The sequence below is a fragment of the Lissotriton helveticus genome, chromosome 2_1, assembly GCF_964261635.1.
Source record: "Lissotriton helveticus chromosome 2_1, aLisHel1.1, whole genome shotgun sequence".
Taxonomy (NCBI): domain Eukaryota; kingdom Metazoa; phylum Chordata; class Amphibia; order Caudata; family Salamandridae; genus Lissotriton; species Lissotriton helveticus.
In genome coordinates this window covers 1,505,896,514-1,506,040,692 of record NC_136059.1, presented here as the reverse complement: position 1 = coordinate 1,506,040,692, position 144,179 = coordinate 1,505,896,514, and the positions used below count along the sequence as shown (strand labels likewise).

The following is a 144,179-nucleotide window of genomic DNA, read 5'->3' as shown; positions in this document are numbered from 1 at the left end:
CTGGGAGGCAGCTCCCAGGAAAACTCCCCAGGATGTGTTTAGTTACTTGCTGGCCTTCAGAAACCAAACTGCCCCCTTCAGGAAACTCAATCAGGCAAACCTAGAAGCTAGCCAGGAAGAAATAAAGAAGTGGTATGACCAGAATGCCACTCTGGTAAAATTTCAACCTGGGCAAAAAGTGTGGGTCATGGCCCCAGTGGTACCTTGTGCCTTGCAGGACAAGTGGACTGGGCTATTTGAGGTGGGGGAGCGCAAACGTTATGTCACTTACCTGGTGGTAAATAAGAAGGAAGCTGTAGGTTTTGGAAGGCACTCATACGAGGCATCCGGGGGCAAAGAGGGTGAAAACACCTCTTGGGTCCATTATAGAACAAATGGCGGTGAGGGGCATGGATGAAAAGAGAATACCTGGAGAGTGCATTCGGGATAGGGACATTCAGAGTGAGCATTTGTGGAGTGAAGGATGTTATAAGTTACCTAAAAGGAGTATTTGTTGGAAGGGGCCATTTGGGACACAGGAAGGCATGGCCTGGGGTGACTCCAAGGGTGCTGTTCTTTCTGGATGGCACATGGGAAAAAGAGGCAAGGGTACCAAAGGAGGGTGGTTTGTGGTGGGGGCTCATCACCTTGGAGGTTGGTTGGGTAGCAAATATTTGAGAGCATAGAGTGCTCCCACATATTTTGACAGGGTATTCAATGGCACTTATAGGGCAATTGTTCGGTGACCTGGGGACAAACCATCAGTGGCTCAGACAGAGCTGGTATTTGGAGGCATGTAGGCTAGCCTTGAAAACAAGGAGAAGGGCTCTTATGTACCAAAGGGACTGAGCACCGTAGACCCAAAGTTAAAGATAATTGTTCCCTTTGGAGATATTCTACATAGAATTCACACACTTATTCTCCACAAACAATCACTTACGCTATGTTTGATTAAAACTTCACTCGGGATGCTAAAGCACTTATTGAAAATATTTAACTCACAATGTCACAATACATTAAAAACATGTGCAAATAAACAATTACTGTTTAAAAAAAATCACAAAACATATTAAAATCCATCTATATCACATCTATAGCACAATTATACAAATTAATTACACTTTAAAGTTTCCTGGAAAGGAATATGGCGAGACAGTTATATTTGTCTTAGCACTGTTAATCCTGGAATAATAGACAGCACTGCCTAGGAGAATGAATTTTTCTGTGTTTGTGTTGCTACTGTCTTTCCACGGATTTAGTGAAGTTATAAGCGTCAACGCGTTTTGGTGGCGTAACATCAATCAAGCCACCTTCTTCAGCACAAAAAGTTTGGTTCACTCCTTTCCACAATTGAGTGCTCCACACATAGTTGGTTCTTTATACACCAACGTTAAAAAGGAAAATGTGGATATATATGGAGAAAAGATCTCCCCTATTTCTAACACAATCAAGATAATCCATTCCTAAAACCAATTAATTAAAAATATTGTACATTTGCATACATGTCAAAAATAACGTGACTAATTTTATGTTGTAAAGACACATAGCAGATTTTGTGGTGTTTACCCCACATTACCCAAAATGTCCATAAGTGTTCCAAACATCCCAACTGGGGTTTACTTACTATTTGACATCATTCATTCACCTACAGTTATAACCCACTCAACCATTAATTTCCTCAATAGCTTTGCGAGTCACCACTGCAAACGCACCCAGTTGAATTTCACTCCGAAAAATAGTTTTCTTTCTTCATGACGATGCACCAATAGTCTATTGTCTATTGTTCCCAAAAGTGAGGACATAAGGATAAACCAATTGTTATTCCGTCTATGTTTTAATGTAGTCAAGATTATAATTATCATTGATTTCTACATCTTTTTACCTATGGATCTCCTTTATGCTCCTATATGAGGTTTAGCGCTATTCAATCGGTGATCCAGTTCTGATCAGACTCACCCTATACGTAAAAAGAGGATCTATTAAGTTTTAGGACCACCCTTCTGTTATCATTACTCTTCCAATGTCCCCCATTCTTTATATTTCAAAGTCTCACCTGGTCTCAATACGCCTGATCTCAATGGTTTGTTCTTTTACCAGAGCGCGTATCCTTGGCTATGATAAAAGTATAAGCATATGGTTTAGGTACATGGTACAGTGTACATAGTCATTCAATTTTTCTCCCACTTATCGCACTTCTACATACAGTGCAATACGTATTAATGCGCTTAATAAAAATATTTTCTTTATCTGTGGGCATATGTGCTCTAATAGTCACTTCCACCGTTCCTACACTGATGGTCATGAGTGTAGTTATTAAAATGCACGCTACAATTGCCGGCTAGAGTCGTTTTCACAATGTCTCTTAATTTCTAACTACTTATCACCATATTTTTTGTGGCTATGATAAAATTTACTTATACCACCGCGTTATATATTTTAAATCAGAGCTTGACGTACCTTAAGTTGGCAGTGCATTGGTATTGATATTTCATTTACCAGGGGTGCATTTACCATGAAATAGATTTTTATAATTGTAAATTCAGGAGCATATTTATGACCCCCCCTTGTGCCGCCGCGCGTCACTTTTTGTGACACTCCAGCGGGGCAAACCTTGAAATCATATGTATGAGGCGACGCAAAGCCACTTTGCATGGCTATGAATAGCCTCATAGATATAGAGTAAGACAGTGCAAATCACTGCAATGCTTTACTCTGCGCTCGGGAGGCGTTCCATCGGCATTGGCGCGGTTGTTCCCACACAACACCCATGGATTTTGAGGTTTCCCAGATTTACAAGAGCATGTAAACCTGAGGAAGCGCCAAAACCTTACACCTCCCGAGTTGAGGCATAAGGAGGAGAAATAACTTTATTCCTTCTAGTCTATTCCATTTTCTGTCTGTGCTGCATTCTGCAGCACACATAGAAGGAGGAAAACACCTCTCAGGATTGTTTTTGTGCAGGAAGATGCCCCTTCCTGCACAAAAACAATGTTGCTAACAACACAGGCACCCTTGCACCATGGTGCTAGGGTGCCTGCACTGGCGCTAGGCCTTGAAATGGAGCTGGCGCAGGAAAAAGGACAGGAATGCACAGTATTAGATAAATATGGTGCAATCCTGCCCTTTCACTTTGACATAGGGCAGCGCAAAAAGGTGACTTATGCGCTTCCCTACGTCAGGCCTTCAGTTCTCAAATTTTTCTCAAATAGTTAATGTGTTAAAGTGTAGAAGAGGTGCAGCGCAGCGGTCAGGGCGACTGACGCTGGACGCTGGGGATCACGGATCGATCCCCGGCTCCGGCGGCAGGGGTCGGCCCAGCACCATGTGACTCTGAGCAATAGCTCGCTTAATCTCCCAACAGCCCCCAGCGCCTTGACACCTTCGGGTAATTGTTCGCGCTTTACAAATACTGGACATTTACAATGCCTAACCACAGAAATGTGTCAACATGCAAAACAATCCTGAGCATGAGCATTGAGAGGCAGAGTTCGCATAGAAAAGGTGGCATTTGCTTTAAAAACTAAGAAGAGTGTAATAAGTATACAAGAGGCCATAGAGGCGCACTTCAACACCATACGTGCACAGACAAAAATAATGATTTTAAAAGGTACGCAGTCGTTTCTTACACCAGAAAGATGATCCATTGTTTGCACACCACAAAAGACCAGCATCAATTTTACCTCGTGAAAGAGTTAAGTGGGACCCTTCAGGGATCTCTGATGGATCTCGAGTCTCCCTTGATTTTTTCTGAAATGGGCTCAGCAGCTGGAACACGGAGTGCACTGTCTGGTGAAGTAAGGCCCACATTTATAATTGAAACATTGCCCCATCCAATTTCAGCTCATTTTTAGGTCTGGCAACGAATCACTGACAAAATATCGATGTTGAAAATATCGACCTACAGGAATATCGATGCAGAAATATCGAAGGCAAGAATATCGACATCCTATCTATAACATGGTAAGTACAAAAATATCGAGAGAAAAAATATAGATGTTAAAAATATCGATGTTAAAAATATTGGGGGGTTTTCTGTAAAAATATAAATGTAAAATAAAGTAAATAACACTCATAAATAAAATAAACACAGTTAAAAATATCTAATAATGTTTAAAATTAATAAATAATACATATATAATAATAATACATTAATTAAACATATACAGAAAATATATATTATATACACACTTAACAATAAGTTGTAATAATTATTTTAATAATTTATAAATTAATAAAAAATATTATAAATTACAAATACATTTACAAATATAAAACATAAACATAAATAAAAAGTAAAGAATTATGTTTAATAAATTAAAAAAATTAAATATACCTTTAATAGTTTTAAAATTAATTATATACTACATTATCTAAATTTATACAAAAAAAATAAATAACTGAATAAATAAAAATACTATTCAAAATCCATAAGTAAAAAAAATACATTAATAAAAATGTTGGATAGCATAGAATTTAATATTACCATTCCCACTCCAGAGAGCACAATAGTAGAGAAACCGTTGTATAAGCGTAGAGGGAAAAAATTACTATTCCAACTCCAGAGAGTGCAACAGTAGGGAAAACATTGGATAGCATAGGGGTAAAAATTACTATTCCAACTCCAGAGAATGCAACAGTAGGGAAAACATTGGATAGCGTAGGGGTAAAAATTACTATTCCAACTCCAGAGAGTGCAACAATAGGGAAAGCGTTGGATAGCGTAGGGGTAAAAATTACTATTCCGACTCCAGAGAGTGCAACAGTATGGAAAACGTTGGTTAGCGTAAGGGTAAAATTTACTATTCCAACTCCAGAGAGTGCAACAGTAGGGAGATCGTTGTATAGCGTAGGGGTAAAAATTACTATTCCCACTCCAAACAGTGCAACAGTAGGGAAAACGTTGGATAGCGTAGGGGTAATAATTACTATTCCAACTCCAGAGAGTGCAACAGTAGGGAAAGTGTTGGATAGCGGGTGAGTAAAAATTACTATTCCCACTCCAGTGAGTGCAACAGGAGGGAAAACATTGGATAGCGTAGGGGTAAAAATTACTATTCCAACTCCAGAGAGTGCAACAGTAGGGAAAGCGTTAATAGCGTAGGGGTAAAAATGATTATTCCCACTCCAGAGAGTGCAACAGTTGAGAAAACGTTGGATAGCGTAGGGGTAAAAATTACTATTCCAACTCCAAAGAGTGCAACAGTAGGGAAAGCATTGGATAGCGTAGGGGTAAAACTTACTAATACCACTCCAGAGAGTGCAACAGAAGGGAAACGTTGGATAGCGTAGAGGTAAAAATTACTATTCCAACTCCAGAGAGTGCAACAGTAGGGAAAGCGTTGGATAGCGTAGGGGGAAAAATTACTATTCCCACTCCAGAGAGAACAACAGTAGGGAAAACGTTGGATAGCATAGGGGTAAAAATTACTATTCCAAGTCCAGAGAGTGCAACAGTAGGGAAAGCGTTGGATAGCGTAGGGGTAAAAATTACTATTCCAACTCCAGAGAGTGCAACAGTAGGGAAAGCGTTGGATAGCGTAGGGGTAAAAATTACTATTCCAACTCCAGAGAGTGCAACAGTAGGGAAAGCATTGGATAGCGTAGAAGTTAAATATAACATACTTATAAATAATTGCTGTAAATAAAATAATAATTTTTTTTATTTTTAAATAACTCTACATCATTTGCAAATACCCATTAATATTTACTAAAAATATAATTACAATTGAATATTTAATTAAAAATAAATTAACAATAAATATCAATAAATATTATTTAAGAAATATAAATTACCAAATATTAAATATTGAACACTAAGATATTTTTCAAAACAAAAAACATATTAATAATTAAAAATTGATTAACAATATAAAAATGGTAAATAACTTTTTTTTTCTAATGACAAATTATTTACCGATTAATAAAATGAATTTCCAATTAATAAAAAGTATTTAACAATTAGAAATATCAATTACCAATTAAAAAAAATAATTACCAATTAAAATATTTAATTACCAATTAAAAAATATAATTAGCAATTACAAACCTTAATTACCAATTAAAAAAATTAATTGCCAATTAAAAATGTAATTACCAATAACAAAACGTAATTACCAATTAAAAAAATTAATTAGCAATTAAAATAATTAATTACCAATTAATATTTAATGATAAATAAAATAATTATCAATATCAATTAAAAATAAATAATTACTTAATTACAATTAAATTACTTCCCACCCAATTCCCCTATAAATGCACAACCCGCTACAGAACTTAAACGCAAAAATGATTTAAAATTAATTTACAATTACTAAAAATTAATAATTAATTTACTATAATTAAATTACTTCCCACCCTATTCCCCTATAAACCCACAACCAGCTCCAGTACTAAAACATTAAATTAAATTAAATATAACATTTTTAATATATAAAAAATAGTACACATATAATTTAAAACAAATAAAAAACGTAACAAAAAACATATAACACATACATATAAAATACATAATAAAATACATAACAACAAACAAATATCGATATTAGTAACATCGAAATTAGTAACATCGATATAATTGATATCGATATTACTAACTTCGATATTACTTACATCGACATACAAAAATTGATATTACTTACCTTAGGGTCGATATTCTGTCCAACGATATTCTTGACCTCGATATTCTTGACCTTCGATATCTTTAACTCGATATTAATGTTGCTCGATAATTTGGAATCGATATTTTGACTGTGCACCCTGGCAACAAATGTTGTTTGTAAGGGCCTCGTCACTAATACATCAAAAAGAAATATAAAGTAGTGCAGAGATAAAGAAGACTTTGAGTCATCCCTCTTTAGCAATTGTCTTGTTTTATATTTCACGGTTCTCCATTACTGGGATGGCCTGTCAATCAAGGTTATCACATGGGGAGGAAGCTCGTGTTGCCCCATTTGTGTTCCCTTTACATTTTGGTGAGTGGATCAATCTGTCTTTTTGCTAAACTGGAGACTCCTGTGTGCTCTTTAGTGTATTTACTTTGCTGACTGAATTACATTTAAATTGTGGATTCATAGCTTTAGGTCTTGCTGCTTGGATGACTAAGGCTCAGTATTGTTCACTAATCAACCCTGGCCATTTATTTTATTTTGCTTTGCTGCCACCATAACATGTTGTTGGATATAGAGATTTTTATTAGCAAAGTAAAGATGTGTAGACAGACTTTTGTAAATATTCCATAAAGTAATAATGTCCTTTGTCAAAATATGCTGCTGTGTATGCCCTTTAGGTTCAGCACTTGCAACTCAAGCTTCATATTATGTCTCATTGTCAACACTGTGAGAGACGAGGTTGACTCTGCTAATGCAATGTGTTCATTGCTGCTATGACACTAATAAAAACAACAGCAGAAGGAATGACAATAACAATAATATTATTATCAATAAGAAGAATTTAAGAAGAAGTAGAAGATTAATGAATAAATCAGTATGTTTGCTTTTCCTACAGGGCAAGTTTTTATATCTCATGGTTGGAATTGTAAACAACAAACAAACAATTTACAACATCAAATGTAATAAATCACTCATCTATAAGGAAAAGAGGGTGCACTCTCAATAATAATGTTTGTTTCTCATTAGAACTGCTATGTTTCTAGCCAAGAAATCCATCACATGGCGTCGCAGAGTGGATGAAGACCAGCCGTCTGAAACTGAACTCTGACAAAACGGAGGTCCTCATCCTCGGCTTCATCCCCTACGCATGGGACAACTCCTGGTGGCCGGCCACGTTGGGAGCTGCCCCGACACACACCAACCACGCACTCAACCTGGGGTTCATCCTGGACTCAATGATCTCTATGACCCACCAAGTTAACGCTGTCTCCTCCTCTTGCTTCAACACCCTCGACATGCTCCGCAAGATCTACAAATGGATCCCCATCGAAACCAGAAGGACGGTCACCCAAGCCCTAGTCAGCAGCAGGCTGGACTACGGCAACGCCCTCTATACGGGAATCACTGTCAAACTCCAGAAACGACTCCAACACATACAAAACACCTCTGCTCATCCCATCCTCGGAATCCCCTGCCACAGCCACATCACCGCCCACCTGAGAGACCTGCACTGGCTCCTGGTCAACAAGAGAATCACCTTCAAGCTCCTCACCCACGCTCACAAAGCTCTCCACAACGCCGGACCAGCATACATCAACGAACGACTCACCTTCTACACCCCGAACCGCCAGCTTCGCTCCACTTACCTCGCCCTGGCCACCGTCCCATGCATCTGCCGAACGACCATCGGCAGCAGATCATTCTCCCACCTCGCCGTTAAGACATAGAACACCCTCCCCAGCCACCTGCAACAGACCCAGGACCTGCTGACCTTCAGGAGACTTCTCAAAACCTGGCTGTTCGATCAGTAGCTGTTTCATCCCCCACCCCCTCTAGTGCCTTGAGACGCTCACGGGTGAGTAGCGTGCTCCTCAAATGTTTGATTGATTGATTGATTAATTTGATTGATTAATAGTGCAAGGTTTTTATAAGAGGTGAAAATGTGATATCCTTCCATACCTAAGGTGCCATACCATACCCACCAAACCATACTAAATCTACCATACTTACTACCATATATAATGTATAATAGCAACCTGCCATATCAATCTATCATACCGTACTTACCATACCTAATGTATCGTACCAAACCTACCTACCTACCATAGCTAACATATCATACCAAACCTACCTACCATACCTAACCTAACCTACCATACCAAACCTACCTACCATACCTAACCTAACCTAACCTATCATACCAAACCTACCCACCATACCTAACCAAACCTATCATACTAAACCTACCTACCATACCTAACTTAACCTATCATACCAAACCTACCTAGCATATCTAACCTAACCTACCATACCAAACCTACCTACCATACCTAACTTAACCTATCATACCAAACCTACCTAGCATACCTAACCTACCAGACCAAACCTACCTACCATACCTAACCTATCATACTTAACCTGCTTCACTTAACCTGCCTTACCTAACCTACCTACCATACCTAACCTAACCTGTCATACAATATCTACCTCACATACTAACCTATCCTACCTAACCCACCATACATTCCATCCCTAATACACCATTACTGACCTGCCTCGATGTCCGCAGTGCACATACATTGCACCAGCACTGACCAGTAGGCGCATTTCACAGCGACTAGTAGAAGGCTGAGAGCGTATACTGCACTTCTGATTTTTGGGAGCTGTGCTCATGAGTGCATTGAGTGAACTACCCCTATCCAGGTAAATGATGTGATGAGCCTGGGTTTCATGCTTGTGAAAGTCGAGTGAGAATAGATCATTAACACTTCAACAGACTCAACTCTGGCACAAGTGTCAACGCTAAAGGCCACTAGAGTGCTTGGTGTGTTTTACTGGCTTCCGAGTGCCTAACACTCTTCACCTCCTCGAGTAGGCCTTGGACTGCCCTGTCTCATCACCAGTGAGAGTCAGGTGCTAATGGTGAGTGTTTGGTAATTTCACTTTAGGACTAATAGGACATTGGGGCCAGCGCCACCCCCCTTTATGGTAAACGTGCCTAGCATCCCTGGCTTGCCCTGTGACCACAAGAAACATGTCTCACATAACTCGTTTTCATTCACCTGCATTTACCAATCTTTTAGTCCTTGGAAACTTCGCTGTTTCTATGTATCTTTTTTTTCTGTAACGTGTTTTGGTATTTTTTTACCTGACTTTTACAGAAGTCATGGTTTAGTCGCGGAATTATTTAACATTGTCAGTGGTATTACCTACTTTATTTGAACAGATTTGTTTCCAGAGTATTTTATTTATCATCTGTAAAACCTGTCAGTTGTAGTTTAAGTTGTTTTGTTAACAGCTATTTGTTGAAATACACCAGTGACGCGCTTTGGAAATGTTTGTACATTTAATTTTGTATTTATTCTTACAAATGTGAGGATATACGTATTAAAAATTTTGTCCTAAAATACTATTGGCAGGAAATAGAAACACGGTAGTGTAATGTGATGCTAGCTTCAAGTACAGCGCGGTTTCCTGCCCACAAACAACTAAAATGCCTGCGTACAGCTTTTGCCACTGATAAACTCACATACAACCAAAACAAATCTTTTTATATGATAGGATCAGCACAAATTCTAATATTGCCAACACAATGCTACTCAGTTAATAGTTTCAGTCACGATTATATATGCCCAATTCTAGCGCTGACAAAAGATACAATATGTGTTCTTGGAGCTTGTGAAAGAACCTGCCGGTAAAATTTGACATTTCTTGACAGACAGGATTGGCTTAGACTGGAGTATAATGAATTATGCAAATATGCTAATGAATATGTTTATCTGGGGAAAAGCTGTCAAAGCACATTTTCTAACAAAAACAAGCATCATCTTTGTTTCGAGCTGAAAGATTATAATAATGACTAAAGACATTAATCATTAAGCAGGAAGTGAGTCTTCCTGTGCATGTTGCCGTGAAATCAGTGTTTTGTACGGTAAGTGGTTCTCCTGAAAAACAGGAACTCAAATAACCATACAAAACCTTTCTTTTCCCGTGCACGATTGGCCATATAACTTCATACTATCTAGAGGCACGTGCAGATATAATTCTGTGTATCCTGCCACACCTCTTGTGACTTTTTTCCCCTTCGTCACTTCTTAGGTCTGGCTTGAAAGTGCAACTGTCTTCGTGACATATTGCTACGAATACTTAAACATTAGTTAGGACTCCTAACTTTACGACTACTAAAGGCCTTCTGTGAATGCCAAAAGTAGTAAGGTTAGGATTTTATCTCAGATTAGTTCTGTGAATCGGCCCCATACAGAGAGAGGGTGTTGGCTCCTCCCAGAGGAGTGATGTCCTCTCATCTCATGCCATGGCTCTCTGGTGCATCGTTCTGCCTCATATGGGGCACTCCAATGCATGGGGGAATATTTTACTTCTGAACAAACACTTCATCCTCACACAGTCAAGTCTTTTTTGCATCTATTTTGCACAAAATGTGATGCTTTTTGATATTTATTTTTTACTAATGGCGACAACGTAGAATGATCTAAACTTCTACAAAGAGGATTAGGCGCTCATTACTACTGAGATATTTGACAAAGAAAAAGATGAGCCCAAGCCAATCTTCCACAGCCCCCCCACATAACTCTTCAAAAATATCAAGAATAGAAAAAGGGAAACATTCCTCATTGTAAAAGTAAACTTGAAAGCAGAACCTTTTTTGTTTGCAATTTGAATGTTTACAGCACCCTCCCTTCCACTGACAGAACTAGGCAAAAGCAAACTTGAGTAGACACCAAAGCTGTGTAATTTTAAGTCTCGCCTACCAGGCAGTTTTTAGCTGTCTGTTTGCAAAAGACCTCTTGTGGATCATATGCAGTACTTAATTTGAGCCGGTGGTTGCAGGTGGGGGTCACCAGCACTCGTTTTTGGGGACCGGCTTTTTTTTAATCTAATCATACATTTACGAGAGCAAGAAAAAGAAAAACAGGCAACTGCGAAAGGAGGAAAAAGAGAACGACTGAGAATCCATCACAAAGGGAGAAAGGAGGAATCTGTAAGGGTTAAATAAAGGGGAAAGGGGTGTCTGGTCGTGGATTATAGAGGCATGAGGTAGATTGAGGGATGCACAACCTTGGTATTTTTCCTGCAGATATTTAATAGCGTTGACTGCTGCTTCTGGGCAGAGCTTTTGACATCTGCACTCTTTCTTTTACAAATCAAGCACTCATCATATCATAACCCTACATTTGTTTGGTTTTATTGTTACTCTCATCTGCTTACTTCTTCAATGGCTTGTCTTCCTCTTTTTGTGTTTGTCCCTCACCAGAAGCATAGCCTCTTTAACATACTTTTGATTAGTTGACTTGAATTCTTCCTCTGCTCATATTCAGGAAATTACTGTTCAGCACTCAATGAGAGTACACATTTTTTAGCTCTCTTGCTCGTATGCTGCTTTTAACCAAACACCTGCACCCTGCGCGTTCAATGTTTCTTCCTCAACCCTGCCCCAAAGCTCATCCATTGATTTACCCACACCATGCCTGGCTTTTTTTTTTTTTGCCTTCCTGGGCCCAGCCTCACCCGTTGCCCAGTCCCCATTGCGTCCCCTACACTTGCTCTGCCCTTTCACTGCTCCCACAAATAATTTCAATCCTGGAGGGCCCAGAAACAACCATTTGCTAGCTGGCTGCTCCCTAGTGAAAGAAAGCACTTTAATGCAGCTAAAGTTAGATTTTTTTGCTATTTACCAATCCAAATGATGTCTGCCATCTTAGATCAATAAACAAAATAAATGGTGCCTTAGTCATTCCATAGGCACACATGTGTGGAGATGCATGTGTGCTCACGTCATCGTGCATGGACACACCTATAGAACGACGCAGGCAGTAGCACCATGCCTTTTTTGGTGATATTTTACAGCAAAAAATATTGGCAGGTGAAATAGGTCAGAAAAGCAAGACCTGTTGGATTTGTCAATGCTTATTTTGTGTGTGTGCCTCCATCTTTCACAGGTCAACATCAAAGTGATCAGACCATCTTCTAGTTTCCTGGCCCCCATTTATTTGCCAGAGGTCACAAGCCAGTGATGCTTCATTGAGCTACCAGCCTCCTGATGCACTCATTAGTAAGCTCAACTGAGGCCATTCACTCGCCTAGGCCTGTCACTGCTATAATCCTGGTTCTTATTTCTCATTAGTTTGTTTTTATGGGGGGCATGCTTATGTGTCTCTATGCGTGGGCGCGCGTCTACGTGCGTGCCTACATTTGCCATTGGATGTGTGTTTGTGGCACTATGTGTTTGTGTGTGTCTGCCTGAGTGTAAACGCGTGCCTGTTCGTCTATATGTATGTCTCTGTCTCTGCCTTACTGTGTATAAGTCTGTCTCAGTGTCGCAGCAAGGATGTCAAGGCCAATAATCAGGGTTCAATGCGCACCTCATAGCTCTGGGCCCCGTTACCACAGCACCTGTTGCATCAATGAGAGCTACGTCCCGGGTTTGTCTGTGAAGCATCTGTGGGCCATTTTCTCAAGAACGTGTGATAACCATCGCAAAAGTAACTAAACGTAACTCCCAACATTGCAGTCTATCATGGGAAAATTACGCCGTATTAACGAAGCATTCTCAACACGGCAGTACCATGCGATAGTAATCGGATAACGCGTCAAATGTCTGTGTTAAAACCAACGCCACGCAGCAAAAATGCGAAACACGAAAGCAAAAAATCCTCCGATGAGGCCAATTGCGGTGCAAAAATCTGCAAAAACCAGCGACAGGCCTGCAAACCCTAAGAGTCTGGCGGTAAAATGCACTATTACAGCTACAAAAGCAACACACCAGAAACAATCCAAAGTGCGTTGCGACACGGATGAACCCTGACCATGCGCAGAGGGTGACGCAAACCCCACAAGCCGACAGACCACCAGCAAGGAACAACGGGGTTTGGGAAGGCCAAGGAGGCAAGGGAGAGAAAGACAGGGTGCAGGCCGCAGTACAACAAGATCTGCGTCACTGAGGTGACAGAACACAACCATCAACTGACCCACAATTAGACCACTGCGAATGCAGTCGGAGTGTCGAGGAGGCCCATGGAAGAGGCCAAGAGGCACAGGCATGATGTGAAAATCTAAACCAGGCACAAAGGCACTCCTCTCCTCTCCTCTCCTCTCCTCTCCTCTCCTCTCCCCTCCCCTCCCCTCCCCTCCCCTCTCCTCTTTCGCCTCACCTCCCCACCCCTCCCCTCCCCACCCCTCCCCTCCCCTACCCTCCCCTACCCTCCCCTCCCCTCCCCTCTCCTCTCCTCTCCTCTCCTCTCTTCGCCTCACCTCCCACCCCTTCCATCCCAACCCCTCCCCTCCCCTCTCCTCAAATTTCTCCAGCTCATCTCTTCCCGCTTCTCCATTCTTTGGCTCTTCTCTTCCTCTCTTTCTCCTTCCCTTCCTTCTCCTTTGGTGCCGCTTATGTTGTTCTGAAAGCATGGAAGGTCTCGATCTTCCATCCAATACACAAAAAGGGAGATTCCACTCGACCTGAAAACTACAGGCTAATTGCCATACTAGATGTGGATGGCAAAACGTTTGCCAAAGTGCTTCTACAAGAATTAGAACAATGGATAATCGACAATAAAATCATTCCGACCTACCAGACAGGGTTCAGAATCACTGCGTCGACTATGGACAACGTTATCGCCCTCACTTACCTGAATTCTAAAGCCCACAAAACAAATACTCCTCCTTTGTATGAATGGTTTGTTGACTATAGTGTAGCATTCAGCGGCATTGATAGCAATATCCTATGGCGAAAACTGGCATGATCGGGCATACAGAGACAACTACTTGCAGCAATAGCAGTGCTATACATACCTGGGTGAGGATCAAGATAAGACAATCACACGCCACAGTGTGGATCCTCACCAATAGAGGACTAAAGCAGTGACCTTATTTTATTTGTATACATGGGATCTTGGGGAAGAACTATTGAAAGGCAAAACTTTCCCACCCACACTATTCTGGATGAAACTTCCGATAATACAATATGCGGACAATTTGGTCCTAATGGATCAGACTCGCATTGGAATGACGAGAGCCCTGGATACCTTATACACATACAATACACGCAATCCTCTCCAGGTGAATTTCGGTAAAACAAAAGTCCTGGTCTTCAGCCAAAAGTACCAAAAAACACCAGCTTAAATGGCATCTCGGCCCACTAAAAATAGCAACAGCCTCAAACACAATTATCTCAAAATTTGGCTGATGGATACAGAAAAATAAACATTGCAGGCAACCGCACTAGCAAGAAAATCTGCAAAAACTGCGTACGCCCTATCAAAGCTATATCACAAACTAAACAGTCACTCGGCTGAGGCAATTTGAAGAGTTATTGGGGCCAAACTTGTACCTACAATAAATTATGGCCACCCTGCTTACCCAGGAAGGTTAACTGAGACTTTAGAGAGCTGCCTTAAAGCCTCATATAAGAATATATTAGGCATGTCAAATAGCACTCGGCGCACCTTAATCTAGCTGGAATTTAATCTAGTAAACATGGATGTAGCGCTTAAAAAAGACATAATCAAATTCTATCTTCAGGTGAGCTGGTCCGATCCTGAGTCTTAGTGGGGTGCCCTCAAAGCTATGTTTTCAGACAAGAAAAGAGCTTGGGCAAAGTACCAGGACACAGCTAGATCAACGTTAAATATGGATCCAGAGCACTTGTTAGCTTTTCCAATCACTAATGCACAACTAAAGAACAAACTGAAGATACATGCCAGGAATGTCCGAGGGAATTGGACATCAGCCAAGTAAGAAGCATCAGAGGCATGGAGGAGCTTGCAGCATCACATGAAGCCTTCTTCTGTCAACCCTACCTGAGAGCAGCTATGGGAAAATACGCATTCAGAAATATTTTAGCAGTTAGGCTCCTAACAATGCCCACAAGGGAACACAGATATATGAAACAAGGGAACCCGAAGGTAGTACACTAGGGACAAGTTTATGTCTATTCTTATCTTGATCCTCCAAACTACTAGGATCCACTGTTTTTTGTCACAAGGGAACACAGGGCACACTGGACGAACTGGGCTCAGGGGCAGGAGCAATGCAGGCGGTGCCAATACCACTCCGAATCAGTTGCCCACATATACTGCTGCGTTCTCTTAATACAACAGAGATGAAGGTATTTAAGGCAAAAATGTGTGCAGCATCAGATAAGAACATGCACGGAGACCCTATTGCTCATTTATACCTCTGTGACTCCAAAGGAACTAGCACAGTTTGGCAAATTTTTCGCAGAACCTGCAGGCTCCTACAAGAGGTTGGACAAACAAGGAGGGCTGCCCGCCAGGGGCCTGCTATAATTCCTTAAATATTTTATGGTGCTTTCATTTGTATTTATTGTAGCATAACTTTACTCATTTAAACATAACCAATTTACATAGGTGCAGTCCGGTCCAGTTAAGATCACATAAGTAGATGAAACAATAGACTCAGCATGATATGAGGTCACTAGCTTTTAAGTAGCACAACATGGACTAAATTTACAATGAAATCCAGACTATTTGTGCAGGGTTTCACACGGTCTGCCTTTTCAACTGCTCATTTGCACAAGCTTTATCTAAGTTTGCACATGCTGTTCTGGCACTATTTTTTATAGCACTAAATGTTATAAAGCACTAGATTGATTTGAATAATGAGATGTGTATTTGTATAGATTTTAAGTTTGATTTAACCATGTCCCCAATAGTTTTGTTCTGTATTAGCTATTTTTATGGATTTAGGGGGCATATGTAGGTAGGCGTTTGCGATTCGCAAATGCCGGAATTCGCAGAATTCCGGCGTTTGCGAATTGCAAACGGCCTTTTGGTATGTAGGTGCCACATATCAAAATAAGGTATCGCAAAAATTGTGATTCCTTATTTTGCTCAAGAATTTAAGGAATCGCAATTTTGCGATTCCTTAAATGCTATGTAGGAGTGCCTTTAACATTGCGAATATGTCTTAAGGAATCGCAAAATACCACCAACTCCAAGTAGATGGTATTTTGCGATTTCCTTTTTAAAAAAAAATATTTTTATTCAAAGTGCCATGTGGCGCACAGACATGCCCTTAGGGCATGTATGTGCGCCACATGTACTTACAGGCACATTCCAGGGGTGCAACAGGTGTCCTTTGGACACCCGGGCACCCTTGGAATTGCGATTCTCACATTGCAATTTTCTCATAGAAAATCGCAAATTGCGAATGTATCCCCATTCATTGCTATTGGCCCATAGGAATGAATGGGACACTCATTCCTTAATTGCGATTCGCAATTTGCTAATCGCAATTAAGGAATTTTAGAGAGTCGCAAAAAAAATTCGATTTTTTACCTACATTCCATTTTGCAATTCTCAAATAGCGATTCCTTAAAAATCGCTATTTGAGAATCACAAAATCATAATCTTATAAAAGGTTTGGAAAAAAACTAATATTTCATTCCAGAATACCCTGATTTTAGTACAGTGTACCATTACATGGGACCAATTGGCCGGAGCATGTTGTAGGCATCTAAAACAGATAGGTGAATGATTTAGATACATTTTAGAAATGGCCGCAGGTGTACGGTACAATAACCATTTACCAAAAAATAACATTGTGCGCCAATTGGCGCCCCGTAGTGTGTTGAAATTAAATTTGTTAATAGTCCGCCAGGTGTTCAAAGATAATACATGATTTTCTTGTTCCTGCCACTTTTTAATTGCTTTTTGGCTTAAGTCCTCCTCCCTACTCTGCGCTAAACAGCGCTTCCAATCCCCGGGTTTCCTTGCACCTTCATTCACAAAAAGGTCAGTAACCAATTGGGCTGGCTGATTAAACAGTGTAGCATCCAATTGCCCCAAAAATGTATAAATCATAGTATAAGACCCGATCAACATAAAGTTCCTGTGAATTAAACGTGCCATCTCTATCGGGGTTATCCATAATCCATTTCTTTAAAAATCGATTACTTTAGTAAATCCTGCCCTGGCCCAATTTTCCGCTATCTCTGATCCTCTTTTAATCCCTATTATAGAAAATGTACTGGATTGCAGGGTTGTTGAATTAAATAAGGGAAGAGAATATCTTTTAATCATAGCGCAACGTTTTTTTAAAAACCATAGCATTGTCTTATAGCGGACTAATTTGGGAGATTTAAGTACCTGTAGAGGGGGAGGTATCTGACTTTCTAGGCAGATTAAATCGAAAAAGAAATGTATAAATAAGTTTTGGCCATGGGTTTGGTTTTTAAATCTCGACAAATACTGTGCGAAATATGCATTATAATAGTCCCTGAGATTTGGCAAAGAGAGACCTCCTTGATCTGATTCCTCCTAGAGAGTGCCCATTGCGATTCGGGGTGTTTTTTTCGCCCAGACAAAAGCAGAGAACAAAGAGTCTACCTTAGAAAAAAAAACTCCTGGCAAAAAACAAGAAATGGTAGAGAACAAAAAATTAAATAAAGGAAGAACGGACATTTTTATCAAAGCGACCCGGCCAAGAATCGATAGTGGCAGTGAGTTCCACCGTGCGAACATTACACGGATCTTTTGAAGAAGGGGATCAAAATTAAACCTATACAGATCATTGACTGAAGCTGAAAAAAAAAAACAAGATATCTTTTAGGTTTAGTATTAATACAGCAACTTATATCAGAATGTAGTTCTGGATCTCTACCTCCACATACCAGAATTTCCGTTTTCTTTTTATTGATCCGGTATCCCCCCAAAGCTTCAAATTCCTCAAAAATCTGAAGTACCCTAACTTGTGATTGTAATTCGGGTTTAATTAACAGCATATTATCGTCAGCGTATAGTTTGATCTTAGCCATTGAAGGGACGTAAGGAAGAATATTTGCGCAATTCTGGATTGCAACTGCTAAGGGTTAGATAAAAAAACGCAAAAAGAACGGGTGATAATGGGCAGCCTTGCCTTGTGCCACGCTTGACTAAGACTGACCCAACCATTACCGTATTTATGATGACATTGGCTTTGGCACCAGTGTAAAGATTCTGGATTAGGTTTATAATTTTATCTGGAATAGAAAAATACTGCAAAATGATAAAAAGTGTCTCCCAAACCACCAAATCAATAGCTTTTTCAGCATCTAATAACAAAATTAACGCTGGAATCCCTTGTGTCTCAAAATAATCTAAAGCTTCAATCAAATAATGCGTGTTCGTGATCAGTTGCCTACCTGCAACGAAACCATTCTGATCAGGATGGATCTGATCTGTTGATATTTGGTTAAAGCGCATCGATAGTAATTTTGTAGCTATTTTATAATCGGAATTTAATAAGGTAATGGGTGGATATGAGTTTGGGTCTTTGGCTTCTTTCCCCTTCTTCAAAAATCTCACCACAGTTCCTTCCCGAAATGAATCTGGTATTGGGCCCCCTTCCAGCATAGAATTCAGTAATTGCAAAGAAATATCGGAAAAGGCACAAAAAAAGACTCTAAAAAACTCAGCGGGCAGACCGTCTGGGCCACAGGCCTTGCCGTTTGGGAGATCCTTCACTACCAACTCTATTTTTGCCATAGAAAATGGACTCGCCATTGTCGATTGTTCAGTTTGGGAAAGGGAAGGCAATGCGTACTTTCCTAACAAGTCTGTTAACTTATTATGGTCTATATTATGTTGCTGACTGTAAATATTATTATAATGGGTAAGCATTATCTTCCCTATCTCAGCCGAATCTGCTGTGTCTATATGGGTCACTGGGCATTTTAGACCTCTGATCGAATTAGCGGCAGCTTGCTCTCTGACCTGCCAAGTTAAAAACTTCCCAGTAAAATTACTCTTCATAAATTTTCTGGGATTGTCTACAAAAAATCTCCTTGCTCTGGGTAAAAAATGTACGCTCAGTTCCCGTTTTGCTTCATTTAATTGATGTTGAATACTACTGGAGGGGTTCACCTGCCTTAAATCGGTTAAAACTTGTATTCTTTGTTCCAACGAGTTCTTATTGGATCTAGCTGCTGTCAGTGAGGCTGCATCCTTGCCTATAACGACGCCGCGAATGAAGGTCTTTACGGCATCCCAAACAATATTAAGTGGGGCTGTTTCAATGTTACGAAACACAAAATCTCTGATCTCTAGTTTCAATGATGCGACCCATATTTCGTCGTTCAAATATGTTTTGTTGAACACCCAGCGTTTAGGAGTTTTTAAGTTTTTCCCTAAAACAAACTCAGTGACTAATATTGCAGGATCAGAGAACCCGTTATGAAGAGTCCTCTGTTGATGCAAATTAAGTTGTCTCGAAACAAGAAAAAAATCAATCCTAGAGGAAGACTTAAATCTGCCTGACCAGCATGTGTATTTTTTTTTTAACGGGTTTCGTGTACGCCATGGATCGCAAAGGTCTAGTGTTATTTTATAGTTAAGAATAGTTTTCAGTGATTTAGGCTTGAGCTGCTTTCTTGATTGAGTAGTTGAATCCAAGTTTAAGTTCATAAAGACATTAAAATCCCCTCCGATGACAATATCTCCTGCCGCCATCAGTAAAGATTGGAACAGGTCTTCATAAGCTCTAGCGTTATCATCTACTGGTGCATAAAAGCTTACAAAAGTAATGGGTCTCTGTCTATTTTGGATTTTACATGTAGCCCAACACCAACGCCCTGAGCCGCCCTCTTCTGTATGTATAATTTCAACATGGATGTTCTTATTTAGAAATATCGCAACCCCTCGCTGAGATTCAGCAAACGCGGAAAAGCCTCGATATGAGGCCCAAGCTTTAAACATTAGAAACTCATCAAGTTTTGGAGACAAAATATGTGTCTCCTGTAGCAAAATTACAGAGGGATTTTCGGTCTTAATCCACATTTCTATAGCCCGTATTTTCTTTTTATTATTTAAGCCATTAACATTAAAAGAAATTATTTACAAACACTCCCTACTAGACATTCAAAATTAATTGCATATTTGCCTATTTTCCGACCGAATCTTTACACTTTATGAATAGCCAAATACCTGTCAGCCACAAAATAATTAAACAAAATAACACCAAGGACTTCATTTTTTATTTCTTTTTTCACCCCCGCCACCCCTTCCAGCCGTTCCCCCCCTCAACCACCACCACCTAGCCGTGACACCTATTCCCCCAACCCCCCATCCTGTGGCCCTACTTCCCTCCCCCACGCCAGCCACAGAACCCTTCCCCCTAACACTGGGGTGTCCTGTTGTTACACCCCTTAACCCCTGGGACCCCTTGCACTCCACCTCTCCACTCCCCCCTTGAAATTCAGCATACCAAGCATACCTAAAATCTTTTAGATTGCAAGTTGTAAACCACCATTAGCTGTGATCAAAAAGGAGAACACATCTTAGACTTTGCAGCATTATTCAAAACAGAATAGTTAATATAGAGATTTCTACCCCTTCTGACCATGTGAAATTTCCTTCAACAAATCCTGTCCTTCATCCAAATCTGATAACATATAGCATTTGCCCTTAACCAAGACCTTCAGTTTAGACTGCTGAGCAATCATAGCTTGGGCTCCATTGGCTTTAAACAGATGCAGACGTTTCACGAACTCCTTCCTTCTGCGTGCGGCGGCTGAGGACATATCGGAGAAAATGCTGCATTTAGTTGTCTCATTTACTGCAAATTGTCTTTGCTGGATGGCTTTAGATAGAATAGTTTATTTTATCCGGACATCTGAAAAATTAAACAAAATTGTACGAGGGAGTGTGGAATTAGGGAAGGGTTGGTCAGGTACCCGGTGCGCTCTGGTAATGGTTAAGTCCCCTTCATATTCTGGGATCACTTTCTGTTTTAAAAAGGAAGTCACCCACTGCACCGTGTTGGACCCCTCTATACCCTCCGGGACCCCCACTATTCGGAGGTTAGATCTTCTATTATAATTTTCCAAATCGTCCAGTTTTGTTTTCAGCACCCGTGTGGTCTTGGAGAGCACTTTGACTTCTTTTTTTGCTTCCGTCATCTGGTCTTCCAGGTTTGATATTCGGCTCTCAGCTTCTTGAAGACGCAGTGGGAAGGTGGAGACCAAATCCTCAATCTTTTCCAATCGGTGGTGAATTGAGGCCAGTTCGGCTTTTTGAAATCTTTTCATCTCACGCACCTCATCTAAAATTAGATTTAGCATGTCCTTAACTGACATCTGGATTTCGCCCACAGTCTCGGTGTTTGTATCTAAGATGGGGCTAAATGGGTCAGTCAAGTGTGCAGATCGGGTGTCTACAGAGGGTGAGAGTGGCTTACTGATTATTACGTGACCAGTATTGGATTCGAAGAGAGTACCAGAGGTCAATTGATTACAACCTTGTGACACTGCAGCATTCGCCGATTCATCGCCTCTTTGTGCTGAGAGTCCTGATGCCTTTTTACCTAGAAGTAAAGTCATAACAGGTACTGAAATAGTATTGGGCACCATGCTTAGTGCTGGATCCGTGTTCCCTGAAAACACTGTAACGGCCAATGTTTCTGGAAGGTGGTTGGATACCGAGAGAGCAACTGGTTGAGCAGGGCTGTTAATTGAATGTGTGCTAGGTTTTTTCTCGAACAGAGGGAATTGCTTTGGACCCTTAAGCGCACCAGGCGTCTTAGCTTTTTTTACTTCATTTTGACCATCTTGAGCAGATTGAGCCGATTGAGCAGATTGGGGTACCTCCAAGCCTGTATTCACCTTCCCTGTCTCATCCAGCCCCGGTTTTTCACCAGTTTGCGTAAGCAGTTCAGTGGAGGACCCCTCCAACTCATCTGAGCTTTCAGAGAAATCATCTTCTTTGCATTCACCTTTGCCTGCAAGCTTAGCAGCATCCTCTGCCTCCTTAGCCTGCTGTCGACGGGCTCTCGATTTATTGCGTGCGTTAAGAAGTTTACCCATATTGTTTGGTCTGTATATCCCTTCTCCCTTCTCACTCAAAAAAACACTGACAACTAGCTCGTTGTTACTTTGCCAAAAACAAAAAAAAAGGAAAAGAACAACTTCTGCAATTCAGTTTGTAAAATTGATGCTTTATGGTTTTGATCCGGATCTCAAGCTCTCTGACCAGCTAGCTAAATTAGTGTATATTGCAATGGCAGTGGCCAGGTCTTTGCTACTGCAGAACTAGCGGTCATAACAGATCCCATCCATGCAGGAATGGTTACAGAAAATGAGGAGAGTCAGGAAAAGCGAACAAATCTATGCATTGCGGGTAGGGGGAGTAAGACAATTTGATAAAATCTGGGGGAATTTACTTTGATTAATTTTTTATATATGGGATATTGAGGATGGAAGTAATTGTTATTATTGATTGTATCTGCCGGCGTGATATGCTTTATGATGAATTTTGGTTTTCTGTATTATTGATCAGTAATGTCACTAAAGGACTTCAATCATAAATAAATAAATAAAAAAGAGAATCACAAAATGTGAATTACCTACATATGCCCCTTAATTGTCTAAATAAATTAAATTCTACACTTATGTTGTCTTTCCTGTCACACCCTCCTTCTCTTTCTCCGTTGCTTCTCACTGCTTTATTTGTCTGTGTCCTCTTCCTTTCCCTCTCTCCCATCTTTAATCTCCTTTTGTTACTCTCCATTGACCCATTACAGTCCTCTTCCTCTTCTTTCTGTCTCCCTCTCTTCTCTCGCGCCTCTTCCTCGACTGTCTCCTTTTGTTCCAGGAAGGACTAAAAATCTTCAAGCATACCGACTCTTGATAAACCAGGGGTAAATGCTGCGCAAATGACTCCTTGTTTTTACCTTAACATCACAAAATAGACGTATTATTTGTATGTCTTTGTATTCCCTTTTTCCTTGTAAAGTCTTTCACATTTTTGGGGATTGATGTTATTGTTGCTTTGGTCTTTCAGTTGAGAGGCTGAACCCCTTCCCATTTGCCCTTGGTGTCTCCTTTTATCACAGGTCATCAATCGCCCCAGCACCATGAGGAATTTAATTCGGAATTATACCCAGAGTTGCTGTCTGATATGCCACTGAATAGTTTTAAGATTAGCAGACTGATATCACACACCCCTGGCTTGGCAGCTCTGCTTGTTAGTGCATCCCACTGCTGCTTATATTGCAGTATTTCCAGTTTTGCGATGCAAAAGCGCATGTGTAATTGTGCGCTGTACATGCATCTAGGAATGTATCACACAAAGTGCCCCTGGGGTGAAATGGAGAAGTGCACCCACTTTCTGTGCTCCTGGCACGCTTTGGTATTAAAGAAGAGACTGCAGATGTTTGTGTGGCCGTTCGCCATACAGCTGGCGCCGGTACACATATAGCTCCAGCACTAACTTAAGGGGGCGCTTCCTAAATTTCAGTGGGGGCGTGGCCACTGCAAATGAAGAAAACACTTTGGGAGTATCGTGAAATGAGGGTGGGTGTCCCGTGGGGGCCATTAGGATGCGCCTGCCACAGTGGCAGGCACATCCTGCATTCCTGACATTGTGGCGGGCGGTGCACTCAGCACCGCCCGCCACGTTGCCAGGAAGGCATGTCGTGCACTTCCATGCACCACATGGCAGGCACCGCGCTGTGCCTGCCATGTGGTGCATGGAACTGCAGGGGGTACCATAGGTACCCCCCATGTGCACCCCCCATCCCCCAGAATCCCTAGGGGCCCGTTACGGGCCGCCAATGGCAAACACGGCATGCCTTTCCGTGGCTACGTTGCCGCCACGGAAAGGCACAACCCTGCACTAATGCTAATATGAATGGCGGTGTTTCCCAGACACCGCCATCATGTTAGCTGCTTTTCCGCCCGGTCGACTCTGCGGAAAACCAACAGGCGGTTCCGTCCCGGGGTCCCCCCCGCCATGGGAATGTGGCGGGGGGAAATGTAGGGCGGGCGGTGGTTTTTAGCGGGCGGATCGCCACCGCCATACGGGGAGTGGCGATCCACCCGCTAACCTAATGACCCCCTTTGTCTCTGAGTCTGGGCCACATTATGTATGCTGCTGTAGAGGCAAGGAGGTTGTAAAGATGTGCACTGACTGTGCACCACAAAGAAGTGGTGCAAAGTCCTGTCACCCCTAGGGGCACCATCTGAACGAGGAAAATAGGGTTCCATGGACTCCCAACAATCTGCCTACAGAGTTCAGCCACTCATTGCCCCCTGCACAGAAAGGCAGGGCTGCTTCAGCTGCTCTGTCTTTCCCTAAGGAGCTGCTCCTAGAGAGCCACATGTTTGTGACTACCCTGAGGGAAGAGCATTGATTGAATAGTGCGCAGGGCTCGAGTCGTGGGTACACGCAGGTACACGGCATCCCCCCACTCTTTTCACAGGGTGGACGCCTGCCAAGAAGCTGGGCCCCACAGAAATATGCTGAACGTGTCCCGGTGTAATTTTCAGACACCGGGACACGTTCAACATGTGACGTCATGAGGTCATTTGAATTTTTTCAGTCCCCCCACTTCTTTTTATAGGACTTGTGCCCTGATAGTCCGCCCTTTCCTGGTCTTCATCTGCTGCACCTTCTTGCAGGTCGCCCACTGTGCCCTTCCCATAATGTGGCACCTCGTTGGTTGTTTCAGACTCCACCATACATGACTTGAGCCATGAACCCATGACTTCTCTACCATGCTAATCAAAGGGTAGGATGATACACAACATCCACCTGAAGTAAGAGGCCGATTGTAAGCAGTGGCTGATGCAAGATTTTTTGAGCCGTTGGGACACAATCAGTTTTTCTTTCCCCAAGCAGCTGTAGAGGTGAGAGGATCCTTTGTCTGTGCGGTCATTTTCATCTTCTCAGCTCACGGACTTTCATCTTCTTAGCTCCCAGACTTTCATCTCCTCAGCTCACAGACCTTCATCTTCTCAGCTCACAGACAGCTCACAGACCTTCTTCTTCTCAGGTCTCAGACTTTCCTCTTCTCCGCTCACAGACCTTCATCTTCTCAGCTCACAGACTTTCCTCTTCTCAGCTCACAGACTTTCATCTTCTCAGCTCACAGACTTTCATCTTCTCAGCTCACAGACTTTCATCTTCTCAGCTCACAGACTTTAATCTTCCCAGCTCACAGACCTTCATCTTCTCAGCTCACCGACTGTCATCTTCACCATCACAGGCCGAGGAAAGGAGCTTGGGAGATCTCAGCGCACATGTCCGGTCTTCTGTGATTTCTTCTGGACTTGTGCTACTGTGCCCAGCTCTCTGGAGTAATATCAACCCCGCAATATGGGGCAAGAGGTTCTTGTGCAAATAGTGTGAGTGAGGACGCTGATGCCGAACCGACAATGAGTGGGAGGAGCTCCAATCACTTCCGCAAGGCCTGCACAGCACTGCCATGTAAGCCACTCAGCATGGCTCCAAACTCGAAATGCCCTCTAAGCTGCTGCAGTTACTCCCCCCACAAGCCCCTTACAGCTGGGCCCACAAACCGTGTGATGCCGCAGCACCATTACAATCCTCTTATTGTGCCCTCAAAGCCATAGCAACCCCTGAATAGTGGTGCTGTGGCCCCACCATCAAACTGAAATCACAAACTTCTGCACATAAAGACCACGAAGGGTAGGCGGCTATGTGTAGTACATGGTAACGCTGGAGCTGATACCACACTATGAAACCAGAGGTCAGCATGACATCCTAAACAGGAGTGTGATATTAAAGCTGACAAGTGCATTACAAGGCTTGAATTATATAATCCCAACAACATAGAGTCAATTGAAATTAAACCCAGTCTGTCAATACCAAGAAAGTAAATAACCATCATTACCTGGTCGGACGCAGTTATCACAACGAAGGCTTGGAAGCAAGGGGAGCAATTTTCATCAAGGGGTATCGACGTGAGGAATTCAGAACCCGCACGCTACCAAGCCTTCTGGTCCTGGCAACGCCTGCGCCGCAGGAGAGATTTAGCGCAAAGCACAGGATGTTAAGGGGAGTAATTGGCTTTGTTCAACCAGCTGTAGCCCGGGAGGGCTTGCAAGGCACCTTAGGTGTATCACTAATAGTAAAGTACAGAGTCCAGCAGCCAAAGCTGTATCCCAGGGACTCAAGGGATGCATGAGTTCAACAACAAATAGTCCCCATCACGGCCCAGCCATTAGAATTTTGCACATGGAATGTGAAGGTTCTCAGCAGCAAGATAGGGGAGAATTAATTCACAACTTTCTTACGTGACTTTGACTTCCTGCTGCTGCAGGAAACCTGGTTGCAGACATTGACACTGCTATTTGGCTTCAAAGACTGGCACAACATAGCTAGAAAAGCATGCAGGTCAGAAAGGGCGAAAGGGGGGATTTCGCTTTATCTCGCCATTGACTTCCTGTGGGACCAAGAACATTTAGATCTGGGTTTACCCTGGATCCAAGGTGTCAAACTCTCCTCCCCTCCTTCTCAAGAGCAGCAGGTCACATTAATAATTCTAAACGTATACATCCACCAAGGAATAAAGAGTAAGTCTGAAAAGATTGATACCTTGATTGACCTGCTTAAAATCCTCCAATCTATCCACCCACAAGCTCACATAGTGTTGCTTGAAGATGTCAATATGCATTATTGCAACGTACACATGATAAGACTTTCCCCCAAACTCCGCACGCCCAGAAGGATCCACCAAAGACAATTTATAGCCACATCATAACAGACCAGCCTGGTAAGGTGGGCATCAGGGTGCTCAAAGCCTTGGTTCTGTATACGCTAAAAGGGTGCTTTCTCCAGGACCAACCAGCAGCTTATACCAGATTGTCACACAGATCAAACTCCACCCTGGATTACACCTTGGTAGATGCTGAGTTAGTTCCGAGGATCAGCAACCTCATCCATAAACCCCAGAGTGGAGAGCGACTACTTTACCCAAACCTTTGTGTTAAAGATTAGCCCACCAAGGGTCCCGGTGGCAACTGGACTATTTTCGTCCCCTCAGACTTTCAATTTGAGGTGTCTCATATGGAAAGACCCTGTGGTAGCAAGGAATTTGCCGTCTTCCATCTGGAAACAGAGCCGTTGAGTGTGACCACCCCTTGATCTCCTACACAGGCCTTGAAGGGCTTAGTTAACTGTCTTATGACTGCATTTCCACTAAACACTTTCCCAAGCTAGGCCGTGGACCTGTGTGGGGAAGAATGGTTCTCACCACAATTGTTGCTAATGAAAAGGCAGCTCAAGAAGGAGATCAGATTGGCACTCATGTTGGACCACAGCCCAACAAAGAAACTAGAACCAAAATCATTGCCATGGGGCAAGTCTATAAAGAGCCATATGGACGGCAAAATCCAACTAACTGATGGGCGTTCGGACCAATTGCTCCACATGAGCAAACAAAAAACTGAAAATTGTTTTGGGCCGAAATCAACAAATTAGTAAATGGAACCAATCGACATCATAACGCTGACATCACCGAGGCTGTCGGCTTACTATACATAGCCACAGTTTATGCCTCAAATGAACCTGATCAGCCTTTGAGGCCACAGTTGGAACCTTACCAGCCCAATTCCCCCAAGTATAACACCTTCAAGCTCTCTAATTCCCAACGTCTATCACCACCATTGGGGGTTCCTTGCCCCATGTTGAATCATTCACAGGCAGTACGAATTCTGGAAAGGCTTAGGCTCGAGGTGCCACCAGGGCCCAAATGTCTGCCAAACGCTTTATTTAGAAAAGATCCCTCATTTTGGGCCACTCACTTAACACAATTGTTAAAATATGCTTTTCTCACCAGTTAAATTACAGATTCCTGGCATGGTAATATACTCCATCCAATCTAAAAATCAGGTGCTAACTAAAATCCTTTAAATTACAGACTAATCACCCTTATTGATGTGGAAGCAAAGATGTATGTCTCAAAACTGCTATTAGATCTGGAGGCCTGGGTCAACAAGGCAAACATCATTCCAAAAACACAGACCGGCTTCAGAGCAGGTATGAGTATAACAAACTTTCTGGCAGTCACTCTTCTTGCAGAAAACGCAAAAGCAACAACCAACAAACTCTTTGCCTGATTCGCTGATCTGAAGTCAGACTTCAACAAAGTCTGAGGGGGTGTCTGTTGGAAAAAATGACCTACTAGAGGGGTGTCACCCAAATTATAGGATGTGATTATCCACTTACACTCACACCTGGGTACAAATCAAGATCAGCGATGGGCGGAAAACTACATGCACGATCAGCACCACCATAGGTCTTATAAAGGGGTGGATTATGGCACCCTGCCTATTTAACATCTACATGGCCACCCTGACAGTCATCTGGTACAAGTTGTGAGTGATACCCCCAAGCATGCCCAGGAACAACAACAATGCCACCAATATGCTGACGACATAGTCTGGCTAAGCCAAATGCAGATTGGCTTGCAGTGCCTAATCGATCAATTGAGTGGATATATTCAAAACCTGCGCTTGAAATGCTCAATGAAAACAAAACAAAAGCTGTCTGCTTTCCGAGTTCCTTCTCCAAAACAAAGCCCTCTTTTACCTGGTGGGCAGACCACCAAGCTCTAGAACTGGCCAAATCTTATAAGTATCTCGGTGTCTGTATGGACTTTTATCGAAATTTCAAAGAGCACCTCTTATCCAGGCCACCCACCGCAAACAAAATCTTATTTGCATTCAATATATTACAAAAAAAGAAATGCAACACCTCAACCCACCACTTGCTGCAGGTTATCAGCACAAACTTCTTGCCATTGATGATTTACAGCTCTGTATTGTTGAAGGGGAATGAACTCGCTTCATTCGACCCTTTTAACAAAAGTGTTCACCTTACCACAGTATGTCTCACAATTCCCACTCAGACTAAAGTTAGGCCTTTTACATCTGGGTCCAGTATGGAACAGGGCCCTTGTCAAAATGTATTGGAGGACCCAGTTGCTTGTCTGTGATGGCTGGAAATTGAGAAGCAGTCCCATGGCAAGGCCTCATGGCACACTGTTTTACAACAATCTATTCATGGTTTGAAACTAGCAGAAGCCTGTAATACAATGATGGAATTTCCTGCTTTAAGTGAGTTAACAACAAGGCTGCCAAGCTATCACGAACTCCAGACAAGACAAAGCTTGCCCACAAATGTCATTCATGGGCAGTTTTGCCATCATATGCTGCCTGGAGGACACAGCCATATCTGACTTCTCATTTCTCAGTGGCCAGAAAATATGCTTTGCTGCTAATCCATATTTGCGTTTTTGCATCAAAGGGCTTGGTCCCTATTTGAAAACAGTCCTGGTCCAACAGTCACTGCCGCTTACGCCGATATTCTCAATAAAGTTTGCTCCACCTGATCTGCATGTGCCTGGCCCTTTTTGCTCTTAGGCGAAAATTCTTATGACCAGTTTTAAGAGCTCTTCAAGTTAGACCCTGCTGTCCGGCAATGATCACACTCCGGCAGACCCAGGACCTGCTGACCTTCAGGAGACTCCTCAAGACCGGGTTGTTTGAACACTAGCAGCACCCCCACCCCCCCTCAGCTCCTTGAGACCCTCACAGGTGAGTAGCATGCTCTACAAATGCCTGATTGATTGATTGATTGATTGATTGATTGATTGAAAATTGGAAATCCATCCAAATGTCCTGCAAGGCAGTTAGGTTCCTTACTCATGCATACAAGCAGCTGGAACAGTCATGGTCTTGTTACGACAGTTCTGCTGCAGCAACGGTTTTGTTGCGCATTTTATCGAACTGTATCCTTGACAAAGGCAGCCAGTTTGGGATGTTACCCTGAAATGGTAAAGCGATGATAACTGTATGTATAAAAAATGTAATAAAATAATTTGAAATCAAAAAAACCAAACCATTCCACCGATTGACCCGATTTAAAGGTCTCTCACTTCGACTGCCCCGTTAACCAACTAGGGTCAACTTGCAATCATTAACATATCTGAGGACAGTCAATTGATTCGCCCAGCGTGGAGTTCACAGCATTAAGGCCGCTTTCCACCTAGGACGTCCATGGGAAGGCCGGGCTCTTACCAGGGAGTAACTCGATTCCAACAACTTTAGGCGCTGCTTATCGAACACTCATCACCACTTTATGCTTTGGATTCAACTGTCTATTCTCCACCATTTCTCAAAGAGAGAGCTGCCTGTTACTTTCCAGGAGTCCATAGGGATTTTACCATTCAGTTTTAACATTTTATTTTATACATGTGTACTGCAATGACTTGAGTTATTAACGTGCCTCTGGACTGCCTATAGATTTGATCAAAATAGGGTAAACGGCAGGAAGGGCCGCTTCTTAGCTAGGATGTCAAGCAGCTGGACCTGTTCCCCATAGGGAGGCAACCTACTCCGAACACCTAATTACACAGCACTAGCACACCACCAGATTGTTCTTCATATGTTATGATTGGCAATCTACAAGGATGGGGCATGGGCGGAAAAAAAATGCGGATCTCACAGTCAGACTGTAAACAGGATTGGTTGACAGACCTTAAGGCTAATAGTGCGACTGCTACAAACCATACAGGCTCAGGGCTCAAATAGCCATTTGTATAATATCATAAAAAGCTAAATCAATAGAGATGATTGAATGGTGTAGCCTCTCATATAATTAAAGGCATAGCAGGAAGTGTCCTCTAGCACCAAGCACACGCCATCAGCAATAGGTCTCTCTAAATATACACACCGTCATAGCAAATATATTTTTTCATTTTGATAAATAAATATCCCAAAAAGATACAATTTTCCTGAACTACTCACATTTTTTCCTGAAATAGCCACATTTTATTTTCAGTAAATACAAGTTTGAACCTCACACAACAGTAGGCAAATGTTGCCTTGCATGCTTATCTTTCCCCCTTACATGAGAGGGATGCATGTTGCATAGCAAGTATTGCTACCACCATTCTTATGTAAGGGTGATGCCCATAACATGCCTAGAACAATCACCACTAAGCTATGGGCATATTTTTTGCCAAGGGTGGGAAAACCTTGCAAAGAATCCCTGAATGTACCAGGACCTGCCAGTATTATGCACCACCATTATGCCAGGGATAGGATTCCAGAAAGAGTAGGCCACATTGTGACACATCATATGGATCGCCGCAATATGTTAAGAATTTCAACAACTGTACCAAGGGATGGGTACCATTGCGCCATAGATCCTCCAATATGCCAAATTTACCACTGTTACACCAAGGTAGATATCAGGGGTTGGCACCAAAGTGCCCTGCATGCCGCCCATATCCCAACAATGACCACTCTTACACCCAGTATTACATCTGGGATTGGCAGCAAAGTGCAGTGGATGCCCACAATATGCCAATAATTACCAACACTGTGGCAACGCACTCCTTATGCCCTTTAGAGTCAAGTCAGAGCATCAGTGGAGCAACTCACAGAAATAGCCTGGATACAGTCAAACAGGGTAAGTAGTCCATGGAGTCTATCTGGGCTTGGCCAGCAGCAACACACATCTGGTACTCCCAGGAGTAATAGTGTTGGCAGTAGGATTTTAGTTAGGCTGATTTAGGGAAGGATTGGTTGTGAATGGAAAGCAAAGTATCAGGAGTAATGCCCTAGGCCCTACTTGGACCAAGGAAGCCCAGTCAGGGAAGACACAACAGGAAGACATCTTTAACTTAAAAACACAGCCTTAAGCCCTTGCAGGAGCAGTTAAATAGGGATATAGACAGTCAATTAACCAAGGGAGTGGCGAAGGTTAAAGAGTGGAGTGCCATATAATATGATAACATGGGCCAGTGACGACAGACTACACCCTGCACTCGCTGTTGAAGAAGGTGATGGTGGTAAGCCTTGGGCCAAGCTATGTAATAGCACTTGTATGCCAGGGTACAGGACTGACAAATGCAAAAGAAAATCTTTGAAAGCTCCTTACCTGAGATTATAGATATTGAAATGTGGTAAAAGTGGCATCTTTTGTATCCGAGTTGTATTCTGGGTGTTGAAGCATTTAGGGTGTATTTATTGCTGTTGAAAACCAACACGTCATCTTCATAGTACTTGAGGCTGATTTGGTTGTTTGAGAATATGATGTTGGCGGTCGGGTGGGCCATTTTGTATTGGTGGTGTTAAAATGATGACCTGGTTGATTCAGGTCCATCCAGGATTAGTCAAGGGGTATATTATATTACCAGAGAGTAAAATGATGACAGTACATTAGGGTGGGTTAAGACATAAAGGCTTAGACCCTGAGAGCATTAAGTCATGTTATTTAAGACAAGTGGCTGACTTCCACAGGTAGTCTGTAGAATGGTCTTAAGTATCTAGTGACTATGCCTACAGTAGCTGGCCAATCTGCATCAATATAAGGAGCAGTATAGGAGAGCATCTCACAGAGGCTGCATAGTCCCTACTAGGACTGGGTGGAATTGTGTTTATCATTCTCCAGCCGTTACTTCCCGCTTGGCTCCACTGCTCGCCCTTTCTTCCTCAATCATGCCCACCTTGTCCCTTCTCATTTTACAATATCCTGATGGCCTCTTGGTTTCTTTCTTTTCCATTTTATAGTGATCACATGGGTGGTGCTTTTGTGCCTCTGATAGTGTTTTTTAACCTGTTGGCAGCTTCCGCGATTTCGCAGCAGTGCGGCCGTTTGTTTTAAAAAACGGGCGGGGCTGCATCGACCATTGGCCGACGGCAGCACCAGCGAGGTAGTGCTGCCGTCGGCCAATGGCCGACAGCAGCATGGAAGGGGTTAAGCAGTAAGTTCTGTCACTGTTCCCATTGACTTCCCTCTGCCCCCTCACTTTGCACAGGCGCACACTCACATTTTAACTTGGAAGTTAGCATACAAACTGCAGGTCAAAGTATTGCCATATCAGTGAATCCTGCAGCGGAAGCGCTAACAGCCACTGCTCCAACCCATTATCAAACAAGCATTGGCAAAGCTAATAGGTCTCAACTTCAGTGTGCGAGTGCCAAGCTGTAGGCTTTGCCAATGAATTCCTGTAAAGTATTGTTTAAAAAAACACATTACATCCTAGAGGAAAAGAAAACACATATCTTCTGGTAGCGCAAAACTGTACATTTAATTAAATGTTTTTAATTTTTATAAATGGCATTGTTTTTTTCCAAAAACGTTTCACTCAGGGTACTCAGAACAGAATCTAAAAAGCATAAGGAAGTGTCAGTATATAAAGGCAAACACTTGCCAAGGCCTAATTTACTTTTCACAGGAATCCACCATTTGCACCTCTGCAGTAGCCTAGGGAGCAGATTTGTGGGACTCCAAGAAAAGTGTCATGCTAAGTACATCTCCTGCCTCAGTTGCTAGCTAAGTGAGGGCAGCAGATGGCCCAATCCCCAGTCTTTGTATACCAAAGTGTGTGCTTTCATGCAATATGTGGAATGCAGGTGGTAAAACAAAATCAACTGTTAAAGTCTCCTCTTTAACCATATCCCAGCAAAAATATCCAAGCTGTGCTTTTACAGACGAGTTGGGAGCAGTGAGGACCAACCTAGCGTTGGGGGAGGTATTTGAGAGCTGAAGCAACACCCGAGGAAGAGAACCAGAAAAAAATGCACTCCCATAGAGTGCTAAATGAAAAAGAAAAAAGTTGTTCCCCAAATGTGAGCAGTGTAAGGATACAAGTTAACCAAAGCAAAAGATTGTAAAGAGGATATGTGGCAGTGGAGGAACAGAAATTAGAATAGGAAGGTAAGCCATAGAATAAGAAGCAAGCAAATGAGAGTGACAATAAATCCATCAATAGTAAGCAATGGTTGACCTGTAATCTCATTTTAAGCTCAAAATAGGCTTTTTTGCAAGGTAGGCTCGACTTAAAAACGAATTGCACAGTCTGAGAACAGAGGCAGCCTGCACACTCACTTCTCTCGTTAGAGAGGTTTGTGCTGCACCAGCACAGATGATCCGTTGTACAAATGTGTGTTGGAGGCATGGTGACCTACTCACCACATGCTAAAAATCTGCCCAGTGAGGCACTGGGTGTGTGAGAATACATAGGCTTTTGCTGTATGTAATAAATGAATAAATACATAAATTAATAAATAAATAAATACATAAATAAATAAATCGAAAACACTGCTTTTATCTTTACAGCGAACGTCCTCCACGTCAAAATTGTGGAAATTATGTCTGCCAGCCACCGCTGGCACAAATTGGGGATGGGGCAGAGGGGGAGGTAGAGCCAGGATAGGGGGTAAAGAATAAAACAACATACCTCCTTGCCCCGTCTCGCTGCTCCCTCCATCGTCTTCGCCGGAACAGAGCACCTACGAAGCACGCAGGCTCCTCTGAACCAATCACAGTTCTGCAATGCAAGCGTTATGATTGGTTTGAGTGCCGAAGTTTGGCGCTCAGTCAGGAATGGGGGCCTGGGCATGTTCTCCACCCAGGCTATAATGCAGCCTGGGTGGAGAACGTGCAAAGTGTGCATGAATGTTTGGCCAGCCCCAGAGAGCCGGCCAAACATTCATGCGCACTTTAGGGAGTGCTAACAACTCCTCCCCTGCTCTGTCAGCAGAGAAGCCGCGCCCGTCCCACCTGCAAAGCTGCCACAACAAGGAAAAAAGGAAATGATAATAACTTAGAGTTATTATCATTTTATTTTTCCTTTAGTGACACTGCTTAAAAGCAGTGGGTGACGTTTCCCCGCCTTGGCGGAGGAGCCGCCACTGCTCACTCCTCAGAGTTCTTTCCACTTGTCTTTAACTAGCTGGCATCTGCAACATGGGGGTTCATTGAAGAAGGAGGGCATAACTATGTGAGGGATTGACATTGGAAGCCTTTTTGGTGGGAGGAGAGGTCTCCCTTCCATTTGTGAAAGAAAATCCATACCCCTTCGACTGCTGGTGCTTGTTAAGTTGCATCTCTGAGGGCATGCACTCTTTTGAGCAGCTCCATGTACCTCATCTAATTGGTCTCTTAAGGGTGTCAGACAGCTGTGGAACATAGGCAAATGCAAAGTAGAAGACAAAGAAGGCACCTACAGTGTACTGTTAGTTTGTTCACACGCATGTGAATATTGCAGGCCTGTGGTGCTCCTGCAGTGTAGCCCCCCAATCAGGGGGCTCGCATTGAACCCCATGTCTATAGATATCTCTGCACATTTTCACATTTCAGACACAATAATAAAATACTATGCACAACATTAAGCAAGCTTAAGAGGGCTAAAAGAGCACACAGGAAGGAAGGAACAGAAGAAACAGGGGAATTGTGTAAAGATCTATCGAGAAAGCACAGACTCCAGTTATGGTCTCTGAAACAAAATAAATTAGAAAAAGACTGGATAACGTTACACGAGCTCTCTAAACCAAACAAACAACGTCAGCTCTGGCAATTTATAGCCAGCCTGGAGAAAGGTAAAGTAGACAGGCGCAATTCCGTACACGCAGACGCCTGGCTCAGACATGTTGCCACAATCTATATTGACAAGGAGGGTATCATAGTCCCTGGAAGCCCTGATATTTGTTCCTCAGAGAGCGCAATAACAGAGGAGGATGCCCCAGTGGAATTCTTGGGTAAAGAACAAGACCGTACGGCAGTTGAAAAGGTAATAAAAAAGATAAGAAAAGACGGTGCACCCGGACCGAACGGTCTTCCAGGAGCCATTTTTAGAGAAGATCCGGTATATTGGGGCAAAATTTTATCCAATTTGTTCATTGAATGCCGATTGAAAGCAAAGGTGCCGGATTCATGGCGAGGCTCTTTTTTACATCCTATCTTCAAAAAAGGAGATAACACAGATCCAAAAAATTATAGACTAATTGCCCTTTTAGATGTTGAAGGAAAAGCCTATGCCAGCACCTTATTGAATGAATTAAATAGTTGGATCAAAGAGAATGAAATCCTCCCCTCCTACCAGACCGGATTCCGCAAAGGCTGCTCCACAATTGACAACATGGTGGCCATGTCGTATCTGAACCAGCACGCTAATTGCAAAAATAATAAACCAATCTTTGCATGCTTCGTTGACTACTCAGCGGCCTTTGACGGAGTGCCTCGACACAAGCTTTGGAATAAGTTGCGCAACTGGCATATCCCAGTAGGTCTTCTTAGCGCCATTATTTCATTGTACAGTAACACCTGGATCAAAGTGAAGCTAGCAGACAACACCATAACGAAGAAGTGTTGGACAAACCGTGGCCTAAAACAGGGATGCGTTCTTGCCCCCACATTGTTTAACTTATATACGGCTGACCTGGGGAAGAAGCTTCAAAATGCTAGTCTTGTAATTCCGAAAATTGGAACCAACAAACTGTAAATATTACAGTATGCAGATGACTTGGTGGTAAAGGACCACACAAAAATCGGGCTACAAAGGGGCCTAAATGCACTCAATAACTACAATGAAAGAAATGAACTTATAATAAATGCTCAAAAAACTAACGTAGTTATTTTTGGACACTATCCAAAAAAGACTCTTTTGAAATGGTATGTGGGCAAAGAAATCATCATCACAGGAAAATCCTATAATTACCTAGGTTGCTGGCTAAGTGAAACCGGTAAAGCAACAATACATCTACATAAAATGAAGGCTAAAGCAAATTCAACAACGTACGCCTTATGTAAATTAAATGAGATAATGCAAAGCCCAACAACTATTCCGATTAGGAAAGTAATACAAGCAAAAATTAGGGCAATTGCGGGTTACGCACAGCAGGCATTCCCGGGTAAAATGGAATTAATGTTAGACAAAGCACAATGCCAGGCCTACAAACGCATTTTCAAACTTACCAAACACACACGCAACAGCCTAATTCGTCTAGAATTCGGTCTGAAGCAACAAAGTAAAGAATGCCTGGGAACGCATGCGATATACTACTACCAAGTCCTAACAGCTCCAGCTGGAACCCTAAAGAGCATGCTGAAGCCAATTTTTGGGGAGTTAATTAACCCATGGTATCGTTACACAGAGGAAGCAGTGGAAATACTGGGATTAGCAACAGAAAATTGGGATCAGGGAACGGTAAACTACCTGGCCATCAAAAATTCAATCAATAAACAATGTTATCATCTGTCGCACCAAAGTGATCTAGCAGAACACGCAACAGGAAGAGGCTCACCTTGGCTGATAAAATCATTCGCCGGGAGTAAAATCCAGCCATACCTGAAGCAAGCTCTGGGAAGGAAAGCACTAAAAAACATTGTATGGGCCAGACTGGTGCCCCTCCCTATTAAGGAATTAAATCCCGGGTGGAGATCGCTAGAAAAAAGAATCAGATGCAGAATCTGTGATTATCAATTTGAATCTTTGCTACACTTGATTTGTTGTTGCCCCGGTATGTCGCAGTCCCGTAGGATTCTTTTAAAACAAATATGACTCCGTAACGGGGTACGGACAGTGAAAGAAGCAACTTCGGTTCTCTTTTCCTGTACTACACCACAGGACTTGGCAAGATTTGGGAGATACATGGCCGAGCTGCTTCTTAGGCTCATGGAACTAGAGAGGCCAGGCATTATAAAAGGCAACTTGGTCTGCTAAACCAGTATTTTCCAACAAGGCCGAACCGACAATGAACTGACAATCATTCGCAGACTTTTTTTAAATGTATATAATATATCCTCTTACTTAGTACTTACATGGTTGCAAGTAAACTCAATGTTCTTTATTTAATAAGTATGTATTTTTAAAACCATTATCTCAATTTGCTTTTAAACTCGCATGTAAGTTATATTGCAGATGGTTTTAAGTAACTGTGCAATAAAATAAATAAATACGAATAAATACAATATCTCTGCGATATGGGAGGCTCAGAGGCCCCTTGCCACATTCTGCAGAGTGGCCGAATCATTTTGCATTACTCCACTGGTCACACTGCATTATATGGATCCCCCTAATTCGGTCCCATCACCCTGATGGCCCTTTCCCGCTCATCTCTTCCCCATCTCCTCTTACAGCTCCATTATTGCTAACCATGCCTCTATCTTCCCACTCTTCTGTATGCAACTCTTTTCTTCTCCCTTCACACTCTCCCCACTTCAGGTATCGTTGCTGTCCTTCCCTGCCCCCCTTCAGTCCTGCCAGTCGGCTGCCACTGATGGCTTATAATTGCCAGCTCCTCTGGCAAAGCCTAATTCCCAGATTTTCCCAGATACTCTCTCTCTTGATCACACAGTGGCGGCCAGCATGGCTTGCAAGGGGCGAGCTGGGCGTGGGAGGTTGGGCGGGGGGTCACGCATTGGGTGGTGGGGTTAGGGATCAGTATAAAAAATAAAAAATAATACTTACCTTGAGGCCGGGTCCCGCGTCATCTCTGCTCCTACTCTCCTGCCTCCATCTCTGACAGAATCCGGAAGCAGGCAGCAAGGCCCGCTCCCCATAGCCAATCACAATGCTGCAATGCAGCGTTGTCATTGGTTTGAGCGCCTTGACTGAGCACTCATCCAGGGGCTGTAGGGGTGGGCATGTTCTCTTTGCAGGCTGTAATGCAACCTGCATGGAGAACGGCGAAGGTGGGCATGACTGTTTGGGAGGCCAGAGAGGGCCGACCAGACAGTCGCTGCGCACTTAAGATTGGGCAAACCACTTATCCCCTGCCCTGCTCTAAGAGCAGAGCAGCCCACCCACTCACCCGCCCGCAAAGCAGCAGGACGCAGCCTAAAATTATAGTAATGCAAAGTTATTATCATTTTATGTTCTGCGTCCCACTGCTTAAAAGCAGTGGGGCGACGCTCCTCCGCCATAGCGGAGGAGTCACCTCTGAAATCACACTGTGCTCCCACTGCTGTTTCCCTACTGCTCTTACCCATTCGATATCTCTCTCCCTGCCTTGCTGATCTTTCCACGTCCTATCTCCCTGCTCCTTTATCGTCCTACTCAATTATAACTGCTCACTCTCATGTCATGGTCCTTTTGACTCTACTCTCATCTCTCGGTCTCGAACTGGCATTGCCAGCTCCTGCCTGTTCTCCTTCTATGACCCTCTGCACAACCTCCTCTCCTGAGTTCACTTTAAGCTGCTTCCAGTCCTCTTTCATTCCTATTCCTTTATAAGTTTTACCTGCTATGAACGTTCCCCTAACTATTCCAGCGAGATACTTCCCCACCGGGAGAGCTTCACTCTAGTGGAGGAGGTCTCCATCAACCGGTGAAAAGTTACTATTAGTAACTTAGGATTCATAGATCCTATTGTAGGAGGCTCCACCCCCTCAGTTAAGGAGGTGGGGAGACATATAGAACTAATGTGGATGTGGCTTAACGGCTAGATCAGCCGACTTTGAACCTGGGGAGCCAAGTTCGAGTCTGGTGGGAGGCTTAGGTATCCTGTGATTCTGAGCAAATCACTTAATCTCCTGTGCCTACAAAAAATGAATCTGTCCGTCTGTAACGTCTGTAGCTCTACACAGGGCCGGCCACTCCATTCGGGTGGGGAAGCGCCACCCACCTGCCACAAGCAGAAAATAAAACGATAATAAAACAGGTTTTAAACCCGTTTTTTTTATCGTTTTATTTTAATCCCATGGACCTACCCCCAGGACTCTAATGAGTCTTGGGGGGCGAGTCCAGGGGATGACTACTGGTGGGGGAGTGGCGGGCACTCCCTTCACTGCGCATGAGGAGTTTGGCCGGTCGTCTCAAGCCGACCAAACACCTCCTGTGCAGTGAGGCACAGGCTCCTAGTCTATTTGGGAGCCCAAGTTGACGGTCGTCTGGCCAATCCCGAGGCTGCTCTCCTGCGAGAGCAGCTTCAGGATTGGCCGCAGGGCAGGCTGGGAGCCTGTGCCTAGGACCAGAAGGAGGATGAGACGATTCACGGGAGAAACGGCGGCCGCAAGGTAAGTTTTTTTTTTTTTCATCCCCAAACCCTCCCCACCTCCATCCTCTCGCCTGGCCTACCCTACCACTTTGGCAGGGTCGGGCCGCTACTGGCTCTACACATAAGTAGATGTACACATATATATGTACCTTTGCGAATTGGGCCCAAAACCACTCAATATGTGGCTTTTGTTTTGTGACTCTCTCATGCTGATGAAGGATACCATAATTACAGCAGTAACCATGCTTTCAAGAAATATGTTGGCTGCTGGTGCATTGCACTTTCTTTTTTTTCTCACAGCTCTAGAACATTGGGTATCTCATGTCTAGGACACTTCATGCTCTGGATGGAATAAGAGGTTACGAATATAGAAAGTGGCGTCTAAGACTGTAGTTGATTCTTGGAAACTCCCTCAGGTTTGTGGTAAAAAATAAAACTAGGAAAAGCTATAGCTTTTCTTGTAACTGAAGCTTCACTCCTGACTGATAAAGAGAAATGCGCACAGAGTGGGTGTTTTAGGTGATGCTATGTTCCTTGTTTCATGTCTCCTGCAACGCTTCCCTTTTAGCATGTGTCTATTGACAGGAACAAACTTCTTTCTGTAGCCACTTGAGTGTAACCCTTGCCAGCTTTGCAGAGAGGTCATATTTCCGGAAGCTGCTTGGCCGGACACGTTGCAGGTTTCAGCTTGATCTCAGTACGTTTTCATTCAGAGGCCTCTCTGTTTTTCCTCCAGTCTATGTATCTGGAATGTTGTTGTTTTTTCTCTTTGAGAATCTTTGAAACGTATTTCATGAAGGAATGGCTCAAATATCAGCCAGGGCTACCCGAGCTCGGCTGTCATTACAGAATATCGAGGCTGTTGCTGAGAGCGATGTGTGTGTGAAAGCTGGTAGGAGAGATGTGTCTGAACCAGGAGGGCATGTTAGCCAGGGCAGCTTCTCGCCAGATGTTATGATAATGCCTTCAGACATGAAACCCCGAGAGCAGCTCTTCATTTTAAAGTGTTACATTGAGACTTTCTGTGTGCCTATCCTGAAACAGGCCACACACTAACAAAAGTGTGACCTGTTTTCTTGAGGTCAAATCATCATGGCACCGTACTGCCAACGTCAAGAGGTGGACCCTGCGCTCATAGAGCAACGGGCCCTGTATTCATAGACGAACGGACCTTGTACTCATAGAGGAACAGACTCTGTACTCATAGAGAAACGGACCCTGCACTCAAACAGGGCCGGACCCTGCATTCATAGAGCAACGGGCCCTGTATCCATAGAGTAACAAACAGACCCAGTACTCATAGTGGGATGGAACCTGTTCTCATAGAGAAACAGACCATGTCCTCATAGAGAAACATATCTTCTACTCATACAGGAACGGACAGTAAATTCCTAAAGGAATGGACCCTGTACTCATAGAGTAACCGACCCTGTGCTCATACAGGAACGGGCCCTGTACTCATAGAGGAACGGACCGTGCACTCATAGAGGAACAGATCCTCAGCTCATAGAGTAACAGGCCCAGTACTCATAGAGGAATGGACCATGTACTCATAGAGGAACAAACCCTGTACTCATAGAGAAACGGACCCTGTACTCATAGAGTAACGGACCCAGTACTCATAGAGGAACAGACCCTCTACTCAAGGAGTAACAGACCCTGTACTCATAGAGGAACGGACCCTGTACTCATAAAGGAATGGACCCTGTACTCACAGAGTAACGGTCCCAGTACTCATAGAGGAATGAACCCTGTACTAATAGAGTAACAGACCCAGTACTCATAGAGTAACAGACCCTCTACTCAAGGAGTAACAGACCCGGTACTCATAGAGTAACGGACCCAGTACTCATAGAGGAACAGACCCTCTACTCAAGGAGTAACAGACCCGGTACTCATAGAGGAACGGACCCTGTACTCATAGAATAACAGACCCTGTACTCATAGAGAAATGGACCCTGTACTCATAAAAGAACGGGCCCTATACTCATAGAGTAACAGACCCAGTACTCATAGAGTAACGGACTCTGTACTCATAGAGGAATGGACCCTGTACTCATAGAGGAATGGACCATGTACTCATAAAGGAATGGACCCAGTACTCATAGAGCAAAGGTCCCAGTACTCATAGAGGAATGGACCTTGTACTCATAGAGGAACGGACCCTGCACTCAAAGAGGGTTGGACCCTGCACTCATAGAGCAATGGGGCCAGTATCCATAGAGTAACAAACAGACCAAGTACTCATAGTGGAATGGAACCTGTACTCATAGAGTAACAGACCCTGTACTAATAGAGTAACAGACCCAACACTCATAGAGGAATGGACCCTCTATTCATAGAGTAACAGACCCAGTACTCATAGAGAAACTGTCCCTGTACTCATAGAGTAACGGACCCAGTACTCATAGAGGAACAGACCCTCTACTCAAGGAGTAACAGACCCGGTACTCATAGAGGAACGGACCCTGTACTCATAGAATAACAGACCCTGTACTCATAGAGAAATGGACCCTGTACTCATAAAAGAACGGGCCCTATACTCATAGAGTAACAGACCCAGTACTCATAGAGTAACGGACTCTGTACTCATAGAAGAATGGACCCTGTACTCATAGAGGAATGGACCATGTACTCATAAAGGAATGGACCCAGTACTCATAGAGCAAAGGTCCCAGTACTCATAGAGGAATAGACTCTCTGCTCAAAGAGTAACAGACCCAGTACTCATGGAGGAACGTACCTCTACTCATAGAGTAACAGACCCAATACTCATAGAGGAACGGACCTCTATTCATAAAGTAACAGACCCAGTACTCATAGAATAACTGTCCCTGTACTCATAGAGGAACAAACCCTGTACTCATAGAGAAACAGACTCTGTACTCATAGAGAAACATATCCTGTACTCATAGAGGAACAGACCGTGAATTCCTAAAGGAATGGACCCTGTACTCATAAAGTAATAGACCCAGTACTCATAGAGGAACAGACCTTGTACTCATAGAGTAACGGACCCTGTACTCATAGAGGAACGGACCGTGCACTCATAGAGGAACAGACCCTCTGCTCATAGAGTACCAGGCCCAGTACTCATAGAGAAACTGACCCTCTACTCATAGAGGAACAAACCCTGTACTCATAGAGGAACGGACCCTGTACTCATAGAGTAACAGGACCAGTACTCATAGTGGAACAGACCCTCTACTCAAGGAATAACAGACCCTGTACTCATAGAGGAACGGACCCTGTACTCATAAAGGAATGGACCCAGTACTCACAGAGTAACGGTCCCAGTACTCTTAGAGGAATGGACCATGTACTCATAAAGGAATTAACCCTGTACTAATAGAGTAACAGACCCAGTACTCATAGAGGAACGGACCCTCTACTCATAGAGTAACAGACCCAGTACTCATAGAGGAACAAACCCTGCACTTATAGAGTAACGGACCATGTACTCGTAGAGTAACGGACCCTGTACTCATAAAGGAATGGACCCAGTACTCAGAGAGGAACAAACCCTCCACTCATAGAGTAACAAATCCTGTACCCACAGAGTAACAGGCCCTGTACTCATAGAGATACAAACCCAGTACTCATAGAGCAACTGACCCTGTACTCATAGAGGAACAGATCCAGTACTCATCGAGGAATATACCCAGTACTCAAAGAGGTATAGACCCTGTACTCATGGAGTAACGGACCCTCTACTCATAGAGTAACAGACCCAGTGCTCATAGAGTAACGGACCCTGTACTCATAGAGGAATGGACCCTGTACTCATAGAGGAATGGGCCATGTACTCATAAAGGAATAGACCCTCTACTCACAGAGTAACAGACTCAGTACTCATAGAGGAACAGACCTCTACTCATAGAGTAACAGACCCAATACTCATAGAGGAATGGACCCTCTATTCATAGAGTAACAGACCAAGTACTCATAGAATAACTGTCCCTGTACTCATAGAGGAACGAACCCTGTACTCATAGAGAAATGGACTCTGTACTCATTGAGAAACGTATCCTATACTCATAGAGTAACAGACCCTGTACTCCTAGAGGAACATATCTTGTACTCATAGCGGAACGGACCGTGAATTCCTAAAGGAATGGACCCTGTACTCATAAAGTAATGGACCTGGTACTCATAGAGGAACAGACCTTGTACTCCTAGAGGAACGGACCCTGCACTCAAAGAGGGTTGGACCCTGCACTCATAGAGCAGCGGGCCCTGTATCCATAGAGTAACAAACAGACCTAGTACTCATAGTGGAATGGAACCTGTACTCATAGAGTAACAGACCCTGTACTAATAGAGTAACAGACCCAATACTCATAGAGGAATGGACCCTCTATTCATAGAGTAACAGACCCAGTACTCATAGAGAAACTGTCCCTGTACTCATAGAGAAACGGACTCTGTACTCATAGAGAAACGTATCTTGTACTCATAGAGGAACAGATCCTGTACTCATAGAGGAATATATATTGTACTCATAGCGGAACGGACCGTGAATTCCTAAAGGAATGGACCCTGTACTCATAGAGTAAAGGACCCTGTACTCATAGTGGAACGGACCGTGCACTCATAGAGAAACAGACCCTCTGCTCATAGAGAAACAGGCCCAGTACTCATAGAGAAACGGACCCTGTACTCATAGAGGAACAAACCCTGTACTCATAGAGTAACTGGACCAGTACTCATAGAGGAACAGACCCTCTTCTCAAGGAGTAACAGACCCTGTACTCATAGAGGAACGGACCCTGTACTCATAAAGGAATGGACCCAGTACTCATAGAGTAACGGTCCCAGTACTCATAGAGGAATAGATCTTCTTCTCATAGAGTAACAGTACAAGTACTCATAGAGGAACGGACCCTCTATTCATAGAGTAACAGACCCAGTACTCATAGAGGAATGGACCATGTACTCATAAAGGAACGGACCCTGTACTAATAGAGTAACAGACCCAGTACTCATAGAGGAACAAACCCTGCACTTATAGAGTAACGGACCATGTACTCATAGAGTAACGGACCCTGTACTCATAAAGGAATGGACCCAGTACTCATAGAGGAACAAACCCTGCACTCATAGAGTAACGTACCCTGTGTACCCACAGAGTAACAGACCCTGTACTCATAGAGATACAAACCCAGTACTCATAGAGCAACTGACCCTGTACCCGTAGAGGAACAGATCCAGTGCTCATTGAGGAATAGACCCAGTACTCAAAGAGGTATAGACCCTGTACTCATGGAGTAACAGACCCTCTACTCATAGAGTAACAGACCCAGTAATCATAGGGCAATGGACCCTGTAATCATAGGAGAACGGACCCTGTGCGCATAGAGGAACAGACCATGTACTCATAAAGGAACGGAACCTGTACTCATAGAGTAACAGACCCTGGAATGGACCCAGTACTCATAGAGGAACAGACCCTGTAGTCATAGAAGAATGGACCCTGTACTCATAGAGGAACAGACCCTTATCTCATAAAGGAATGGACCCTGTACTCATAGAGGAACTGGCCGTCTACTCATAGAGTAGCAGACCCGGTACTCATAGAGGAATGAACTCTATACTCATAGGGGAACATATGCTGTACTCATAGAGGAAGGGACCCTGTACTCATAGAGTAATGGAATCTGTACTCATTGAGGAACAGACCCAGTACTTACAGAGGAACAGACCATGAGCTCATTAAGGAATGGACCCTGTACTCATAGAGTAACGGACCTTGTACCCACAGAGTAACAGACCCTGTACTCATAGAGCTACAAACCCAGAACTCATAGAGGAACGGACCCTGTACTCATAGAGGTACAGACCCAGTACTCATAGAGGAACAGACCCTGTACTCATAGAGGAACGGACCCTCTACTCATAGAGTAACAGACCCAGTACTGATAGAGGAATGGACCTTGTACTTATACAGGTACAGACCCAGTACTCATAGAGTAACAGACCCAGTACTCATAGAGGAATGGACCCTGTACTCATAGATGAACGGACCCTGCACTCAAAGAGGGTCGGACCCTGCACTCATAGAGCATAAGGCCCTGTATCCACAGAGTAACAAACAGACCCAGTACTCATAGTGGAATGGAACTTGTACTCATAGAGTAACAGACCCTGTACTCAAAGAGAAACGGACCCTGTTCTCATAGAGGAATGGACTCTGTACTCATAGAGAAACATAGCCTGTACTCATAGAGGAACAGACCCTGTACTCATAGAGGAACAAATCTCATACAGGAACGGACCATAAATTCCTAAAGGAATGGACCCTGTACTCATAGAGTAATGGATCCTGTACTCATAGAGGAACGGACCCTGTACTCATAGAGGAACGGACTGTGCACTCATAGAGGAACAGACCCTCAGCTCATAGAGAAACAGGCCCAGTACTCATAGAGGAATGGACCCTGTACTCATAGAGGAACAAACCCTGTACTCATAGAGAAAGGTACCCTGTACTCATAGAGTAACGGACCCAGTACTCACAGAGAAACAGACCCTCTACTGAAGGAGTAACAGACCCAGTACTCATAGAGTAACGGACCCTGTACTCATAGAGGAATGGACCCTGTACTCATAGAGGAGTGGACCATGTACTCATAAAGGAATGGACCCATTACTCATAGAGTAAAGGTCCCAGTACTCATAGAGGAATAGACCCTCTACTCATAGAGTAACAGACCCAGTACTCATAGAGGAACGAACCTCTACTCATAGAGTAACAGACCCAATACTCATAAAGGAATGGACCCTCTATTCATAGATTAACAGACCCAGTACTCATAGAGTAACTGTCCCTGTACTCATAGAGGAACAGACCCTGTACTCACAGAGGAACATATCTAGTACTCATAGCGGAACGGACCAAGAATTCCTAAAGGAATGGACCCTGTACTCATAGAGTAACGGACCCTGTACTCATAAAGTAACGGACCCAATACTCAAAGAGGAACAGACCTTGTACTCATGGAGAAACGGACCCTGCACTCAAAGAGGGTTGGACCCTGCACTCATAGAGCAAAGGGCCCTGTATCCATAGAGTAACAATCAGACCCAATACTCATAGTGGAATGGAACCTGTACTCATAGAGTAACAGACCTTGTACTCATAGAGAAGCAGACCTTGTACACATAGAGAAATGGACTCTGTACTCATAGAGAAACATATTCTGTACTCATAGGGGAACAGACCCTGTACTCATAGAGGAACATATCTTGTACATATAAAGGAAGAGACTGTGAATTCCTAAAGGAATGGACCCTCTACTCATAGAGTAACGGACCTTGTACTCATAGTGGAATGGACCCTGCACTCATAGAGGAATGGACCGTGCACTCATAGAGGAATGGACCGTGCACTCATAGAGGAACAGACCCTCAGCTCATAGAGTAACAGGCCCAGTACTCATAGAGGAAGGGAACCTGTACTCATGGAATACCAGACCCTGTACTCATATAGAAAGGGACCCTGTACTCATAAAAGAATGGGCCCTCTACTCATAGAGTAACAGACCCAGTACTCTTAGAGTAACGGACCCTGTCCTCATAGTGAAACAGACTCTGTACTCATAGAGAAACGTATCCTGTACTCATAGAGGAACAGACCCTGTACTCATAGAGGAACATATCTTGTACTCATACAGGAACGGACAGTGAATTCCTAAAGGAATGGACCCTGTACTCATAGAGGAACGGACCTTGCACTCATAGAGGAACAGACCCTCAGCTCATAGAGTAACAGGCCCAGTACTCATAGAGGAATGGACCCTGTACTCATAGAGGAACAAACCCTGTACTCATAGAGAAACGGACCCTGTTCTCATAGAGTAACGGACCCAGTACTCATAGAGGAACAGACCCTCTACTCATAGAGTAACAGACCCAGTACTCATAGAGTAACGGACCCTGTACTCATAGAGGAATGGACCCTGTACTCATAGAGGAATGGACCCTGTACTCATAGAGGAATGGACCCTGTACTCATAGAGGAATGGACCCTGTACTCATAGAGGAATGGACCCTGTACTCATAAAGGAATGGACTCAGTACTCATAGAGGAATGAACCCTGTACTAATAGAGGAATAGACCCTCTGCTCAAAGAGTAACAGACGGACAGTGAATTCCTAAAGGAATGGACCCTGTACTCATAGAGGAACGGACCCTGCACTCATAGAGGAACAGACCCTCTGCTCATAGAGTAACAGGGCCAGTACTTATAGAGGAATGGACCCTGTACTCATGGAGGAACAAACCCTGTACTCATAGAGAAACGGACCCTGTACTCATAGAGTAACGGACCCAGTACTCATAGAGGAACAGACCCTGTACTCATAGGGAAATGGACCCTGTACTCATAGGGAAATGGACCCTGTACTCATAAAGTAACAGACCCAGTACTCATAGAGGAACAGGCCCTCTACTCAAGGAGTAACAGATCCTGTACTCATAAAAGAACGGGCCCTCTACTCATAGAGTAACAGACCCAGTACTCTTAGTGTAACGGACCCTGTACTCATAAAGGAATGGACCCTGTACTCATAGAGCAAAGGTCCCAGTACTCATAGAGGAATAGACCCTCTGCTCAAAGAGTAACAGACCCTGTACTCATAGAGGAAACAAAACCCTGTCCTCATAGTGAAACAGACTCTGTACTCATAGAGAAACCTATCCTGTACTCATAGAGGAACATATCTTGTACTCATAGAGGAACGGACTGTGAATTCCTAAAGGAATGGACTCTGTACTCATAGAGGAACAGACCCTCTGCTCATAGAGAAACAGGCCCAGTACTCATAGAGTAACGGGACCAGTACTCATAGGGCAACAAACCCTCTACTCAAGGAGTAACAGACCCTGTACTCATAGAGGAATGGACCCTGTACTCATAAAGGAATGGACCCAGTACTCATAGAGTAACTGACCCTGTACTCATAGAGGAAAGAACCCTGTCCTCATAGTGAAACAGACTCTGTACTCATACCGAAACCTATCCTGTACTCCTAGAGGAACATATCTTGTACTCATAGAGGAACGGACTGTGAATTCCTAAAGGAATGGACTCTATACTCATAGAGTAACGGACCTTGTACTCATAGAGTAACGGACCTTGTACTCATAGAGTAACGGACCCTGCACTCATAGAGCAACATACCCTCTGCTCATAGAGTAACAGGCCCAGTAGTTATAGAGGAATGGACCCTGTACTCATAGAGGAACAAACCATGTACTCATAGAGAAACGGACCCTGTACTCATAGAGTAACTGACCCAGTACTCATAGAGGAACAGACCCTGTAATCATAGGGAAATGGACCCTGTACTCATAAAGTAACAAACCCAGTACTCATAGAGGAACGGACCTCTACTCATAGAGTAACAGACCCAGTCCTCATAGAGGAACGGACCATATACTCATAAAGGAATGGACCCTGTACTCATAAAGTAACAAACCCAGTACTCATAGAGGAACGGACCCTCTACTCATAGAGTAACAGACCCAGTACTCATAGGGGAACAAACCCTGCACTCATAGAGTAACGGACCCTGTACTCATAGAGAAAGAGACGCTGCACTCATTGAGGAACAGGTGAGTCACCAGGATCCTCCTTGAGTGACATTGAAACACGGTTGTATCTGACACTGACACGATGTCAGACCTGTTTGGGGCGGGCACTTGGCTGACAATGTATACCGGGCCGCAGCCACAGTGGTAGGGGCCGTTTACAACTAGTGCCCTGAGTTTCATCCTATTATGGTTCTAGAAACTGGGCCAAGTACACTACTTACAGACTTTTCCGGTGTAGCACCGGAGTGCAGTCAAAGGCTCCTCAGGGAGGTAGCCTTGGGAGCAGGAGCCCAAAACTGAACAAGCCCCTACAGACAAAATAATGTATTGTTCAGCCCAGTGCTTATCCTTTAGTTAACAGAAAGTATTTTAATCTCACAGCAAAAAAATATACTACTCAGCTCAAGAGAAATTTAAGGAACAGGATTGCAATCTGATCTACAATTCTCTTTAAGGTGTTACACCCTCTCCTGTGTTTTCTTCCCACTATAGGAGGTCGCTAATGTCTACAGTCCCTGGTATGTGGAATTGGATAGGGATTAATTAGGCACAGCTGCAAGTCACTCTGGATTACTCCACTGGCTACATGCATAAATCATTTTAATGTCATTTGCAGACACAAGTTAATCCGAGCAGAAGTGTTTATTTCATGCAGCATATTTTACTGAGCGCCGAGCAGCTAGACCCCGCTACTTGGTGGAGATGCGGCTCAGGTGATGGAGGTAAGCACATTCTGTGTACCTGCCCCTGCAGTGGTGGCTTCACTGATGCACCCCTATTCTCCACCCTTTGACTCCCTCGCCATACATAAGTGAGTTCTGTGAATATCAGCGCCGAGACACCCGCATGGGTATTTGTGCGCTTTAAAAATTGCAAAAATAAATAAATAAATAAATAAATGCAGGGGCCGCAGTGCTGACCTCTAAGAACATGAGCTGATGGGCAGCCTCAGTCTGGCATGCGTACACGGATGCCATTCATCTCTGGCAATTGTGGCCTCCCGGGCTAGATGCTTTTAGGTACTTGTTCACAGTAGTTGCAGCCTCTGACCTGGTTCATCATTGAAGTGTGCCCCTTTGGCAGTTATGGTCTATGGGACTATCAGGGTTTCCGCAACAGGAATAATGATTGATTTTGAGCCCCGGAAACTGACAGTGACAGAACCATGGTCTCGGGCACGACGTGGGATGCCAGACACTTTAATGCGTTGCTCTCGAATCCCTTGGTGCAATGCACAGCAGGAACTGCTCTAGAGACTGGTAGACCCTTCACAAGAAGTGTCACTCGATGTTTCACTCTTGAAAATCTAGTAAGGAACCACTCCTCACAATAAGGGTAGCCCCTGGCTTTGCTCCCTCTCGCAGCCCGCTTCCTCTGGTGTTTCTCATGCTGGGAGCACAGTGGGCTTCTCCGCATGGGCAGTTTTTCATAGTGCTTAATTTTTCTAAAAGAATGAGTGCCGGGGCCCAAAGCTCTGCTCAGAAACTGTGAGGCCAGTGCTATTACATGTCAGTGTGTAAAATTCCAAGGCAAGGTTAAGAGTCCACCTCACACCTCTTTGACTGCCAGACACTCTCGGCTCATTTTTCTCACCCTTACGGTTGATGTTGTCTCACTTGGTGATGAGCATTCTGTCTTTGTCTTCCTCCTTCTTTCCCCTTTGTGCATTTGCTTCTTTTGCTCTCAGTAAATATTCAATGAGTAAACATAAGTGGCCATCCGAAAAAATGAGTGTTGGTGGGACCCACCAGCAACCACCGGCTCAAATCAAACAGAGGGCTTGGCACTCTCTTTTGTTATCTCCGCAGACAGGCAGATTTCTGTGTGCCAGGCAGTTCCTCAGCTCTTCCATCAAGAATTTCAAATTTCAGGTGATTTCCCCTCACCTCTGGGACACTGGATGTCATGTAGGCACCCGTTCTGGTCACACAGCCATTGTTCCAGTACTCCGCAGAGCACTGGCTTCCTTGGTGATGACGAACTTGGAGCTGGAAAAAGTGGGTGGTTTGTGTCCCCTTTTTGATACTCATTTTCCAAACAGTCGATGTGGATCTACTGTCCAAGTTTTTAGAACTGGTTTGGGTTGGTTCTCTTTCAAAAAAGATTTTGTGGCTGGCTCTGAGCCACAGCTTATGTGCAATACCACTGCTCCTGCAGGAGTAACCACATCAAGGGCACAAGGGCACAATGGAGTGTGAGATATCTTCACCTAACTGTCACCACCCTTTCCGAAGTAGTAATCAGGGACAGACAAAAGGTAGGCCTTTCCTAGAAACTTCCTCACCAGGAACAACAGACAATGCAGTCCCACCCCCAACCATACCATCTACCAAATGGCAGTGCTCTGAAAGAACTAGTCCATAGTCATCGGCTAACTGTCAGCTAACAAGGGAACCAAGAAGGCAAACAGGCACCAGTGATGACCATTTGTCCCAGATTCATCCTCTAGATACAGGATTGATACAAATAATGCTGGGTATCAAGGACTCTGGGGAAACAGGGAAACCAAACAAATGAGGAGTTAAGATAATTAGATGCTGGCCACAGAAAGAGGAGAACCATAAATTGTAAAGGCGGTGATATACAAATGTAATGTTTGGTGATAACATCTTCGAGTACAAAATTCTATTCACAATCAGGAATAACACTCACCTCTCCTATGCTGTTAAGAGGCAGGGAATGTCTCCAATTCAGTACAAGACAACACTAAGGCACTAGTAAAAAGCAGGCGAGAGGAGTAAAAATCAAGAAACGCACAAGCACTAATACTGGAGGAAGGAGAAGGGAAAAATCAAGAAAAATGCACAGCAGAGGACGGCTAAAGCCAAAGTGAACAAGAACGCAGTAAACCCACCAACATGTAAAGTTGGCGGCAAAGCCCTAGTGGATCCTTCGCCTCTTATACTACTGCAACAACTCATGGCTTGGAAGAAGAATTGAATGCAAATGGAAGCCACATTGGATAGGGAAGATGCCTGTTATATCTTCAGAGCGTGATGGTTTTAATATACCCTAATGTGGCCGACTCACATAGAAACATGGGCAGTTACACACAGAGGGCCCGATTCACAGAACTAACTTAAGACAAAATCCTAAACTTACTACTTTTGGTATTCACAGAAGTTAGGATTTTGTCTTAAGACAGACTTAAGACAGACTTAAGTTAGGATTCTGTCTTAAGTCTATCTTAAGTCTGTCTTAAGTCTGTCTTAAGACAAAATCCTAACTTCTGTGAATACCAAAAGTAGTAAGTTTAGGAATTTGTCTTAACCACATCGATGCTATGCATTTTCCCCTCCTGTGCTGAGATTTACTTATTCCCATGTTTCATGACGAGCTGGGCTCGTCATGAGCGTGCGAGGAGGCTACCTCATGACGAGCCCAGCTCGTCATGAGCGTGGAAGGGGTTAAGTTAGTTCTGTGAATCGGGCCCCGAGTCTTTCGTGCAAGGCTCTCCGTGTTACCCCTGGCTTCTAGAGTCTCCAAACTCCAATATACTTCCAGATCCCAGTAGAAATCTTGCTCCACAATTTTCCAGGTACATGGCCAAGTGTATTAATATGATAATATACAACGAGATAGAGGAAACCTAAACCTACACTTCCTAACCGTCTTGGTCTGCATCATGACACTAACAAGGACCTTGTTGAATTTCTAAAGGCAGCCTTGTCTCCATCCTACCTCACGTCAATATCTGGGTCTTCACTCTCCAGCAACACTCCACTGGCTGGGGAAATTGCATATATCTTCCATTCTGTGCAAGGCTAAATCGGGGGCAATTCTAAATCGATCCGACTGACCCAGTACTCAGACTTTCACCACACACTTAGTATTACTTGATGTATGAGAATTGATTGAAAAACGAAAACTGTGAAACTATATTGAGGGAAACCAAATCATGGAAAAGCTATTTTATAGAAATACAAATAAATTAAAAACTAAAGAAAACATTTTAAAGGAAAGTTAATTTTGAGGAAAAATAAAAAATTACATTAAACTTGGGTGAAGTTTAGAACTAGTGAGGGGTTTTTGCTTTCAGGTAAGGCTAATGTTTAGGAGTAGTCAGGGGTTCTTAGGTGTAAAGTATGGGTGGAGTTCAGGAACAGAAATTGATTTTTAGGGTTCAGTGATGGATGCAGTATAGAGGTGGTGAGGTGTTTTTGTGGTATCAGTAATGGGTAGAAATTAGGAGTGGTGAGGGGTTTAAAGGTTCACATATGAGTGGAGTTTAGGGCTGTAAGGTGTCTTTAGGATTCATGGATTGGTGCAGTGTAGGGGTGTTATGATATTTTATGGTTCATGGATAGGTGAAGTTTAGGGCTTGCAATGGTTTTTAAGGTTCAGTAATGGGTAGAGGATAGGGGTGTTGAACAGTGCTTTAAATGGGCCGGTACTCACCGGTACTGAGTACCGGCACTTCCGAATATTTGTGCTGTCAGTACCGGCACTTTTTCTGTAGACCAGGAGGGTACCGGTACCATGACGGCAGGCTCAGGTTATGCATCGCCTGCACCTCAGGGCAAGGCCATCTCCTCCAGGGCTTCCGAGCAGATTGCAAGTAAATGAGGCGTGAAGTAGCCGCCCTTTTGCAGCGTTGCTGCTGAAGATTAGCAGCGCCCATTTCATTGTTCCCAAACTGCAGTGGTTTGAGTGGGCACTTGTCACACTGTGATTAACAGGGCAGGGTCTCTAGACAGACCCTGCCCTGTAAATCTGGTGTGCAGCGATGAAAGTGCTTTAGCGCCCCTACCCCCACCCGGTCTGCATTCAATGCCATGGCTCCTTGCTGGGAGGTAGTCTCTCGCAGCTCACTTCTTTGGATGCCCTCTCAGCTCCTTACGTGCTTTAAAAGCAGATCAATGAAAACGCCAGGATTTGCATACATATTGAATCGGATTACTGATACGGATCTAAAAGTACCTAAAAGGAGCTTTCCTTTCAGAAAGATAAACATTATATTTATATTAAGGTAATAGTGCGACCAACTAATTACAATAATTATTATTTACAAAGTTAAAACCCTGTAAATTGTATTTCTTTGGCACAAACAATGGTGAAACGAAAATTAATTTATGTTCCATATTTATTTAATCTCTTTCCGTATTCCTGTCCTGATCAGGGTAGAGGCTGCAAAGGAAAGAACCTGCTGCCCTAAGGAAACTTGCATGCCGCATTCGTTTACTTTCACAGGCGTAGGTTTCTGGACCATGAATAATTGCAAATCAAAAGAGAAAGAGTAAATTTGGGAACCAGCTTGATTAGTATTCTGCCCAACAGAGTCCCGGCGCTCAGTGGTGTCACTAGGGGGGTGCAGACCGCACGGGTGACACCAACCCTAGTGACGCTGCTGCCCACCCCTCCAGCAAATACCTCAAAACAAGGAAATGTTAACATATATCACTGTTTGGCTGTCATTTTGTGTAATGAGGTAATCTGTTTTGTGGACAAACACATTTCTCATGTGTTTTGATATATGCTGCAACTTGTACAGAAGTCATTATGTATGATCATATCTTCCCGTAGCCCCGTCCCTAACCCCGCCCACTTGCCACGCCTCTAGCTCATTTTAATGAGTACCTGTACTTTTTTTAATTTAAAGCACTGGTGTTGAAAAGGTTTTAGGGTTGGATGAGTGGAGTGTAGGATGGTGAGGGATTTAAAAGAAATCGGGGATGGGCGAAGTTTAGATATAGAAAGGGTTTTCTATGGTTCACAGATGGGTAGATTTTAGGGATGGTGAGGGGTTTGAGGAGTCATGGATGGGTGGCGTTTATGGGCAGTGAGGAGTTTTTTAGGGTTCAGGGATGTGTGGAGCATGGGAGTGGTATTGGGTTTTAAGCAGAAAGACATTGTTGGGGATGAGGCAAAAAAGAAAGTTTTAGGGTTTTTGAATGGGTGAAGTTTATACGTAGTGAGGGTTTGTACGGTTCTGGGACAGGGGAGTGTATGATTAGAAAGCGTTTTTCGGATTCAGGAATTGTTGCATTTATTGTATTTACACCCTAAAAAATAAGCATGTGGAAGCCAATTTCAAACAAAAAGACATTCATGAAATTGGTTTCTATGAAATGGTGATTGACATTCATTCTGAAAATTTCCATTAAACAGTTTGGCTGAAATGGTTTCTCAGTAACATACAAATAGTATTACTACCATACATGTGCTGTATATAAACTGCATATACTCACATTTGAAATGTGCACAGATTGTCAGTGCAAGGATCTGGGGCTTATATATAAGTAGAAATGTGTAAGAGAGGTGTCAGAAGACTGCACTTTCCTTTGACACTGAAAAATAGATCAGTCTCCCAAATGATTCACAGAAACTGAGTAGGCTGCCACCACCACATGATGTCGTTGCCCCAAGAGATGGGCATTAGTCCCATGTTGTACATGAGAGCATGCTTAATGCACCCCTCCATGTTGCGGAACAGTGTCTGGACTTAGTGTTATCATGGATAGGTCTACAACTCTGTATACCAAATAATCATGATTTCAGGGCAAACCAAAAAGTCACAATCCTAGTCTCACATGCAGTTGGAAACTCGCAGCAGATGTACATGCTAGATTTCCATGTAGAGGAAATTCCTATCTCAACGTAAGACATCAACAAGTATGACAAGACTGTGGAGTTGTTCTGCATGTAATGGAATGTTAATCTTGTTGCTAGGCTAGAATGTTATTTCTTGAAAAGCATTGAGTTACTTGCAACTGTGAAGCTGAGCTGGAGATACCTGTGTTTACTCTACAATAAAGATTACTTTTCCTCTTCAACTGCTTGAGGTGGATCTTTACATTAGCGATGAGTTGACCTAATCTGCGCAGGGGGCAGATAACTTGTACCAGTACCTCCACCCCTGGATTAATCTACCTCTAAACGATTTTTACTAAGGACAAAATAACACATTGTGCGAGTTTTCTGCAAACTTCTTCTTCTACTAATTGACTGCTGCGTACCATGTGTGTACATGGGAAATCTTGGCTAGACTGTCGTCTTTGCCTTGATTTTCCTTGCCTCATTCTACTCTTCTGGTGTGTGAGAGGATTGTGAAGAGTTGTGAGTAGATTTCCACGGAGTGACAGATTTGCATTAAGGAAATTTGTACTACGTTGTTACAAAATAGAGATTTTGCGGTCAAGATTTCTCCTCATTCTCTTGATGATCATTGTGGTGAGAAATACCTGGAGACAACTGCTTTTTCTAGGAAATAAATAACGTTCAAGGAAATGCCTGGGAGATAACCTCTTTGCCTAAAAGTAAATAATGTTCAAGGAAATGCCTGGGAAATAACCGCTGTTGTTGAAAGTAAATAACGTTCAAGGAAATGCCTGGGAAATACCCGCTTTTGTTGAAAGTAAATAACGCTCAACGTTTCAGAACGTTGTTCACCATGTGGGTTTGAGGCAGCGTTGAGACTCGTGCTTGCTGCTGTATCCCTGCTACAGTATCCATGCTGATTTCCTTCTTGCGCTAACTTCTTCCTCACGTCTGTACACAAGCCTCCTCACGCCCAACTTCCCTTAGAAAGAAGAACATGAACTGCACGTCCCGGGGGACATCTTAAACAATTGGGAAGGATTGCCTTTGTTTTTAATAACAGCACGACGTTCTGTACTCTCCTTCATTTAAATATTTCAGTACTGTTATCGTTCCAATCACATTGAAAGACTCCTCAAGCAACATTTTACAGTACAACGATCAAGCAGAAGGATTTCTCTTCTTTTCAATAACGGCACAACTCTTTTCTAACGTTTGTATTGAGGATCTCTTCAAGCAACACTTTCACAAGACAACAAACAAGAAGACAACAATAACTTGGTTTGTTATTTTTTAATTGTTATTTTAGTTTATTATATCAGTTTGTTGTTTCATATAACTTTTGCTTCCTTGCAGGTGGGACTGTCACTGTAAATGTTTTATTATCATGGGTGACCAAGGGTTGTCTGCACCACCATCTTTTCTTCCCACTCCAGGTGACCCTGCTATTCTTTGGAAAGAGTAGAAGAAATTATTTTTAACCTACATTCTTGCAACTGGTGCAGATAAATATGGTCCTGTGCGTAGGCAAGCCATCCTACTTCATCATTTAGGTGTTGAAGGCCGCCGTCTGTATGAATACCTTCCGGAACTCTCTTTAGGAATGGGTGATGGTCAACCAAGCAATGTTGATGAAATGACTATGCAAATGCTAGATTTACGTTTCACTACTAAAGTGAATGTTGTGTTAGAGAGACATACATGTTTTGCCGTACACAGAAAATAGATGAGGATATTTTGACTTATGTTGCAGCTTTAAGAGGTCTTTCACTTACCTGTTGTTTCGAAGGTTTGGCAGACTCTCTTATTCGCGATCAAATAGTCAGGTGTACTAATAATCATAGAATATGTGAAAAGCTTCTTATTAAAGATCCAACATTAGATGAAGCGATTCAAATTGCCAAAGGGTTAGAGCATACTGATTTGTGGATAAAGGAAATGGAAATTTGTAGCAACTCATGTAGCAATTCCACTGTAAAAAAAAAGAGCAAGTCACAAAAGGGGCGTCATGTGTAGACGAAACTAAAGTAGTGAAACCTCGTGTTAAAACTCCAGCTCCCACTCCTCTCAACTAGTTTAGTAATAAACCTAGTAATAACTCTCATGTGGATGCTGCTGCTCCAACAAGGGTTGTTAAATGCTATTCTTGTGGAGCCCCTGTACATATAGCTTCCAGTCTCAAATTTATGACAAGGAACACATTAGGTAGAACTTGTGGGAAGAGAGGTCATCTTGCCAAAGTCTGCAGAACAAAGTGGTAGATGACACATGTGAGAACGTTCAAGAGTTGATGCTATGTATCGACGACTTCAATGTTCCTGAAATCTCTGCAGAGTTTTACTATGATCACGCTGTCTTGGAGTGTGATACTGTTAAAGAAAGTACATGTGCGTTAGACAAACCTCACTGTATCATAAATTTGGATAAGCATGATGATAAGGTGCTTGTTGATTCAGGAAGTTTGTATACCCTGATGTTAAAAGATATGTATTCCAAGATATGGAAAGAGGATATCAATGTTAACCACTTGGCTGCTAAGGCACCTGATGAGCTTCCATTGACTTTCCATTGAAATCAATGGAAAGTCCATGACGAGTTACCCTTGTCATTAGCGCTGAAGTGGTTAAATCCTGAATCAAGCCTGATATCAAGGCTGTTGATTATGGTGGGGAAACAATTGATTTTTTGGGACTAAAGTGGATGACGATCTCATTTAGTGGGAAAAAAGGATATGGTCGGTTATACCTAACAAAGCAAGGGTTCAACTTATTAGGTTGGCACCACCAAAAAGATTTGAATATAATTCTCAATCCTAATGCTGATGTGCCGGTCATGTCCACGATGGTACATGATATTAATACAACATATCGGACAAATTTAATGGGAAAATACCCAGAAGTATTTTCTGATCATTTGGGTAAACTTTTTAAAAATTTCACACAAGATTTTTTTTTTTTTATGCAATCTTGATTGTACATAAAGTGTGAAATTTACCATATTTGATGAGAGGTCCATTGCAAAATGAGCTCACAAAATTGCTTGCACAAGATATTATAGAGCCATTTGAAGCCTCTGAGTGGTTGGCCCCCATCTTAGTTGCACCTAAGGAATGGGGAAAGAAGATCTTCTGATGTGTGGACTTGCGCGACTTAAACAAGAACATTTGGGTTGATAGGCAACCTTTGCCCAATATTTCTGAGATGTTGACAAGTATGGGTGGTTCTGGTGATGTCATTGTTAGTGTAATCAATATGTCTGCATCATATCATCAGATTGACCTGGATGTAAAATCAAGACACCTCACCTCATTTGTTACACCGCTGGGCAGATTGCACTATTGCAGGATGCCATTCGGCCTAGCATCTGCCTCGGCGGCGTTTCAAAGGGTAATGCAACAAATTTTTGATGGCATGACTGATGTCTTATGTTTTCAAGATGATGTGTCAGTTGTGGGTAAAGATGATGCACACCATGATATGCTATTAGAAGAAGTCCTGAAAAGATTGAGAAGTAATGGGCTGACCATAAAAAAAGGAAAATGTCAATTAAAAATGAATGCTGTAACATATCTGGGACACGAGATATCTAAAATGGTATCAAACCTAAGAAAATAATTCTTCCTGCCATCATGGATGCTCCCACTCCTTGCAATAAGGACCAGTTAAAATCGTTTCTTGCCTTAGCTGAGTATTGTTCGAAGTACGTGAATGGATTCACAGAAATTGTGAATTGTGAGTATGCGAAAAGTAATTGCATTTATGGAAAGGGTGTTCTTGAATGAGGGGATTCCGAATGAAGAAAGGGGTCTCATTTGAGTAGACTGATGATTGTGATTGTGCATTCAACAAGATGAAGCATTGTATTGCAGGAGCTCCCACCCTGGGTAATTGTAATGTTAAGGGCAAGACTTACATTACGACTGATGCTAGTGCTATTGGGATTGGTGCAGTTCTAACTCAAATGTGTGATGGGGAAGAAAAAATCATTGGATTTGCATCCAGAATGTTGTGTGATGCAGAATTGTCGTATTCGGTAATCGAAAAAAAAGCCCTAGCCTGTTGCTGGGGAATAAAGCATTTTAGATATTTTGTTTGGGGTTTACCATTCAAAGTTCCTACAGATCAAAAACCACTAGTCCATTTATTTAAAGGAGGGAGAGGCCTAGAGGGTAGTGTCACTTCCAGGATTTCCAGGTGGATGCTGTCAGTACTTGAATATAACTTCATGGTTGAATATGTTGGAGGATTTAGAAATCTCATAGCTGATTATCTGTCAAGGATGCCTATAGAAAAAGTGATGTAGATGTGGATGATGTTATTGAAGAGGTGTTCCAGAGCAGCAATGGAGAGGCTGCTTTTAACAAACAGGAATGGAGAGATGCTATGTTAAATGACGATATCTTACAGTTTATAGTAAGGTGTGTATCGGAAGGATGGAGTGAGAACCTCATTGAAGATGTTCGTTTTAGGAGTTTCCACCATGTGGAGGAGGAGCTAAGTGTTTTTGATGGAAAATTACTGAGAAGATGTCAGATTGGGCCACCGGTTGAATTGAGGAGGAAACTTGTGAACATTGCTCATGAGGGGCATCTAGGTAGAATTATGACTAAGAGGAGGGTGTGACAGTCATATTGGTGGCCCAGTATGGATGGTGACATAGAGGATGTAGTAAAAGAATGCCATGCCTGTGCCCAAGCTGATAAGACTAAAGTAATTAGACAACCTCCTTTAGCATATGTGTCATTTCCCAAGTGCCCATGGGAAAGAGCTGTGATTGATTTCTTGGGTCCCATCGCTAAACTTGGGTCATATAGCAGGTTCCTGATGGTTCTGGTTGATTATCATTCCAAATGGTTTGTGGTTGAATCCACAGAGTGTGTGAGTACGCGAAAAGTAAATGCATTCATGGAAAGGGTGTTCTTGAATGAGGGGATTCTGAAAATGTTGGTGTCAGACAACGGTGTTCAATTGGTGTCAAACGAAATGCGAGAATTTTTGTGCAAATTTGGGATCAAACACGAGACGGTTGCTCTTTTCAGTCCTCAAGCTAATGTCTTAGTTGAAAGGATAACTCATTTAATAATAGAAAATATCCAACTATCACTTTCTAATGGATTGTCGTGGTTTGAAGAACTTAAGAAGCTTGTCTGGTCATATAGAGTCACACCACATTCTATGACTGGTGTTTCACCATTTATAGCTCTTAAAGGTCGTGAGCCCGGTGTCAAGGAAGTTCCTGGATGGCTGAAGGATAAGGAATGTGTGTGAGTTGATCGAACTGCTGTGGAGAGTGATGCGGCCCAGAGACAGTTGGCTGCGATTAGGTATTATAATGCAAAAAATGGTATAAAGAACCTTGACGTGAGAGAAGGAGATTGGGTGGTGAGACACGCTGGAATTGTCCTAGAAGGAGACAGCAAATTTTCTAGGCCCATACAAGTGAGAACTGTAAAAAAAGACATTGGTATTCTGTCAGATGGTTCTGCTTGGAGCACTGGAAATGTTTGTAAATGTTTGTAAATGTTGTGCTCCTTTGCTTGTTTCTGATAACTAATGTTTATGTAATATCTTACTAATGGTTTTTTTATATAGCATTTGTTGAGGGGCCTCGGAAGACCTGCGGCCTGCCTGGCCTTGGTGGAGCCGGGACCTCGAGTTTGGTGGTCCCCGCCCGGAGTCGCCGGCCCAGATCCTTCGGCCGAGTGGGAGCCCCCGGGGGCTGAGGTGTCAGTCGGGCGCCTGGCCCGGATACTTGCCCTTCCCTGCCCCTGTGGTCGCCGGGGCGGCGGCCGGAAGACTCGTGGACTGGGCTAGAGTGGCCCATATCTGCGCCGTGCCAGTGGGCGCGGGGACGACCTACTACGCCCTGGTGAGGCGGCGTTTCCTGGGGGCCTGCCCGATCTGTGGGCCGGTGGCGTGAGGATCCCGTGTGGCCTGGTGTGCTCTGGACGCCCCGGCCGAGGCCTGGTTGGTGGACTATCGTGAGGTGCGGCCTCGCTACAGGTGCGTGTTACTGATCTGCCATCTCTGCGGCCGCCATGACTCGGGGCTCGGCCGCCACTAAGACTGGACCCATTGATAAGTTCACCGGCCCTGGTGGAGGAGCTGGTGCGGCTGGCGGGGGCCAAACTGCTGGACCAGACAACGCGGCATTGCTGACAGCCATTACACAGTCCCGCGACATGCTGGATGCGAAGATTGGCGCGGTGGGTGCCGACGTGATGCTGCTGCGGCAAGATCTTCGTAATGCGGTCGCCCACATTACTGAAACCGAGACCAGGGTCACAGCAGTGGAGGGAGATGTTGGTGCCCTTAAGAAGAAGATTGCCGACATGGAACAGACTCAGCGGGGCCTGGTGCTCCGTGTGGAGGATGCCGAGGGGCGGGCGAGGCGGAACAACCTGCGCTTTGTTGGCTTTCCGGAAGACTGCGAGAATGGGCTCATGGACGTTTTTCTGTCCCGGTGGCTGGAGAGCTGGCTACCCCCGGACTCCCTGTCGCGATGCTTCGTGGTGGAGCGTGCTCACCGCGCCTTGACACAGAAGCCGCCGGCCGGGGAGCGGCCTCGCCCGATCATCGCCAGGCTCCTCAACTTCCACGACAGGGACGTCATTCTCCGGGAGGCTCGGCTTAAGGACACCCTGCTCTATGACAATAATAAAATTATGATATTCCCGGACTATACCAAACTGGTCCACCAGCAGAGGCACTCCTTCCTGGAAGCCAAGGCCAAGCTGCGTGGCTTGAAAATCCAATACTCACTGCTCTACCCGGCCCGCCTCCGTGTGATCTTCAACTCCAAGACCCTCTTCTTCGATACGCCGGAGGCCGTCTTCAACTGGACCGATGAGACGGTCAGAATTCGACCTCATGTCCAACCAGGGCTGCACTCTGGGTCGTCGCGTGGCTCGTCTCAGGACCGGGGCAACCCGTCAGGCAGAGGGAAACGTCACCGCAAGTCCCGCTCCCGGCGGAGGTCCCTGTCCCGGGACCCTCTTTTGGGGGACACACAGCCCGATACGGATCAATCTGAACAAGGCTCCTGATCACCGTTCACAGAGACTATCTGCTGGTTGCCTTTCCTATGTCAAAATATATGTTGCGGATGCTGAGCTGTGGTCGGTGGGACAGACATTGGCTGGTGCAGTATTGACTTCTTTTTGGCGAATACCGGGGCCATCCTGGTCTGGTACTTTTCTATGGTGCTTTGTTTATGACTCGACTGTATGTTTGTTGGGGTTCGGGGCCTGTACTATGGGCTGCCTCCTCCTGTTGGGACTGGGGGGTGGTTCAGGGAGTGTGTCTGGTTAGTTCGGGGGGGGACTAGTTGGGATCCCTTGGTATGGCTGGCTTTGGGCGCTGTGTTTTGGGCCTGAAGTACCGTATACCGCGACAGATACTTCATCGTTCATTGAGGTATGGGGGTGGGGGTGGGGGGTCTTGGGGTGTTTGGTTGCTTGTGGGTTGGGCCGGGGTTAGTGGGGTAGTGGGGTTTAGGGCTGTGTTCTGGGGGGTGCACGTGTTTCTTATGATGTTGGCAACCGGGGTGTTGTGGGCCAGGGTCGGGTACTGGGGTGGGCGGGAACTGGCTCATCGTGACAATGGCTGAAGCTCCACGGCTCGTGTCTCCTGGCACTTCCATGCGTGTACTGAGCTGGAACGTCCGGGGGCTCCTAGACAAGATCAAACGGGGGGCTGTGCTTTGCTGGGCGAAAAGGGACTTGGCAGATGTGCTCTTTCTTCAGGAAACACACATGTTGGGTACTAAGGCACTGAGTCTGCAGAGGTTTGGCTTCCACCAGGTGTTTCATGCTGGCTTCACTAGGGGGTCGAGGGGCGTGGCCATTCTTGTTCACAGACGGCTGTCTTATACTCATGAGCGTCAATGGCTTGATCCTCAGGGCCGGTTTGTGTTTGTGCAGGGTAGGGTTGGTGTGGAGCCTGTGGTGTTCGGTTGTGTGTATGCCCCTCCCCCGCTGCAGTGGGCCCTTGCGGAGCGACTGTTTGCCTTATGGGCCGAGCTTCCCCGTTCCCTGGCTGTGATTGGAGGCGACTGGAATGATGTAGTGGACATGACCTTAGACAGACAGAGGGGACGAGGGGCCGAGACTGTAGCCTCCCCTACTCGGCTGAGTGCCATGATTGATGGTCTTGGATGGGTGGATGTGTGGAGACATTTGCATGCGGGGAGGCGGGAATACACGTATGTCTCTGCTGTGCATGGCTCTCTCTCGCGCCTCGATTGTGTGTTTGTACCGGGGGCCTTCCTTGACAGGGTGCAGGGGGCGGCGATCCGGCCTCGCGGGCTCTCGGACCACTCCCCTGTGGCGGTGCAGATAGATCTCTGTAAGGCGCGCCAGCCGTTTCGGTGGCGGATGTCTACGTGGCACCTGCAGCGACCAGATTACTCCCAGCATCTGCGCGGTGCAATCGCCCACTACTGGCAGGACAACCTTTTGGTGGGGATGGATGCAATCACAGTGTGGGAGGCCATGAAGCCCGCCTTGAGGGGTGTGGATATAGCCTGGTGCGCAACGGCTCGTCGGACTCGCCAAAACAGTATTACTGCTGCCGCGGTGCAGGTGGAGGCGCTGGAGGTGCGGCACAGGGCGGCGGCCGATGATGTGACACTGCGGCTGCTTTTACAGGCGCAACAGTCTTACTCCTCGGTCTTATTAGATGAGGCACGCCAGGCGTGGCTGGCTATGCGTAGTAGGGTATATCAGTGGGGTGACAAGTCTTGCACCATGCTCCATAGGCTTTGTCAGCAGACTTTACAGCCAATCACCTTGCCGGGGCTTGTTGACGACGCAGGAGTGGCGATTACAGACCCCGTGATCCTTGCGGCGAGCTTTGCGCGCCATTATGAACATCAGTATGCCCCCCGGGAGAGCCTTTCCTCTGATGGCATTGAGGAATACCTCGCAGCGGTCCATCCGCGGGCGGTCTCCGATGATGTGCGTGACGCTCTGGAGCTCCCCCTGACGGCGGAGGAATTAGGCGACGCACTGGGTCAACTAAACGCGGGTAAGGCACCGGGGCCGAGCGGGTTCCCCAGCGAATTCTATCGGAAATTCCACCTGCAGCTTGGGCCACATTACAGGCGGGCGTTGGAACTGGCGCGGGAGCGTGGCACCCTCCCCCCAGACTGGCGACATGCCGAAATTGTGGTCTTTCAAAAGCCGGGCAGACCCCCCGAGCGCCATGAGTCGTACCGTCCCATCTCCCTTATTAATTTTGAAGCCAAGCTCCTGGCCAAGGCGCTTGCAAACCGCCTCCTCCCGCATATCTCAACCCTTGTCCACCCGGATCAGGCGGGCTTTATGCCACACCGGGCGACGCGGCACAACATTCGGCGGGCTCAGGCCGCGCTGGACGCGATCGGGACCACCGGGGATCAAGCGGCGCTGTTGTTGGCAGACATTGATAGCGCCTTTGAATCGGTCAGCTGGACCTATCTCTTCGCCCTCCTACCACTACTGAACTTGGGACCGGTTTTTGTCTCCTATGTAAAACTGCTCTATACGGATGTCACCGCTTCGGTACGTGTTTCTGGGGCGGTCTCCACGCGGTTTCCTGTGGCCAGGGGCACCCGACAGGGATGTCCCCTCTCCCCGTACCTCTTCGCGCTGGCTATGGAACCTATGGCCGCCCGGGTGCGCCAGGACGCGCTTTATCGGGGCTTTGTATGGGGGGGCGGACCACTCGGACCGCGTTGCCTTATATGCGGATGATGTGCTCTTCTTTATGACTGATTTGCATCGTACGGGCCCTCGCGTTCTTGAGATCATGCATGAGTTTGGTCTGGCGTCGGGGCTTTTTCTTAACCCACGCAAGTCGACCCTGTGGGTGCTGGGGAGTGACACGGTGCACTGCCCGTGGGCTGCGTCCCTTCGGGTGGTGGTTGAGGGCATGAAATACTTGGGCGTCTTCCTCTCGGCCTCGGCCGCGGTGGCGTGGGATCGGAACATTCGGCCGGTGTGGGATAGGGTCCAGATGGACGTTAAGGCCTGGACACGTATGCCCCTTAACATCTATGGTCGGTCGGCAATTTTTAAGATGGTCGCCCTGCCTCGGCTCCTCTACCAACTGCAGAATCATCCCTATAGAATCGACCCACAATGGTTCCGGAGTGTCAACTCGGTGCTGGGTAGGTTTTTGTGGGCCGGGGGCGCCTCTCGGGTCGCGCTACGTACCTGCTTTCTCTCTACATACTGTGGCGGCTTGGCGTCCACGGACCTCCTGTCTTATTACCAGGCCTCCCACCTCCTCGTGCTCAATGAGTGGTGGTATGGGGACCGTAGTGATCCGGCTTATGCTCTGGAGCACTCGTTGATGGGCGGTGCCACGCTCCACACATTGCTGTACTCGGCCAGACGGAGGAGGGTATTGCCGAGGGTCACTCAGGTGGTCTTTGCGGTCTGGCGGCAAGCTTTGCATCGTGTGGGGTGGTGGGGCAGACTGACGGCTGAGACGCCGTTGTGGCGTAATGGCCTGCTCCCGGCGCTGGCTTCCCTATCCGGGTTTGGCGGTTGGGACGCGATCGGGATTTCGTCCCTTGGTCACGTTCTCTCTGGTACTACGCTTAAGTCCTTTCAGGACCTTAGCTCTGAATTCAATATGCCTAAGTCCCAATTCTTCCGGTACCTCCAGTTCCGCCATGCCCTTGTCCCGAGTCTGGTGGGCTTGGAGCAACTCCCCGATTTCAGTCCCATCGAGGCTAAACTATTTATGGGTGACCTAGGCGACAAAAAGGTCTCTCAGATATATCGCTCCTTGGTTACACACTGTTCCCCCTCCCTCTCGTCGTTGAAGGCCTCCTGGGAGATTGATATTGGCCCCTTGGATGATGATGACTGGCGCGAGGCCCTTGAATCCCCCCGGGGAGCTGCTATAGCTGTCCGTCTTAGATTTATTCAGTTCAAATACCTCCACAGGGCCTACTATACTAGGGAACGGCTGTGGCGGGCGGGCCTTATAGCCGCCCCGGAGTGTCTGAGGTGCGGTGATGAGAGAGGGACGCTTCTCCATACTGTGTGGTCCTGCGGGAGGCTGACCAGATTCTGGGCGGGGGTTTGGGACTGTCTTTCGGAGGTGCTGGGGTGGGACCTGCCCCGTACCCCTAGGCTGGGTCTCCTTCATATCCTGGAAAATGTTGGGGGTAACGCTTACAAACGTCACTTGCTGCTTTTGGGACTGGTGGTGGCCAAGCGGGATCTGGCCCAAGCCTGGAAAAGCGTTCGTGCCCCCCCACTTGGTGCATGGAAAGCGGGACTGGACTTCCTTATGGGCCTGGAATTACCTGTTTTTGAGGCCAGAGGGTGTCCCCGGAAACACTACAAAATTTGGAAAAGATGGGCGGACTACAGGGGTCTGCACCTCGACCCCCCCGCTGATCTTGATGATGTGTTGGCTCTGGATGTGGACCCCGTACCTTAGACTGTTGGCTGACTCCACCTTTGTTTTTCATCTTATGTTGCTACGCTGTGAACACGTGCACTGGGTTCGGGTGGGATAAGGGGTGGGTAGTAGGGGGGGGTGTTGCAGGGCGCTGTTGGGGTTGGGTGGTCTGGGAGGGGATTGGGGTATGTTTTCTATAACTCTGGGTTCACTGCTATGCCTTTTCAGTGTCTGTCGTTGGCAGTCTCCTCCTGACTGTGGAGGGCTGTATTGATTCATGCATGAACTCTTAATAAATACGGTTTTGAAAAAAAAAAATGAGAGGAACTCGACTATGTGAACTGTCCGAGACACAACTAATTACTAACAAAGTGGATATAGACCAATAAGTGTATATATGTGTTACAAACCAAGAAACAAATCTCAAGGGTATGGGAAAAATTCCCATCAGTTGCCACTCGGTACCGCCCGTTTACATCATATGGGTTCTCCTTAATACCCAGGAGAAAATGTCCACAGCCTAAAGATGTAGTAGTGGCTTGAATTTAACCATTGATGAATGTGTATACAAATGGATGATACCAAAAATTGTGTTGTGAGTAGGTAACTGAATAGCAGTGCAAAGTGAACGTGAAAAGTGTTAAAATTGGATAGGACTGAGTAGAGGATGAACTTTAATAATTTCTCTCAGTTCGTCTAAATTTTAAAAATAGTGTGACATACCAACAGATTTGACATAATATCTGTTTGCAATAGAGGTCAACATGTTTCAGCATTGGTGGCAGTTACGCCACTGCTTTCATCAGGACCAGAGTGTTTGCTACTGCACCAATTGTGAGAATAAAAAATAGTTTTATCACCTGTTGATTCCAGGTTGTTTTATTTAATAAATCCACCACATCACTAGTAGGTATGGGCATAAAGCATCACCCCACCTGGCTGCAGCTCAGGTAAGAGGAGCACCGCTCAGTCCGTCGGTGTCTCCCAGCGTCCTTCTGCGCTGTCTGGGGAGGCCCACAACTATTTTTTATTCTCACAATTGGTGCAGTAGCAAACACTGGTCCTGATGAAAGCAGTGGCATAACTGCCACCAATGCTGAAACATATCTGGGACATGAGATATCCAAAATGGTATCAAACCTAAGAAAATAATTCTTCCTGCCATCAAGGATGCTCCCACTCCTTGCAATAAGGACCAGTTAAAATCGTTTCTTGGCTTAGCTGAGTATTGTTCGAAGTTTGTGAATGCATTCACAGAAATTGTGAATTGTGAGTATGCGAAAAGTTATTGCATTCATGGAAAGGGTGTTCTTGAATGAGGGGATTCCGAATGAAGAATGGGGTCTCCTTTGAGTAGACTGATGATTGTGATTGTGCATTCAACAAGATAAAGAATTGTATTGCAGGAGTTCCTACCCTGGGTAATTTTAATGTTAAGGGCAAGACTTACATTACGACTGATGCTAGTGCTATTGGGATTGGTGCAGTTCTAACTCAAATGTGTGATGGGGAAGAAAAAAATCATTGGATTTGCATCCAGAAGGTTGTGTGATGCAGAATTATTGTATTCGGTAATCGAAAAAGAAGCCCTAGCCTGTTGCTGGGGAATAAAGCATTATAGATATTTTGTTTGGGGTTTACCATTCAAAGTTCGTACAGATCATAAACCACTGGTCCATTTATTTAAAGGAGGGAGAGGCCTAGAGGGTAGTATCACTCCAAGGATTTCCAGGTGGATCCTGTCAGTACTTGAATATAACTTTGTGGTTGAATATGTTAGAGGATTTAGAAATCTCGTAGCTGAGTATCTGTCAAGGATGCCTATAGAAAAAGTGATGTAGATGTGGATGATGTTATTGAAGAGGTGTTCCAGAGCAGCAATGGAGAGGCTGCTTTTAACAAACAGGAACGGAGCGATGCTATGTTAAATGACGATATCTTACAGTGTGTAGTAAGGTATGAATCGGAAGGATGGAGTGAGAAGCTCTTTGAAGATGTTCGTTTTAGGAGTTTCCACCATGTGGAGGAGGAGCTAAGTGTTTTTGGTGGAAAATTACTGAGAAGATGTCAGATTGGGCCACCGGTTGGATTGAGGAGGAAACTTGTGAACATTGCTCATGAGGGGCATCTAGGTAGAATTATGACTAAGAGGAGGGTGTGACAGTCATATTGGTGGCCCAGTATGGATGGTGACATAGAGGATGTAGTAAAAGAATGCCATGCCTGTGCCCAAGCTGATAAGACTAAAGTAATTAGACAACCTCCTTTAGCATATGTGTAATTTCCCAAGTGCCCATGGGAAAGAGCTGTGATTGATTTCTTGGGTCCCATCTCTAAACTTGGGTCATATAGCAGGTTCCTGATGGTTCTGGTTGATTAGCATTCCAAATGGTTTGTGATTGAATCCACAGAGTGTGTGAGTACGTGAAAAGTAAATGCATTCATGGAAAGGGTGTTCTTGAATGAGGGGATTCTGAAAATGTTGGTATCAGACAACGGTGTTCAATTGGTGTCAAAGGAAATGCGAGAATTTTTGTGCAAATTTGGGATCAAACACGAGAGGGTTGCTCTTTTCAGTCCTCAAGCTAATGGCTTGTTTGAAAGGATAACTCGTTTAATAATAGAAAATATCCAACTATCACTTTCGAATGGATTGTCGTGGTTTGAAGAACTTAAGAAGCCCGTCTGGTCATATAGAGCCACACCACATTCTATGACTGGTGTTTCACCATTTATAGCTCTTATAGGTCATGAGCCCGGTGTCAAGGAAGTTCCTGGATGGCTGAAGGATAAGGAATGTGAGTGAGTTGATCGAACTGCTGTGGAGAGTGATGTGGCCCAGCGACAGTTGGCTGCGATGAGGTATTATAATGCAAAAAATGGTATAAAGAACCTTGACGTGAGAGAAGGAGATTGGGTGGTGAGACGCGGTGGAATTGTCCTAAAAAGAGACAGCAAATTTTCTAGGCCCATACAAGTGAGAACTGTAAAAAAAAATACATTGGTATTCTGTCAGATGGTTCTGCTTGGAGCACTGGAAATGTTTGTAAATGTTTGTAAATGTTGTGCTCCTTTGCTTGTTTCTGATAACTAATGTTTATGTAATATCTTACTAATGTTTTATTTATAGCATTTGTTGATTTATTATTAAAAGGTGGAGGATGGGTGGAGTTGTTCTGCATATAATGGAATGTTAAGCTTGTTGCTAGGGTAGAATGTTATTCCTTGAAAAGCATTGAGTTACTTGTAGCTGTGAAGCTCAGCTGGAGGTACCTGTGTTTACTCTACAATAAAGATTACTTTTCCTCTTCAACTGCTTAAGGTGGATCTTTAAAATGACAAATGTGAAGATACCTCCTTTGGCTTATTCAGAATTCATTTTGTTTCTAGGATTAATCCGTGCTTACTTTGAGATAGTCATTCTACATGGGGCCAAAAACACTAATTTTTGCGGACTGGAACTTAGTTTTCCTCATCAGACATTGAACCATGGCAGGAGAGAGAAAAACACAGAAGGAGGAAATGGGGAAGAAGAGAAAGCCTGTAAATTAGCAACGAAAGAAGAAAACAGGGATAAAAAGGAACTGCAAGACTGAAATAAGAGGCCAGGAAATGTTTCATGATAGAAGAAAGAGGTATGAGGTGGAATCAAGACAACAAACCCTTGCTATTTGGTAATCCCGACATTCGTCAGTGCTGGATATGGGCTTCTGAGAAAAGCTTAGTGTACAGGCACCTGTTATTTTACACATTAAGCATTTGGAGGAACTCTGTACACCTCTGCAGAGAAAAACAGAGTCCAGGGGGCGGGCTACTTGGCTAACTACCTTGAAGAACTTGGCAATACATCCTAGGGCTTTAGGTTGCCGGTTCATCCGAAAGAAGAGAAGGAGGTAAACAACCTGGCACGTAGAGAAGCTGTCTTATTTTAAGCCTGAGGCTGAGCCCAGCTGACCAGTGTGCCTTCTTCATCAGGGCCTGCTGAGTCCAGTGACCTGCATGCTTGACAGAGTGAAGAGGCTCCAGCCTGGGAATTTGACAGTCTATTTGTTGCAGGTGTGCATCCCTATACATATAGTCTATTTAGTGAGTGTCTGTCAGCAGAAAGATAACTAGCATTTGCAATGCAATAGGTCTTCCATTTGCGAGAGTTTAAGCTATTGGCATTGTAAATGACAATGCCTTTATTGATCTGTTTTGAGAATTAACACATAAATAAAAGGCATTGTCATTTACAATGCCAATAGCTCAAACTCTTGTAAATGTGAGACCTATTCCATTTCAAAGAAGCGGCCCCCATTGTCCCGGGCTTCATGCAAAGTGAAAGAACACATAATGCTGAATGTTGCAGGAAAACATGTCATGCCGGCAGTAGGAGAAACTCATTATAGAAATAATGTTTACAGACTAAATAAGACATACCATGTAACAACAGAAGTAAGAGGGCCAGTCCTCATGGGAGGTTACAAATGAAGACCATGTGGTACTAAGGAGGGACTAACAAGCCTATTCACGAATCAGAAGTCAGCATTTACAAATGACAATGACACAATCAAATGAAAAATATGGGCATAGCTTCAAGTTCATACTCGAATACAGCATGCCTCGCAGAGCAGTATTTGCGCTGCCCAGGTTTGACCTAAAAAAGAAGTTGAAGTAGGCAAAGCATTACGAGTATGTATTCTTGTACAAATATGGCATGCTGTTACATAGGTTCTGCCATATCCAATAAAGGCTGAAAATCGGTGACGACAAAGCAGCCAGGATGTAGAGGCGAGGCTGGCAGGCATACGTATCTACATGCCCTGCTGACAGAAGTAACAGGCTTTTAAAAAAAAATGTTTTTTGATTTTGTCAAAGTTCAACACAGAGCGATTTTTCAGATGCCATTCTAATCATCAACTTTTCTGATCACAAATAGCATTGATTCGTCATTACGATCTATATGTTAGCTTAAAATATTAATGTCCAATCACTCTACGTGTTATCTACATTTTGTACCTAACTTAGAGGGCTCCTTAGGAAGGAAACGGGGTGGGAGGTGCAGTGGTCAAAGTGCATTAACCGCTTAACCGCAGTGGCAATTCCGCTGCGGTTCGGCGGGTTAGCGGAGTGGGCGGGGCAGCCTCGGCCAACAGATGTGCGCAGCACTACAGAGGTAGTGCTCACGACGGCCGTTGGCCGACAAACACGTGGAAGGGGCTAAAAAAATGGTATGGGAACTGTGATGCTGTGTGTAATTGGGGTGGGGCGAGTTAGCGTGGGGAGGTGATCAAAGGAGTGTCTAAAAAAACAAAATATTCTGCAACTTTTTATGGTCTTTCATCTTCAGACCACACAGCTTAAATGAAAATTAAATGCAAGTTAATGTAATCTGTAAAAAATAATTGTACATTATGAAAACTCTATTAGTTAATGAATTGCGCCAGAGAGCCACAGAATTGAATCATGTGGTGTGTTGGAGAAGAGTGGCTTGTGTATGTTTAGTGCTACAAGGTACCAGTATGTCAGAAAAAACAATTAACATATAAGCCATTATTTTAAACCTGCATTACACAAAGTATAAGATAGACTGTTACAAAGTGTGCAAAAATGTTCAAGATTTAAAAAAGTGCTGCCAAAATATAGATGTTTGTAATACAAAGACAGTATGTAGTACAATTTATTTTATATAACTGTCTTAAAACCACACATTTACAGCTTACCTAGTAGGTCCCTCACAATACCTCTCAAAAAGAATAAATATGTGTCAGCAGGAAGCAATTTTTTTATAACTGTCTTTTAGCACGCATTCCACAGCATAGGTGGTAGCTCCCTTGCAATACCTCTCAAAAAGAATAATTGTATTTCACCAGGATGCTTCAAGTGATTTCATCAAATAAAGCCAGCTTCTAAGCACCCTTTACATGTGCAGATTGACCGGTTGCGCACATTTACATTTCTTCCAGGCAGCAGGCACCCTGGCAAGAAGGCTTGTTCAGCTGTGTAAAGATGCAAGGACGCAGTGGTTAATTGATTTAAACCGTTTATTTCTCCGGAGCGCCGGGGCTGGCTACCTCTGGCGGTGAGCGCCAGAGAAAACTACATCCTCCGCCTACCACGTCCTGTGACGTGGTTCCTGTTCCGCTCCTGGAACACTAGAGCGCTGCCACATCTCCCCCCTTTATGCACAATAAACAAAACTTTAAAAGTCTTACTTCCAGTCCATTTCATAGTCCTTGAATCTCTCCGGTACCTTGACTCTCCGCCCTGCTCGAGTTTCCACTCTCTCAATCTTTCTCTCTCCTCCTGTAGTCTCTTGTTCCCTTCTCTCTCTCGCACTTTCTGTTTTCCCCTCCTTGGCCTTCTTCTCACCCTCTTCTATGCCTCTGTTCTTTCCTTCCGTTGTCTCTCTACTCACTCTTTCCTCCTCTGCTGTTGTTAGTCCTTCCGTTCCGTTCACATACTCCTCTTGTCTTTCTCCACTTACACTTCCTCCATCCTCTGCGACATTCTCCGTTCCTTCTTCCGCCTCGTCTTCCCATTTCAGTATCTTGCTGCATTTGGCCATTCTGTCCATGGACCAAATTTTTCCATCGCTCAGGAGAGCTGATCTGGCATACGGCTCCACCACTTTGAGGGGAGGTGAAAACTTGCTCTCTCCTTTCTTCTTCATGATGGCTAGCTTCACCCTCACCCAATCACCTTTGTCCAGTTCTGTACTTTGAGTGTTCCTTCTTCTGTTGTAGTGTGCCGTGTAGACATCCTGGGCTCTCTCCAGATTTTTCCTTACCACCGCCGGTGACCATTTACTCTGGACAATCAGCTTCCTCCATGCTGCGTTGTCTTTGGTGAAGGCTTCTCTGCCTCTTAAGATCTTGAAGGGGCTGTAGCCTGTGCTACCCGGTGTGATTCGGTATGCCCAAATCATCTTCTCCAGCTCCACTTCCCAATTCTTGCCATCTTCAATGGCAGCCTGTATGGTGCCCATAATCACACGATTAAAGCGTTCCACCTGGCCGTTTCCCGCCGGGTGGTAGATCGGGGTGTGCTTCACTTCAATTCCGTTTCTGTTGGTGAAGGCCGTCCACTTTTCTGAAGTGAACTGGGGTCCATTGTCGCAGGTGATGATCCTCGGAATACCTTCGCTGATAAAGGTGGTACGCAGGAACTTTATCACTGCCTCAGTATCCACTCTCTCCAAGACTTGTAGCTCGGGCCACTTGGAATACCTATCAATGGCGACCACCACGTACTTTTGAGTGCCTTCCTTGTTCAAAACTGGTCCCATTATGTCCACTGACAACATCTCCCACGGGCCATCTGGAATCGGAAACCTTCCCAGCGGGGGTCTCAGCATGCTCTGGGCCTTGTCCGATTTTGCGCAAGACTCGCAAGAGCGCACATGTCTTTCTACCTGCGCGTCGATGGCTGGCCACCAGTATGTTTGTCTGGCCAAGGCTTTCGTTTTTGTGATGCCCTGGTGCCCTTCATGTAGTAAAGACATCAACCGTTCCAGAATGTTCCTGGGTGGAATCACCTTGTCCCCTCTGAGTAAGAACATTGGGTTTTCAGCCAAAGACAGTTCCTCTCGGACTTCCCAGTATCTCTTCAGTTCCTCCTTCAAGTGTCTCTTCTCGGGCCAGCCATGAACAACATATCCTTTTACGGCCTCCAAGTCTGTGTCTTCTCGGTATGCTTCTTCCCAGTCCTGGGCGCTTATTACCTCTTCAGTGTCCTGGATGGTGGCAACCACATATCCTTCCCACTCTTGTCCTTCTTCATTCTTTGCTTCGTCCATGGCAGCTGCCCTACTTAGGAAGTCGGCCACTTTGTTCTGTGGCCCTGGAATGTGCTCGACGTCATAGACAAAGTCCAATAGCCGTAGGGTCATCTTGGCAATCCTGGGCGTGGCATGGTCATGTCCACTTGACGTCAGGACACGAACTAAAGGCTTGTGATCGGTCTTTATGAGAAACTTGGCACCCCACAAGTATTGCCTGAATTTTTCTACCGCCCAGACCACCGCCAGCATCTCTTTCTCCACCACACTGAACTTCTCCTCATTGGGCGATAACGAGCGGGAGGCGAAGCTGACGGTCGACGTCTCTCCCGACTCCTCTCTCTGCATTAGTACAGCTCCTAGGCCTCGGTCACTGGCGTCTGTGGTGAGAATAGACTCAGCTTCGGGGTCAAATCCCTTGAGGGGAATGGCCGTACCCATTTCTCGCTTGAGTGAGTCGAACTCTTCTTGCTCCTCTTTACCCCACTGAAACCTGTTCTTCTCCTTGAGCAGTTGTCGTATGTAGTGTGTCTTTGTTGCGAAATGAGGGATGAATTTGCTGTAATACTCGGCCATCCCTAGGAATGACCGAACATCTTCCTTTCTTTCCGGCGTGGGCGCTTCCATGATGGCTCTCATGTTTGTTTTCTTCGGAGTTATGCCTTGTCCACTCACCTCATGGCCGAGGTATGTGACCGACTGCACTCCCAAATTGCATTTCGTCCACTCGGCAGTCAATCCACTGTCTTGCAGTTTCTGCAGCACCTTGTGAAGTTTCACGTTGTGATCCTGCCTCGACTTCCCCATTACCAGAATGTCATCCTGGAAGAAGAGGACATCCTTAAGGTCTTTTAGGAGTTTATGCATGATTTTCTGGAACACGGCCGCGGCAGAAGCTAAGCCGAAGGGCATCCTCACGAACTCATAGCACCCGAAGGGTGTGATAAACGACGTGAGGTGGGTGCACGACGGATGAAGCTTAACCTGATGATAGGCCGACGAAAGGTCCACTGTGGAAAACCATGTGACGTCCTTTGTTTTCGCCAGCATTTCACTGATGCGCGGCAAGGGGAATCTGTCTATGACAATGTTTTTGTTTAACTCCCTTAGGTCCACGCAGAGACGTACCTTGCCGTTGGGCTTTTGGGCTACCACCAGGGGAGACAGCCACTCCGCGCTCTCTATCGCCCTGATGACTCCCTCCTTCTCCAACCTGTCCAGCTCTATTTGTACTGCCTCTCTGCTGCGGAACGGAATGTTCCTCACTCTGTGCACTACTGGTACCGCCCCTTCCTTCAGTTTGATGAGGTGCGTGTACTTGCCCAGCTCGCCAATCTGCCCGTTGAACACTTTGGGATATGTTTTCCTCCACAACTGCACATCTTCCCTGACCGCCATGTCCATGAGTAGGATCTTCTCTATGCCACCAGGGTTGAGCTGGATCCCCAATGCTCCTTGATCCTTCCAACTCAGAACAGACGGCCCTCTCTCCGCTACGTACAGCTTGCACTGCGCATGACGACCTCTAAATTCAAATAAAAGCGGGCAGTATCCCAGCATGGGGATCTTCTGTCCAGTGTACGTTACTGGTCTCACATCCATGGGTAGGAGTGTTTCTTCGATCCTCGCTGCAAAGTTGTCTTCCCATACCTGCCTCTGGACTATTGAGATGGGCGCTCCGCTGTCCGCAATCATCTCCAAGGGTATGCCTCCTATGTGCATGTCGAGACGAGGCCTGTCTGTGTTGGAACCGTCCATCTCTAGAACTTGGACATCAATGTACAGGAATTCCTCCTCTTCACCCTTGTCGTCTTGATCACTGGAGTCTTCTCTCTGATCATGGTCTACCAAGCGCACTATGGCATTCTTCGGTTTTCTGCGACACACTTTCTCGTAGTGTCCAAAGATGTTGCAGTAGGAACACCTGGCCTTGAAGGCGGGGCACGCCTTGTCGTTTCCCATGTGGTTACTGCTACCACACCTGTAACACTGGTTCCTATCTTTTCTGTGTGTCTTGCTGTCCGTCTGTGATTTAGTGGAGAAGTCAGCTCTGTTTCCTCCCTGCGTCTTCCGCGTCTCATTTTGCTTCCAACGGTCGTTTCTGTTTGGCGCCATTACCCTACACACTGCTTGCGATTCCTGGGCGTCCCTCTTCGCTGCCTGGGCACACCTTTTCGATAGTTCGGCCTTTTTAACCATCGCCCAGATCTCCTTGAGTGGAGCGTCGCCATTCACCCACAATTTCTCCTGTATGTGGGTACTGGAGGTATGCATAATAATTTGATCCCTGATGAATTCATCATGCAGTCCCCCGAATTTGCACGTGACTGCTAATTTCCTCAGTGCTACGACGTATTCGTCCACAGACTCTCCGCTCTTCTGTTTCCTCTGAAAGAAGTTAAATCTGTCAATGGCGACACACACTACAGGCCTGTAATGTGCGTCCAAGTCTTCAATGGCGTGATCAAACACCTCCGTGTCCGCTGCGGCTCTTTCTCCTTTCACTATGGTGTCATAGATCCTGAGCCCTTCTGGACCTAAATTATGGAGAAGGATCTTCTTTTTCCTCTGACTCGTGAATGCGGTCTCGCCTTCCTCTTCTAGCGCTTCCAGATAGTTAAGGAAGTACCTCTTCCAGTCTTCCCATTTCCTTTCCGGTTCTCCGCTTTTCGTGAGGAATGGGACGAGTTGGGTGAGAGACGTGCTCTGACTCGCCATGGTTGGAGCCTTCCTCCTGGTGTTAGGTGTGACAACAGTTTTCCTGGATGGACTCCCTGGGGCGCTTTGATCTCCTCCCTCGTCCTCTCTGTTCTCACACTCACTGTCTTCTCCCGGTTCACCCTCTGTGGTGAGAGATTCCGCCTCTGAGCTGCTTCTTGCCTTCGCAGTCGATGTGCCTGCAGTATCCGCCAGCGTGCACCCCTCTTGTCTGTGCTGGGGCGCCTGTGAGGGCTCACAGTGATGCAATAAGGCTGGTTGCTTAGTTGGTTTCCTTCAGGTGTCTTCCTCTCTCTAGCTGTGCTCACTCTCCACCTTGGGGTGTAATTTACCCGTGCTGTGGCCTTTACTGGGCTTAAGGACAGCTGTGGGGCCCCCTCCTGGCTCGTGGCCGTGCTGGCGCCGTTTTTCGCGCTTCTTCCCGCCTTGCCGGCTCCTCTGCCGCGCTCCGTTATGCTTCTCACGCGTAATGCGTGTAATTAATGGGGTCGCGTGCTGATCCCGACTCGTCGCCACTGTAAAGATGCAAGGACGCAGTGGTTAATTGATTTAAACCGTTTATTTCTCCGGAGCGCCGGGGCTGGCTACCTCTGGCGGTGAGCGCCAGAGAAAACTACATCCTCCGCCTACCACGTCCTGTGACGTGGTTCCTGTTCCGCTCCTGGAACACTAGAGCGCTGCCACAAGCTGTCTGCGCTTCGGCTTCACAGCACAGGAGACTTTCTGCCCTACCTTCAGGGGAAGCATTTCAATTGTCTGAATTGCCCGCCCCGGGACGGTTGTCTTTTCACAAAAAGTAGGGGAACCGTTTTTCTAAAATTAAAAATGTATGGTTACGTCGTGCCCCATATATCCTTCCACTCCCATCGCCCGCTTCGACCACTGGCGGGGGTTGACTGAAATCGAAAGTTGCATTGCTTATTATAATGCCTTTTCAAATGTTGCAATAGATGTTTTAAAGGGCTGCGGTTGAAAACTATCAACCTATGAAAACGAAAGTAAAGGTTTTGCCTTTTCCAAGAATTCGCGGCATTCTGTGAAATAGGAACAATGGGTCTACGGTTATCGGGGGTTTCCCTGCAAACGCTGTTTTGCAGCGCAAACATTTTCCATCCAATCAGGAAACAGGATTTTTGGGGATGTGCACAATAAATACAGCCGCAGGAATGCCTCTGTCCTCGCTATTCACCCCACTCTCCAGAAACCCAGAAGAGCCAACCAGTGCTGAGGTCTCTGCAGTACAGCCATGGACAAGAAGGTGGTGCTCCTGCTCTGCGCAATGCTGCTCCTGGCAGCAGATACTGAAGGTAAAGTGGGGATAACGAACTCTGCCTGGCGCGTAATCTCAGATTTATTGTTTAGGGTTGAACTAAACCAATCTCCGGATTGCAAACGCACATTGATTACAGCTGCGTGTTTTTCTGGCGGGTGTTTCTCAGCACACAGAACGCTTTCAAGTCACACTGCATTATAGGCTTTATGAAAGAGTACTTTTTACAGCAAAATCTAATTTTCTCTCTGAAAACATCAAACTAGCAGGAAATGTAACTATTTTGAGAACCTTTTTTAACTATTTGTGTATTGTCACCGGTATCTAGGATAGTCGAGTTTTCTGTGGACACCTGGCAAACAATTTTAGGGCATATTTACAGGTCCCTTGTGCCACAGGTGCGTCACTTTTGACATGGGAAAAGGTGAGGTGCCGGTGGCGCAAGGGGCTTGTGAATAAGCCCCTTTGTTTCCGAGTTAAAAAGCCATTTATCACAGAAAATGTACAGACTCTAAACTTTAACATACTCCGGCGAACCTCTTCCTTCCAGTGTAAATACAGTTTAGTGTCCTGCCAACCAGGTTTCACCTGAAGTCAGAAAACTGAAGTTACAGGTCTGTTTTGCTTTTGTCCAAATTTGTAAAAGGTTTTGCAATGAAGCTGACCTACAAAAATCTGCATTCAAAGAAAAGATTCCTTTCTGTGTATTTATTTCAAAGGGTGACCATGAGGCCTATCCATGTCAATTAGCTATTTTATTCATTTGCAATTGACGAAGGCAAGAAGTCAAAATTTAAGCTCCACACTAGGATGATTATACTTTTTACTCAAAGTTTATTTTCATAAAAGCTCATATTTAGGAATTCATTTTAAATACACATTCAATTTTACACTGTGGTGCTCTGGTACAGGTATATAACCACTAACTAACAATTCCGTATTACGGTTTCTATCACAGAATCACCACTTTATGATATGCACTCAATATTTAAAATACATCAATACAATAAATCGATAAAAAACATTTTTTTCACATTAAAACAGTCCAAAAGTCGACGCGTTTCGGTGCGTTTGTTATGCTTGATGCACCTTCATCAGGACAAAATAGATTAAAAGCAGGTATACTTCTTCTTTCTGAAAAAGTAAATAGAATGCATATAATTAGTGCGGGATCACTATTTTGAGTTATCCTAGTAGTGGGCTTTTGCTTCAAAATTATTTTAATCTATTCTTACTTAAAGTTAGAAGAAAAGACGTCCTTCAAGTAATTTTTTGGGACGTTTTGTTCTTAATTGATCTGGTAGCACGTTCGTAGTCAATTCACGGCCCTCAGAAATCTGGAATCATAATGACATTTTAGTTCCTTTCGCCATTTTTTGTACTTTGAAAGGCTCGAGATAATAACAGTATACCGGACTGCACTTACTTATATAATTTATTTGTGGCACATTATCAATGGTGCACTATAGATGGTGTCATCTCCCAGTGGCGTCTTTCGGTATGCCCTCCAAATTATGATCTCGGATCATGCGCAAGGAAACCCAAATGCCACCATTAATAAATATTCGGCTCTAACGAATTTCTGCCGTTTTCTGTAGTTTTTCTATAACAACAACAAACTACAGTTATGGCCACTGTGACTTGCTATCAGGTACCACTTCCACGGCCAGAGAAACGATATCCGGTGCAATAACACTAGAAATGTTAAAAACTACAAAAAGGGCGACCAGAGACGCCTTAGTGATTCAGAATGCGCAATCAAGTCCGGCGAGAGTGCAATTAATCAATTAGCACTAGTATAAATAGTACCCAGCGGCCCCCGAGTGGTTGTCAGTTCCAGTGCAGCGGAAGCCAGCCACACGAAGGAATCATCAGAAAACCATTGATGTATTTTAAATATTGAGTGCATATCATAAAGTGGTGATTCTGTGATAGAAACCGTAATACGGAATTGTTAGTTAGTGGTTATATACCTGTACCAGAGCACCACAGTGTAAAATTGAATGTGTATTTAAAATGAATTCCTAAATATGAGCTTTTATGAAAATAAACTTTGAGTAAAAAGTATAATCATCCTAGTGTGGAGCTTAAATTTTGACTTCTTGCCTTCGTCAATTGCAAATGAATAAAATAGCTAATTGACATGGATAGGCCTCATGGTCACCCTTTGAAATAAATACACAGAAAGGAATCTTTTCTTTGAATACTAATTGTTAACCCAGTCCTTTCTGGTCCCTGGGAAACTCTCTTTTTTTGAGAACTACAAAAATCTGCTTCAGATAAAATGCCTCCTACATGTTAATATGTACATGTACTTGGATAGCCATATTTGTAATAGCCAAACTAAAAGCCACAGATCCCAGGATGCGGATCATATTGAGAGCTCTCTCTCTCCCCACAAAGGCCAGACATTTCTTTTCTCTGTTGTGGTGAGTTCTGAAGCCACAGATTTCCCTAAAAGCCAGGTTACACCTGCTGTCATCTGCAATAACCCACTGCAGCTGTGTTCCGAACCCATGAAGCCTTTGCCTTAACCTGGCAGATTGCAGGTTTGGAATCTTTCCACCTGCGCGCGGAGCCGGCCCTGATTTCCCGCCACACCAGGCGGGGTGTGCAAAGACATGGCTGCCAGTCTCCCAGCAGCACGCGCCCTGACGCAGGAGGCCTCAGTCACGCGGGCTGCCTCGGGGTCCACAGCGAGACGGATCCACTGGTGCCAGTGCCGCGGGGGAGACCAGCCCTGCATCCGCCCAGCTGAGAGGGTGGAGCGGCTGCGGGCTCCATGGCCTGCCTCGCACCTGGAGCTGGGCGGCAGCCAGCAAGGCCTCGAGAAGGACAGGCGGAGGAAGGAAGCAGACTTTGCCGGAACCGATGCAGATACTCCTGTTACGCCATGGAGCGTACCATAATGAGCCCTTCCGACCAGGTCCTTGAGTAAACAGAGAGGAGGCGACAGGCCCCATAGTCACTCATGGTCTTCCTTGCTCCTGAGCATGGCTGGGGCCTGATTCCAGGCTCAGAAACCAAATCAAGGCTGCACAAGGATTCAATTGTTACACGGACTAGGAAATCCTCAAACTGAATATTAATAAGGTTTTAGAAAGTCAGCTAGGACTTCTCTGATTTCTAAATGCCGTCGACCTCAGGCTTTGAACTGGTCTATGGGCCATATGTATCAAGGCCAAAATGGTATGTATGAACGTATTTGGGTGCAAAATAAGGAATCGCAAAATTTGCCATTCCTTATTTTGCTATTGCAGTTAAGGAATCGCAAATTTTGCGATTCCTTAAATGCAATGTATGATGCAAAAAACAATTCCAAAATGCCCTTAAGGAATCGCAAATTACCACCAACTTGTAGTTGGTGGTAATTTGCGATTTCTTTTACAAATACACTTTAAGCAATTTGTAAAGGTGCCATGTGACGCTCATACATGCCCTTAGGGCATGTATGTGCTCCATATGCGCACACATGTCATTTTCAGGGGTGCAGCAGGGTGTTCTTGAGACACCCCTGCCCCTTGAAATTATTCTCAATTTGCGATTAGCAAATTGCGAATCGCAAATTGAGAATAATTTCACATTCATTCTTATGGGCCACCTGGCCCATAGAAATGAATGGGAAATTATTCCTTAATTGCGATGAGCAATTTGCTAATCACAATTAAGGAATTTTAAGGAATCGCTAAAAAAAGCGATTTTCTACATACATACCATTTTGCGATTTCGAAATAGCGATTCCTTAATATTCGCTATTAAGAAATCGCAAAAGGGTATGTTGGTACATATGGCCCTATGGTTACTGAAGTCCTTGATGACTTTTTATATCTTTATGATGCATAGTTGGCGGTGCTTTATTCCGTATACTTATGATATACGTGATATAATGATTTTATAATGATGTTATACTACATTATGGTGCTTTATATTTCAGCACTTGTAGTGCTATGGCTTTCCTGCCCTCTCTTTTCTTTGAGTCTTGGTGTCCCTTACGCTTGGTGCTGTCCGCAAACCCTCTGATTCGGTAAATGGGAGGCTCTGCAAATGTTAAAACCCTTTTTGAAATGTACTAAGCCCCTTTAAGGATTCAGAAAAGATTTTGCGAATCATTAAATGGGTTTAGAAAACCAGTAAGGAACGGATATTTGAAAGGGCCGTTACAGGCATCTCTTCCAAATACCCATTCCTTATGGTTTGCTTTAATATTTTGCAATGTATTTAAGTTTTGCAGCCGAAATCTGATCGCAAAACATTTATATATTACCATCACCTTGAAAAGGAGGTGGTAACCCGTTAGTAAATGGGAAGAGGTCCCCAGGGGGATCTATAAAATGTTTGAATGTGGATAAAAACGTTTTTTGGAGCAGACAATGTTCTTTGGGACCACTGCCTGGTCCAAAAAAATGTTTGTAAGAGTTTTCATTTCCTTTTTTAAAAGCATCCAATTTTCCATTTTGGAAACCAGGTTGCAAAAAAAAAAAAAAGATTGCCTCATTGATGGTCTTCTGACCCAAGAGGCCACCATGTCTGTGATTGAAATCAATTGTACTGAGCTGAAATTGGTGACCTACCTGATTAGTATTTATAAGGTTGGTTGAATTCCGACCCACTAGGATTCGGTATTTTGTGAACTGACCGATCAGCACATAGGTCGGTTCTCATGATACAAACGCATTCGGTAAGCAACAATGCGCAACTAGCGACCATTGTCACTGGATCAATTTTTAATACATGGGGCCTTTTGTTTCTGAGACCCAGTGTCTTTGTCTCCCAGTGTACCTGTCTCTGAGGGTTCACGTCTCTCTGTGTCCTAGCTTATCCCTGTTCCAATATTTCTCGGTGGTGGGATATTATCTCTCTGAAGAGTCTTCCTGTTCTCCTGCCTGTTTCCTTTCCCATTTTCCTTGCCAGTCTCTCCATCCTAGTATTTTGACATCCCCCTGTGTGCCCCTATATCACTGTCTATCTCCTCTCCCTAGTGCTTGCCTGGGTGAATATTCTTGTCTTCGAGTAATTGTGCCACAACATGTCTGTGTCTTATAATGTCCCAGTGTCTTCATACATACCTTCATTAACTAACCTGTTCAAGTGCAGTGGGGTAAAAAGAGTGTCACAGGCCCAATTGCAAACATGGCAAGTAGGGTGCTCCTCCCCCATCAGGGTAGTAAAAGTTGGCCATACTTAGGTTTCTGCCCCCAAGTGGCACTGCACATCCTGAATTAATGATAGCCATCAGGGCCGGACTAGTAGCCCAAAGAAGCCCTGGCAATTGTGTGGGACCAGCCCTTCCCACGGTGGGGGTGGGGGGTCGCTAGTGTAAAGCACTGCTGCTTTTGTTGCTTTGGGGGCGATATTGCTGCACGCTGCAAAGCCGCCCCCAGTGACAAAATAGCCCCCACGCACACATTCTGCTACAAGGTCTTCCCCCACCCTTCCAGCCTCCCGGGGAAATGCCCAATGTCTGCTACGGCCAGTCCGGCGCTGATAGCCATACACCATGACCTTCTTCTAGTGTCTCTCGACCCCAGAGCCGCCATGTATTTCGTCTCTCAATCCCCATCTCAGTGGCCTCTGTGCCTTGTACTTCAGACGGCTTTCTCGCCAGCGTGGCCTTGTTCCAGTCTCCACCGCTCCCTTCCCCAGTCAGACCCTCCAGCTTATCGCGATTTCGCGATTTGCAAAAAAATCGCGAAATCGCGCGATCTCTGCAAATGCCGCGATATTTGCCATAAAGCCCGCGAAATTTGCCGTTTCCGCCCGTCGCCCCCGTTTCCGCCTTAAAAGAAGGCGCGAGGCACCCATTGAGTCATTTGCGGCGAGAGAAGACGGCGGCCGAGCGAAGGGAGAAGACCAGCACCACACCAAGAGGGGGAGGAGAGAGCACGAAGCTGCAGCGACACGAAGACTCTTCCTCAGCAGAGACCGGGGCTCGGAGCAGGAGGAAAGCCGGCCGGCAAACAGAAGACAGGTAAGTCCGGTCCGTCCTACGCTGGTGGGGGCCCGCCGCACACATAGGGGAGAGCGCTGCCCTGGTGGGAGGGGGGCAGTGGAGATGTGGCCGACCGGCCCCGGGCTGCGTGTTTCTGGGAGAGCGCTGGCCGGGTGGGAGGGGGGCAGTGCAGGGAGTGCTAAAAGCGTAGGGAGTAAAAGTGCCACAAACTGTGTAAAGCGCTCGCACATGTTTTTATCTTTGATACTTGCTCAAGTGCCACCTTGCCTACATAACGCTTGTTCGTGTGCCTGAGTGTCTAGCACCTTTTGCAGTATTACGCCTCAAATGATACTTTGTTCTCTCTTGTAACTGCACATTTGTCACTTTTTTCTTCCTGTGCACTGTTTACTACCTCATGTATTTTTGGCTGCTCACAATTCTCACTACCTCATGTATTCTGTGTGCTCACAATTGTTACTATTACCTTTACTACCTCATGTGTTTTTGGTTGCTCAACATTTTTACTACCTCATGTATTCAGTTTGCTCACAATTGTCATTATTACCTTTACTACCTCATGTATTTTTGGTTGCTCACAATTTGTGTTCCATTTATGTTCCTTTTGTGAAGCGCTCTGACACCTTCGGGTAAAGTCCGCGCTATGAGTCACAGTGGGTATCAGGGTTGCAAAGGGATTTTCTTGCCAGGGAAAGCTCTGAGCATTTGCAATCCCTGCCATGCTAGGAAAGATACCAAGAATATTTCTCTAATTTTACGTGTGGGAAATTTTGTATGCACCTGGGAAAATGTTTGCGGATTTTTTAAAGTTTATCTTTATTGGCTGAGCTCTTCTGTGCACACTGCCAGAAGAACACCATGGCCCGATCACAAAATAGCAAAAAATCCCGATTTGGGGAAAACTCCTTTTTGCGTTGTAAAGGCACTCCAGGGTCCAGGGGAGACACAAATATTGGGAGGAAAGAATGATGCACTATTTGTGCACCCTGGTATACTCTACAATACCTGCTTGTTTTTCCCCATTCCAAACTGTACAGCCCCACATTGTGATGTATGTCATTCCATTATTTGTTGTAACTGTTCTCTATGCAGGGAATGGTGTTGGGGTGGGGGAGTGTGTGTGTGTGTGTGTGTGTGTGTGTGTGTGTGCGCGCGCACCCTGCTGCTGCCTGTGCTGTACCGGTTATGCAAGGGATGCTTGCACTGCTGCTGTCTGTGCTGTATCTGCTCTGTGTGTGAGGGAAGCTTGCACTGCTGCTGTCTGTGCTGTATCTGCTCTGTGTGTGAGGGAAGCTTGCACTGCTGCTGTCTGTGCTGTATCTGCTCTGTGTGTGAGGGAAGCTTGCACTGCTGCTGTCTGTGCTGTATATGCTCTGTGTGTGAGGGAAGCTTGCACTGCTGCTGTCTGTGCTGTATCTGCTCTGTGTGTGTGAGGAAACTTCAGTTTCAAGAGCCATTTGGCCCAGCTGCCGCAGCGCACTGGTAAGTTTGGTGTCCTGGGCACCTGGTGAGTATCGTAACTCTTTACTTGTGTTCTTTTGCAGAGCATCACTGGGAAGAATCTGCTTTTGCAAGAGCCAGAATTGGGTCAGCTGCCGCAGCGCACTGGTAAGTTTGGGGTTGTGGCCACCTCTGGGGAATTTCATAATTGTTTGTTTTTGGTTCTGGGGAATTGTTGTGTTCTCTGGACTGTACTGCATTTTTTTTCCTGAATCTTGACCCTTTGGCCAGATTTTTTACTGTCACTGCACTCAAGTTTTGTCCTGAATCTTGACCCTTCTTCATGATTTTTTACTTGCGCTGTACTTCAGTTTCAAGAGCCATTTGGCCCAGCTGCCGCAGCGCACTGGTAAGTTTGGTGTCCTGGGCACCTGGTGAGTATCCTAACTCTTTACTTGTGTTCTTTTGCAGAGCATCACTGGGAAGAATCTGCTGTTGCAAGAGCCAGAATTGGGTCAGCTGCCGCAGCGCACTGGTAAGTTTGGGGTTGTGGGCACCTCTGGGGAATGTCATAATTGTTTGTTTTGGTTCTGGGGAATTGTTGTGTTCTCTGGACTGTACTGCATTTTTTTGCTGAATCTTGACCCTTTGGCCTGATTTTTTACTGTCACTGTTACTGATTTTTTTTGTCCTGAATCCTGACCCTTTGCCATTAATTTTTACTTGCCATTGGGCCAGGTGCCGCTGCGCACTGGTAAGTTTGGGGTTGTGGGCACCTGGTGAGTTTCCTAACTCTTTACTTGGTTTCTGTTACAGAGCATCACAGGGGAGAATCCGCTGTTGCAAGAGCCAGACTTGGGTCAGCTGCCGCAGCGCACTGGTAAGTTTGGGGTTGTGGGCACCTCTGGGGAATGTCATAATTGTTTGTTTTGGTTGGGGGGAATTGTTGTGTTCTCTGGACTGTACTGCATTTTTTTGCTGAATCTTGACCCTTTGGCCTGAATTTTTACTGTCACTGTTACTGATTTTTTTGTCCTGAATCCTGACCCTTTGGCATTAATTTTTACTTGCTATTGGGCCAGGTGCCGCTGCGCACTGGTAAGTTTGGGGTTGTGGGCACCTCTGGGGAATGTCATAATTGTTTGTTTTGGTTCTGGGGAATTGTTGTGTTCTCTGGACTGTACTGCATTTTTTTGCTGAATCTTGACCCTTTGGCCTGATTTTTTACTGTCACTGTTACAGATTTTTTTGTCCTGAATCCTGACCCTTTGGCATTAATTTTTACTTGCTATTGGGCCAGGTGCCGCTGCGCACTGGTAAGTTTGGGGTTGTGGGCACCTCTGGGGAATGTCATAATTGTTTGTTTTGGTTCTGGGGAATTGTTGTGTTCTCTGGACTGTACTGCATTTTTTTGCTGAATCTTGACCCTTTGGCCTGATTTTTTACTGTCACTGTTACTGATTTTTTTGTCCTGAATCCTGACCCTTTGCCATTAATTTTTACTTGCCATTGGGTCAGGTGCCGCTGCGCACTGGTAAGTTTGGGGTTGTGGGCACCTGGTGAGTTTCCTAACTCTTTACTTGTGTTCTTTTGCAGAGCATCACTGGGAAGAATCTGCTGTTGCAAGAGCCAGAATTGGGTCAGCTGCCACAGCGCACTGGTAAGTTTGGGGTTGTGGGCACCTCGGGGGAATTTCATCGTTGTTTATTTTTGGGCAATTCTTTCTCTTTCTTTGCACGTGGCTGACTGGACACGTTTTGGTCGAATTTGCACCACCCATGTAACCGTTGGCATGTTACATTTTCTATTTTCGGGCACTTAATTTGAGCTTTTCAACAATTGCTATGGCTTTTTCCCCCTGCGCTTTTCACACTGTCTGTTTGCTCAACACCGTTCGGGGACTGGCATTTACCATTGCAGTTATGGCCCAACACGTTTGTCACTTTACTTGTGCCTCAGGGTTGCATGCATTTCTTATCGTTGAGCACCGGCGCTTTCTGAACTTTCCTTTCAACAATTGCCTTTCCCCCCTTTGAGGTGTCTTTAGTAATACCAACTATCTTTGTAGGTGAGTTAACTGACTGCGCCACAACCGGGAGATCTTCTGTTTTACAAGGGAGCAACAAGCCACCACAAGAAAAGCAGAATGGAGAAGTTTATGCAGCCTGCAAAGGGTGTGAAGCACAGATCACATCTGCCCACCCAGATAACCGCAGCAGACCGGGCCAGAGACTACAGCAATGTGATGCACGCTGATGGTGGGGTGCTGTTTTGCAGTGTGTGCAATGTGGCGGTGGACCACATCCGGAAACACACTGTGGATATGCATGTGCGGTCCCAAAAACATTTGAAGCGCTGTTCAGATGATCCTGACCTTCAATCTTCGCCGAAACGTGCACGCCAGATGACAGTGAACTCGCTATTCACCAAGAGTACAGCTGCCGGTGCCGCAAACCACGAAATGATAACTGAGTGGGTTAATGTCTGCACCGCGTTGAACATTCCGCTCAGCAAAACCGACCACCCTGTGTTGCGCAAGTTCCTGCACGAGCGAGTACGGAATGGTGGAGCGATACCTGGGAGTCATCAGCTGCAAGAACGGTATCTCCCAGAGAGATATACAAGTGCCAAGAACGAGCTGAAAGAGCTATTGAAAGATCAGAAGATTAGCGTTATCTTTGACGAAACACCAGATGTCGAAGGGCGGTGTGTTTTGAATGTGCTAGTTGGAGTAGTCTCTCCGCAGGGTGACCGTCAGATCCAAACCTACCTGGTGGACACAGTCTTCCTATCCCAGTGCAACCATGGGACTGTAGCGCAAGCTGTTGTAAAGGTGCTCACAGAGTACAGCATAGACTTCCAGAACGTTGTTTCCTTCAACACTGACAATGCGGCATACATGCTCAAGGCATTCAACACAGTGTTGAGGAATCTGTACCCAAACTCCATCCACATCACCTGCTTGGCACACATCATGAATCTTGTTGGGGAGTCATTTAGGAGGCCTTTTGTGGAGCTGAATGCTTTCCTGCTGTACTTCTCCCGCATCTTTTATATGGCTGGCAGCAGAAAGAGAAGGTACCTGCACCATCTTGCAGAGAACCATGGGATGAAGGCACGGGTGGCACCTGACCCTTGCAGTACCCGCTGGAATTCTTGGTTCGCCGCAGTCCAGTACCACTGCAAGTACTTTGAGGCCTATGCTGGGTTTGTGGAGTCAGAGATGCAACTCAGCAAGTCTCCCCCAGATTCCCTTGAAAATCTACAGAAGATTTTTAACACCGACCAAAGGGAGTGCATTAAAGTCCAATTGGACATTGTGGCAGAAAAATGCCAAAGCATTTTAAACCTGATGGAGCTATTCCAGAGTCAGACTCCAGTTACCATGAAGGTATACGATTATTTGGAGGACCTCCACATGAACTTAACCAACAATTCAGTCCTCACTGTGGAGTCACTAGAGCCGTTTGTACAGACCACTGCAGGGGCAAAACTAAGCCTGGCACAGAAAAAAAAAATTACAGCCCAGCTTAATGAAGCTTTTGAACATTCGCTAGAAAAGGTGGCCAAATACATGGGGGAGGCCCAGCCAGGCTTACAATTCTTGAAACAAGTGCGCCTCTTCAACCCTGCGCGACTCAGCATCCTGCCTAATGAGAAGAGTGCCTATTCAGCAATCCCTGGTTTCAGCGAAGTTCCCGATCAGGAGCTTCGCCTCTACTTTGACAATGTAGGGCCAGAAGCAGTGCAGGTGTCTGTTTCTGGACTTATTGACACCGACCTCTTTTGGCGTGGGCTGGCTGACCGCCTTCCAGCTCTTTCCCAACTTGCAGCTGTGTATAAGGACTGCGTCACAAGCTCTGCAGATGCTGAAAGGAGCAACAGTATATACAAAATTATTCTCTCTTCCAGACGACGGTCCCTTTCAGAGCAATCAATCCGGGCATTATTGTTTTTACACTACAACCAGCAGCACAATACTGGTCTTGATTTGGAGTGCTCGGAAGAACTTACCGTACTTGCCCAAGATTAACATGCCTTTTAATTAAAACAAATGGGCTGAATTGTAAATAAACAAAATGTACATAGCTCCATGTTGTCAAATAACTCAAACAGTAAGATATCTGTGTTTGGTGTTGCAAAAACCACAAAATAAAATGCCGCTAAATGCCGCTAAATTTCCATTTTTGTGCCGCTAAATTTTCATTTTTGTGCCGCTAAATTTTCATTTTTGTGCCGCTAAATTTGCCTATCCATGCCGCTATATCCTGGGGGGTCTGCCCAGTGTCCCTGTCTCCCTGTCACTGTGTTTGTATCTACCTGTTCCAGTGCCATGTTTCTATACCACATGTCTATGACTTCCTGTTTATTTCCGCGTTTCCCTGTGATCGGTTTAAAACAAAATATATTCCTACACTTTCCGACAAACTGTATTAGTAAGCGTCTTCCTCCTCCTCTTTCCGGCCATTATGATCCCTTTGTACAATTCCAGCCAGTTACATCGGCATCGTGTTAACAGTTTTCTCTGAAAACTGTTTATTGTACTGTGCTCCTGTTTGTAGTTAGTAAATTAAGGAAAAAAATTAAAGACAATATTAAGGACAAAAGTTAGTAAATTAAGGACAAAATCCTTTACTTTGATTTGCCTTCCATCGCCACAATGGCTGTGCATATGTCTGGGTCGTTTTGCTCGATTTGCCCTCGCAGAAACCTGACTTTTGCTTGTTTGTGAATACTGTATACATTTTGCGACAGCACAGATTGGGCATTTTTGACTGCCTCAAGTTGCTCGAAAACAGTTTTCGCATGAAAGTAAGCAAAACCAGCCCCACTTTGTCATCCTAGGAAAGGTACTTAATATGCTAGAATCTGAACTGCCCAAGTGACCATCAGGTCATGGAAAGGTGTGGCTTAACGGTTAGAGCGGCCGACTTAGAAGTTAGGGAAGCAGGTTCGAGTCTGGCGGGAGGTTTAAACATCCTGTGATTCCGGGCAAATCACTTAATCTCTCACTGCCTATCAAAAAACGAATGTGTCAGTGTGTAATGCAACTGGTGCTCGCGCGGAGCGCTCCTATTACTTCGGGTCGATTTCGTGCTATATAAAATCGCAACAAAAAAAAACAACAATCGAAATATTAAACGATTCGAAATTGTCATTAGAATATATCTGGTGTAGTAAACTGCATTGTAAACGTTCATTACTATAATAATTTGTGCAAATGTAGCAGCTGTCTAGGCATGTTTAAAACGTCAACAGCAGAATGTGCTCCTAATGTTCTAAGATAGTATGATAGAGACCTTTGCAGAAGTTGTTTGCACTCACCCTTGGGCACTGCTGTTGCTTGCTGCTTGCTGCTGCTGGGGCTGGGCTCCTGACGCCGCTAGTGATCCCCGGCGCCATCTACCACCTCGGCTGCCGCGGGAGGAACTACGGTTCCCAGCATCCCTAGCGGCCGGACACCACCACCACTTCCTGTCCCGCGCACCAGGAGGTGCTCAAAATCGCGGAGCTCCCTCCGCGTCGCGGACGGCGTCGGGCGGAGCCCGGGCAGAGGGCGGGCCGTCTGTGGCCGTCCGGGGCAGGAGGAGGCAGGGCAGGGCCACCCCACTTTCATCCACCGTACCGGTTTCAACTTGTGGCGCTTCATTGTGGTGCCGCAACTCAGCATGTCAACTCGCTCCGGTAAGGCCTTGAGGGGTGGCGGGGAAAGTGCCCCCGGGGGCACTATGTTCGGCTCTATGGATAAATTCCTGACTAGGGTGGCGGCTGTCATCGACAACGAACTTGCCATATCTGAACGGCGTCTTTCTTTTGACTTTCCTCCTTCCAAAAGCCCTTCTCCAGCAATAGTGTTGTCCCCACAAAATTCTATTTCCCCTGCACCCTTGCCTGGGGATCTACCTGGGGGTTCTTATATTGCACCATTAGAGGGTGGTATAGAAGGGGTAGAAAGCTTACTGACCGGTAACCACGGTACTAGCTCCTGTGCCGTGCTTATAGACCCATGCACTGAGTTTTCCTTAGTAGGCCCCCCTGGCATTCAGTCCCAACACTGCCCTGAGGTTTCTGCTCTTGTCCCACAACCTCCGCCTAAAACTCGACCTAACCAGGAGCCTAACAAAAGGAAGGGGAAGAGGGCAATTTATACTCGAAAGGGCTGTCCATCCAAGAGTACTAACCATCCCAGGTACCCGCCCCAGAGGGGTTTTTCCCCCCTGGGTGCCGCAGGACCTGTATCTTCAGGGACATCTATCTGTGCTCCAACTGCTATTGATACAGTACTACCTTCCCTGCTGGCCCCACCAACGCCTGACCAGGCCAACGTGGGTCCCTCCTTGGAGTCGATCGAGAAGCTGGTCAAGTCTCTTGTGTTGCCACTTATAGACCAGGTCAAGAGGTTGGGGGATAGGCTTGACTGCTTTGAGCAGGTTACCAGGGACAATTTTTTTGCCCTGAAAACCCTGCTCAAGCTCCAGCCAAAGCTCAGTGAGGATAGGACAGATAGGTTAGATAAGACCAATAGGATAGAGGTTCCAGTGAGACCCCCCTCGGGAGATCAGCTGACGCAGCCGCCCAAGCAACCAGCCTCTGGGAATTCTATCTTGGCTGCTCCTAAGGTTGGTCCTAGGCAGTTAAAGCCGAATGCTTCCACTCATGCTGCTCAAGTGCATGCTACCCCTCCCCCAGTAGTAACAACCCTGGTGTCTACCCAGGGCCCAAGGCAACATCAGAAGGGAGGGACGGGCCCTACTTCGCAACCTGGGGCTGTTTCATCTGCTACATCTGGCGGCACAGCATCAACTCCTAAGGTTGCATCTATCCCCGTCCCACCTATAAACCCTTCCCCTTTAGGTCCTCCTCAGAATAGTAGACGAAAGTGCCCCCCAGTTAACCTCCCCCCTGAGTGTCACCCGTATGTTGTTATTCTTACCAAAGTCCCCCCTATTAGGAGTACCCAGCGGGAAAACCATCAGGCACTCAAGAATAAGGTCATCCACTGGCTGAAAGCCAACAGGCCCTTGCCTTTGGGAGTGGATGGTATTATTCTTGGTGTACGCAGGGTGGGATGGATTGGAAACGGGAAAAAATCGCTTGAAGGGGATTGTGTGGTGGTAAACTTCCAAGATGCTAGGGTCGCCCAGCTAATATGCTCTCAAGGTCAACCCACGGTTGGAACGGGTATCGACATAGTCGACTTGACATTCTTCTACCCACGGTCTATTATGACCACTCCCACCTTTCACCTTGGACAACCCACCTATATCAGCAGTCCTGGGGGCCAATTCTCTGTGGAGAACACTGTCCACGGCCTTTCGACCCCGGGAGTTTTTCCCCAGCAGCTATGCCTAGCTCCAGTGATACCAAACTGGGGACCCTGGAGCTGTTGACTCAGTTATGTTCCCGGGGAGGTCGCTGTGGCTTCAAGCCTTGTTGCTGAGTCAACACCTTACCTCAAATCCAATGGCTCCTCCTCCTCATCGCAAATTCAGACTACGGCCGAGCTTGTAGAGGAGAAGGGGGAGACTGGGGCATCCTATAATCTTCTGGCTAGTCCCCCTGGTGTGGGTCCTGTGGTCTTATCACCTCCTGTCGAGGATTGTAGCATTGCGGCTGTAACGGACCCCCAGATTAGGGTTTTCAGCTGGAATGTGGCGGGACTCGAGAGGAAGCTGGCGTTGCCGGACTGGAGCGAGCGTGTGGAGCAATACTCCATATGCCTGTTCCAGGAAACCTGGAGTCGGGTGCCCCTACACAAGGCGGGCTATTCCACCCACTTTTCGCCGGCAGTAGAAAGTGCAACTGGCAGGGGCCGCCCTTCCGGTGGCCTGTTAATCTGGGTAGCCACTGAACTCAACTGTAGGGTGGAGGAGAGGGACACTAATTGCCCTGATCTCCTAAATATTTTGCTGAGAAATTCCCAGGGCAGAGTTATTCTAAACATTTTTAACATCTACGCCCGTGGCACTAAGGGGGGAAGAGAATCCCCAGTAATCGCTTGTCTGGAAGCCCAACTCCGCTCATCTCCCCACAGGTCCTGTACCTTGCTGGCAGGTGACCTAAACTGCACTTTCGAGCCCCTGGACCTGGATATCCTAGCAGACCAAGAGGAACTTGATAATGGGTGGGGGATTCCGCCCCTCGAGCTTAGTCCTATTAAAAAGTGGACAGAAGTGGCCCTCCAGATCAACTCACTAGTTATGGAGTTTGGTCTTAGAGCTGCCAACGGCAGGACTAGGTCCGACAAAGTAGGGGCGCACACCTACAACAGGCCAGGGCACATGTCACGGATTGATTATTTTCTCCTTGACATACACCTGTGGAGCCTGGTGGAGGACATGGTAATTGTACCTTCTGTAGAGAGTGACCACAATCTCCTGTCCCTCACCCTGTCCCACAGGTGTTTCAATAGCACCGTGAGTAGATCTCCTTGCAACCCCGCCCCGGACCCGTCAGTGGTTACAAACTGTGGTCGAAGGTTAAAGTGGGCGAAGCTAGCTCTTTCGGAGGAGAAAACTTCTGTGATTAGGCAGCTTCTGGTTTCAGCCCTAGCCAATCTTGATTGTCAAGAGGAAGGGCTGATGGAGGTGGCACCCAGGTTCTGTGTCATAATTCAGGCCATTGGCGACCTCTTTTTAGTTCCAGCTCACCCGAGTGGAAGGAAACCAAGCTTACGATCGGGTCAGGGCTGGTACAATCAGAAGTGTAGGGAGGCGAAGTCACTTCTCATCGAGGCAGTCAAGTCCAAATTACCGTCTAGGACTAGGGAGGCCAGGAGATACTATGCACTCTGCCAGAAAAATGGAAGGATGGAGTGGGAGGTTAATTTCTGGCAGGACCTCCTGGCTGCCAGTCGTGGGAAAGATGCCAAAGGTTTTTGGGACATGGTGGGCAAAAGGAATCGTCCTGACGATTCCCGGAGGACGTGTACCATCAATGCCCAGACTTGGTTCTCCCATTTCCAAAATCTCTATTCTGCTGTCGAAGGCCCACTTAATGATTCCTTTAAACTCCCACCCTTTACTCTAGTTCGTGACCTGGAACTGTTTTCTCCCTTGGATGTAACAAAGCAGATCAAAACCTTGGTCCCTTTGAAAGCAGCTGGTCCGGATGGCCTACCGGGGGATATCCTCCGTGCTTACCCGGAAGAATGGGGGGTACTAATCTCTGCACTCCTCAACGCAATCATGGGGGGAGGCCCTGTGCCTGACTCCTGGAGAGGTGCGGAGGTGGTCCCCATTTTCAAAAAGGGCAGTCGGGACTTACCCGGGAACTATAGGCCTATAAGCCTAATAGACTCAAGCCAGAAATTGGCTGGGAAAACCATCTTGGGGAGAATCACTCAATGGGTGGACGACAACCACATTCTGTCCGACATGCAGGCTGGGTTCCGTTCGGGTACAGGAACTATTGAACAGGTCTTTAGGCTTTTGTTATTACACTGGAAGGTGGTGGTACTGGGCAAAGGCAGTCTTTACTTGGCCTTTATTGACCTTAAGACTGCCTTTGACCTGGTACCAAGGGAGGAACTTTGGAGGGTGCTTCACGGTTTAGGGATGCCCCCATATTTACTAAACCTCCTTATTAACCTGCACACCAACACCTATGCCCAGGTTAGATGGGGGCTGAATGGGGAAAAGACCGATAAGATCAGGGTCGAGAGGGGAGTAAGACAGGGCTGTGTTTTGGCCCCTACCTTATTCTCCCTCTATATTAACGGGGTGGTAGATCATCTTCTGGGCGAACCATCAGACGCCCCCATTTTGGGAGGAGTAAAAATTCCAACTCTGTTGTTCGCCGACGACACCCTCCTCATCTCTAAAACCCCCCAAGGTCTACAGACACTGCTGAACCGCTTCCAGGACTTCTGTACCACCAAGGGCCTTGTCATCAACATAGACAAGACTAAGTACTTAGTCATGCATCCACCTCGCAAACTTGGCCGCCCTCCAATTCTGAACTCTATACCCCTAGAAAGAGTGGCAGAATTTGATTATCTGGGAATCCGACTGAATGATGCGATGAACTGGACTGCCCACATTGATAAAATGACTTTGGTGCACAAAAGGGTGGGGGGCGCCCTTCTTAAGGAGTACAATAACTCTACAAAACATTGTGTTGCTCCTATACTTGAGATCTACAAAGCACGTGCGGTCCCAGCGTCACTCTATGGATCGGAACTGTGGGGCTTGGGCAAAGTTGACCCATTAAGCAAGGCCGAAAACAAATTTATCAAGGATCTCCTTGCCATTCCATCGAGCAGCCCGACCATCCCAGTGCTCATGGACACTGGCTGTAAAGCCATAAGGGACCAGGCTCGGCTTCGTCCCTTTCTGCTCTGGGCACGCTTGTGGAGGGTCCCGGAGCTACAATCCTATGCCAATGGCTTGGCAGAAGTGATGCACGCTGATGGTTGGAGTAGCATCAAATGGCTGAAGGACATAAAACATCTCTTAGGGGAACTAGGTTTGGACTCTTGCTGGCATAGTCACTCCGCTCCTCCAAAGAAGATTTTAAAAAAACTTTTCTGGGAGTGGGTTTGTGTGAAGCGCTCTAGAAGTCAGCAGCACTGCAAAACCACCGTAGCTTTCCTGCTGTTCAAAGACGCTGTCCTGTACGAGCCATACATGGATATTATAACAGTTGCTATGGATAGGTCCCTGTATATCAAATTCCGGCTAGGAACTTTGCCCTTGGCCGACTTCTGCTCGAGGTGGAATAAAGCCCTGCCCACATCACGCTTCTGTGCTCTTTGCCAGGATAAGCCAGAGACGGTGCCACATTTCCTTTTCGAATGCCCGGACTATGGTCGCCCCAGATCACGTTGGCTTGGTCCCATCTGCAGAGAACTGGGGACTCGTCAGCACTCCGTTGCCCTTCGGATTCTTTTAACTAATACAGCCCCTCCTATTGTTTGTGCTGTTGCTAAGTTTTTTAAATGGGCCTGGTTGATTAGACTTAGAAGACTGTCCACATCAATTTAATTCTTTTTTATCTAATTTATGCTGACCTAACGTGTTTTTAATTTTCATAATATTTGTACAGTCTTACTTATTTCGACATGCTGTTTTTATCTTTTTGTACTGCTTTTATGATATATGCATATCGAAATAAAGCAATCAATCAATCAGTATGATAGAGACAGCCAATCTTTCTGATGACTAGGTCCTGTTACTAGCGCTATACTCTGTGACTTTAGCAGCTCTTTATTAAATCACGCCTTCTTCCCCCAGGATTATCGATCAATGGCAACGGGCGCTGTCTGTGCCCCGGAGCGGGCTCCAGGTCCGTGCGGGCGAATTTAGTCAAATCCGTCCACTTCTACTCGGAGAGCCCTGGGTGTGAAAAGAAGGAGGTCATGTGAGTACCCTTTGAAAGCATCGTAAGGAACTACAGGCAACCTTAAACCATGTGTACTCTGTATTTTCAAGCATTTACAAGCCAACGGACTTTATGCATTCATTTGAGGGAAAAGATATATATATATATGTGTATATATATATATATATATATATATATATATATATATATATATATATATATATACACATATATATATATGATTATATATATATATATATATATATATATATACACATATATACACATAACACACATATATATTATATATAAATATACACACACATATGTATTATATATCATATATATAAATATATACATATTATATATATATATATATTTATATTTTTATATATATATATATAGATACATACATACATATATGAATCCCCTGGGTGTTCAGTTCCCTGACAAAAGTAAAGTCCAGCAGATTACGAAAAGTTAGAAGCAAAGCGTGGCACTTTCCAATTTAATTTTAACAACTCGCAAGACTTGGGAAGCATATTTTTTTAAAGTGGGATAATTTGTAATTTAAACATTTGGCCTTGGCTTTCAAAAAAGGAAACCCCTTAGGTTGTGATACTTGTGCAGTCAACAGTCTGCTCAATTTGATAGCAGAATTTGGACATACAACCCCCTGATTGTGGTAAGAATACACGTTGCCGGATCATGAAGTTGCGCTCAGTTAAAACCTGTCAAATCGATAGAAAAAAATACAGCAACAAGCAAGCTTGGAACCGAAATCGTGTGCAATGTATTTGTTTCCAACCATTCCGAGATCCAAAAAAAAACCAAACCCACGCAATTGGTGTGTGCCGACTGCACACTTTGTACCGAACATTGCGCCCAGACTGAAAAGGGGGGGCCCTCGGCCCCCCCGCACGCATGGCGGCGCGGCGACCGCCTCACCCCTTCTCCCCTTCGGGTCCTTCGACGGTGGGGGCGTGCCCTGGGGGCGCGGCCCACCGCCGATTGGCCGGCGCCCCTCCTGACCCGGAATCAATGGACTGGTTCCGGGTCAGGGGGGGCGGGCGAGAGGAGGGGCCACCCGGCCCCTCGGGAATAAGAGGTAGGGAGCGCCCAGGAGACTCCCTTGTCCCTGGACGCTCCCTCGCTGAACGTCGTGCCCCGCGTTCGGGGCTTCTTTGTTTTGATAATCCTTTTTCCTTTTTGTTTCAGGAGCTGGTTTGATCTGCGCGGGAAAGGCAGCGGCGGCGGTAGCGGAGGCGACGGTGTTCAACTTCGTTACTCCCTTGGCGAGACTAGGAACCGGTGCAACCGCGCCCCGAGAACTGCAACAGCGAGGAGAGCAGCGCGTGTGGGAGGAGAGGCGGCGGTAGCAGCTCCTTGAGGCCGGTCCGTAAACGTGAGGCGGAGCTCATTTGTAAGCGGAGCGCTCGGTGCCCGCGTAAGGTATTGTGGCGCGGAGACCGGGGATAGGCAGCGGGCTGGCGGCAAGACGCCGAGGGAGCTCCCCGTAGCGCGGAAAAGAGCGCGAAAACGTCTTTTGTGCTTGGGCCATACAAGGGGTTTGACTGAACGCTCTTTAGGCGCCATGATCAATTAAGGGGGCGCGATATTGAGAAAAGGTGCATTCACGTGTGGGGGGAGCCTAGCGAGAGCGGCCAGTGGTTTTTTTACTCGCATAAGGCCACAGGGCTCATTAACGGTGAAATAGTTATACACAGCATGGTAATAAGTCAGGGGTGAATTTTACGTCGTTTACAGATTGGGTGGAGGGAACCTGTGATTGTTGTTGGCAATTTTCTGAAACAGTATTATTATGGTATAGGTGTTACACGAATGTTGTGAAAGGAAGGGTGAAGTAACAACCAGGAACTGTGTTATAGGTGCATGGCATTGCCTAATATAAACGTGTAATTGCCAAAAAATTCGATAATTGCCTTATATATGCTGCTTGGTCTGCAATAATTACACGTTTTTTTTTTTTTTTTTTTTTTTTTTTTTTTTTTTTTAACTACAAGCCACCATTGTTTTGAAAAACGAGGTTTCTGTTTTCCCTACAATCAGCCCACCTCTTTATTACATGCTGATGATACGTAGCTATATTACAGACATTTAACGACATTGATGGTGCAACAGGTCTTTTTTAGGAGGGATACTGTGGTGATTTGGGCTGATTGTACTGATATTATTCAAAGGAGTGTTATTTTCAATATTGCATGTACACGGTGATAACATACTTTTTTGATTCCAGGCAATTTTGGGCCACTTACTAGCGGACAGGACGTAAGAGCATCCAAAAAAGCACGCAAAGGGGGTGTGGACCAGAGCCGTGGACTGCTATCGCAGGCGAGGACAAGGGACTGGTCGGTAAGAGGGGTACGGGGGGCTAGCACTCATCGCTCCTGGTGGCCGCCGGGTGGGTCTACATTAGGTTTACTCACCCCTTTCATAAGCGGACAAGCCGCTAGTGTTGCGGTCGCCGTTGCTTGGTGCTGAAAGCCCCCTGGTGACCCTCCATCTGAAAGGTACACACGGTTGACCTGTTGGGAACTAAGTAGGCAGCGGGGGTTTTTTGGGGTAAGCGTCATGCCAGGTCCAAGAGGTGGAAAAAGGGGGTCCAACATGGAGGCTATGATGCGGGCTATGATGCGTGAGATGAACGACATTAAGCAACAACTAGGACAAATTAAGGAGCGGGAAGCTCAGTTGGAGGGTAGAGAGGGCGAGGCACCGGGCCCGTCCGGGAGACCGATCCGCAAGAGGGTGGCACCAGTGCCAAGAGGGGAATTTGTTACCCCGCAGGGGAAACCTAGGTCCAAACGGCCCAAGGAGGCGGTCCCCACCCCAGGCCCAGTGGGTCCGTTACCCGCCGCACCGCCAGCGGTGGTCCCACCCCCGCAGGTGCCTACACCCATTGCCCCCGTGGTGCCGGTGCCGGCAGGTCAACCAGTAGACGCTGGGTCTGCTCCCACACCGGTGCCCACAATCCCGGGTACAGGCGGCCCACACCCAGCGCCCGCCCTGCCAGCTGTGCCAGGACCACTGGGCATAACCCCAGTGGTACCTGTAGTCCCGGGGGGTAATGTAGATTCAATGCCACCCGAATTGTTGTCTCAGTTAACGGCCATGATGCCATGGCTTCAAAAAGGGGGAGCCTTCCCGAATTCTGCAGACCATGCGGCAGAGGCGGCAAAGTTCGTAGAAAAAATCAGATCGGCACCGATCGCCGACAGTGTTGCTTTGCCAATTTCTTCTCCCCTTGCAGGTTCAAGTGTTTCCCAGCTGGACGGAGTACAAGGGCAGCCGCCCCCGGTGCCCGCACTTGGTAAGGAAGTGGCATTGCCGCTCTTGGGGGACGGTGTAGTACCTTCCAGGAGCGAAAATCTAGCTCAACATGTGTCTTTAGCTGTTAAAGAAATGATTTGGGCTGACAAATACGTGTACATTTATTCTTTATTATTGGATAATAGGGAAATGGAGCAGGCGAAGGCACTGAAAGAGTGGATGCTCCCAAGTGAATGGAGGGCGCAGTGTACTAGATTCAGGGTTGAGGAAAATCTCAATAATTGGATGCAAGCATGGGCCGTTTTCACTGCAGTTAAGGCTGAGCGTCCTCCAGATCTGCAGGCTGCATTGGCTTGCTACTCGAGCAGGATTGTGGGGTGGAGTCAGCAGTATTCTGGGGAAGCATGGAAGGGTTATGATGTAAATTTTAGGAAGGCATTGGAATTCAATAGAGCATTACCATGGGACTCGGTAGATTCCATGGCCTGGCACAAACAGTTCTCTGACACTGCACCTCCCCCTCAGTTCGGTGCGGGCAGGGTGTTCACTAGACCGCAGCAGCCCTTTCGGCCCCCCCAAACGGGTGAAGTACCTGGGAAATTTAGGGCAGGTGGGCCAGAGAAGAAAGGAGTGTGCTGGGATTTTAATAAGCGTACCTGCACACGGGCCGCGTGTAAGTTTAGGCATGCATGTGCCTCCTGTGGGCACCCCTCTCATCCAGAATCTACCTGTAGGTCCAAGCAAGGTAACACGGGACAGAGAGGTAGGGGAAAGCCACTATAAGTCAGTCACGTCACGCCCCCCCACTCCAGTGGATGTGGTGGCAATGATTCCATTCTTGAACAGATACCCTGACCACAAAGCGGCAACCCTACTCCAGGAAGGTTTTTCTAAAGGTTTTAGGATCCCGGCCGAGGGATACACAGGCAGCGCGCACTGTAGAAATCAATTATCAGTCACACACAATCCGGCTGTTGTGGCCGCCAAAATTGACAAGGAGCTTTCCTTAGGCAGGATATCTGGCCCTTTTTCTGCAGTGCCAGTACACAATTTTGTGTGTTCCCCGCTGGGAGTTGTCCCCAAGAAAGAGAAGGGGCAATTCAGACTGATTCATAACCTATCAGCGCCAAAGGGGGCCTCACTGAATGATGCAATTGACGAAGGTATCTGTAGTGTTAAGTACGCCTCTTTTGATCAGGCTGTGACCTTATTACAGTCCACTGGACCCGGGGCGCTGATGGCGAAATCAGATATAGAGTCCGCCTTCCGCCTCCTCCCAGTCCACCCGGCGGACCAACATCTTTTAGGTTTCACCTTTAGGGATAGTTTCTACATGGACAAATGCATGCCTATGGGTTGTTCTATTTCTTGTGCCTATTTTGAGATGTTTAGTTCATTTCTTGAATGGGCCATGAGACAGGTGACAGGCCACCAAAGGGTCATGCATTACTTAGATGATTTCCTCTTCCTCGGTACAGCGGGTTCTCAGGAGTGCGCACTGGCATTGCAGGAATTTTGCGTGCTCATGCGGGCTTTTGGGGTCCCGCTTGCGCCTGGGAAGACGGTGGGCCCGACCACCTGCTTGGAATTTCTGGGCATCGAGATTGACTCGATGGAGAAATGTTTTAGACTACCTAAGGACAAGGTGCGCAAATTCAAGACGTCGCTACAGTTATGCCTCCGGAAGGAGAAGGTCACTTTGCAGCAATTACAGGAGGTGGTAGGGCAACTGAATTTCGCACTAAGAATCATCCCAATGGCTCGCCCCTTCTCTCGCTCCATCGCGCACGCGATGCAGGGGCTGAGGGAAAAGCACCACCGCACGCGCCTATCGTCTGAAGTTCGCCAGGATATGCTTATTTGGATGGCATTCCTGGAGGATTTTAACGGTAGGGTGGTCTGGCCCGGCCCGCTCACTACATCAGCGGAGTTAGGACTATGGACCGATGCGGCCGGTAGTGTGGGCTTTGGTGCCATCCTAGGGAATAGGTGGGTCGCTCAACAATGGCCAGAAGAGTGGAACACATGGGGTTTGCTCGGCAACATTGGCTTCCTGGAACTTTTTCCAATATGGGTGGCACTGATGGTTTGGCCCGAACACCTATGTAACCAATCAGTGGTGTTTTGGTCAGATAACATGACAGTGGTGGAATGTATCAATCAGCAGGGGGCGCGGTGTCCTTTCATACTTCGTTTGATCAAGGAAATTGTTCTGCGTTGCCTTAAACTGAATGCTAATTTTAGAGCCAAACATGTCCCTGGTGTTTTAAACAATGCTGCTGACGCCCTTTCTCGCTTCAAAATGCAGGTTTTCAGGGAACATCTCCCCACAGCAGACCCCTCGCCAGCACACTTCCCAGCAGTACTTTGGCAGATTGGTGCCCCAGATTACAAGACCTCGTGGTCGCTAGCCTAGCCCCCAGGACCAAGACGGCTTACGAAGGGGCGTTTCTGTCTTATTGTTCTTTTTTGGGGCCACAGTGGGAAGTGCTTTGGGCGAAGGAGGATGGGTTTGCAGCCTACTTAGAATGGATGCACAAAGAGGGGCGCTCAGTAGCAGCGGCAACCAGACATAGGGCAGCAGTGTCATTCTTCGCTCAAGCCAGGGGCTTCCGGGATCCCACCAATACCTTTATGATACGCAAGGCTTTAAGGGGATGGCGCCGTATTCAAGGACACCAGAAGGATAAAAGGAAGCCCATGGGGTTGGCCCGGCTAACAGCCTTACTGGGCACGCTGGAGATTGTTTGTAACTCAGAGTGGGAAGTGCTTCTTTTTAGGGCGGCATTCTCCCTGGCATTTTATGGGGCACTGAGAATTAGTGAACTTGTGGCAGGATCGAAGGCTGACATACTAGGTGGCTTGCAGAAGGCTGGGGTGACGATAAGGGGTGACACCATGTGGGTGATTATCCAGAAATCGAAGACCGATCAAGAAGCTAGGGGCCACACCATAGTTCTGCGACGGGCCCCCGCCAACCCGTGCTGCCCGGTGAGGCACGTGGAATCACTCATGGGATTATTGGTCGGTTCAGTAGGCAGGGCGTTGCTCTGTCACGCCGACGGGAGCCCCTTGACCAGGTATCAATTCAGGAGAGTGTTCGAAATAGGGGTTACAAAAGCGGGTCTTGATCCTAGAGATTTTGGATCTCATTCCTTCAGGATTGGGGCAGCAACTGAGGCGGTGGCGGGGGGCCTCCCAGTGGAAAGAGTGAAGACAATTGGGAGGTGGTCGTCAGACTGCTATAAACGTTATGTTCGGATTGACATGCTATGATTACCTGTCACTCACGCTTGGTCTCTTTTCCGCTCTCTTACAGTTTCTCAGACCTGTTACGCAGGGGAGGAATTTGTCGTCGGGCACCGCCAATATTCATCAGCACGGAGCGGCGACCAGGAAACAACAAAGAACAATGTCTGGATTGTTGGTCATTCATATGTTAAGCGAGCGGAATGTGTTTTCCTGTCAGGTGACAAGAAGGAAAGGGCGGCACAACTAGGGTTGAATATCACGTTTTTTGGCAGAGGGGGGTTGTGTCTTCACGAGTTTAGGGGATTCTTCCAAGGGCTGTTAGCACGCCAGCGGGCTCCACCGTCAGTGGTGATACTTCACCTTGGGGAGAACGATTTGGCAACACTGGGCAGGCGCACCTTGATTGAGGAGATTATCTCAACAGCGGGTTGGATAGCTAGGACCTGCCCCGGGTGCACACTAGTATGGTCACAACTAATACCTCGACTTCAGTGGCGGGGGGGCGATTCAGTCAGGGCGTTGAATCACTCGGTAAAGAGGATCAACACACGGCTGGATAGGTTGTTCCGAACCCCCGTGTTACAGTCAATACCTCATGGGTGCATCTGGGGTCAAAAGTATTACTTGAAAGACGGGGTTCATCTGACAGAAGAGGGTAATGTCCTATGGGCTGACAATATCTGGGCTTGGCTGGAGGGCTGGGGTAGGAGGATGTGTCCTTAGATAGGGGCTAGAGGGGGAGGCCAGATCGTCGGTTAACAATACTGGCCTGTGGCGGTAAGGTCATTATCGGTGAGCACATATTTGAGGTCTGAGGGGGCGGGCATCATCCTATGGAGGTTCCCGCCCAGGGGGAGGAGCCTGCGGGCCACTCCCAGTACTCCAGGGGCAAGGTAATATGCAAAGGAGCGCGGGTAGGAGTAGTTCACGCTTTCCTTAGGCTGGTAGCCACCCCGCGCGCGTGGACTCATGACGCCATCGGCGCAGAGTAAGGGCCCTCCTTTAGTGGGTAAATGGAGTTTGGGGCGTAGACCGGGCAATTCCCGGGGTAACACTGCGCATGCGCACTTCTAAGGGGAAGGCGCCGCTTTGTAGGACCTGACACCGGTAGTGACCCTGCCATATGGCCAGAAATGTACAAAAATCAAGATAGGATGTTTAGTTAAGCTAGGAACAAACTTGTATTAGAGTTTTGTTAAGGTCAGGCTCTCAAACTTGTTGATAACGATTGTATAACTGAATGTCCTGCTGATTTTTGTATCTCATTGTTGATTATGCAATTAAAACCCTTTTTTAATTTCATACTTTAATAAATACGGCCGGGCGACTAGCGCCCGCCTTCCAAAGAGTAAACACGTCTCGTGTCCACGTTCCTTGGTGTTGGGTGCCGGATTGGGGGGGGGGCGGCAGCTAGTCGCTGACCATGTGAAAAGGGGGGGCCCTCGGCCCCCCCGCACGCATGGCGGCGCGGCGACCGCCTCACCCCTTCTCCCCTTCGGGTCCTTCGACGGTGGGGGCGTGCCCTGGGGGCGCGGCCCACCGCCGATTGGCCGGCGCCCCTCCTGACCCGGAATCAATGGACTGGTTCCGGGTCAGGGGGGGCGGGCGAGAGGAGGGGCCACCCGGCCCCTCGGGAATAAGAGGTAGGGAGCGCCCAGGAGACTCCCTTGTCCCTGGACGCTCCCTCGCTGAACGTCGTGCCCCGCGTTCGGGGCTTCTTTGTTTCCCACCCACCATCCCTTGGTACAAAGTTTAAGCAGCATTATGTCCGGTCTAATGGTAAGTTTCATAGGTATAGACCGCGGGAGAGAGTAGGTTGTTGTGGTATTTTGTGATCTGTTGTCAGGACTTTTTTCCCTTTGTAGAAAAATGATGTGTGAAGTGAACTATATTTGATGATGTGTGTCTTTAGGCCTTTTTTCCCTTTGTAGATATACGTAGTTATTGTGACTGTGAGCAACATGCGTGAACCGAATTGTAATTTATGCCATGTGTCGTTAGGCCTTTTTTTTTTTTTTTTTTTTTTCCCCTTTAGCTATGCGTGGATACTGTTCTTTATTAGCCAGTGTAGTTGTCCTTTAGACTTTTTTCCATAGGTCGTCGTATTTATTAGGTATGGGGCATGCGGTAAGGTCATTATCGGTGAGCACATATTTGAGGTCTGAGGGGGCGGGCATCATCCTATGGAGGTTCCCGCCCAGGGGGAGGAGCCTGCGGGCCACTCCCAGTACTCCAGGGGCAAGGTAATATGCAAAGGAGCGCGGGTAGGAGTAGTTCACGCTTTCCTTAGGCTGGTAGCCACCCCGCGCGCGTGGACTCATGACGCCATCGGCGCAGAGTAAGGGCCCTCCTTTAGTGGGTAAATGGAGTTTGGGGCGTAGACCGGGCAATTCCCGGGGTAACACTGCGCATGCGCACTTCTAAGGGGAAGGCGCCGCTTTGTAGGACCTGACACCGGTAGTGACCCTGCCATATGGCCAGAAATGTACAAAAATCAAGATAGGATGTTTAGTTAAGCTAGGAACAAACTTGTATTAGAGTTTTGTTAAGGTCAGGCTCTCAAACTTGTTGATAACGATTGTATAACTGAATGTCCTGCTGATTTTTGTATCTCATTGTTGATTATGCAATTAAAACCCTTTTTTAATTTCATACTTTAATAAATACGGCCGGGCGACTAGCGCCCGCCTTCCAAAGAGTAAACACGTCTCGTGTCCACGTTCCTTGGTGTTGGGTGCCGGATTGGGGGGGGGGCGGCAGCTAGTCGCTGACCATGTGTAATGGGGTTTTCTCTGCAATTCATTGTGCTGCAGACAGTGCGTCCGAAACATGGTGCGTTGACTGCCGCTGTATATTTCTGAGCTGTGTTTGGGCTATAATACATACTCACTGCTCGCTTGAGCTATAGATCACAAGATGTATTCAAAGGCGGGCTTTTAGCTCAATTCGGCGCCCGGCTACCCTTTATATAGCCAGGGCCACTGGAACGGTGTGTTTGTGCAGCCATAGCTTTTTTCGCCTATTTGTGAATTTGCCCCAATTGCTACACAATCCATCAATTGCTGTGTAATGGTCATCTTTCAGCTGCTTAATTCTGTATTTGTTCGTTCAACTGATACTGCTGATGTGAAATATTTGCATAGAGTATTACCCTGTGTAAAAATCACAAAATTATTATATTTGACAAAAGAGGACCCCTATATATCTCAAAGACTAGCTATACATAGGGAAAAATGTCACTGTAAGTAAAGGTCTATAGCTAAGTCAGTCAATTAATGACATGAAAAGTTCTAGGTCTGTCAGTTGTATTAACACTCCACACAGTATATACTACTGTTTTTTTCATAGATCAATATTGTCACACAAAAGTATTCACTTTCTAATTCATTTTATTTATGTATCAAAATGTCAATGTCTTTTTGTCTATACTTTTAAATACAAAATATATTTTATAATTGGAGTTTGATATCACACAATGTTAATACACATATTAATACAACTGACAGACCTAGAACTTTTCATGTCATTGATTGACTGACTTAGCTATACACCTTTACTTAAAATCACAAAATGATGACATAATTCTATCCAAAATGGTGCCGCATAATTTGCCTTTTCCTGCCGCATAATTTTATCAAATGTGTTTCATAATTCGGTGCTCCCCAGCCGCATGATTCCAGTGGCCCTGAATATGATATAATGGGAACTGTCATGATGCTCTTTGAAGGCTATTTAGAAACACAAGGGAGTCGCGCTACTGTTTGTGCAACAAACAGAGTCGGCAGCTCTGCGGGTTAGTGCCGCACTGCAGAGGGCACAGCTCGAAAACAGTGGGCACCGCAAGCAACGCTCTTGTTCTGTTCTTCTTTTTCAGCGCCATCTTGAAAAAGGGGCAAGAGAAAAGATGCCTGGACTGGAACTCGAAGAAAGTACAGAAGCTGGTCCAGACTATGAAGAAAAGGTGGGTATGACTCTGTCTTTGGGGCATTTTCAACAACATGGCGACGTTCTCACAGTACTGCTGACTGCTCACCCTTTACTGATTGGCTGTTTACAATGATTAACCTCATGGAAAGAATGTACTTTAACAACACTTGCGGCCTATATGCAGGGGTTTAGGTCTGATGAAAAAAACTGTTTGGGGGGCTCTAAAGGGGCGTGTCAATGTAATTAAGGGCGTGGCTTAAACACACATAAACTAAAAATCTGTACTTAGCATAGTGTTCCTCCCGACTAGTATTTTGCTTCTTCTGGTCATTGCAGCCAGATATATAACACAACAAGTAACATTACACTTTCAACAAGTCAGGACTGTTGGCATTGTCAACGGCTTAGTTGAATAATATAAATAAGCAACAACTATGGCTTCGGTGTCTAAAATATTGAAAATGTTTCCGTTCTGAAATGATGAGACTGTGCAAGAACCATAAGTCTCTTTGAAGTTACGTCACAGACATTGAAGGGTGGCGCTGCTGCAGAATGAAGATTTATTTTTCACCCTGATGGCAGGGCAAAAAACAGAGAGCCCGATAAAGAGCCGTTTTAGGACTCGCTTTTTAGGACTACCGTTGCTGAGCACCGGCAGGACCCGGCCCACTTGAAGCCCTGCCTATATGTACACAAATATTTGTCAGTGGGTCTGCCAGCCCTCGCGGTTTACAGTGCTCTGATATTTCGGTGACCTCTGCTGGTAGAAGGGTGAGTGCGTCCAAATCTGTTCCTATGGACGGTTTTGTATGGGGGCTCTTCCACCAGAAGAGGTGGGTGCATGACAGCTTGTCCACAATCAAACACAGGGAGTGAGGGCGAAGGGTGTATTAGCAGGGGCGGCTGGTGACATTTGAAAGTGGTGAGGCGTAAACTAATTTGCATATTGCACCGCAGCGATCGAGCGCAGCGAGCGAGCCCGAACCACCTTGCATCCATCCATACATCATTCATGCATCCACCCATCCATCCACCCACCCACCCTGCATCCATACATCGTTCATTCATGCATCCACCCACCCATCCATCATGCATCCACCCATCATGCATGCATCCATGCATCCATCCATACATCATTCATGCATCCACCCACCCATTCTGCATCCATACATCATTCATTCATTGCCAACTATATTGAATCCCATGGGCTCCTGCACGACTCTCAGCACGGCTTTCGATCGGGCCACAGCACGGAGTCGGGCCTTGTTGAAATGGCTGACTCGGTGAGATGGACGCTGGATCGAGGGTCGAGGGCGGTGTTAGTGCTGCTGGATCTCTCAGCAGCATTTGACACCGTCTCTCATAAGATCCTGCTGAGAAGGCTGGGAGACCTGGGTATTGGCGGTACAGTGTTGAGATGGCTCTCTTCCTACCTGGGTGACCGTACTCAGCAGGTATACACCCCTCCCTACACCTCCACCGCTAGACCACTTAAATGGGGAGTTCCACAGGGCTCCTCCCTGAGCCCGCTCTTGTTCAATGTTTACTTTTCCCCCTTGGCTAAACTGATTGCGCAAACTGGGATTAAATCCACCTCCTACGCTGACGACATTCAGTTACTCTTCACCTTTGATACCCCCACTGCCTCTGCCTTCGACCCATTGAAAAACTGTCTAAGAGACATCTCTAGCTGGATGGACTCCAATTCCCTCCGACTCAACGCTGGAAAGACAGAGATTTTGTTTTTTAACTCATCATCCCCTCTTGATTCTAATTTATGGTGGCCGGATGATCTCAGCCATGCCCCCACGCCTAAAGACTCGGTGAGAAACCTGGGAGTGCGCTGGGATAATCATCTCAGTTTCAACGCCCAGGTTCAAACAGTAGCAGCATCCTGTTTTGCTAAGATCAAGACAATTAGACGGCTCATCAACTACCTGCCGATGGACTGCCGTAAGACTGTGGTACAAGCCCTGATAATATCTCACCTGGACTACGCCAACGCACTATATCTTGGCATCACAGCAGGCCTATGCCACAAGTTACAGACTGTCCAGAATGCTGCTGCTCGGCTGGTGGAGAGAATTCCTGCCAGACATCACATCTCCCCACACCTCCGTAAACTCCACTGGCTCCCCATTTCCAAGAGATGTATTTTTAAGGCCATGACCCTGGCTTTCCGGGCCTCCAAGGGCAAAGGCTCGGCCCATCTGAAAAGCACTCTGAGACCGTATGTCAACACCAGGACATTACGCTCAAATTCCCTACTTCTGCTGGAAACCCCTAGATTTAAACGTACTCGCGCCGGAGGGAAAACATTCGAGGTCTGTGCCACTCGGTGTTGGAATAACCTCCCGGTTGCATTACGAGCCTGTCAAACTGAATTAGCATTCCGAAAGTCCCTGAAAACACATCTCTTCCCCATATAATGCCCCATTGGTGCCTAGCCTCTAAGTTCCATGATTTATCAGCGCCGGGACGCCCCATTGGGGCAGCTGTTGCGCTTTACAAAATACACAAATAAATAAATAAATAAATTCATGCACCCACCCATTCATCCATCCACCCATCCATCCATCATGCATCCACCCATCATGCATGCATCCGTGCATCCATCCATCCATACATCATTCATGCATCCATCCATCCACCATGCATCCACCCATCCTGCATCCATACATCATTCATTCATGCATCCACCCATCCACCCACCCATCCATCATGCATCCATCATTCATGCATCCATCCACCCATCATGCATGCATCCATCCATGCACCCATCCACCGAACAATCATTAATGCACCCACCCTGCATCCATCCATCATTCATGTATTTTTATGACCAGATAAAAATAAATTATGGACTCTAACAAGCCTTTAGGATCGATGTTGAAGGATGTGCCAGTTTACATATTACATCACCCCTACCTTTTTATGCTGGAAACCTTCTACCGCCCATGTATTTGCCACCCTGTAAGCCCTAGGTATGTACTATACAAATTCACATACAAACATACACCAACATGCATGCAATAATAAATGCATATATCATGCTATTCCGCCTCTACAGTTTGTTAACATTTTGAAATTTTTAAGAAAAAGAGAGATTGAGACGGAAGAGTGTCAGCTAGAAGCTGAGGCATAGTCAGAGAGAGAGTAGCAAGCAGGTTCAGAGCGGCGTGGAGCAGTAACGGGGCGGGGGGAGACAGGTGGCAGAGAGGAAGAGCGGCACGGAGCTTTAAAAACAGAATAATAAAGACGAGTGAGAAAAAAGCTAAGAAATAAGGGAGATGTGTTGAACTGAGAGGGTAACAAATATGGGACGTGGTAGAGGAAGAGACGAGACGACTGGAGTAATGCACTAAAAACACACACTCTTACCTTGCTGCCGGTCCCGGTCCGCGCCACCTCTGGGCTCTGCTCCCCACACGTCACAGGCTCACAGCGCCCCTGGCCAATCCTGGCGCCAGGGGCACAGGTACCCTCTCGCCCGCAGCACGCCCTTTAGGGCTTCTGATGGGCATGCGCAACGCCGCAAAAACACAAGTGCGCATGCGTGGGCACGGGTAAAAATTTCACCCTCCTTCCCCACGCATGCGTACTTGTGTTGCCGCCTGTATGATCTCAATGAATCAACATGACGCCCGCCCGGCGGTCTGACGTCATGTTGATTCATTGACATGATTGTTATGAGGGAGCTGCGGGCGGCATCGGGCAGGGGGGGCTATGCCCCCACGCCCCAATGGACGAACCGCGCCTGTGTATTAGGCATGCACCCACTTAACCCTTTTCCATCCATGTGCACCTTTGTTTTTCTCGCTTCCTTCCCTCGTGTCCCTTTTGAGCAGATGTATCCAACCTTTTTATTTTCTTCATTATTTTTGTACAGATGTATCCCATCTTTTTCTTTTCTACACAGCGCCTTCACATATGGTTGCCATCTGACCGTCTTTTCCCTGGCATGACCAGTTTTTTAATCTCCCAGCCAATCTCCCAGCCGTTACAAAAATTAGGGAAACCACTTAAAGCTGGTAATGTTCCCTTATCAGCACATACTTTTAATAGTTAATATACGTAGAAAACACCTTAAAATGTGTTCCAGAGATGCCTTAATGATCTCTGACTGATAATGAAATTAAACAAAGTCTGAAGGGCCACGCTAAAAATGAATACACACCATTTTATAGAACGTTTTTAGAATCATGACCAGACTTTTGTAAAATCTTAAACAAACGGGCAGTATTTTTCTCAGGAGACAGTGGCCTGTTGGAGACTTGCTGGTCTTCTGCAGTCAGAGACAATCTCTCTTGGTTCCTTAGCACCTCGTGCCCCCGAGAGCTTTCTTTTCAGCAAAGCCAATGCCAGTATTCCAGCTACCCTCTCCTTCCCTTGTTTCCTTCACTTGTTTCTCTGGATTCTTGTCACATGATCATTGTTTTACTAAGTACCAGGGTTTGCAGAGGTACTCCATAGCATCAGTACCCCTAACCCTTGGTGGCTGTGAGGACCCTTAAAAACTTACAATACCACGCCTGCAACACAATACATGACACTGACACTCTGACTGTGGGTAAAAAGTGTCACAAATTCATTGATTACAAAGTTTTTCACAAGTCCCCCCTGTGCATTGCAGGGACTTGAAGAATCCGCTAGCGCCTGTTTGCACCTTGAGTAATAGGTGCTGAACGCTTTTACTGTTTTCACTTTACTTCTGGTAATATTTGTATGGTCCATATGTGATGTCAGGTGAGTTCTCCTTACATTTTTCGTCTCGGCTACAAAATGTACATATTCTTGCAGCGCCTAGACACGACACTCATATTTTAGTGCTGCACTGATTCTGATGCACACTTGAGTTACACAGTATGTGGGCACAGCCCCAAGGGAGCAACCACAGAATGTGTCCGATTCTGCTGGGTCTTATGGAGCTGACGGTGCAGGGCAAGAAAGAAGTAAGATTTGTTCTGACATGTGTCCTGCATGTAATGTTCCCTCTAAGCCATCTACGCAGGGGCATTGTGGCTCAGTGCAGTGCCTATCTCATTTAAGAATGCTATAGAAGCGAAATCCTGCTTGAAACTGGTTTATTTTCCTTTGTCTCATGGTTTTTAATTGTTTTATTGAACCATCAGGATATTTGACAATGTAATCAATTTTTTTGGTGTACAGTATTTTAACTTTCTTTTATGGTCCAGAGAACAGAAATAAAGTTGAAACTGAAATGTATTTTCTATCATAAATTACATATGCTTGGTGGGGCGAAGGACCCCAGTCTTCACTTTCGGTTTAATTTCCCTATGGAGTCTCTGGAGACGGGTGCCATTGCGCCCCTTAGACCCGTTTGTGAGGCTTTCTTAACCCCTTCGCAGCGGGGGTAATTACTCCGCTGTGCTGGGGGGCGGGGGGCACGCACAGCGCCCCCGTGGTCCTGACAAGCTCAGCTCGTCATGAGGCACAGTGCTCGTGTGCTCATGACGAGCTGAGCTCGTCATGACCACACCCGTTTCTGTGGAACGCTCAGCACAGCAGGGGAATAATCCCCGCGTGTGAGCGTTCCACGGCTCATGACGATCTCAGCTCGTCATGCGCACACGAGCACGTGCCTAGCATAGAAGGTGTTAAGAAGGTTTCAAACACGCCATGTTGATGGCTACATGTGACTTTCATGCCTTTAAGAGTGTCTCATGAAAGATGCTTTCATCTGGACATGAAGGTTTTATCTCTGTTGTGATAAATTAAACATGTTCAAAATGAAAGGACCTCGTGAATATGTACTGAAGTCTCACCTGGACAGTTTGCAGTGGAATATCATAGGGTAGTTCAAGGAGGGAGATGTGGCCTCATGTTTGAGCTGCTGGCATTGGAACCTGGGGACTAGGGCCTTTTGCACCACGCAACCGGGTGCTAAAGTGGCACAACCGTTAAATGATTTATCAAGCCACGCAAAGCTACTTTGCGTGGCCCCGAGTGGCTTGATAAATCCAGAGTAATACAACGCAGCACAAATCGCTGCGTTGTGTTACTCTGCCCTGGTAAGCATTCCATGAGTGGAGCGTGGGCGTTCCCAGGCATCCTCCCATGGATTCCGAAGCATTTGCAGATTCACCAATACTGGGATGTATTACAGTAAGTACCCCGGGGGCGCAACAGGTGTTTATGCCTGCTTTGTGCACCCCCGGGGCACTTGGGTATTACAGAAGGGGGCGCAGATGATTGTGCATCCCCTTCATTAATACAGATAGCGCTGGTGCACTTTAACCCCTTTGCCGCGGGGCTAATTCTCCCGCGATGCGGGGGTGAGGGGGACTGTGTGCTCGTCATGACCACGCCCGTTTAATAGAACGCCCAGCACAGCAGGGGAATTATCCCCGCGTGGGCGTTCCACGGCCGTTATGACAAGCTCAGCTCATCATGAGCACAGCGCCACTGTGCCTCATGATGTTCGTCGTGAGCGCCCAAGGGGTTAAGCACCAGCGCTATCTTCAGAGGGTGTTCTTTTATTTGCGTAGGGGCGTGCCCTATGCAAACGAGGGAATTCCTTTGCCTCTGCGCCCGCGCCATATTACAGGCATAGGCACAGAGGTAAAGAAGCTCTCAGGGGGACGCACACACAGTGCGCCACCTTCTAGGTGGGGCACTGTGAGTGCGCCCCCTGAGAGCTGCCCTCTGGTGTGGAGGAAAGGGGGTCCTACGGATCTCCCTGACATTCCCCTGCAGGCGGGTGCAGTCACTGACCTGCCTGCAAGGGAATGTCACAGGGAAAACACAGATGCGACTGCAAGTACCCGCTCAATGTTTTCCACATGAATGTGCTTCCCCCAGGGCAGCGTGGGTTTGTGGCTGCCAGGGCACGAGTCCTAAAAAGAGAAGTGGGGGGACACTGTCACCGGAAGTGACGTCACGACCGGAAGTGACGTCATGAAAGGTGCGCTCCGATCTCGTCCCAGAGAGTCCAAAGAGTGAAGTCCAGCTGTTTGGCAGGGGGACGGCGTCCACCCGGTAAAATAAGTGGGGGGGCGCCGTCCACCCGCGTGGTACCCCGACTCGAGCCCTGGTGGCTGCCCTGGGGCAGCGCATTCACTGTAATAGGACGCATTTTCATAGTTTCCCTCGGGCGCACCTTTTATTAGGTGCGCCCGGCATAAACAATGAAAATGTGTAATTCAGCCCTTGGTAGACATCAGATGCTATGCCATTCTGCAGCACACATAGAAGGAGGAAAATGACTCTCATGATTGTTTTTGTGCAGTAAGGTACCCCTTTCGGCACAAAAACAATCTTGTTTACACACTGCCTGCGTTGGCACTAGGCAGCACATTTTGTGCCAGAACTAGAAAAAAACAGGAATGTGCCGTTTTATGTTAAACCCAGCACATTACCCTGTCACGCAGTACAGCAAGGTGGCTTGCTGCACTGGGCTGCATCGCATTTTGTTAAATATGCCCTGAAGTGCCGATGCTAACTCTGGGAAGATCACTTAATCGCCTTGTGCTTTAAACTGCAAATGTGTGTGAAATGTGACACAGCTGAGTAACACTATGCCATTGTGACTCTTGTATCGTGTGCAGCACCCCCATTAATGTAAAACACTTTGGGGGCGATTTACAAGCATTTTGCGCTGGGTTAGCGTCACAAAAGTGACTCTAACCAGCACAAAATGTTTCTTTTGCTATTTACTTTCCAGCTCGAAACTTTTTTGGCGCTGGAGATTACCGTCAAAGTAGCACAAAGCAGCACAAAGCACTGCTTTGTCATACTTAACGCCAAGGGGAGAGGGTTACATGGGTGGTACCTGGGCGTTCCCATGCAACCACCCATGTTTTACGGCACAAAACCATGTTCACAAAGATTTACAGACATGGTTTTGCACCAAAAGTTAATGCCCCTTCAAAGGAGGCGCTAACAGAAGAAAAGCATTCATTTCTCTCTGCTTTTCTGACTTTGCATGAGTGCTGCACTGTGCAGCACACATATAAAGGGGGAAAAGCTTTGCATCATGTCTGGGCATCGAATTTTGTACAGGAAGGGTAATCATCCTTTACAAAACCCATTCTAGATTCATGCACACACCCTAATGCTATGGCGCTAAGGTGTGTGCGTGTGTTTAGCCATTGTGCAACATTCCATCCATCATCTTGTGTGTTTTGCTGTTCACCCTAGGTGTGTGCGTGGCGCATGGTAGCTGAAATCAGCGCTGGCGCAAGGGAAAGGGGAGGAGAAAGCCATTGCTCTGAAAATATGGCGCTCTTCTGCTCCCTCCCTGTCGCATAACGCTTCGCAGCCTCACAGGAAGCTGCGCTGTGTTGTCGACTTTTTTGTAAATCTCCCCTTTAGACCCTATATGGCTGGGTGGTGATTTATACATACCCATCCTTAAAAAGTGCGAAAATCTGGAAAAATGTGCAGAAGAAATAGGATTTCAAAAAGCAGAGAGTGTCTCTAGATTTACCTCAGGGATGAGCCACTCAGTCGTGGATAAATCTACACTTTGCTGTCAATCCTTTCCTAGCCATGGTTTCAATATTCTCAGACAGTTCAGAATCAGTCTTTCTTCCCAGCGCTAGTTTTTCATTCGGGCCCTTCTGTTATCTTGGTCTTTGTGCATGACAGAATAATCTGAGTCAAGAATCTCCTGGGGGGTTCTGCCAGATGAATTGCACCCCTCGAGGACGTGACAATAAACGACAATATCATATGTGAGAAAAGTACACAGGCTGCACATACGGGTTTCCTGATTGATAAGATTCTAGTTGTCAAAATAGCCGCTCGAAACGCACGACGATCGAGCTTGGAGTAATAGTATATTTATAACGTGCACACTTGTAGAAACAGCAGTGAAAGAATGAATGGGAAAAATAACAAGTTTCTTTTATCATTATAGTTCTTCAAGAAACGCCAAAAAGAAGTCAAAAGGGAAAAAGTCGGCATAAACAGAAAGAACAAACTATATTTTAAGAAATGTTTCAGATGCCTAGAAGCTACTGTACCGGCAGTCTCCAAAGCTATTCGTCCTCCCTGGATAATATGTGAATATATGTTCTACAAGGAGACGAAATAGGCCTTCTTCTGTGCTTTATCTGTACATTTTACAGGTTTTTGTATTATATGTATATAATAAATAGTTCATTCTTTGTGTATGTTAACCATCTTAATATGTTTGCATGTTCCTGTAAATAGGAGGATTATTTATTTATATTTGTAACTTTATTGTGAAACAAATAGACTCATGCAAATTATTTTTCCTTAAAAGAAAAACAGCTTCTCGAATAAATATTCATTCGAAAATCCATTGAGTTCCTCAATTATATTAACTGTTAGCAGGTCCCTCTTCTGTGCCCATGACGTGTTCAGAATCGTGACGCTGAGCAGTGGTCAGGATTCTACCACGGGCAGCGACACGCAGTTTGTCATGTCTTCACCAAATAAGATTATATACATATTTCTAGTGACTACATATGCCACATTAAGACAGTTTACAGGAAAAATTGTACGTATAGTTTAATTAGTTTTTACTGAATTTTCCAGTTGAACAAAGTAGGCCATAACCATGGGGAGACAGAGGAACACACTAAAGAAATTCAGCTTGTATATTTTTTAATGACTGATTGAGAGGTTCCAGTGATTAAAAAAAAATAAGCTATTGTCATTCAACGTACTTGTCAGCTTGTCGTCATACAACTTTTAAGTGTTGGGGTGAGAGAATGAAGCGAAGGAATATCACAAGGATGCCATGAAGCAAGGCTTTATAAAGCATGCATGAAACACAGCCGCCATTTTACATGTCCAGGTGGAACTCTATTTGCTGTTTCCACATGATGATGGTTCTGTTCATCAGTGACGTATTTGGAGCCCTCAGCATCTATTCCTAGGCAGAAAGCCTGCTCCATCGCAGTCACGTCATCTCAGCGACAAACTGCCAGTGCTTAATTTGAGCAGGTGCTTTCAGGTGCTTAGCACCTGCACTTCTTTCACAGGGCCGGGGCTACAATTTCTGAACCTGCAGGTGGTGGTCTCAATATTAATTGTTCAATTCAAAATAAAAAGAATAACATACATTGCATGGTGACTGGCTGGTAAATGTTCATAGGCAGGCTGGCATATGCCTGTCCAGGCAGGCATGATTGTGTATCATCACGCTGATCACAAATCCAAGAAGTAATCGACAAACTATGGCTTGCATTATATTCCCCTAGTCTGCTGCATCCTGCCACTGCTTGAGCCTAAACCTCCCATTGGATAATTGTAGCTTGGGGCTGGCTCATGACGGAGTTGAGGCAAGGAAGCTAAAAGAGCGCATTTGGAACTTGGGAGTGAGGGCTCTTGAGGAAGTATAAATTAGAGTAAGTGTGGACTTTCCACTTGTTGCGTAGCCAGAGTAGCATATCCGGCAGCCCTGCATTGCTGCTATCCACAATATGCACAATGGGGCTGTGGCCCAACACCACTTTTGTGCGCCATGGCGTCACCAGTAGAATCTGTGCGCTGCACCCCAGCATGCTAATTGCTGAGCGTGAGTGAGTCCAGTAGGCACTACAGCCATACTTACCGGCATTGACAGCATTACTGCTTGGGACAGGAAAATGCAGAGTTCAAAATAGCAGGGACATGTATACGCTGATGACTGGGGTCAGAGGCAGAAGCAGCGTTAGAGATGAGAGACGGCAAGAGTAAAGAGGAGAAGAAACAATGAGGGAGATGAGAGATAAAACGGAGCAAAGTAGAAGAAAATGAGGAGAGCAAATCAGATACAAAGAGAAAGCAGCCATGATGTGAAGAAGAGAGCATTAAGAAGAGAGAAGATAGAATGAATGGATGTGGAGGACAGGACAGAGAAAAAAAGGAGGCAAATGATTAAATGGAGACACAGCTAATCACTGCTAGAGAGTGACAGTAAAAAGCCAAGATCGAGGGGAGAGAGAGCAGAGCATTGATACAAGTGAAGAGAAAAGAGGGCAGGGCTAAAATGAATAGAGGGCAAATCAGAAATACAGGGTGTGACAAAGGTGATAGAAAACAATTAGAGAGGTGAGAGGATAGACTCTTAGAGCAAAGACTTAGGGGACAGACAACAGATCAAGGTGAGAAGATAGAGACTGAGGCAGCGAGTGTTGAAAGTGGGGCTCACCAGAGGAAGAGGTGAGCGGTGGCCTCCTTGGCAACATTTTCAGCACCTGCACTTCTTTTTTTTTTACAAATTAAGCACTGCAAACTGCAAACCCTCATGAGTTTATGGAAAACAAATACCCCCTTCCCTTTAGAAAAGTCCAAAAATCCTCTAAAACACATGCCCTGCAATAACATCATGTTTTTCTGTCTGGTCTCCCGTTTCTTCTGTAATACCGTCTCTTTGTTTAAACTCTTGTCAGAATTAAGTGCGGTCCCTGCAGTCCGGCCATAGGCTCTGTTGGAGCTAATCCATGTCCCGTGAGTGCTGAAGTACGCAGGGGTAGACATGGCCTTGGCCATGGACAGCAGGGTGTGGGGTCAGCCATGGAGGGTGTGATGGAGGATGCACAAAGGAGCTGGCTGTGGGTATGAGTGACATGAAGGCGGCATACCACGCGTGCAGCACACTTTGGGCATGGCCGTTCGTTTGTTCAGCCACGTGGACTGTCAGTGATGGTACCAATACCTTCATCAACCACTTAATCATCTTTAATACTGAAAAGAATAATGTTCAATGCTTTTAGAACCCCCGGAAATTGATTGTCGTTTCCAGATGGATTTCCCCAAATATCTAATTTGATAAATTTTAATCTGACGCAAAATGAGAGGTCAGCAGATGTGATATAATATTGACAACTAACATAAAACAAGCATTGGCAAAGCCAGTAGGTCTGACGTTGTCCGTCAGACTTTTGGCAATTTTTATTTTGTCATGGTTTTGGCAAAACTTTATTGCTTGGGAAGCTGCCCGGCATTTGTCAATCTAAAAAGAAAACATTGACTACAGGCAAATTTTTTTTTTGGTTTTAACAAAGCATACAGTACCATAGTACTTCCTGGCACAGAAGAGAACTACTTTGTGTGTGGATATGCTGCTTGTGAAAGGGAAGCATGCCGTAGCTCATATTGAAGTCAGCCAGTGGCTAAAGTGGGCTGACGCGTTGCCTCATGCTGAATCTTCAAGTGTGTTGGAGAAAAACGTCACTGGCACAATGTGACCCTTCGCATGTGTTTTCAAAGAGGCTCACAGACAACGGGGATCTAGGTAAAGCGGGTTTTATTGTTTTGTACAGACGCCTCTTCTGAACTGGTAGGCGGTAGAATGGGAGGGGGTCGTCGGTCTCCTCCGCTGTGGATCTCGCGGTTCCCAGTTGCCGCTCCCGGTGTCTTCTGGGAGTTGTAGGCCGTTCTTCCGCCGTTGTCCACGATGATTCAGCAACCGACAGGAAGAAAAAGAAACCAGCGTTAGCCAGGCGCTGTCTAGCTGGTCGATAGGGGGGGGGAAATGAGGACACACACACGTGCTGATTACGAAACCCTGTCCAAGTGTCGGTAAGTGAGGGGGGGGGTGTTTAGTGCTAGGTGTGCCGATTGTTCCTCAGGGCGGTTTACTCCACCTCCGTCCCGCCCAACCCGTGAAACGTGACCGTACCTGCTCTAGCCACACTTCTCGGGAAGTGTGGCTGGGCGATGCGCCTTCTCGGTGGCCTCCTGGCTTGTCGTTGTAGTCTCGGTCTCCACCTCCTGCTCCTTCCGGGCTCCGCTCTTCTTCCCTCGATGTCTCCGTCCTCCGCTCACCCTTGCTCGCCTCCTCAGTCCTCGGATCTTCTCTCGCCTCCTCCGTCCTTTGCTCTTCCTGGCTCGTCTCCTCCGTCCACCGATCTTCCTCTCTCCTCGTCCTCCACTCCGCTCCGTCCTCTCTCCACCGATCTTCCTCTTTCCTCGACCTCCAGTCCGCTCCGTCCTCTCGCCACCACTCTCCTTCTCCACCTCCGGGTGTAACACACACCTGAGCCGAGTTGGGGCTGGGATTTACCTGAGTGGGGGGGCGGGTTCCGGTTCCAGCTCCGCCCAATTAAAGAAACACGGGTCCTTTTCGTGCATTCCGGGGTCATACGTCACGTCGTCTTGCGTCTTCCAGGAGTCCGTGTGCTGTGCAAAAAGAGGGGAGACATTAACAGGTAGGCCCGGAGGGCCCGAGTCCGGGTCCCCCTTGTCACACACAACCACATACAAATGGATGAAGTGTGACTGAAACCTCCTACAAGTAACTATGTCATACACATAATTTTAGTAAAATCAAAAGGTCTTGCCTAACACAGACCTAAAAAAGCCAGTTGTTCTGCCATTGGGTGCCAGCCTCTTGCCTTTAAGTAAGAAATGGAGAAAGAAGAAAGAACGAATGGAAACAAGGCAAAACAAAGAAAGGATAGAAAGAAGGCAAAAAAGGAAAGAAGGCACAAAAGACAAAAAGAAGGCATGGAAGCAAGAAGGAAAGAAAGAAGGAAAAAGGATAGAAACACAAAAAGAAGGAAGGGAGGGAAGAGAGAAAGAAAAGGAAATAGAGAAGGAAAGAAGAAAGAAAGAATGAAAGAAAGAACAGAAGAAGAAGGTAAGACATACAAAAGAAAGAAGGAACATAAAGAAAAGAAAGAAGAAAAGAAAGGGAAAGAAAGAAAACAAAAGTAAGAAAGAGAGAAAGAAGAAAACAGAAAGTACGAAGGAAAGGAAGAATGAAAGAAACAAAGAAAGAAAAACAAACAACCAAAAAAGAAACACACAAAAAGAAACAAAGAAAGAAAAGGAAATGAAAGAATAAATGAAACACAGAAAGAAAGAAAAAAGAAAGAGAAGGAAAGCTGAAGGAATGAAGTAAAGAAAAAGAAAGAAAGAAAAAGAAAAGGGAAGGGAAGAAAAGAAAAGAAAGAGAAAGAAAGAGAAAGAAAGAAAGAAGAAAGTGCATTAAAAGAAGCAAAGAAGGAACTGAAGGAGGAAAGAGAGTAAGAAAGCAGGTAAGAAGGAAAGACAATAGGAAAGAAAGAAGGATAGAAAAAATGAAATAAATATAAAAACAGTGTTACAAGTGATACAAATTAAACATTCTGGTATTCTTCATGGGCAAAGTTTATTACAGAACTATTGGTGAAATTGAGTCCAGAATAAACGTGATCTGAAAATGTGTCTGCTTATGAATTCACATGTATAATACTGAAGCTTTTGGTTTGTGTACTGCATGCAGAGTAATAAGAGGGCCACTTAATAAAGAACAGTTTCAAGTGGACACTGTGAAATACTAGCAGTCAGATATACAAAGGACACTCAAAAGGGAATTTACTACAGCATTGGTATGAGATAGGAATTTATAAAGCGTGGAGTGTGGCCTGTGCTCACATCTGGTATAAAGTGTCCTGCTTTCACCTGAGGCTCTAAACTCTAAGGCAACACTAGAGTAATTGGAAAGTAAAACCAAAAACCTGGCACTGAAGGGAACTACCGTGTATGCAGATGTGCTCATTGTAAGAGCAAAATGCAGTCAGTCAAAGTGAAGTGACTGACCACTATGATGACCTATTGCCCCATGCTGTACGCTGTAGTGAGTGGAAGCAAAATGTGAACGACACAACAGCAGACCAATAGATGAACAGTGGTGGCTAAAATCCCTTTAAGTAAGTATAATATACTTATTAGTTGTGTAAAATCAAAAGGTCTTAGCTAATGCAAGCCCTAACAATTGGAATGCAAAGCATGTCATGGGACAATCTCCTCCCATTCAAGAAATTCTATGAATCTAAATTCAAAAATATACAATTCATTTATAGGGTGCTAACATTTGAGGAGCCCCTCAACCTAAAGGGTCTCCAAGATGAAGCACCATGTGCTACAAAAATATTACGTAGATATTTACCCACAAAACAAATATAAATGAAATGAGTGTTGTGAATGAGATGAGATTGGTATTCCCAGACGTGGGTCCCTTGATCACTGTGCCACTGGTTTCAAGCTTAGCTGGCTGATGAAGGGTAATACCCAGAAACCGGTCCCAGGGTGATTGCTTTCCGTTCAGGGAGGACCTGGATTGGCAGTTTTTCTGGACTGTATCTACGAGGCACAGGGTCAAGACTGATTTGCATATGGCTGGGTCTAATCTGGGGTGGCATAGTGAGCAAAAAAATAATGGATTTACCCATATCTCTTGACTGGGGGTGAATGTATGATTTATTCAGCATTCCGTCCATCATTTGTTTGCGTAGCAATTTTCACCCTGAGTGGGATGGGTATGCCCAGACGTGGGTCCCTTGCTCACTGTGCCACTGGATTCAAGCTAGCCTGGCTGATGAAAGGTAATACCCAGAAACCGGTCCCAGGATGCTTGTTTCCAGGGTCAAGACTGATTTGCATATGGCTGGGTCTAAACTGGGGTGGCATGGTGAGCAAAAGAACAATGGATTTAATCCAGATGTCTTGGCTGGGGGTGAATGTATGATTTATTCAGCACTCCGTCATTCATTTGTTTTCATAGGACTTTTCACCCGGAGTGGGATGGGTATGCCTAGACATGGATCCTTTGCTCCCTGTGCCACTGGATTCAAGCTAGCCTGGCTGATGAAGGGTAATACCCAGAAACCGGTCCCAGGATGCTTGTTTCCAGTCTAGGGAGGACCTGGGTTGTCAGTTCGTCTGGACTGTTCCCTTGAGGCACAGGGTCAAGACTGATTTTCATATGGCTGGGTCTAAACTGGGGTGGCATGGTGAGCAAAAGAACAATGGATTTAACCCAGATCACTTGACTGGGGTGAATGTATGATTTATTAGGCATTCCCTCCATCATTCGTTTGCGTAGCAATTTTCACCCTGAGTGGGATGGGTATGCCCAGACGTGGGTCCCTTGCTCACTGTGCCACTGGATTCAAGCTAGCCTGGCTGATGAAGGGTAACACCCAGACACCAGTCCCAGGATGCTTGTTTCCAGTCCAGGGAGGATCTGGCTTGGCAGTTCGTCTGGAATGTTCCCATGAAGCACTGGGTCTTGGCTGATTTGCATATGGCTGGGTCTAAACTGGGCTGGCATGGTGAGCAAAAGAACAATGGATTTAACCCAGATCTCTTGACTGGGGGTGAATGTATGATTTATTCAGCATTCCGTCCATCCTTTGTTTGCGTATGTCTTTAAATACATAAAATGTTCTTCAAATGTTGACTCTTTAATCATCTTTGTTAGTAAACATTCCATTCAACATGTGTTCCATTAAATGTGTTGTCACCCTAAGACTTCACCAGGGCTAGAAGAGAATTTACAAATGTACTAAAATAATGTAGTGGAATTTTGCAATAGATTAAAACAGTGACTTCACCTGAGGTGGTCACATCTTTGCGCCAACTGAGTCTATCAATGAAATTCCCTATATGTAGCCATAAAAGCATACACAAATGTATCATAACATTAAAATTAACTACAAAACTGGAAATTGATACATATACCTGTCAAAATTACCAGCAGCATATGGCACCACAAATTCAATAAAAACTAGAAATGTATACAAATTCCTATTAAAATTACCAGCATCGTATGTGTAGGAACGTGTCTCTTTTTGACATAGTAACCTTCCCTTTTTGCCTGGTAAATTATGTGATTTAGACTGGGTTCCTGCTAACCAGTTTCCCAGTGCCAGAGGGCTCTCGCAATACTGTACAAGTTTCCCCCAATCAGCAAAATCTTTAGTATCCACTGTAAGTCCCTAGTAAATGGTACCCTGCTACTTAGGTCCTGAAATCCAAAAAGAAAGCCCCTAAGGGCTACAGTACACATTTTGCCACCCTAAGGGACCCCTACCCAAGCACATGCTGGACTGCCATTGCAGGCTACATGTCTTGGTGCAGACAAAAGTGAAAACACAACATGTTACACATCCTTGTGTTAAAGGGATGGTTGTGATGCACTCAGTTTTCTGATACACAAACAATGTACTCAAAATATTTAATATCAATGCTTAATTGTATATAAAACAAACTTTGTGTGCATGCTGTAGAGAGTGCTCCACCCTAGCCCAATACTATATAAATGAATAAACCTAGACCAAATGTCCTAGAAACAGCATGCAATACTGGGCCCTTAGGCTGGCCAGTAATCCATTTTATCAAATGCAATAAGAGTCCTAAACAATAATACAATGGTAGAATTCCAAAATCAATCAATAATTTAATCCAGAAATGTTTCTGAAATTGCCCCCAGCCGAGCAACGACTGGTGGGTATGTATATGATCCAGCACCTCATTACTCTGTATGAGGGTCAACATTCTGATCCGGGTCCGTTACATGATGTCCTGAACGAATTACTCCAGTATAGGTGGAAAGGTCTAGGTACCGATTTAATTAGTGTCATCCTAGAACAGCGTCACAAATATAGAACGTTCTTGAACCCGCATTTTGTTCATGTCTCACTCCCAGAAAGTAAACCCTTTTACATAGATAGACAGAACCCGTTACGAGAAGTACACCCAGTCAGGACAACAGATGGTGAAATGCAACGAGTGTTTGTTTACACCCCGATTACAAAGATGGAACTCTTAGAGATGAAGAAATTAATTCCTTGTCACGACAAAGATCCAGCAGGGTTCCACCGAGAATTAAAAGACATGCTCCGTATGGGAGAATACACGTATCCAGATATTATTAAAATGTTAAAGGTCCTGTTGCCCGCAGGGGTATACGAGAAACTCAAGGAAAAAGAATGGGAGGTGGGAGAGAAAAAGATCGATTGGGCAGTTCTCGAAGCTGAAGATAAGATACGAGTACCAGGTACCGGTCTAGGAGAGAAATGTAAAGAATTACCAGAACTGTTAATACAAGTTTTGCCAAGGTTATTAGCCACTAAAAAGGAAGACTGGGATGCAATCTCAGCCTGTAAACAGAAACAAGACGAAGACACTAGTGATTTTTATTCTAGATTTGAGAAATGTTTTATTATTAACAGTGGCCTCAAGACAAGTAGCGAGTCATACCCTCATCTCTTTGTTACTAAATTAGTCGAGAATTCAAGTCCACAAGTTAAGAATCGAGTTTTAAAAGTCGAAAGTACATGGCAAGCTAATACTCCGTCTCAGATGTTACAGATGCTTCAATACCACCAGAATAGAATCAGAGAAGAGCAAGATCATGAAAGAAAACGTATGAAAGACACGAAAATGAAAGTACTAGTTGCACAATCTGTTCCTCAAGACAGTCAGAAGAGGGGTCCGAATCAAGCCAGTCATCCTGCAGTTCCCGTTAAAGGGACCTGCAATTATTGTAAACAGCCAGGTCACTATATAAACGAGTGTGCAGTTCTGAAACATAATATAGCTACTGGTAAAACTAAAGAAAGACCACGTCCGCCTAGACAAGAACAAGTTTCACAGACTTCTCAGCCACAGAATGCACAACAGACAGTTCCAGCACCGCAGCCTATTGCTGCAACACAGCATGTTACACAGCAGATGTACCAGTATGCACAGTCCGAGTATCCAGAGTATCAGCCATATTCATGAAACAGCCTAGAGAGGGAGGTAGGCTTGCCTCTCATCGAGATACCTGTAGATCAAGAGGGTCCCTATGTTCATAGTCAAGTACTAGGGAAAGACAGAAAGTTTTTGATTGATACAGGGGCAAGTAGGACGACTATCAGTCACGCCGAAGTTCCAGGGGCTCCGCTCTCAGGCTCTAGAAATGTTTCCCTTGGTTTTTCAGGAAAGCCTATTGTAAACGAGATATCTAAGCCAGTTATTCTAGGAGTAGGTCCATTGTCCCGCACTACTGATCTGTTACTTACGAAGTCATGTCCAGAAAATCTGTTAGGTATTAAAACACTGAAAGAATTAGGTGCAGTTATTTGCTGCTCCCCAGAGGGAATACGATTGTTCCTACGTGACTTCAAGGGTCACTATGTATTACGAGATTTTGATCCGAGATTGTCCAATGTTCCGCAGCATCTATGGGCGCAAGGTCCAACTGATGTTGGTTATATGCAAATCACACCCCATCGTGTGACTCTCAAGCCAGGTGTAGTCCTGCCACGAATCAGACAGTACAGATTGCCACCTGAGGCTGTAGCAGCCTTATCCAATATCATTGACGAGCTCATGGCTCAAGGAGTAGTTGTAGAAACTGACTCCAATGTATGTAATTCTCCGATCATTCCAGTCATGAAACGTACTGATCCAAATGCACCCCCAGTATATCGATTAGTGATTGACCTTCGAGAACTCAATAAATGTGTTATTCCCCAATACCCAGTTGTCCCAGATATTTCATCCCTATTGACAGCCATTGATTCTGAAGCCACATTTTTTACAGTCATAGACCTCAAGAACGCGTTTTTCAGTGTCCCCATTCATCCAGACAGCCAGTTTCTTTTCGGATTTTGTTTAAATGGAAGAAGCTATAAGTTCACACGAGCTCCTCAAGGTTTCACAGAAAGTCCTAGTATTTACAGTCAAGCACTTAAGAGACAACTAGACAACATTCACATGCCAACTGACACTGCCCTGCTCCAGTATGTCGATGATCTACTGATCACAGCCCGTTCTGAACGTGCTTGCGAGCGAGCATCCCTTACAGTCTTGTATTTCCTTGCCGAGATGGGGCACAAGGTGTCCCCTTCTAAGCTTCAATTCTGTGTCCAGCAAGTGATCTATTTAGGCCACTTGCTGTCCAAGAGGGGTAGGCAGTTGACACCAGACCGTATCCAGTTAATAGCGAGTCTTCCTCAGCCCAAGACCCAGAAGGAGGTACGTGCTTTTATCGGCCTCACTTCTTACTGCAGACAATGGATTCCTCAGTATGCATTTCTAGCCAAGCCACTGATACAGTTAACGACACAGGAGGCAGCCGTATCGACTGTCCTCCCTTGGACATCTGAACATACACTTAGTTTCAATGAGTTAAAGAAAGCTCTATGCCAAGCTCCAGTTCTAGCTACACCGAACTACAGTAAGCCTTTTACACTTTTCGTCACTGAACGTGAAGGTACAGCATTATCTGTTCTCACACAAGATCAAGCAGGACAATACAAGCCCTGTGCTTATTTTTCGAGCACACTAGATCCTGTAGCCCAGGCTCTGCCTGCGTGCCTCATGTCAGTTGCAGCCACAGCTATAGCTATCAGACAAAGTGATTCCATAGTATTAGGGCATTCCTTGACAGTACAAGTTCCACACTCTGTGGAAGTTCTTTTAAACCGAACACAGACTCAGCACTTGACAATTGCACGTTTAACAGGTTATGAATTGACACTGTTCCAGCCACACATAGAAATCAGACGCTGCAACGTTCTAAATCCTGCAACACTGTTACCATCAGTTAATTCAAATTCTGCCACACACGACTGTGTGGAAGTAGTTAACATTATGACAAAGCCAAGACAAGATCTGACAGACATTCCATTACCAGATCCCGACCTGACACTTTATGTGGATGGTTCATGTATGAGAACAAGTACAGGAGAATTAGTAGCCGCGTATGCAGTGACTACAGACACTGAAGTTATAGAAACACACCGTATTGACACCCTGTCTGCTCAAGCAGCAGAGCTAGTTGCTCTGACTCAAGCCTGCATACACGCTAAGAACCTGAAAGTTAATGTTTACACAGATTCACGTTACGCATTTGGAGTCGTACACGACTTCGGAGTGCTCTGGCAGGAGAGAGATTTCATGACTTCTCATGGAACCAAGATTCAGCATGGTCTCCTTATTCAAGCTCTGTTAGATGCCATACACTTACCGACATCTATTGCTATCATGAAGTGCAAAGCACATACGAAAGTTACTGACACTATTTCCCAAGGTAATGATCTAGCAGATCGCACAGCCAAGCTTACAGCTCAGACACCAGACATTCCAGTTAATAAGACACCGACACACACTCCAGATCTGACTACCTGTATGACAGTTAAGGACCCCACTCAAGATGTCATAGATATCCAGTTACATGCTACTCCAGATGAAATCAAGAAATGGTCCGAACAAGGGGGGGTCCAGACAGATCAGGGATGGGTAACGAAGGGTAAAGCCACATGGTTTCTCCCCGATTCTATGGTTCAAGTCATTATCAATACCGCACATAGTCCAGCACATTTAGGAGAAAAAGCTATGTTAGATAGTACCCAGAACATTTGGTTCAACAAGCATTTACGAGCTGCAGCCAAGCAGAAAGTCCGTACCTGTATGATATGTTGCCAGTTTAATCCAGGTAAAAGTGTCCCGGTGGAACAAGGTGGATTCCAGCCCCCTGACCACCCTTTTGAAGTCCTCCAAATGGATTATATTCAGATGGAGCGATGTCGAGGTTTCAAGTATGTCCTCGTAGTTGTATGCGCTTTGTCCAGGTGGACAGAGGCATATCCAGTCCCAGATTACACAGCCACGACCACTGCCAAGCAGTTGGTTCGTGAATTCTTCCCCCGCTACGGACTCCCTAGAGTCGTATATTCTGATAACGGCCAACCATTCTCATCCGAGCTTATGAAACACATTTCCCTGTTGTTAGGGTACCAGTGGAAGTTCCATTGTGTACGCCATCCTGAAGCAGCCGGTCTCGTAGAGAGACATAATCAGACCCTGAAAATTCGAATTGCAAAAGTATGTAAAGAGAAAGGTGTAGACTGGCTAGTAGCTCTGCCAGTTGCTTTGTTTTATATGCGCATGGTCGCACATTCCAGATCAGGTCTGTCCCCGTACGAGGTCGTATTCGGCCGCCCCCCTAACATGTGGGGTACACCTAGACCCCGAAGTATTACCGATGTTTCAAGTAATATGCTGACAGATTACCTAGCTTCCTTGATGTCTGCCCTACACTCTTGTCGTTCACAGGTTGCCGCCGCCTTTCCAGACAATACCGAGGTGGCACCGCATGAAATCGTTCCCGGATGCATGGTTCTTGTGAGGAACTTTGATCGTTCAAGTCCGCTGGAGCCTCGCTGGAAAGAACCCAAACAGGTCCTCCTGGCCACCCGTACTGCCGTCAAGCTGGAAGGCAGGAAGGGCTGGGTCCATTTGTCACATGTGAAAAGATTTTTTGGATTGAAGTCTGTTACCAAGAACATTTCCGAGGATTTGAAAGACTGCCAAAGTACTATTCTTAAGGACTGTCCCGCAAAAGACTATGATACGAATCCCTCCCTGTTAGAGAAAACTCCGCAGCAGGAGTATAAGAAGAAATTAAGGTCTAGTAAAATAAGTCAGCCAGTTTGATTGTCTAAGTCCTCCCCTAGGTGAAATGGTTAGACCGGTTTCTGACATGTATAAAATAGACCCCCATAGTGAGAGAGTTAGTCAAAACTCAATCCGATGTATCGTTTTTCTAAGTTTCATATTGTTTTTCAGCCTTATGTTTACCTGCACAGGTTATGCATTTTATTTGTATTTTCCAGCTCCTCATGTAAATACGTCTTCTATTGCTACAGTAGAGCATACGTTTAGTGATCTGCCTCCTCATGAACTCTCTTATCGTCTTGCTATGTGTAATAATTCCTTTATCCGCATGTTACATTATTCACACCAGACCAGCAATGCCACTAATTGTTGGGTGTGTGGTCGACTCCCCCCTTTCCAGACCCCGAAGGGAGTTCTGCCACTCTTTCCTTATCCATTTTCACATAATGGTTCGTGTGGAGCATGGTCCACGTTAACGTCATCCTCAACAGATATGTCTTTTCTTAATAGTACATGTTTCCCAGGCAAGCAAGGTCTTCCCCACAGAACAGGGTTAGATCTAGAGAATGAAGTTTATAATTTGGGTAATTATTCTTCGAATTTTATGGTCCTGAATGTTCAGTCTGATTCTACTCCCGACTTACCTGCTATGTCAGTACTACCAGTCAAAGGTGAATTATGTGTCCGAAATAATGGTTCCGTACATTTAGGCCATAGTGATTGTACGACTACTGTCAAGTATAGTGACAGTAGGAAATCTATTTTCAAAGCTTCACGTCATTCTTATTTTGTTTGTGGTCAGACCGCATATGTTCGTCTGCCCCTCGATTGGGAGGGAACCTGTTACATTGCCTTCCTACTGCCACCAGTTTTTCTAGCCCCACCTGACTATCATAGGAATTCCCACCTAGTACATACTAGACACAAGAGAGATCTCCCGATTGTCGATTATACTGAAACTGCTCTAGAACAATACATAGATATCAATAAAGGTGTCTTCCCCTATTTAGGTACTGTCGTGAATAGTAAACTGATACGCAGATTAACGAGAACCCTTGAAGCAGTAGTGATTGAGACTACTTCTGCTCTAAGTAACTTAACCGAAGAACAATCCTTTATGAGAATTGTCGTGCTCCAGAATCGTCTCGTCCTTGACGTCATACTGGCCGATAGGGGCGGGGCCTGTAGAGTCATCGGATCTAGTTGCTGCATTTTCATTCCTAATAACGCGCCGTCTGTTTATTCAGCTATAACCAGACTCCATAAAATTGCCCATATGTTACACCAAAATCCAGGCACCTGGACATGGTCCGGTTGGTTCTGGAATATAATTTCCGCCTGGGGATGGAAAGTATTGTCATTTCTGGGTATTGCAGTAGCGATCATATTCAGTTGCTGCCTCTGTTTACAATGTGGCCCTGCGATTTGCGGCATTTGTGCTACCTCTTGTATTCCTAGTCCCAAGTCCCGTTCTAAATCCCGTTCCAAGAAAATTCGAGACGAGCAAATGATACTGTATGAAATGATAGATGGTATCATGAATATTGATGTTTCCTGATGGAAACGTAGTGACAAGGAGGGAATGTGGAAAAGTAAATTTTGCCATGTTCTGTGTCCCTACGTGTCCTCCATCTTATGTTATGTGTGCATGATTAATATGCATATGTATCCCCCATGTTCGATTAAAGACGCAATTACAGTTGTGTCCATCTCTAGTATGCCAGTTTCCAGTTCTCGTGAATACTACGAATATTAGGCCTATGTAAAGTTACGTTGCCACGTTTCTCAGTGTGCACGTTATTTCATTGTAAAGTCCCCGTTTTCTAGGCCTCAAATGGGCCCGGACACCAGATTCAGCTTCTGTCTCCTGAACCCTCGCTGAGGAGCGATACAGCCCCCACCTGTATCCTCGACCCTTCACTTACTTCCTGCCTCACAGTGCCCGGCTCGGCCTGGCTCTGCCTCCAGTCTGCCAAGAGTATGTTATGATTCTAGTTATCAGTCCAGCCCTCCTTCTCTGCATTCCTAAGCTACTGAATTGCATCAATAGTTTCCGTCATCGTCTAGCCTTTACGTCTCCATGTAAGAGAAATACTGTATTTATGGTCATTTAATATTCCTCAACACGCACTACATGTAGAATAATGCATGCATCAGTCTTAGAGTCTGTTAGCCTTTACCCCGATAACTTTTGGATTCTATCAACATGTTCCCTAAACATCAGATACTAGATATTGTTTAGGCACATGTCGCCCTGACTCTCCAGACTTCAGTCTCTGCTCCTAGCACAGAGTTCATAGCCCCCAGCTTCTCCTAGTAACACGTCATTGTCAGTTTGCGCGCACCATTAGGTTAGAGGTCCCGGCTCCTTAGGTAGCCCCCTCCATGTTTCCGCCCCATTTATGACATATTCTGTTACGTTTACATCACATGTCTATGTATACGCCTTGTTACACCCACTTTCACCCTTATCTTTCGCGACTGCTATTGACCACACCCACTGCTCCGCCTATTGTATTCACTGTAATGCAACTGTTTTAGTATATATGCTTGTGTACTGTTATTAAAGTTAGCGCGCTCATCCCAGATCCAGCCCCGGCAGCTGCCGGGCCCTGTCATCCTATTCCTGTGCAGGTTGTCCTGTTCCTGTCCTTTATGCTGTATTAAACCTGCAAACTCCTACTACCTCGAATCTTGACTCTTATTTATTGAGCTATCTGTTATTCATTTATCCATTCAAAAATAGAGGTATTATTTATTTATTTACCACAAAGCACTGGGTCTTGGCTGATTTGCATATGGCTGGGTCTAAACTGGGCTGGCATGGTGAGCAAAAGAACAATGGATTTAACCCAGATCTCTTGACTGGGGGTGAATGTATGATTTATTCAGCATTCCGTCCATCCTTTGTTTGCGTATGTCTTTAAATACATAAAATGTTCTTCAAATGTTGACTCTTTAATCATCTTTGTTAGTAAACATTCCATTCAACATGTGTTCCATTAAATGTGTTGTCACCCTAAGACTTCACCAGGGCTAGAAGAGAATTTACAAATGTACTAAAATAATGTAGTGGAATTTTGCAATAGATTAAAACAGTGACTTCACCTGAGGTGGTCACATCTTTGCGCCAACTGAGTCTATCAATGAAATTCCCTATATGTAGCCATAAAAGCATACACAAATGTATCATAACATTAAAATTAACTACAAAACTGGAAATTGATACATATACCTGTCAAAATTACCAGCAGCATATGGCACCACAAATTCAATAAAAACTAGAAATGTATACAAATTCCTATTAAAATTACCAGCATCGTATGTGTAGGAACGTGTCTCTTTTTGACATAGTAACCTTCCCTTTTTGCCTGGTAAATTATGTGATTTAGACTGGGTTCCTGCTAACCAGTTCCCCAGTGCCAGAGGGCTTTCGCAATACTGTACAAGTTTCCCCCAATCAGCAAAATCTTTAGTATCCACTGTAAGTCCCTAGTAAATGGTACCCTGCTACTTAGGTCCTGAAATCCAAAAGAAAGCCCCTAAGGGCTACAGTACACATTTTGCCACCCTAAGGGACCCCTACCCAAGCACATGCTGGACTGCCATTGCAGGCTACATGTCTTGGTGCAGACAAAAGTGAAAACACAACATGTTACACATCCTTGTGTTAAAGGGATGGTTGTGATGCACTCAGTTTTCTGATACACAAACAATGTACTCAAAATATTTAATATCAATGCTTAATTGTATATAAAACAAACTTTGTGTGCATGCTGTAGAGAGTGCTCCACCCTAGCCCAATACTATATAAATGAATAAACCTAGACCAAATGTCCTAGAAACAGCATGCAATACTGGGCCCTTAGGCTGGCCAGTAATCCATTTTATCAAATGCAATAAGAGTCCTAAACAATAATACAATGGTAGAATTCCAAAATCAATCAATAATTTAATCCAGTTGATCAAAGACATCAAAGTTGTTTACAAATATTGACATCATATTTGTAGAGATCATCACATGTACGAGAATTTCCAAAATTAACTCTTTTGTGGCCTTTCAAATAACCCAATGCATTTCGGGTGCGGTGCCCTTCATCAGGGGTCACTACAATAAGAAATAATACTTCGTTTACTGTTAAGCAGCTCAGCATTAAGTGTATACAGCTGCTCAATCCGCTGATTCTAAAGAAGAAAAAAGTGAAACTAATGAAAGTAAAGAAGTAAAGTGGAGAGTGTAACCACTGGTTGTGAACAAGTGCCACCAAGGCTACTGTGCCAAACATGCATTGTTAATGACACCTAGGAAGACTAGATTCAAACTGGAGCATGTTATTAAAAAACTCCCTTGTATTTGTGACGGGAGTAACTCATCTAAATGACTCATGCACCATTCTGTAATTAGACATGCAACCTGTGCTGTTAAATGTATAACCAAACATCTGACCTCTGAAAGACAATCAGCAAGTAACGACAGCGACTGGCTGAAAGCCAGAACACTTGACTGTGAACGAGAAGAACCGGCAATCAAAGTATGGAAGGGAAAGCCCATGTAACATAGGATAAAAAAGTACCTGTGAGTAATACGCAGATTTATTAGGTTTCTGCTTTATAAAACCAAACAGAAAGAGAAATGCAGTCAACATGTATGTGCCCAGGGGCGGCTCCTCTGTTAAGGCAGAGGAATGTCGGCCAACTGCTTTTTGCAGTGTAAAAAAGGAAAAATAAAATGATAATAACTCGAAGTTATTATCATTTTAGTGTTCCCTGTTGTGGCGTTTTTGTGGGGTGGGGCTGCTCTCAGAGCAGGGGGAGGAGTGGTTTTCACTCCATATGTGAGCATGAGTGCTTGGACGGTCCTCTTGGGCCGCCCAAAACAGTCATGCGAACAGACAGTGTTCTCCATGCAGGCTGCATTACAGCCTGTGTGGAGAACATGTCCACCCCTCCAGCCCCTGGCTGAGCGCCATGTCATGATGTTCAGACCAATCACAACGCTGCATTGCAGTGTTGTGATTGGCTGCAGGGAGCCTGGGAGCCCTTGTGCTTCCTGCTTCGTGTCTCCCCCAAGAAGTCAGGAAGAGGATGTAGGAGAGGCGGCGGCCAGCCAGTCGGCTGGCCGGGTGGTAAGTGATTTTTTTCTAACCAATACCCCCACCACTGCTTCCAGTTAACAACCACCACTGTGTGTGCCAACTACAAAGAAAAAGGTAAACATGTGCAAAAACCGTGCCAAACCTACCTTGTTGAATGTGAAAGTAGTGCTCTTAAGACTCTGAAACATGGGGTGGCCTCTTGTGTCTGCGTGGCTGAAGTCTAAGACATGCTACGAACCCGAGTGCTTTTAATTAGTAAACTGTGTTGAGACCTGTGAATGTGTGAGAGCATGTAATAAAAAGTGAAAACAGACAGAAACCTTTAGGCAGGTTCAGAATGAGCGAGATTTATAGTGTGTCTAAACCAAATGTGTGACAGAAATGTCTAGAAAAGGATGATGATTTGAAAAAGAAAAAGGAACAAGAAACAAAGAGCACCTAAAGCTTTTTGTGCAAACACTGTGAATAGAAAGCATGTCCTCAATTAGCCACACATTGGGACAGCTGTAAACATACCATAGCTCAGCTGTGATTCACTGTATTGGAAAGCATCACAAGAAAACCTGGCACTAACATCTCAAGATTGTTATCTCAACGCAAAAAGCATTGGATTAAACACCTGGATACTCTAGCACCAAGAGGTTTAAATGAACAATGAACAATACTTTAATGCACACAAAACTAAATATTATGCACAAATTCACAAATATAGATACAATGACAGTGGGTATAACAATTTAAAAACCTTCCCAAAAGGGAACTTAGAGATAACCAGGGTTCAAAACAACTACTATAAAAATGTATCATAGAAGTTATTAATCCCATACACCCAAGTCACAATATCCCCAAGTAGGCCTATCTCAATAACATGAACTCTTCATGATAAAAATAGTCAGGACTACAGACTTTGTAATGTGTAGAGATGCACCACAAGAATAACCCAAATTAGGACTATACCTATTGTCTTTATTTTCTATAAAAAAGCTTAACATACGTGCAGTGAAGACAGTCAACGCATTTCGTCCGTGACGATGGACTTCTTCAGGACGAGTATAATCACAGAAGAAATTCAGCCAAGTAGAAGCATCACGATATAGATTCAAATAGAAACATCACTGTAGTAAACTTCATCAGTATTCCTGGTTCAAGAATCACAGACAGTGTTGATTGTGGTCATCCTGGTCAAAAAGGCGATTATACACCGCAATGATAGATTTCCAAATGGGGTATGATAAGATAGAGAAGAAAATGAAAAGGGCCAATAAGCCCTAATAAGCACTCTAATGGCGGCAGACTGGTTGCAATGTTGCTGGTGCTGGCCAGGCGCAGGGTGGCGATTCTCTGGAGCCGTAAACCGGCACCACTGTACAAATACTGGCTAGCGGATGCAGCACACTACCAGACGCACCTGAGCGAATACTGGAACATAATGCCTCTAGTCAGCAGGCCCCCCTGGTGACACATCCCTGACAATCAGATGATACAGAAGAATCCACTGGCCGAAGCCCAGGCCCCGCAGCCGTGAACAAAGACGCAATCATTGACAGAAACAGAACCGCACTCCTATGACAGAGAGATGTTATGACAGATATACATGCTAGCCCAAAATGATGGTTGCATGCCCGAATATTTATTAAGTTGCTATGTACCCTCGACGTGCCATTGTCATGATGATGCTTTATTAAGGGCTAAAGATCAAACTGTGTAGTTGAATGCATAACGTGTAAAATGCTATATTCTCAATAAAGTTTTAACTCCCCCCAAAAAATAAGCACTCCAATAGGTGCTGGTGCCGTCGACGTCCGTCTGCTTCCCAGGGTGTAGGGCGAGATAATGGGACATTTTTTGTGATTATACTTGCCTTGAAGAAGCCCATTGTCATGGACTAAATGCGTTGGCTGTCTTTACTGCACTTAATGATGCTCTTTAAAGAAAAAGAAAATAAAGATAAGAATTATAATCTTGTTTTGGGTTATTCTTGCAGTGCATCTCTACACTTTACACTGTCATGTGTAACCAGTTTCTGGTTTAGGCACCTTGGCAGCAGCTGCCTGTAGTGTGTGCACACATTTGCAAATATTTGTGTTGAACTGTATCTTTGGAACACAGGTCAGGTACAGTCTCTATTATCCGTTGCTCTTTGCTCTACTGGTATAGGCCTACAGACTTTGTTAATAGAAACCAGACCTACAGGCTATAACACCATTGAAACGTTAATCAAAGGCCTTTATCTAATAAGACCTTAAAATTTTTTACGTTGATAGGTTTCAGGAAATTCTCTCAGGTAGAGTGTGACACAGGTCAACATACCCAGTAATAATTCTGTGCCAACACTTTGGTAAGGTAGGAGCCCACATTTCTTTCTTTTTCAGTCCTGATGAATGCTGCAGACCTTTTGGCCATAAGGGCAGAAACAAGTTGACAACTTTAATCACCACGTTGATGGGGTACTAACTCCCCTATATCACCGTTTTTCAATTTTAATATCAAGTAGTTGCCTATTAGAATAAATGTATTTCGGCAATTATAGTGATTTTTAAATGATCACTCACGGTGACGGGCCCCCACTTAGTTTTAGAAGAGCCTCCCTGTCTCCAGGTGTAGGCACGCTCTCTATCAAACCAAGTTTTTAGAGAGTGAGGACTGCCAATGATGAAGCATGGCACCTGGTGGTATGTGAGGACAGTCCTTCACTTTTTGTGAGATGCTAGACGCTCTACTTAGTACTCTCTAAGCCTCAGTCATTTATACTCAGGGTAGCTCCTTTTGTTAGTATGGAGGCCAGCTTTCCCTGAATACCCCGTGCCTTTAGTTCCCTCCCCTGGATTCCCCAGGGTTATTGTGTTGTAAAGTTAAAAAAGAAACAGAAAATGCTAATGTATCTTGACCCACGCATGCACATGCCTGTGCGAACATATAGTGGCAAAGCCACTAGCTCAGCCATCTAAAGCAGAGACAAGAATTGACTGTGCCAATGCTTGTTTTTGAAGCAGGACAAGGAGTAAAACAAAAGGGCCTTACAGCAGATGAAACTGCTATCACAGGGTTGAAATGAAAACAAGCGTTGATGGGGATCAGGTTCGGCGCACACGTAAGTGCAAAATGGGACATGATGCTGCGCAGACGTGAGGCAATGCAATTCCTGCAACAGAATCTATATTATGTGAAAATGACCACAGCCCCAAAATAGCCTAGTTACACTAACCCAGCTATTATGCAAGAGGGAAAACCCTAAATGGACACCTTAAAGTCTCTTCATTAAGTAGGAAGACAATAGAACTCATAGGCTAAACTCTGCGGCCTACCACAAACCTCTTATATACATTCTGTACAGGGAACATATATGGAGGTGATAGGCTCCATCATGCATACAAGTGTACAAACAAAGACTTGCGTAAATATACAAATGATGCAAACAAAAACTAAAAACAGCATACAAAAATCATAGATACCGAGAAAACATCAAAAGAACTGAAGGAAAAGTATTTGGTAAAACATTAAGTGAAATGAGTTGGTTTATACATGGAGTCTGTCGCTCCACTCTCCATGCATAAGTCGCATCATGTAGGAGGAAGTGGTCGGTTTAAGGAAATAGGAGGATTTCAGACTTGGGAAAAGGTTACATGTACTGGGGTGTGCACAATGGAAACAATGGAACATATTTGAGAGTCACTTTTGTGTGTTTTATCACTTACTACAACAACTCTTGCTGCCATTCCCCGGTGCTCGCAAAGGCCACGCCCCTTCCCGAGGCCACGCCCACCGCCGAGCCCATAAAGACGCTGAATACAAGCGCCTTCAGTCCATACTATAGATCTCCTGAGGCGGAAGCCGGGAGTGCGCATTGATTAATTTTAAAATATTTGAGAGTCACTTTTGTGTGTTTTATTACTTACTACAACACCTCTTGCCGCCATTCCCCGGTGCTCGCAAAGGCCACGCCGCTTCCCGAGGCCACGCCCACCGCCGAGCCCATAAAGATGCTGAATTCAAGCACCTTCAGTCCATACTATAGATCTCCTGAGGCGGAAGCCGGGAGTGCGTATTGATTAATTTTAAAATATTTGAGAGTCACTTTTGTGTGTTTTATCACTTACTACAACAACTCTTGCCGCCATTTCCACGCCCTCTCTCTGAGGCCACGCCCCCCTCTACGGGCGTCATTCTCCCTTTAAATCATGTGCACTTTCCGGACGCGCAGCCGACGGGCGCAGCGGGCGCGCCTAAGGCAAGCCCGTCTGCGCCCGTCCTCGCCAAGGTAGCGCCTTGTGCCAGTCATGCTGCCTATTTTGCCTCAACTGACCCTGGTCAGCTACCTTCTGGGGCCCCCTACTCTAGAGAGACGCTCATACAAATCGGTAAGCAACATGCGGATAAAGGAACATTTACTCTGCTACATACGGCACTTCCACGTGCCGACTTTCTGAGTGATGATCTTCTAAACTGTGGGCTTCTGAATGTTAGGTCCCTGCCTAAACATTGTACAGAGATCCAGCTTTTAATTGACACTCATGATTTAGACATCCTTTTCATGACCGAAACTTGGACTCGTCCGGATTGCTTGGTCGATCCCGGATTTGCGTGTCCTCCTGGGTTCAAATTTCTCCATACTCCTAGGCCTAGTGGGAGAGGCGGGGGGTAGGAGTTATTTTTAGAGCGTCCTGCAGCATTAAGGTCATTGCTTTAGACGCGATTGTGGGCACTGAGTTATTAGGTTTGTCAATTCAGGCCCACTCCGGGACCACTGTTACTGGGATCGTATGCTATCGCCCGCCAGGGGCCTTCAGCCTTCAGCAGCAACAAGAGTTATTGGCTACCCTAACTAATATCGCCCTTTCTCATCACAAGCTGCTTATCCTGGATGATTTTAATCTCTGGCGCAATGGTGCTCTGGACTCGGGTCTCTGCAACTTACTTCAAGCCTGTGAAAGTTTTGGTCTTTCTCAGCGGGTAACCGGGGCCACCCATAAAGCGGGCCACCTCCTAGATTTGGTTTTCACGACCTCTAACTTGGTGGCGATGGGGGACAGACCACTCACTCATGAAATATTTTATTCACTTGAACGGTGGTCTCCACAAGGCTCCTGTGACGAATAGGGAATTTAAGTGCAGAGATTGGAGGGCTCTCACACGTTTGCACTCCCTAGGGGAGGTGTTCCATAGGGAGCTGCTCTTTAATGGGAATATGAAAATAGAGGAAAACTACACCTCTCTTTGCACTGGGATCACAGAGGTGCTTGAGGCTCATGCTCCCTTAAAAACACGTAAATGTAAGGGTAAGGACTCTGCCCCCTGGTTCAATGACAATCTAAAAAACCTTAAACAGGGATGCAAACAAGCCGAGAGAAGGTGGAGGCGTGACTACTTGGACACCTTTAAAGAGGAGTGGAAAAATAAGGTCCGGGTATATAAGAACCTGATTAAAAAATCTAAGGCAGAATTTTATTCCTCCTTGATTTGTAACTCCACCAACAATTCTAGGAGCATTTTTAATATCCTTAATTGTGTCTCTAACCTTGAGTGTTCTAGGAACGCTATCGTCCCGTCCCAAGACTTTTGTGATAACCTTGAACTCATCCTTAGTGACTTGGAAAATCCTCCGGATTTCGTCCCTCCTTCTGACTTGAGACCTGGGTCTCTTGTGGGCCAGATGGCTGGTCCAGCCTTGGATATGAAAGAAATGCTACTTGAGTTTCCACCTCTTACGTACGAGGCCTTTACTAAGCTAGCCAAAGGGATTTCCTCTGGGTCTCCTCTGGACCCTGTGCCCCCAAAAATTTGGAAGGAATTCGAGGATGAATTATTCCCCCCACTCCACCTAATTTGTAACCAATCACTTGTGACTGGTACCGTTCCAGCTCAATGGAAGCGGGCGCTAGTTTCGCCTCTGTTAAAAAAGCCTTCCTTAGACCCAGATTGCTAAAAAAACTATAGGCCCATCTCCCTGTTACCTTTCCCTGCCAAGATTGTGGAGCGCTTAGTTAGTAACACTCTCTCCAACCATCTGGAATGTCATCAATTATTAGATGGGGCTCAATTTGGCTTCCGGCCTGCCCATGGAACCGAAACAGCTCTAATCACCGCTATGGACGAGCTTCAAAGGCGCGCAGACAGAAGGCAGGCAGCATTCTTGATCCTGCTTGACATGTCTGCCGCCTTTGATACGGTGAATCACAAGATTCAGTTGAGGCGGCTGTTTGAGGCGGGAGTGAGAGGTACAGCGTTGCAGTGGTTCCAATCATTCCTGCAGGATATTCAGTAGGCAGTGTCCCTTCCACCTTTTCAGTCAGGTTTCTCCTTGATATCTCATGGGGTTCCTCAGGGCTTCACAATCAGCCCAATCCTTTTCAATCTTTATCTCAGACCCCTGATTTCACTCATTAAAAGCTTTAACATTATGATTGTCAACTTTGCTAACGACACGCAGATGATCCTCTCCTAGGAAGGTGAGGACTCAACATCTGTGGAGGTCCTCCACAATTGTCTACGTGACACGTCTCGATGGTTAATGGACAATTCCCTCCAGTTCAATGCAGGAAAGACGGAGGTGCTCTTTAGTGCCGGTACTAAGATTTCCCGACCATTTCCAAACAACTTTTGGCCCCCGGAAACAGGGACCACAGTTCGACCGGTGGAATCAGTCCGGAATCTAGGGGTCATGTTGGATCAAAGGCTCAGTATGGTGGCGCATGTGCAAAAGACGTCTGCCTGCTGCTTTGAAATCCTTCGCTCCCTAAGAAAAGTCCTGCCTCTCCTACCATCCCAGGCCTGTGCCCAGGTGGTAAAATGTACCATCCTTAGCAGGCTGGACTATTGCAACGCCCTCCTGCTGGGATCCCCTGGGTTCCTTTTGGATAGGCTCCAAAGGGTCCAATCAGCAGCTGCTAAGCTGGCCTTGGGGCTTCCGAGAAGATCTCATGGGCCGTCCGCCGTGGGTAAACTACACTGGCTGCCGGTGAGACAGAGGATACAATTCAAGGCCCTCTGCATAGTCTTTAGGGCGCTCCATGGAACTGGCCCTGCCCCTTTACAATCGAAATTTACCTGGTATACTCCTACCAGACAGCTTCGATCCTCTGAGGCCAAGCTGGTTGTTGTACCCAGATTCAAGAAAATTAGATCCGGAGGCAGATCCTTTGAGGTGGCAGCTACCAAACTCTGGAACACTCTCCCTGCTGAGATTAGGCACATCTCTGAACTCCTCCCATTCAGAAGAAGGATTAAAACCTGGTTATTTCCCGTGGTCACCGCCTGAAAGCTCACACTCCCCTTGACCACTTCCGTTTCCTCTGATCTATTTAGCGCCAGGATGCCTGCAATGGTGACAGCTGCGCTCTACAAATGCCTTAAATAAATAAATAAATAAAATAAACAACACTGCAGATCACAAAGATGATGTGGCTTTAACACACAGCTACATTCACTTTGCTATTCTATGGCTTCCTTTAAATGATGTAATTAGATATACTAGTGCTTCGTGATGATGATGATGACCTGTACTGTAGGTGTATGCTCCGGGGGAAAAGGGGAAAACAACTTAGGGCAAACAATGGCTCAAGAGGACTCCCCCAAAATAGCCAGTGACTGAAGCAGCTGACCTTTTCTGATGTTATATCAATAATTTGCCAAAGCTGCCTGTAGCCAGACCTAAAGATGAATGCCGTGCTCAGCATCTAAATGAGAGGTCGATTCAACTGAAATTCACTAAAACGGATCAGAGGACAGATATGCATAGGCGCCCCTCCCTACAGAGTGAATAGATTTTTTTATTTTATTTTTTATTTTCAGACATTGATATTGCATGGAACAGGCTTTGGGGGCATTGGTTTGTTGAACAGTGTTTTTAATATTTATTTTCGAGTAAAATACATTTTTTAATTTTCCCTATACTTTACCATAGGGAGACTCTGCATGGTAAAGTATAGGACATAATATAAAAGTTTATTTAACTTGAAAAAAATATTAAAAATATGTTTTTGTTAAAATATTAATGCAGATGCATGTTATATTTACTTTAACTGTAGAACAAAATGGTACAGCACTATTAAATCAATTTTAAATGAAACTTCCATGAATGGGAATATATTAAATGTAAATAATTTTTCTGAAGTTTAATTTACAAAATACATCCTCAAATATAGGAAAACGTTTAATGTGCATTCATGATTAGTAAAGGTGAGGTATACAATTTTAATATTATTTGAATCATTTTTAATAAAATGTACAATTACATTACTTTTTAAATTAACAATAGGTTATTAAAATGTGTTGTGATTATAGAAGGAATATATATTAAAAAATTCAAAATAATTTTCATTTATTGATATTTTTAACTATTATTTTTTTTTATTT

The 144,179-nt window shown here is 45.4% G+C and overlaps 1 protein-coding gene across 1 annotated transcript; it reads left to right on the top strand.

Annotated features, from left to right (window-relative positions):
• The first annotated feature begins 79,321 nt into the window (after positions 1-79,321).
• On the top strand, positions 79,322-117,740 carry LOC144819819 (C-X-C motif chemokine 10-like). Its single transcript, XM_078677547.1, has 4 exons — positions 79,322-79,452; positions 98,040-98,166; positions 108,545-108,631; positions 117,479-117,740. The coding sequence occupies exons 1-4, from the start codon at positions 79,392-79,394 to the stop codon at positions 117,525-117,527; spliced, it is 324 nt and encodes a 107-aa protein (XP_078533673.1). The 5' UTR covers positions 79,322-79,391; the 3' UTR covers positions 117,528-117,740.
• Positions 117,741-144,179: the final 26,439 nt, after the last annotated feature.

What these genes read in the sequence shown, in the direction of transcription:
- LOC144819819 (XM_078677547.1), top strand. Translation starts at nt 79,392, where the DNA reads ATGGACAAGAAGGTGGTGCTCCTGCTCTGCGCAATGCTGCTCCTGGCA. An exon ending in CCTGGCAGCAGATACTGAAG is followed by an intron (nt 79,453 to 98,039) that starts GTAAAGTGGGGA and finishes TTCTTCCCCCAG; the next exon opens with GATTATCGATCAATGGCAAC. An exon ending in TGTGAAAAGAAGGAGGTCAT is followed by an intron (nt 98,167 to 108,544) that starts GTGAGTACCCTT and finishes CTTCTTTTTCAG; the next exon opens with CGCCATCTTGAAAAAGGGGC.